Source organism: Arvicola amphibius, chromosome 8 (genome assembly GCF_903992535.2).
Source record: "Arvicola amphibius chromosome 8, mArvAmp1.2, whole genome shotgun sequence".
Classification (NCBI taxonomy): Eukaryota; Metazoa; Chordata; class Mammalia; order Rodentia; family Cricetidae; genus Arvicola; species Arvicola amphibius.
In genome coordinates this window covers 83,316,357-83,460,535 of record NC_052054.1, presented here as the reverse complement: position 1 = coordinate 83,460,535, position 144,179 = coordinate 83,316,357, and positions in this window count along the sequence as shown.

Genomic DNA, 144,179 nt, shown 5'->3' with positions numbered 1-144,179 from the left:
CCTCCTCCTTCACTATTGACCATTCAGCTTTTTACTAGACCAATCAAGTGCCTTAGGCAGGCAAGGTAAAACAGCAACACATCTTCACATAATTAAACAAATGTAGGACATCCTTGCATACTAAAACAAATATTCCACAGCAATTATGCTTCTCTTGGGCAATGCAAAAAAAAAAACCAACTCAGCCATCCTACCCACTTCTGTCTCTCACTTGTCAAGGGCATTCTCTGCAGAGAGAGAGAGAGAGAGAGAGAGAGAGAGAGAGAGACAGAGAGAGACAGAGAGAGAGAGACAGAGAGAGAGAGACAGAGAGAGAGACAGAGAGAGACAGAGAGACAGAGACAGAGAGACAGAGAGGGAAGCCTTAATCTCAAATTTCTTATAAGGTAACACATCACTAAGTAGCTCAGACTGGGCTTGAGCTTGCAGTAATCCTGCCTCAGCCTCCTGAGTCCTGGGATCACACATATGAGTCACAAAGCCCAGCTCAAGATTCCCCCTTGAAGTCTGTTTTCATTTAAGCAGAAGCTTGCAGTTGCACACTGTTCCTCTTGAACTTAGAGGTTGCTTCAGAATTAACACAGGCATGGGCCTCACACCACAGCATTCCACAAACAACTGATCTCAGAAGCTTCTTGATGGTTCTGGGTGTTTGACTTGTGGGTTTGTTTCACTCACTGTTTCCAACTTGACTTCAAAGAGCCCTAGTCAATGGTAAAACACAAACTCTTTAACCTTTTAAAGACACAGAGGAGAGAGACTAGACCATCTTGTTCACCCCTGTGTCCTCCTTTCCCCAACACACCAGATAATATTTTATCCATTGTTGTAGGGATCTACTGACATTTGGGTGGCCCAGTAGAACAAAGCTTTGGTAATGAGAGTTAAATCTACACAGAAATCATTCTTTGCCCTAATGGTATTGGTTTATATTTGTTCTTTGTTATTTATTTGTTCTGATACTGTGAATGGAACCCAGGTCTTTGTATCTGTTTTGCAAGTACTCTACCACTAAGTCATACCACCCAGGCAGGGACTCTACCACTGAGTCATGATCCCAGCCCCTCACTGGGGGATTCTAGGCAGGGGCTCTACCACTGAGTCATAATCCCAGCCTCTCACTGGGGGATTCTAGGCAGGGGCTCTACCACTGAGCCACACCCCAGCCACTTACTGAGGGATTCTAGGCAGGGGCTCTACCACTGAGCCACACCCCCAAACCCTCACTGGGGGATTCTAGGCAGGGGCTCTACCACTGAGTTATGATCCCAGCCCCTCACTGAGGGATTCTAGGCAGGAGCTCTATCATTGAGCCACACCCCAACCCCTCACTGGGAGATTCTAGGCAAGGTGCTCTACCACTGAGCCACATCCATAGGTCCTCACTATCTAGGCAGGTGTGTTCTACCACTGAGCTATGCCCCTGTCTTCACTGGTGAATTCTAGGCAGGAGATCTACCACCTAGGCATAGCACTAAGCCCCTATTTACTTTCAAAGAGATATTGTTCTAATTTGCATAAACTAGCTTCTTATAAATCCTAGAAGGTAGGGGGATGTTATTAGATCTCCGTGTCACAATGAGTAAAGTGGTGTTCAGAGAGGCTGTATCATGTCGCTTAAGATCACACAGTAAGAGCATCAGAGAGTCAACATTTGTTCTCAGACAGCCTATGGCAGAGTCCAAACACGTCATTACAACTCTTCATTCAACAGCTGGCTCACTTTTCAGCACTACTGGCTGGCTTACCTTTCCTTTTTGGCATGCATATGTGTCTATGCAATATGCATATTTGTGGGTGCACATGTATGGGGTTATCCATGCATGTGTGTGTATGAAAACCAGAGGTTGAGGGTCAATGTCTTCCTCAATCTTTCTCCACGTTATATATCTAGGCAGGGTCTTTCTTTTGACTCCAGAGCTTTCTGATTCAGCTAGTCTAGCTAACCAGCCTGCTCTGGGGATCCCTTGTCTTTGCCTCAAGTGCTGCTGGGATAACAGATGCCCGACCCACCCAGATTTGACATGGATTCTGGGGACATGAATCCTGCTTCTCACGCTTGGATTACAAGCACTTTTCCAGCCAAGCTATTGCCCCTAACCCTGGCTCAGTTTTATGCCAAATGCTCTGCCAATCTAGATTCTGCCTACCAAGCTCAGGTCACAGAACTGGTGGACTAAGAAATACATTGCAACATGCTGGTGATGGGAATTTTTGCTTCTAGTTTCCGACAAGCGATGCTGCTGGAATTCAATCCTGCACGCGTCTGTTTATTGTTCTTTGGAAACAGCTGAGGATGTGTGTGACACAGGTGTGCTCCTCCTCACCAGCACTGCGGCTCTGTCTCTCCTGGTGGCTCTTTAGCTTCACCCTCATGGACGACAGGAGCTAGAGAAGGTACTTTAGCGACACCCGCCCCACACATTCCTTTATTCTCACCTCTTAAATGATTATCGCCTCTGCTTTATGTCGGCACTTGCTTATGCTGTGGCATGCTTTTATGAGGCTGTATAGAATACAGCTTTTAATATCAATGTGTGTCTCACACATGTGTTCCGAGAACACATTACATTAGAAGGTGCTAGAAAGAGAAAAAAAAGATGCTAGCGATCTTAAATGCCTCCAAGTACCTTTATAAGATGCAGCCAACCATGTCTTAATTCCCTCTATCCATCATTAGCTGAGTGCTGAAAATATATGCAAAAGAAAATGGAAGCCGGGCAGTAAGGTAGTGAAGAGGTTTTACAAATTAGATTATTTGAGTGTATGATTCCTCAGATAGAAGGATATTGTCCAAAGGGCCCCTTAATTATTATTCACTTCCTTTTGCACACAAGAGAATGCTGTCAGGGCCGCAAGCGCCCTTCACTGCAGATGAATTAAAAGGACGACGGTCAGACCCCGGCTGTGTCTTCGCTGGGTGAGGCTGGTTGCAGGCAAGGCATGTCCGTGGCTCCCACCAAGCCATGTGCTTTGAAAGGGAAGGGATTCGCTGATGCAGTGATGGTCAGAGGCCTCGTTTACGGCTAGGTCACTATCCTGAGCATCCTTCTTCAGAAATCCGAGCTGTCCTCTGGGGCCCCAACCTCGTTTCCTTTAGTGGCACGTGTTCTCACTAAATGAGTTTCATAATGAGTCTAACATTTAGTCTGGAAGAAAACCAAGATGTTCCCCCCAACATTTTCCACTTTAAAAAAGTGTGTGTTGGGAGGGGTTGCAAAATGGCTCAGTGGCTAAGAGCACTTGTTGCTCTTGCAGAGGACCAGTTTCAGGGGACCCCCAGTGCCGCCTTCTGACCTCTGCTGGAACCAGACACAGACAAGGAGCACATACAGGTAAGATGATAATACACATAAAATAAAACGAATAGATATAAAACTTGTTTTAAACCTGTGTGGGTTTGGAGGCTGGAGAGAAGGCCTGGTGAGGAAAAGCATGCTCTTCTCTTGCAGGGCGCCAGAATTCAGTTCCCCGCACTTTCATCAAGAGAATCAAGACCACCTGTGACGGCAAACACCAAGAACCCGACACTTTTGGCCAACCTGGGCACCTATATTCACTCGCACAGTGCCCATCCCCCACATATAAATAATTAAAAGAATAACAAAAGGCAGCTGACAGCAGCAACAGAAGCTACCTGCCTTTGGGCCTTCCTTCTTGCAGGTGAGTACTTTCTTCCTCTTGTGGTCCCGTGACATGGGGCCTGCCCTCTGACAGTCCTCTGCCATGGTTGCCCATGTCTCTGGGTTTGCTCATCCAAAAGGCTGGAGGGACGAGCTTTCTGAGACAAGGCCTTTCCCACAGGGTCTGGCCGTTGGCATTTTTGACAGATGTCCCCCAGTTACCCTGGAAGAGCGGTGTCTGGTGACAGCATCTTGTCTCTTAATGGACCAATACCCTGGATGTTGACACAGTCTCTTGTCTTACAAACTCCATCCTATGGGACATTAACAAAGAAGGGACTTAAAAGTTTGATCAGTCTTCTGTGTCACCAGAATGGTGTCTCCTTAAGGCCGGGAACCTAACAGGAAAACCAAGTTTGCCACTTCAAAGCAAAACAGACATTCCTCCCCATGACAGGGGCTAGTCGAATATTTATTTATTTGTTTTCAGGCAGTGCTTCATTCTGTTGCCCAGCTTGGCCTGGGACTCATGACTCAGCCTTCCGGTAGCTGAGGTTATAGGTGGGAGCCACTGTGACTGTATCACATGATTCCTCCATGTTCTTCTCCTCCACTAACTAATAGATGAACACCGTCAAAGTTCAGAATATTCACAAAAGCTTGTAAAGAAAAAAATCACCTGGAATCTAAGTAGAGGCCGTAACTCAACCTTTTGAGTATCTCTTCCTACTATTGTGTGTGTATATATGTATATATACATACACATACATACATAATAAACACATATACACACATACATATACATACATCCACATATGCATGTATACACATCATTCACATATATATACATATCCACATAAACAAATATGCATATCATCCATATATGCACATATCATCCACATATACATATACACACATTCATATATACACTTCCACATATATACACATCATCCATATATACATATATACACTTCCACATATACGTATATACACCTCTACATATATACATATCTACACATATATACACATCCAAGTATTGATTTCCTTTTGAAATGGATCACCAGGGCTGGGGATGAAGTAGCTCAGTCAGAGAGTTCCTGGGTGGTGTGCATAAGGTCCTGACTTTCCTGCTCAGCATCACACACAAAAGTGGGTAATGATTTGTATTGAATTCAGTAACACGCTGCTTTCCTTTAACATATTGAAGGCTTGCTTTTCCCCAGTATTCGGTTTCTAGCTGGGTTCTTCATTTATGTCATGGCTATGATTCCCTACCACAGACATTACTGTGACTCCGAGTGTTAATAGTGTCCTGTTGTGTGGAAATCCCTTATTGCTGAACATTTCTAGTGCGTAATTAAACTTCCTTTGATTTCTGAGGCTGAATCCATAAAAGTATCATAGAACCCTTATGGTTCTAGTTACTGAATTCTTTGCTTTCTTTCTCTTTCAAATTTATTTTGGGTTTATGTGTGTGTGTGTGTATATATGTGTGTGTGTGTCTGCATGTGTAAGCACATGAGTGTGAGTGCCCAAAGAGATGAGAAGAGGATGTCGGGCCTGCTAGGGTGGTTGTGAGCTGCCCAACATGGATGCTGGGAACTGAACTCTGGCTGTTGGCAAGAGCAACAAGTACGATTCACCTCTGAGCTGTGTCTCCAGCTCCCACCAGTCAATCAGACAGTTGGCTGTCTGATTAGGAAAAGCTGGATATCCTCTGTCTTGCAACACGTCCTTCTCTCATGTTGTGAATTATGAGACCTATAAGAAAGTGCACACACTAAAGCCATAGGTTTGGGACAGCCACTGTTCTTTCCTAATTACTAATCAGTAGCAAAACCAACCCCCCTGTGGTGTTTGATGGGCATGTTCCCCACAGTCTCTGGCATTTGAACACTTGGTATCCAGTTGGTGGTGCTGTCTTGGGAGAGGGGCAGGAGGTGTGGCCTTGTTAGAGGAAGTATGTCATTGGGCTTGGAGGTTTCAGCATATTTGCCAGTTTGAGGTCGCTCTCTTGGCTTCATTTATGTACTTGTTGGCCATTTACACGTCCTCTTTAGAGAAAGAACTATTCAAATGCTTTGACATTTTTGAAAGGGATGTTTGTTTTAACTGTGTAAGTTCTATATGTACTATGCTGGATACAGGGTTTTCAAATACTTTCTTCCATTTTGCAGGTTGTTGTTGTTGTTGTTGTTGTTGTGTGTGTGTGTTTCTCCTTTGGTATATGTACATTTCTAATTGTGTTGAGGGCTATTTAGTTTATCTATTTCTTTCTTTCTGTTGCTCATGCTGTTGGTATTCTACCTAAGTGGCAGTTGCCAAATCCCAGATTATTGAGGCTAAGTACTACAATTTTTTTCTAAGGGTTTTTGGTTTTTAGCTCTTATATTTATAAGGTGGTTTTCCGCTTTGAGTTAATTTTGAATATGTTGTGAAGCATGGATTTCCCTTTAATTCTTCACTCTTTGATCATATTTAGAATAACCAAACCACCTTGAAGCGGCTGCCTGTGAAATACAAAGCCAGCATCTGGTCCCACTTGGTGTCTATTTGCACTGATAACTCTTGTTTTTCCTTGCTACAGTCGCTCCTTTACCACTTCTTATTAACTTCTGTTGTTGTTGAAATGAGACACTTACAATGGTATATTGTGACTATTCATTTCAGGCGTCAAAATTGGTGAATATCCAAAGGGAGGGGCTTTCTAGAAGAGTCTAAACCTAGCGGGCAACCGCCATCCAATCAGGAGGCCCAGGCAGAAAGCTCTGCAAGGGGGAACTGGTCTCCTTCTTTCTGGAGCTAGGAAAGCCTCCCCAGCTGCTGCTCTGGACACCGGAACAATACTTTCCACAGTCCTGCACTATCTTACACCATTCTTCCTGGGCTGGAGAAATAGCATTTCTCACACGACCCAGCAAACTCTGCTCACACGTATATACCTAAAAGATCTGAAAAGATGCTCACCCAAATGTGTCCATAAGTGGCCATGCACTGGTGGCTTCCAGTTTCACAGGCTTTGCTTTTAGACTGAAAATTATGTCATTGCTCTGTAGTGGCATCTCATTTATATTTTGGTTTCTCTGAGACAGGGTTTCTCTGTGGCTTTGGAGCCTGTCCTGGAACTAGCTCTTGTAGACCAGGCTGGCCTCGAACTCACAGAGATCCGCCTGCCTCTGCCTCCCAAGTGCTGGGATTAAAGGCACACTCCATCACCATCACTGCCTGGCCTCTCTTTTGTATTTTAATAAATAAAGCTTGCCTGAAGATCAGAAAAGTAAAACGGCCACACTGGCCAGCCTTACAGACCAGGTACCAATGACATACACCTTTAATCCCAGTAGCCACATTAGCTTGCCATAGAAACCAGGCGATAGTGGAGTACACCCTTAATCCCAGCACTGGAGAGGAATATAAAACAGGAGGAGACAGCTCTCAGTCTTAGTCTCATTCTGAGGTTTCCTGAAGGCAGGATCGCCCTTTTTGGACTGAGGAGGTCGAGGTAAGAGTCAGTGGCTGGCTGCTTTGCTTTTCTTGTCTTTGGGTTGAACTCAAATATCTGTGTCTGAGTTTTTATTGTGTTTTGTGTTTCATTGGTCTTCCTGGTTCTGAGGTTTGTAGACTTGGGTTTAGCCATTCTTCTGAGATCCAGGGTCTCCAACTTGCAGACACTCCCATGTGGCACATGACTCAATTAAAATAAGCACCTTCTCCTACACCAGTATAGCACAGATATTGTGAGATGGCTTTTGGACCACTCCAACAAAGCAAATATCAGAACCAAGCAAGGGACAGAACTGTCTCTTCCTAAGGCACACAGAACTGCTAGACTGTAGTCTCGGTATGTAAGAGTATTACACCTAAAATGACAGCATTTATGCCTCAATTAAAAATACTTTATTGCAAAAAAAATAAATAAAAAATACTTCATTGCTAAAAAAATGCTAATGATCATCTGGACTATTGGAAAAATGGAACCAATAGCCTTGCTCCACACAGGACAGGGTTGTCACCTTCTGCTTTTAAATAACAGAATGTTTGCACAGCGCAGGGAAGCAAATTGCAATGGAATGAGGTGTGCCAGGGTATCTTCATATCCTGCTGGCCTCTTCCTCAGGAAAGTCCCAGCTAATACATCCATTGCACCAGTTTTGTAGAGGGCTGTTTCCCCAGAGCCCTTGCTTTTAATAATGTGACCTGGACACAATATGTAGACTCCGTCTTCTAAGCATGCATGGTTATTGGTATGTCTGCTTAGTTGTACATTTTTTTAACCTTCAGCCTGACTTTCTGAGGATGGCCTCCATGTACTGTCCACATAGATGGACCCCTTGCCAATGGCTGGGAAGATGTTATGGATGAAGAAGGTGCCGCCTGCTGCATATGGGTTTGAACGTGGATGGGAGGGTACCCTTCACAATCCAGAGGTTTGGAAGCCTTAGTTTCTGCTGCTGTCTGTTGAGTCTGTGTGCCTGTCAGAGCTTCTTCTGGCTGCCACAGATATGTAGATGGCTTTTTTAGCTCCTTCACAGAGTTCTGGATCTTTCAGCACTTACTCCAGCTGGGGCTGCAACTTTGCAGTAGCAGAGCTAGGAATCTCTTTAGTTTCTTCTGAGTTTGCACCTTTTACTGAGAGCACCAGCAAGTGCAGCATGGCCTCCCCTGAAGCAGATCAAGACCCCTTGGTAGTAAAGACAGTGCTCCCAGCCAGCCTTGTTCTGATGATGCCAGCGTGGACATACTAGAAAGAGGCGATTGACTCCCATCATTCCAAATCTCCAAATCAACATTCTAGAAGCTTCTCACAAGTTCTGCCATGTTACTCTTTGCTTTTGTTCAGTATCACCAATGGTCAACTCCTGATCCCAGAATGCTGCTGTTATGGGGTAGGGACTTTATGACTTATCAAGTCCTGAGGATGGAGTTCTGGTGAAAGGCATTTCCACCCACTTCAGAAGAGCCATCTCTCAAGTATGTGAGGACACAATGAGGAACTGTGACTCTGAGCACTCACTGGGTCTCAGAAACACGGGGCTTTACTAGGTGACCCCAAGGATGGTCGCAGTTGCCTCTAGCTTTCCCCTGCAGAACTATGCTGTCACTGCGATCACAGAACCAATAAGGTGGGCTCTGCCTTCTAAAGAGTAGGCAGATGTCCATCATGGGCACCTGTCTCTGCTTTCTGGCTGGCAGGAGGAGAGTACCAGTGCTCTCCCACCCCAGGCTCCTCCTACTGTGATGTTTGGCCCAGGAGCATGGAGCCAAGATGATACATGGTTAATGCTCTAAACAATGAGATCCAGGAGAACATTCTTTCCTTAAATTATTCTCTCAGGTATTTGGGGTACAACAATGAAAAAGCTAACAAAAAGAGATGGTTAGAATTAGTTCCTGGTGTGTTGCTAGAGGGACGTGTGTGAGTGGGTGCACTGAATGGAGAGGAAGAGCTACCCAATCCTGTCATAGAGCAGGAGCACCTGTCTCCCCCTATGCTCAGAAGGTAAAACTTCAAGTACCGTAGAATAATCTCTTTGTACACTGTGAAGATGTGTTGCTCTCATCGGTTTAATAAAAAGCTAAATGGCCAATAGCTAGGCAGAAAGAGGTTAGGCTGGACTTGTGGACAGGGAGAGAGCTCTGGTGTGGAAGAAGGGTAGGGTCACCAGGAGATGCAGGGAGAAAGAAGATAACTATGCCATGTTAAAAAAAGATACTGAACCACATGGTAGAATGTAGATAAGAAATATGGGTTAATTTAAGTTTTAAGAGTTGTTAGTAAGAAGCCTAAATTATCAGTGGAGCACTTATAATTAATAATAAGACTCTGTGTGGTTATTTGGGAGCTGTCTCATGAACAGAAAATTATTCCTACATTTAAGTTTTCTGGTCTTTGGCCTCAGGTGGGAAATTGCATTCCTAGTGGGTCTCTGGCTCTGTCTTTGGACCTGGGCTGAACCTTGCCACCCACATCCTTGGGTCTCCATATTGATGACAGTGTATTGTGGCCTCAAGAAGCCTCAATAATTACAAGAGCTAATTGTCTGAATCAATTGCCCTGTCTATGCATCTATTAATCTGTCTGTCTACTTATCTTCTATTTATCTATCTAGCATCCATTTATGTATCCATCCATGTTAGACATTTTGTTGCTATGATAAAATACTTAAAGAAGGGGAAATGCTATTTTAGCTAAGTTTCAGAGATTTTAGCCCACAATCCTTGGGTGTGTTGATTCTGAGTCATGGGTCATGCTCCTCACTTCACAGCTGAGAGGATATGGGTGAGGAGGACAAGGGACCTCATAAAACCTTCACAGGTATACTCACTCCAGTTCCTCCCGAAGTTTCTATAACCTTTCAAAATTGCACTACCAACTGGAGAAAATACATTTAACACTTGAGTCGATGAAGGATATTTCATATTCACACTTAACCCTTTCTCTCCTTATTTATTTATCTGTTCATTCATTTACCTACAATTCAAGTCCCACTTTTCTTCCCCCCTCTCTCTCTTATCTCTCTCTCTCTCTCTCTCTCTCTCTCTCTCTCTCTCTCTCTCTCTCTCTCTCTCTCTCTCTCATCACACATCTGTGATGATTACTCTTTCTTGTCTACTCCATTGGTTCTAGAAATGCATAGGAGATAAGGGAGATAGTCCCCCAAGTTTATCCATGACACTGTTTCCAGAAAGGACTGAGTTTGAGGAGATAAAAACCCTCAAAGCGGGCAAAACAGAATTCCAGCTGAGAGCCAGTCCTCATCCATCTCTTTTTCTCCTCTGCTATGATGTAAACTTCCCCACCATGCCCTATCCTGGCCTGCCCTGCCCTACCCCAACCTGCCCTGCCCTGCCCTGCCATCTATGCTGTATTAAAACTCTGAAACCATAAGCCAAACTAAATCTTTCCTTCCTTAAACTGTATCAGATGATATGTCTCAGTGCCAAGAGAAAGAGGTTACACACCGATCTATCTACTTCTTACCAATCGTCACCTACCTACCTACCTACTTACTTACTTACTTACCATCCTACTGATCTATCCCTCAAAAAACCCCAGTTACCGCTGCCACCGCTTGTCACAGTGGTACTCATTGGGATCTGAGTGCTGCAACTCAGCGTCACTTGGAAACTATGACAAATGCCAGTTCGTCATTTGCCTGTATCCCAAAACCTACTGAATTAAAACCTCTGAGGAGAGGTGAGCTTTTAATAAGTTTTCTAGGTGAGACTCTGAGAATTGCCAACCACCTGCTGTCTAAGTCAGGGTCACTATTGCTGCGATCAAACAATATGACTGAAAGCTACTCGGGCAGGAAAGGGTTTGTTTCACTCACAGTTCCATTTAACGGTTTGTCCTCAAAAACAGTGAGGGCAGGAACCTGGAGGCAGGAGCTGATGCAGAGGCCATGGAGGGGTGCTGTTTACTGCCTTGTTTCTCATGGTGTGCTCAGTCTGTTTCCTTATAGAACCTAGGACCAGGACATGGGCTTGGTCCTCCTACATCAATAATTAATTAAGAAAATGCCTGCTGGGTGGGCAGTGGTGGTGCACGCCTTTAATCCCAGCACTAGGGAGACAGAAGCAGGTGGATCTCTGTGAGTTCAAGGCCAGCATGCTCTGCCTAGTGGAGTTCCAGTCAGCCTACAAAGCCAAAGAGAAACGTCATCTTGACCTGATCTTATGGAGACATTCTCTCAATTGAGGTCCCCTCCTCTCAGATAATGCTAATTTGTGTCAAGTTTACATATAGCCAGCCATATGCCTGGTGTGGTGACTGTTCTTGATTGTGTCTTGACTACATCTTGAATGGAAACCCCAAACTGGAGGGTACACCTGTGAGGGATTATTGACTTAATTTGAAGTAGGAAGATTTAACCTAGGTCTTAGGAAGTTAGGAAGACACAAGTCTGTGCCTTTCATCTAGACTTTTTCAAGCTGGAAAAAGACGTGCTCTTAATCAGGATCTTGAGGACACACCTTTCATCTGGGCCACACCTTCTGCTGGAGGTCGGTGTAAAACATGAAAGAAGGACACTTGCTCTTTGCCTGTTTGCTCTCGCCTTGGTAGCATGCCCATTCCTTCACTGGCCTTAGAGCTTACCTTGGGATTCCAGCACCTACTGAAGACAAGCTGAGACACCCAGCTTGATCAGCTACTGGGTTCTTAGACTTTGCATTCATAGCCAGCCATTGTTGGATCAGCTGGATTAGTCTGTGAACCATTTTAATAAATCCCCTTCCTCTTGCTATAGAGATTCATTCTGTAAGTTCTGTTGCTCTAGAGAACCCTGGCTAATGCACCTGGTATCCAAACATTTCCCTCTGCTCTCCCAGCTTCCTACAGCTTCCCTTCTGTAGGTGCTGGCAACTGTGCTCTGGACAAAAGTGGGTGGGGAAGCCTCATTCTGATGGGCTGTCCAGCAGGGCAGCCGAGAGAGAGAGAGAGAGAGAGAGAGAGAGAGAGAGAGAGAGAGAGAGAGAGAGAGAGAGAGAGAGAGCGAGAGAGAGAGCTATTGGAGAATAGGCCGGCGGGCTGCTGTGAGTGGATGTGAGAGCTGTTGCAGGGTCAATAACACTGCCACTGAGCAAATCTGATGCTCAATTTCCTTTGCTCTGGTCAGCAGCAGATGTGGGGAATACACTGCGAAGGATAGGACTTCTGTGTCTTGTCTCTCTTCCCCAGAGCAGTCTCCGAATCAATGGAGGGGCCAGTCTTGACTCTGGTGATTAGGGATGGCCCCATCAGGAAACACAGCCATGACATCATTTCAGGTGTTGTCAGCATTTACCCTGCAGGAGGAAGAAAGGGACCCACAAATGTTAAATGCTCCAAAACGCAGGCACACAAACCAGAAGTCAGCGAATGGGGTATGAAAGTGTAAGAACACAAACTTCTCTTGTTTTAGGCCCACCCTCCCTCTCGCACACACACACACAAGTAAATTTTACTCTAGAATAATTTTAGATTTACCAAGATGGAGAAAGATACTATCATATAGTCTGTGTATATGTCACTTTGGCAATGTCTACTACTTTCATACATTTGTCAAGATTGATATATCATTAAATCTAGATTTTTATTTGGATTTCATCTGGCTTTCCATGAATTTCTCTTACCATATTCAAGATACCACATCAAGCCTGGGATGGTAGTTCAGTAGGCAAGCATGAGGATTCAATTTAGATTCCAGAACCTACATAGAGAAATATAGGCTCAGAGCTGGGGAGGCAGAGAGAGACAGGAAGATCCTTGGGGTCTCATTGGCCTGCCTGCCTAGCTCAATTGTGAGCTCCAGGTCCTGCAAGAGATGCTATCTCAAATTAAGGTTGATAGCGCCTCAGAAACGACACCCAAGATTGTCCTTTGGTCTACACGTACGCATACACGCACATGCACACACGCACACGCACACACGCACACACACGCACACACAAAACGCATACAAAATGCATGTACACACACATCCCCACACACATGTACACCTATCCACACATGAATATTTATGCACACGCACATATACCCAGAAAGGATACATCACATTTGACTTCTCAGTGTCTATGGTGGTTTATTTTACATCTCAGGACCTCAAGGCTCACCGACCACCAGAGTGTGTGTAGTATGTTCTTGCTTAGACAAAAATCAGTCTAGGGAGGTTATAGATTTTTCTTTTTCTTTTTCAAAGAAAACCCACATGTTTTTATGTAGTCTATCCTAAATTTTAAATGTTGGCTTTCATAGGTTGAATATCTAGTGTCTTAAAAGTCCAAATCGGAAATGCCTCAAAATCCAGAACTTTTCTGAATGCCACTATGTTACTACAAGTGTAAAAGTCCTTTTGTCATGTACAAAACGTATCATATAGCTTACCATTAGGCTATGTGTATGGTCTGTAAAAGGTACATGGAGGCCACCAGATGGTTCCCATGTTTGTCACTGGGGGCTTCTCTAGAAGTCTGATACATGCATGTTATAGTTGAATAGGAAGCATCTTCACAGTTGGGGTACTGAACACTTTGTCCTCAGCCAGTGCCCGGATTTGGGTACGTTCTGGAAACCTCAGACGGTGGGACATCACTAAAGGAACTTGAAAGTTATACCTAGTCCTCAGTCTCTTCCTCATAGGCAGCTGACTTCCTGCTGATTATGAAGTACAGGGCCTTCTCCAGCACACACTCCCTCCCCCATGATGCTCTCTGCCCAAGGATATATAGTCAATTGACCATTGGTTGAAACATCTAAAACTATTTGCCCCTTAAGTAGCCTTTCTCAGATACTTGGTCCCATTGGTGATAAACATAGCTAATTATGTAATGCAAATGTCCTCCAACTTGAATATACTCATAGCTACACACATCTACTAAGTGCTATTCAGTCTGTAGAATATGCAGGCTTGTTACTACCATGACAACCCATCCCCACAACCTCTGAGAGATGCCATTTATATCATGTATTCAGGATGCTCCCCTCCAAAGTTGGGGCAGTGGCCAGAGAGTAAACCCTTTAGAGTCAGATGCTCTGAGCATAGCAGAGCCAACATGGCTCCGAGTTCTTCCTTGTCCTGCGACTCTGACTTGTGCTGCTCAGGGATGAAGGGGACTTACTGGCCACCCAAGCCAATGTACTTAGTGTTGAAGAAGATGACCTGCCTACTAGTTACTGTTTAATGTTGTTGCTCCATCCATTTCCCCACAAGTCCCTGGCGTCCTCTGACCCTGACATCCTTGAAGGGAAAAGCTTCAGAGATGCCCACCCCCAGATGCGCACTGCTCAGGTGAGTGTCAGCCAGATTTATAATAGACAATTATCACAAAGGTCCAGTATCTGTTTGGAAAGTGATCACATCTCTAACTATCCTAAGAGATTCTCAAATAAGAAAAATATTACCAGCGAGAGTTGGAGGCATGCCTCAGAGCGGAGGCCTGTGAGCTTTTGTCTGCTCAGACAAGGAAGGGTTGTCTACGCGAACATTGTGACCTGAAACAGAAATGTTAATCCCATGACTACATCAACCCTTCTCATCCCCTCTCTTTCATATATGTGACAGTGAGGAATGATGAGAATAAGTCACTTGGTCAGGATCCTGCAATCCTCTAGCACGGGACCCGAGATTTGTCCCCTATCACTCAGGTTAGGGTCCAGCTTCGAGGCTGTGTTGTTGGGTCTCCTGACCATTGATGGAGGCAGTGGTGGGTGTCCCCAAGTTATCATGCAAATGTAGGTTCAGAGGAGGTGGAGGGTTAATAGGGCTCGTGGTTGCCACTCATTGGACACTTGAATTTCCATCTCTGGCATTGGAGCTACCAGCCACAGCACCAATTTCCAGAAGCCTGTGACTATCATTCATTTGCATATTTTCCATGGTGACTTTTCTGGGGGACTAACCCCAAGGGGAAGAAATTATTGAATCTGAAACCTTTGCCTTAGGTCGCAGTCCGTCCGAGCTCTGGGGCAATTTTTGAAAACTCCAGGCCACACCGGAAATCAAGCCACATTTTAGGCCTTGTAGTATGCTGAAGAAACACTTCGGTTGTTTCCCCTTTATCTACATAAATAGCATAACTTTGTTAGAAAAATGAAAATGTGCCTTCTGTCCAGATGCCTGAAAGGGGATGTCAGATAAACCGTCCTTTCCCCCATCGCATCAGATGAATGATGTAAATGGGTTTGGGCTTTGGAGTTTTTTTTTTTTTTTTTCCAAGGCACTACAGTAAATGATCGGAGTGGTAACATTTTTAACCTTATCTATCATCCTGAAACATTTTTTCTGCCTCCAATAAAACATGTCAGAGTCGATTAAGGACATTTTTCAATGAGGTATAATTCATAGATTTTAGTAGGGAATCAGGGGCAGTGAAGTATTAAAGACGCTGTGAATACTTAATTACAGATTTGCTACCCTCTACCTTTGCTTCAGTTCCCTTACAGAGACAGGGCTCAGCTCTGCAAACTCAAAGCCTTCTGTCTGATGGCGGGGGTCGGAGGAGGAGCAGGTAGGGATGGCCGGGGACGTGTCACATTGTGTCTGGTGACAGGGGCTGTGAAAGATACAACGGCTCAGTACGTTTGGCAGTGCTTATCTGGTACATGAGTGTACATTACTTCCCAAAGCCCGGGATCACTTTGGACAGTATCATTAAATGCCACGTCATTACCTGTTATAGAGCGATGCTTTAGCTTCAAGGGCCTCTTGGGACGCACGCAACAGTCAGAAGAATGATGGGCAGAGATGGGGCCGGCATTAAATTTTCAATGGAAGTGGTATTGGCTTTGACTTTCCAGAAGCCTTATCTGTTAGATGGTGTTTGTCACTGGGCCTCGGAGCTGTGGACGCTCGTCAGTTGCGAGTTGCAGGCACTTGAACGATATGGACAGGTGAAGGCTCCGCGGGGACCAGCCTGGCTTGCCGAGAGCTGGAGGGGGTAAATTGAAGGTTTATTTATCCCATTCACTGTCAAGGTTAGCTTGCTGGAGAGCTGTCCTATGGATGCTTACAAATGCCAAAATCCTGGTAAATTGTGGGAAAGAGTCTCCAAATCACTGACCTTTGTACAGCGCCCATCAACGAGCCCGTGTCTCTGAGCGTGGTCCTTAGAGGGAGTTAAATGGTTGGTAAAACGAGTCTGATGCTGTTCCGTAATGTCAGGGGCTACGGAGCTTTTACTTTTGTGTTTTCGACGTGGATAAAGTCAGAAATATAACGGATAAAAAGAAGGGGGCCAGGGTGTGTGTGTGCAAAAATAATTTCACCAGCTTGGGGTTTGACAAATGACTCCATGTGGATGTTCATGTATGCAAGTATTCTGAACTTAAAGGCAATTGGGTCCTTCCCGTGGTGTTCTGTTGCCATTAGAATGGGGAGGGGGGGGGGTCACAATTCTTTCCTTTATTCTCACTTTTTATTTGGGACACCGGCTGCAGCCTGGTCTCCGGGGGTTGCCTTTCTGAGTGATGGGTTCTTCTGTTGTAGACTTCTGCTCATGCCATGACAGCTAATTTAAACAGGCAGGAGGAAGTCAGTCTTATCGTGTTCTCTTTCTTTTGTTGAGGATGAGAATTTATTAAGTGATGCTGTTAGTGAGACTTATCCAAATGTTTAGGTCATCATGGATCAACGGAAGAACACTCCCACCATGGAATATTATGTATCCATTAAAAGGAATCTCAGACGAGCATGGGAGGGCACACTTTTGTAATACCAGCTGTTGGGGGGCTGAGGCAGGAAGATGGAGAGTTTGGGTTAGTCTGTGCGACACAGTGAGTTTCAGGACAGCCTGAGCTGATATTGAGACCATCTAAGAAACAAACAAGGAAACGCTCATACCAAAACAAAATAAAACCAGTTGCCTTAGCGACACATCTGTGGATGCTGTTGTTGGTTTGTTACATAAGAATAAAGTCACCCCCCACCCTGTAGTGATAAGGAGCAGGCCTGCTTTTTGTCCTGCCTGGCTCCCGCCTGGTTAGCTTTACACTCAAAATAACAACACACAAATTGTATTCTTTTAAACACTGCCTGGCCCATTAGTTCTAGCCTCTTATTGACTAATTCTCACATCTTGCTTTAACCCATATTTAGTAATCAGTGTAGCACCACGAGGGGTGGCTTACCAGGAGAGATCTTAACCTGCGTCCCTCTGGGAGAGGAGAGGCATGGCGACTGCCTGAGGCATCTGCCTCACTCCCAGCATCCTGTTCTGTCTACTCCATCCACCTATGTTCTGACCTATCAGGCCAAGCAGTTTCTTTATGAAATCATCAGATAGACAGATGACACTCCCACATCACCCTACCCCCCCAGGGGCACCAGAGAAAATACTCAAGAAATCTGAATTTTGTTTCAGATAACAACAACAACAACAACAACAACAAACCCGAATTATTCAGAGCCCGCCTTTAAAACCATTTTTAACCTGATATCTAAATTTGTCTGAGTGTCCTATATTTTATTCACAAAATGTCTTACCTCCCTATGTTCTCCTCAGAGATCTGTGTGTTGTATGTATATAAACGTGTAAATGCACAAGTGATGCAGAAATTTGCATTTGCAGTTGTATAGGCCAGGGGTGAATTTAAAGGCTCTTCAGATGATTAGCAAGGATTTTTCTTGGAAATGATATGAAACCGTGTAATAGAAGGAGAGGAAAGTGAATGACACAAGAGGCAGAGGAAGAAACTCCTAGGTGGGAGGCTGTTCGTGCATTTGCCTGAGTTACAGCACATTGTTCCAGATTTCCTGTCTCGTGCCCTAGCTGGTCATGGTGGGTTCCCAAAGGATGTGGTCAGGGCCCCTGGCTCTCAGGAGCTCACTTTTCTGTCTTGAAGGCTAACAGGGAGTCTGGTCACTGACCTGCATCTCCTGGCGGAGCTCCTGAGGGCCCTCTGGAGGCTCACAGGAGAGGCCCCTGCTTTGGGAACGGATCTTTGGCAATGCCTCCTGTGTTTGTGATTCGGACTACGAGTCAAAAGGTTGCATCTCCCAGGCCCAGTGGCCAATCTCTGAGAATGCCTCTTGGTTTAAACTTTTTCCTCTGACCCATGAGATCAGAAATGATGGCGGTTGCCTGGCAATGGGCATGTGAGGGCCCGGTGGAAGGCCAGAGGGAGCCAGCTTTGGGAAAACACTGTGTCACCTCTCTCCCGAACGCTGGGGACTGTTGCTGTGGCATTGCGTGCTCCCACTGTTTACAAGACTGTCCAGTACCTTCCTTCTTGTTTCCAAATTCAATTAAAGAGTCATTAATATGTCCATGTTTGTGTAATGAATCCATAACTGAAGCTGACATCATTATCAATTCAAACAGAACACAGATACTTTATTTTTATTTTTATTTCCTCCCTGGCTTTCTTTGCCTATTGTGAATTTCTTCCAATAATTCAAGAATCCCGGTGTCCTGGAATGTTCTTTGTCATTATATGACCTCAATCTGATGCTTCACAGTCTACATAAACCAGGTTCTAATGACTTGGATTTTGTAAGACAGTGACATCCACCATTCTGGATGAAGGAAAGAACAGGCAAAGAATCCCATCCAGGTAGCAATGAGGACAGAAGAGGGAGGAGGGTCATGGGGTAGGCAAGTGAGGTGATGGGCAGATGACAGAGGTGGGTACAATGGGTGGCCCTGAAGTCCACAATCACCAGCTAGAACGGGAGATGTGTCACAGGAGTCATGTCCCACAGGCATCTGACACAAAGGCTCACTGGATTTTGTCAGACAAGGCGTTTACAGCAATGCAGCGGGTGTCAAGGAGAAAGGCTGCTGGTGACAGACAGATGGACAAAGACCCTGATTCATCCTGGTGACACAAAATCACAGACAGACACTGGTTCAGCATTTGTAGATTACATGTAGGTCACCAAGAGTGGACATTTTTTGCCATTGCCGCCCAAGGCTGGGGTGACTGAGTTCAAATGCAAAGATCTCAAGCTAAACATTTCTGAGAGCGCCTGAAGGGTAGTTTTACAGACATGAGACCCAACAGGGGCTCTGGTGAGCTCCTCCACAGGTGAGTGGCACTTCCCACTCTTGCAACACTTGAGACTTTCATTGGCTACCTGTGTGCCACATGGGGAGTTGGCTTCTTTCATTAGACCTTCCTCTGCCTCTGCTTCCTGTCTTCGAAGGTCCTGGATTATTCAGTCTTCCTGAAAGTCCTTTGTGTGTGAGAAGTGGGGAGCTTGCCAGGTCTGATGAGGATCTATGCTGGGGGTTATCCACCATGAGGAATTCCCGCACATAGCGAGGTTGAGACTGGTGATGAGGGGTCATATCCCAGTCCTGGCTGAGCTGTGCAGATCCCCTGGGTTAGTACTTTCCTGTTGCTGTCACCAAACACCATGATGGAGGTGCCTTCTAGAAGAAAGGGTTGACTTAGACTTGCAGTTCTAGAGGGAGACTGGAGTCCATCGGGGCAGGGAATCATGACAACAGTATCAGCAGGCATGGCGGCAGGAAGCTGGAGTTTAGAGCTTCTAGCTTCAAATACAAGCATGAAGCAGAGAGAGCCAACTGTCTTCTGGTGACATAATTCCTTCGGCAAGGCAGCACCACCAACTGGGGACTGAGTGTTCAAATGCCTGACATTATGGGGGACACCTCTCGTTCAACCCCCCCATAGCCCTTATGGAAAGCTAGTGCATAGCCTCAAGTCTCTGGACCTGGGCTCAAGACACCATCCTTGATACTAGAGCAAAACATTCTGCTACTTGGGATGGAAAGAGAACAAACTTTCTTTCTTCCTCTCCATTGACTTCCCGGTGAAGCCCCTGGGTGAATCTGGAGGTCCCAGTTGCAGCTTACAGTACTCAAGTAGGAAAGGACCAGTGATCTGCGGAGACCACCATCTTTATTCTGGTTGTTTTCAGGTGACCTGAAACCCTCATTTCTAAGATGTTTCACAAGCCCCTAGAGAGGCAGAGGGAAGAGCTACATTCCTACAGAACCCTTCTAGTGCTAAGAAATGGCCCTGGGTTACGGGCTCCGTCGGAACAGTTAGGCATTTGAACCAATGGTTGCTGACTTTGGCTGAGCAGCCAGGTAAGGGATGGTTCAACATCATGAGCACAGGAGAAAGGTTAGAAGCAAAAACCATAACCACTCCAGCTTCTCAACAAAGCAGCTTTGGTGACCACCCCAGCAGCGCTGTATGATCAGAGCCCTCTCAACACAAGAACTGTGGTTATATGTGTCTTCAACTGCATGGGCAATGAAAATGGGTTGATCCCAAAGTCAAGTTACAGTGAATTCAGTTTCTTACACATTCGTGCTATGTAGATGTTGGTCTCCATTAACACACTCCTGACTCCTTGGGTGGACTCTTGATCTGGGATTGTCTTTAGCATTGTAAAAGTTCTGTTTGAATTTGAGTGCTGCACGTCTGGGTCATCCCTAAGCTGGGAACTACTGCTCTGGAGTACTATTTACCAGATGGCCCAATAGAAATGAGTGCTTGGGTCTTTAACAGTGTGCTACCCTCAATCCTATCTTGCTGTGGGCACACTCAGCTTCAGACTACAGAATGGTAGAGTGTGGATTCACTATGCGATATTTATTTTACCAGAACTATCTGACCACACCCTCTTCTCGCCCCCCCCCCCCCCCGAATAAAACACCTGACGCAGGTAGGGGGAAGGCTTTGTTTGGGATCGTGGGTTCAGAAGTTCAGTCCATCACCACAGAGAGGGCATAGCAGAGTTTATGGTCATAAAAGCACTTGCTAGCATTTCCTCCATGGTGGTGGCCACAAGGCTGAAATCACAGCTGGAGCCAAATGCTGCACTGTGCCCTTTTGTACAGGTTAAATAGAGTCATCTGCAAAGAGGAATCTCCAGCTGAGGAAATGCACCCACCATCCTGGCCTGTGGGAAAGTCTGCTGGACGTTTTCTTGATAATGCTATGGGCCTGGAGAGTGCCAGCCCTGGGCAGGTGGCCCTGTGTGCTCTAAGAGACTAGACTGAGCAAGCTACAGAAAACAAGTCAGAGAGCTGAATGACTTGAAGGTCTCTGCTTCAATGCCTACCTCTAGGTTCTTGCCTAAGTTTCTGCTCTGACTTCTCTCAAGAATGGACCGTGATGTGGAATGCTAAACTGAAATAAATTCTTTTCTCCCTATGTTGCTTTTGGTCCTTAGTGCTTTATTGCTGCAGTAGAAACCCTAACTATGACCTACTCTTTAATAACCTGCTTCTGAAAACCAAGCTCCCATTTCTAACATCTCCATAGACCCGCCTTGCCCCCATGGCAGCAGATTCTGGAGACTGAGCCTTGAAAATGTGAGGCTGGTGGGGATGGGGGTGTTGTAAATTCAAAACATAATGCCTACTCTGACCTCTCACCTGTGTTAAGAAATAAGAGCACAAGCATAGCAACTCTTGATGTCCGAGAATGCTGCATCGGTCCAGGACTTCCATGTCTGCTCCAGGGTCAGCCTTCTCATCTGCCCATTGTGTCAATGTCCTCTGGATAGGATGCATGGACCAATGGTCTTCATCCCTCTCCTCTTTCCCTTCCTCCCCTCTCCCTCCCTCCTTTTCTCCCTCCCTTCCTCTCCCTCCCTCCCTCCCTCCCTCCTTCTCCCTTCCTCCTCTTGCTTCTCCTCCTTCTTCCTTTCTCTCGGTCTCTGTCTGTCTGTCTGTCTCCCTCTCTCGCCCAGAGCTCTTCTCTTTTGAAAGAAAAAGTGACCCAGACTCCCCCTCCTCCATCTTTGGTGACAAGTATGGCTATATTAAATGATACAACTTCATCCAGCATCAAGAGCATGGTCCTTTGGTGTAATGAATGTTCACCAGCTAAGGGCTGGAGGTGGGGACGGTCACCTCGGATCCAGCCGTGGGCAGGCCATTCTGCATCTTTGTTCCTGGCAACCAATAGCTTCTTGTCAATATCAGGTATTGCATGCTCCAGCCAGCTCAGGAGACTCAGGTCCAGCACAGAGTCCTGCCCTGAACGACTGCAGACAGCAGTAACAACATCTCAACTCTGTGGCCCTTCAGATGAGACTCCTGGGCACATCATTGACTTTGCCCTTGACCTTGAGTGAGGCAGCACTGGTGTCAATGGAACTGTGAGGCCACACTCTCAACTCACTACTACTGTCAGAGCAACTTGCAGAAAGTCCCGGGAATATTTACAGTTGGTCTTTAAGCAGCAGTGGATCCGAATAAAAGAGCAATATCTCACATCATTAGCCCATAAATATGCAATTTAGTTTTATTTGTCAAATAAAATAACCCGAGATTGAACTGCCTAGTTGAAAGACACAGACATACATACACCCGTCTCCGGTCTCCTTGCCCTTCGTCATACCTGAAGAACGCTCTTTTCCCAAGTGTGTTTCTTCTCTTCCCCCTAGGTTCCCTGGGAAGAACCGTTCAGGCAGATCTCTCTCCTCTCTGTCTTGTGAGAAGCAAGCGGAATGCTTACACGGAGACCGATATTGGTGGGGATCATTGATATGAGGGTTGGTGGTGGTGGCAGTTGGAATCCTCCATCTGGATTCCTTTATCTATGGAAACCTCATTAGTTTGCATCCCTTTATTTATTTATTTATTTATTTATTTATTTATTTATTTATTTATTTTGGTTTTTTTCGAGACAGGGTTTCTCTGCAGCTTTAGAGCCTGTCCTGGAGCTAGCTCTTGTAGACCAGGCTGGTCTCGAACTCACAGAGATCCGCCTGCCTCTGCCTCCCGAGTGCTGGGATTAAAGGCGTGCGCCACTAGTTTGCATCCCTTTTATGAGAGGCCTGGTCTATGTGTGGGGATGGAAGTCAGGTGGCTGCTCATGCGAGAGCCCTTCAGAAACTGAGGACAGAGGCAGGGATCTTTGGAGCCCTCAGCCCACATTTCATGTCCTCAGGCATAGTTCAGGTATGTGTTTAGACTAGCAGAGGTCCTGGCTTGTGAGCAGGAGGACAGGGACATACCTGGCTTAGGGTTCAGGGACTCTGAGTGTGGGGTTCTGGATCTGTTTCATGTGTCCTGCTTCTACCTGACTTTGGGTAGGAGAGTCTGGGAATGTAGTTGCAGTTCTTGCGTGCTTGAGTGGCCGCCGGTTCACAGTTAGGTCGATGTTAGTGGATTGTACAGGATGAACCAGATGGCTGCGTGGGCTTTGTAGGTGACATGGCTTACCTTCCTGCATGCCACCTGCCCTTCACAACTCTCTCAAGAGGAGCCTTGAACTTCCTCTGACTTGGATCAGTCTCAGACAAAGCAGAACAAACTCCAGTGTGGATCTCAAGGGTTTGGGACACTGTCTTGAACAGAGTCATGAAAGACAGCATACCCTACCAGTGCAGCCTCACCTCAATCTGGGCTTAACATGGAACTTATCTCAGATATCAGCTCTGGAAACAAGTCCTAGACTTACAAAGTGCTGTTCCCATGTAAGGTATGGCAGCTGGGCTCTGTCAGAGCGACTGACACACGGCAGAGAATCCAGGATGTCGTAGGCAAACTCAGGGGCCCATTCTTGCTCATCCTACCCCCCCCCACCAAAATTCAAGACTTCCAGCTGAAGCACTGGAGACAGGATTTTGTTTGCACCCTTTTGTAGTTCTGGCGTTTACTTTCCTTGTTTTCTTAAGGTGACAAGGAGAGAATCGTCACAGACTTTAGACAAATGAAGAGGACCAAGATTCACTGATTTTTTAAAGATACTTTTTTATTTTTTGAGATTATAATGTTATTTCCCTTTCCCTTTCCTCCCTCTATACACTTCCATGTCCTCCCTTGCTATCTTTCAAATTCATGGCTTCTTTTTCTATAATTGTTCACACACACACACTACACCCCTAAATACATAAAACAGCTTGTTCGGTCTGAATAGCAAGCATTACTTGTGTGTATGTCTTCAGGGCTGTCAAGGGCTCAAGGATCATTGTGGAAGAGGGGGCAGAAAGGTTTTAAGAGCCATAGGAGCAGGGAGTTTGATGAGCGATTGTGTCCTCTAGGAATGTCAGAAGCTGCACACATGACGTGTCACCGATATTTATGACCTGAACAAGAACAGCTATCAGACATGCTAGTGTGGAATGGGAAAAGTCTAAGAGACCTCAACTCTAGTCAAAGGGCTACAGGTAACTAAGGAACGCTAGTGCAAGGAGGGCCTTCCCCAGGAAGCACAAACTGACATTCTCTTAATGAAGAGTCCAAATGCATAACTAAGCCACAGTGTTCAGTTAGTGTGGCCTTGTCATGTGTCACCCTGCAAGATATGTAGGAAAATAGATGCAATAAGATGCAATATATAATTTGTTCATATTTACATATTTGTATAGATTGTATAAAATAAGACACTTAAGTGTCCTAAAATATGCATGTCTATCTATAAATTTTGGTCTTATTATTTATTTAGAGATATACTATCCTGTATTTCCTAGTTTTATTTCCTAGTGTGGAGTGCTGGCATGACAGGTATTTGTCACCGTCCCTTGCTTATAGATGCTCTTCTGCATTGTGTTTTGGGAAGGATGCTATCGAAGTTCTGAAATTCTAAGCTGTTACATTTACCTATGGCAAAGCACTGTACTTTGCTCCAGAAGTATTAGCTTCTTTAAACAGCCATTTCCCCATATATTATTGCTTTCATTTGTACATATAATAGGTGTGGCTTGTTGATTCAATTTCATGTTTATGTTGTGTCCTGAGCAGATCAGGGTAGGGTAACTAACATTTCTGTCTCCTTAAACATATTCATTTGAGACAGAGTCTCATGAGGTTTAGCGTAGGTTGGATTTGAACTTGTGACTCATTTGTCTCAGCCTCCCAAGTGCCGGGATTTCAGGCGAGGACCACGATGCCTTCTTCAAACATTTCTTTAAAAGTTCTTTTACTCTTTTCTTTTTTGGCATGTGTACATGCGTGTTGTACACATGCTGTGTGTGCTTGCGTAGGGGGCGGGGGTTGGCATCGGGCATCTTCCTCAATGGCTCTATAAACCTGGAAGTCTCAGATTTGCCAGTTACCTTGCTCCATAGATCCCCACATTCTCCTGCATGTTGGGAGCAGTCAGTGTTGTAGGAATCCAGCAGAGTCACTGTACCATGCCTGGTAAGCTTTAACTTGGGTTCAGGGGATCCGAACTCGGATCCTTACATTTATTGACAAGTGTTTTTTTTTTTTTTTTTTTTTCTGTCTCATTTCCAAAGCTCTTTTAAACAGCTTTTCAATTAAGGCCCTCACAGTGCAAACCAAGAGAACAGAGGTCCTGAAGAGAGAATTCTGTCTCCTTAGTGATCCAGAAGGGACACAGGGATTCAAGCCATTCTCCAAAGTGGAAAATGAAACACAAATCCTACTTTCCTGAGATGGGAACCATGCCTCCGCTCGTGAGATGCAGAGGGAACACTAAGCGTCAACTCTGACCCGAGTGGTTGGTTTGAGTCGGGGAAGTTTGGCATGGCCTGCCTTGAAGTTTGATGAATGCAGAACGATCATGACATGATTTGTGGGGACGGTGTCTGCGGCCTGGGAGGGGCTGGCTTTCTATTGCATATCTTCCACGAAATCTTACCCTTTCCGTGTCCTTGGGAGTTTCATCTTTTTAAGTGATGGCCATTTTCTTGGTGCCAAGACACTGTTTTTGTGCTAGTGCTCTTGTCAGGAATCGTGACATAACACAGAAACTTGCCATGAACAAAAAGGAATGTGTCTTGTTAGCGGAGCAGGCAGGATACACAACCCAGGCCAACCGCTTTTATTGCCTCTGCATGGGAGAGGAAAATATCAACCGGTTGACGATGTTGTAATCTTGAAGACACAGAAATTCACCAGGAAGAGGCCTTTCTGATGACCCATGGCTATGACCTACAGATGTAGACCCCAGGGAGCGAGCTTGGACTCTGGGGTGACATTCGGGCGGCAGGTGCATTGAAGAGCCCACAGCCCTTTTCTCAGCCAAGGGGAATGTGGCAGCTGTAGGATTTAGAGTCTAGAGTCTTTGGGGCATAGACACACACGCAGGGTGGCCCCATTCATGGTAGCCTTCATCTGTTGTTCTTTTTCTTGAGGTGGGGGTCTGGGTAGTACAGGCTATCCCTGGATTCTCTACATAGCCTAGGCTGTCCTTGAACTCTCAGCGATCATCTTGCTTCGGGCCCCCATGTGCTGGGAGCCCAGGCACATACCACACCACTCAACTACAGAAGTCACTTTTAAACAATCTGCACCTTTGTGCTCTTTCCTCTTGTCTCAAGTTAACTTTCTACACGCCGGGCATTCAAAGAGCGGGGGCCATCTGTGTGGGTCGGACAAGCTGACCATGCTCAGATGACCAGGGTCGCCATCATTCTCCTTCAAACGCTTGGTTTGAGCTGAGCTGCAACCCAGTGGGTTTGCCTGTCACGAAAACGACTGAATGAGAGTTCCACAAAGTGTGTTTGAAGAGACAGTTGCTGACAAGAAATGTGAGCGCAGTGAAAGGCTTCTCATACAAAACTCCTCTGCCCTGGGGTACAGCGGTGGCTCACACGTGAAAACTGTGTACTCGTCTTAAAGAGGACCTGAATTTGGTTCCCATTACAACTGCCTCAAGATCCAGCTCCAGGGATACGATGCCTTCTTTGGGTCTCTGAAATCGCCTGCATTCACATACATATGCCTGTATATAGACACACATAAATGGAACCTTAAAAAAAATTAGCCTGAACTCTCCTCGCTTGATCTTGCCTTCTAAAGTCTCTTTGGGATGAAGCGAACCCTATGTCCAATCCCGGGTGACAGAAAACCCTTTGTGGGTGTGGAGACAAGGGGCTTTCACTAGCCTTCTTCACTCAAAGATCTTAGTTCTGGTCCGGTGTCCACAGACAAAGTGGAAGGGTGGATGCCCCAGAGGAGGGAGGAGAAGAACCTTGGAAGAATGGGCTGAAGACATTTCTAAAACATTCCTAAATGTCATATTGCTTGAAGCAAGAGTAAGAGCCACGACTTTTTCAAGGTTTTGGATTCCTTTCCTCTTGAACATTCGTGAACAGCCATGAAGGTGGTTCCTGCAGAACCTGAGGGAGACTGGTTGAGTGGCTTTCCAGAAAGCCTGCTTAGGAAGTCCTTGAGGCCTCCTCTGAGGTGAAGTTTCAGGTCTTGAATAGAAAACAAAGCTGAGTCAGAGGTGTGTTGGTCCTGTCATGTGTCACAATGCCCCTCTAAATAAGTGACTACTATGGACACTATTTAGGAAAGACACCAATTAAAACCTGAGAAAAACGCCTCATCTTCTTTGCAAGAGCCTCTGTGCTCTTTATGGACATCTGGTGACCTCAAGTGTGTCCAGGATGACCACGCAGGTAACTAACTTCTCCTTTTGAGGGCAGCCTCTCAGGTGCATTGAGAACTCTTTAAAAGAATTCCGTTTGCATCTTCAGCCAATCACTGCCAAGCCTGCCAACAAAAGATTTCCAAGAGATGCTGATAGGTTATTGGGTTCATATGTAAGCGACTCCCCTCCCTTCTACTGCCACACGGTGAGACGATACATAAGTGGACTAGGGGACATTCTGATAATTGAGATTTCATTAGAATACCAGCAGTCTTTTATTATGGTCTCTGGGACAGCTTCTTATGCTGATTGCACAGTGATACATGCCTTAATTCAAAATTTGAATTTAATGACCACTAGCTTTGGGAAGCCCCCTCTTCAAGCCATATGCTGGACACATTCTCACAGGACATAGAGTCCTATGGCATGACCGCCACAGGAAGAAGACTGAGAGGAAGGGTCTGCGTGAAACACTGTGTGCCCTTACTCTGGGACCTTGGGGGAGCAGGTTGTGAAAGAGGACGTGGAGGTAGCAAGAGGAAATGGCCCAAGGCTGGGGCAGCTGGTGTCCGTGGCATGAGGGATGCTTCGGTTTGGAGTAACAGGGACACAACGCAGAGGGAGGCCAAGCATAAAGAAGAGCGATAATGAGCAAATCTTGCGTAAGGTCTGTATTTCAGGGTCTCAGCCCCAGCCTCCCGTGACAGGGACAGCCATGGCTGTAGAATTCTGTGCATTAGCAGGTAAATATGTGGCAAAGGGAACCATAAGGCAGATTATTCCTGGAAAGATTTGATAAGCTTAGATGATGAAGGTGATATTGGCCCTACAACCAAACAAGTGGGTAGAGTCCCCCTTGGGGGCAGGGTGCTCCATGCATCTACTTTTGACACCTAAGTGCTTGGAATTAGGACAGTTTTGTTCCCAAAGGTGTATGACGTGAGCTGCATGAGGAGGGGCTAGGAAGGAAGAAAAGACCAAGGGAACGTGCTTTGGATTGACTGTGGCGCAAGCCACCCCCCCGCATTTGTGAGTTTATGTCTGTGTAACAGATGACGTCATCATGGGTACAGGACAGCTGGAGCCTCGTGGGAGTATCAACCAGCATCATATTTTCAGTTGACATTTTGTAGATTAGAGAACAAAATAACTGAAGCCAAAGCATCAAATATAATATTATCAAAATAATAATAATGATGATGATGATACCTCACCATGGGAATGCCTGGCTGTAGTTGGATTTCTAGAGCATCGCAGCCGAGATTCACACCCTCAACAGTGTTGTGTCAATCTCAATTGTTCATTTCTTTTTTTTTTATTTCAGAGACTGGGGTGAAAAAAACCTTCATGAACTGCTTATCCCCCGGATAATACAAATGCACCTGTAAATAAATATATCACTGTCTACACACAATACATATTTATGCAGAATCTATACTCCGGATGATTCCTCAGCTATCAAGGAGTGTTCCTGTGAGCCATAGGAACCACACTGCTCTCTCTGTCCTGGGGCTTGGGTGAAGTTGGACTATCTTCAAATCAAAAGGTGAGGCTAATGAAGTGGCATGCATTGGGGATCTGGGGGAAGATGCTTCTCGGGGAAGGTAATTATATCTTCATTGACTCTTCCATGGTCCTCCCACCCTCCGCGGTGGGGGCTCTCTGAGTCTCTGGGTGACATCTCCTTTCGGGATGATCTGCTCGCCAGCTCACAATGCCCCCTCTCCACGGATGCAATTTTTTCTTTCTAATCAGTTCACATGATCGAGCTTTCTCAAAGTGATGGTTTTCTTAATTCCTTTCCGCCTGTAGGGTGTGAGGCTTAGAGGGGCTCTCGTCAAAACTTTGGAGGGCTCTGTCAGTTTGAAAAGAACATGACCTTTAAATTGTATCAGTATGTTTGCTGGTGCATAAGGCACGGGAGAAGGTTCATCCTGATGGAAAACCACGGTGAGACGGAAAAGGCACTCAGAGGGAACCAGCCCGGAAGGTCATTTGTTTATACATAATTTGCTAAGTGAGAATAGGACCATTTACCTACCAAGCAGGAAAACCTTGAGTGTTCAGGGGTGAGATGTTAGCCTGTCTCCTGAACCCCCAGATCTTTCATACTCTTCCTAGCCTAGGTGAGCCGATCGACTCCAGTTATGGCCATAGAGTGGCAGACATTGAACTCCAGAGCTGAACCGTCAACTCCTTCAAAGCAATGAGAGATAAACAGCGAAGCAGGGTGTTCATTAGAAATCATTTCAGCACCAAAGTGGTGCTCACCTGGGATGTCCTGTATTCGGGAAGTGGAGGCCAAGGGTTCAAGGACAGCCTCCTCAGCAGTAGAGTACTTGCTGTGTACAAGGCCCTATAAACCCAAGAGTTCCATGTCTTTCACAGCCATTTTTATTGGTATTATGTGTTATGTGTACTCTTTTGTGTGTGTGTGTGTGTGTGTGTGTGTGTTTTATGTGACTTTGAATTTAGGAACAAAATAAATTCAGACCTTTGTGTTAGGGTTTGAAGCGACTCCCTTTTGTTCTGGATAAAAATACGTTGATTTTATTTTCATATTTATGAATAAGGCCAGGGCTGGGGAGCGGCTGTATTATAAAGCAGTTGCTTGTAAAGGGCTAGAGTTCAGGTCCCCAGACGCCTGTGAAGGTGAGCGAGCTAGCTCTGTAGCTCATGCCGGTAATTCAGCTCTTTTGGCAAGATAGAAGGTGGGGAGAAAGAGTTTTCAGAATCTCACAGGCAGCTAACCTGATATACACGGCTACGAACCAAAGAGACTCTGTCTCCAAAGGAGGTAAGGGCAGACACCTGAGTCACACACACACACACACACACTCGCACACATGCATGCACACACGCATGCACATACTCGCATGCACACATGCGTGCAGCATATACATGGCTAGTGAGGCTAATAGACATTCGTTAGTCAAGGAGGCGAGCAAAGGCAGCCAGTTTCGATCAGACCCATGCCCATTTTCTTCTTACCACATCTTGAATTATTTTCAGCATCGAGGCTGCCTACCATATTGTCTCCATCTACTGAGGGCTGAGAAAAATGACCGATTTTGAGGAGGGGACAAGTTACCCGTGTCTGTAGCAGTTTCTTGGCCACCATCTTCATTGGCTTGCCTGTCACACCTAGCTCTTCAGTAGAGGATTGTGTTATTTCTGGAGATTAATATTTCTGGAAGGCTAAAAGAAGCTTTTTTTTTTCAGTAGAAACATGCAATAAAGACCCCAATTCACAGCTGCCTCTCTAGACAAATGTTTTGTGACTCAGCAGCATGTTCCGTCTTTGGCCCCGGAGAGAGCAATGCGTGAGTCCCTGTTTATCCTCATGTCCCGAAGCATAACCATTTGTTGAGGCAGGCGAAGCCCCTGTGCCAGCATCAGGGCTTCAAAGTATTGACCGAATCTGGGTTCCTAACACAAAATGCAGAATAGGAATTGAAACATACTTGATGGAATTAAAACATTAGTATTGGCTTTCAGCTCCGTTAATAAACACCTAGCATCTGAGCAACAGAAGGCAGCAAGCCTAGGGCAGGCAGCCGGCCAGGTGGAGGAGGTACCTGGGCCTGGGCCTTGCTGCAAGTCTTAAGGATAGACTCACCCCACCCTGCCCCCGGGCCCCCAGAACTGTCCTGTCTCTAACTTCGACATACACTTTTCATTTATTTTAAATAGGATGCTTTGGTTTTAGTGTGGGAATGGGAAGACACTGTGGCACCTTAGATAAATGAAATCATCCCCATCACCACGTTGAGCCACATACAGGGAATCTTTAAAAGAAGATCCAGTACAAAAGCAAATGCTGACTTCACGCTGTTAAGCATTCCAATGGGCCGGGCACTTACTATGATGCTCACGGCAGTGTGGGGTTCTGGGTCTATTATTTGCAGGGACATCTGCCGGGCACATAAAGGTCAGACTCTCAGAGCTTAGACCACAGACCCGTGAACAAGGTCAGCCCTAATAGAGAAGCCAGGATTCCATTTATCTGGTGACTTCTCCTCTCCCCAGTGTCCATGTGGAGTTTCAGACTTGGGAATCAGAGGAAAATGTTCTTCTATGCCCAAAGTCACGCAGGTTCAAGGCTCAATTCTTTAGGGTCTGAAGAAATTAGTTTGCTACTGTGCCAGTGGTCACCAAAAGGCAGGAGCATCCTTAGGGCAGAGGTGCACACGGGCAGCAAAGGGCTGCATCTGGGTCCCAAGCATTTGCATTCACTTGTTCTGTGATAGTCTGGCTACCGCAGGTGAAACAAAGAGCAGCGGGCAGTATCCTGCGGCTCCTCCACACACAGCCCGTATCCTCTCTTTGCCTCAGGACTGGGGGGTCAGCACCACCAGGTCTTGTTTGTACTCACTATTCCTTGGTCCCAAAGAATCTTCCGTGCTAGGAAGCACCGGTGGACAAGGTCAGGGAAAGAGGGAACCTGCATCTAACTCAAGGGCGTGCAGGCAAGCACACACGCACGCACGCACGCCCTCTGCCAACATCAGGCATTGATTGACAGCCTTCTACTTGGCCATTCATGAGTCTCGGGCTGGTCTGCAGGTGGCCTCACTGGGCATGTGTGACTGAACAGCACAGAACCCACCATTTTGGTGCTCTGTCACGTCAGAAGTCTCTGCTCACCTTTGGTTAGGGTTTCTCTCTGAGGATCTCAGGACAACTTGGCTAGTTTTGTTTTTGTCTGGGATCAACAAGATCTGCTTGACCTCCGAGTCCCATTCATTCCAGGCTGGTAACTTCAAGTATCCTAAGTTGCATCTGGTGCCCCAGCTGTCTCCCTGAGCTCTGCTCGGGAGTATCTCCGCCAGCCTGTGTGTGTGTGTGTGTGTGTGTGTGTGTGTGTGTGTGTGTGCAGGGGCAGGAGGCCCTTCCTCCTCAGCCTGTGCAGTCATCACCGCTCTGTGCTGACCAGCTCTGAACAATTCCTGGCAGCTTCCCTGAGGGACAGCTTCCCTGGTTGATGCCTGTAGCCGGCCTAGCCGACTTTGGCTAGAGGGAGAACAGTCTGGCCTCTGGAGATGTGGTCCTGAGGTCTTAGAGCCTGCTGAGCCTTGGGCACCGCAGCAGAGGTAAATCTGTGACTCTCCAGACACATTTTGAGCGAACTGGTCTCTGCTTTCACGAAATGCTAATGTCGATATTGTTTACGTCTGGTCGCATTGTTTTTCACTTTAAAATTACAGCTTTAGTGCATTAAGCTAATTTCATAATACTGTATTAACTTAATATTCCATAAATCACACATGTCGGATTGCATTGTAACGGATACATAGGAAACTGGATTTACTACTCCGTCCTTTCAAGCACATGGATTCATAATTCGCCCCAGCGAGCCCTGAGCCTCCATATAGGGTTAAGGAATTACACATTCTGATGCCAGGCACAGATCATGCCGAGGACGCACGCTTGGCAATTGTTCTCCATACAAATTGAAACAATATATTTCCAGCTATTTCCTAGTTGTAATTACTAGCAAAAATCGTAATACCGTGAACATATTTTAAACACCTGCACTTTTGGTCTGATTCATATTTTTTTATAAAGCTGTTTCCATTTGAATAAAGTCAGAAAGCTCACCCCACCAGTGATAGCAATCATGGGGCATGTTTTTCCTGGGAAAGACGGTAACTTTTGATTTGGAAGGGAGAAGTAACGAGAGAAACTGGTGGTAGAGCCCGTCTTGCAGGGGCCCCCTCTCTCCTCTACCCCCACCCCTGACTTCCTTGGCCAAAGAGATGTAACTGCAGCTGCTGTACTGGTGTGGAATTTTACATACTCCCGGCTCTCCTGCAAGGGTGCACGGTTCTGTGCTCTTGCCTGTATTTGTGGGACCTGGGAACAAAGGGGTGCTCTCCATGGGGAAAATGGTGGTGTGCTGGGGGCAATTGAGGAGCCTCTGTAGGTTTTTAAGCACACACTGTCTAATCGGGCTCTGACAAGTCCATTGTAAATCAAAGGTCTGGTAAGTGGGCATGCCAGAAATGTTTGATCTCCTTCCAAGCCTTGAAACAACTTGCTTATTTTTTCTGCAGTTTGGCTCCTCACTAAAATAAAACATTGCGAGATGAATGTTCTGACGGGTCATTGTGTGTCAAGCTGTCACTCTGTAATGGTTACATATTTCAGCTGGATTGAGGTGGTGCCGGCTGGGGGAGATCTGGGAGAAAGAGAGGGAGAGAGGGAGGGTAAGGACGGAGACAAAGAGTATCAGGATTTCTGCTTTCTCCTTGTGGCTGATCTTCATTTAAACCAAACACTTGTCATGTTCAGAGGAAGTTTTATAAATTTTTAATGATATTGGGTACAACTGGTGCTTTGAAATTTGCTGTACTTTAATTTTTTCTTCGTTAGCAAAGGTTCACTAATGCATTGAAGTGCTAAGAGCGTATCCTAAGGATGCCACAATAATTGTGCTGTTAATAATATCGTGCCACTAGTAATGTTCTCCTGGTAATCAAGGCATGAGATTTTTTTTTAATATATTCAGTTATTACACTGCATCTCGTACAAATCATGTCAATTACAATTGCCAGCCTGTGACAGTTAAAATAATTGTATACGTTTTCTAGAATTTTCCATTGGCTTGGCTAATCAAGCTAAAAAAAAATCAACACATTATTTGCATTAATTTTGTTTCTCGTCTATTTCCACTCCTAAATCATTTGTCCATCGACTTCAAAAGGCAGAACAGTAAGTATTTTAATAATAAATATACAAACACATTCACACCAACCTAATTTAAGAATACTCCTCTATAAGAGGAGCGAGGCGCAGTTATCTGGCGGGAGTGTTTTGTGTGACTGGGCTTAGGACATTAACTACAGTGCTTGCATGCTGGTGTCTTGTTACACTGTATACACTTGGGATGAGAGCGGATGCTAGGTGTATAGAGATCTTGCAAGAGCATTCGTTTTCTTGTTTTCTGGGTTTTGCATTCAGTCCTTAATTCTGTCTAGGTCAGGGCTTTTTCATGATTTTTAATCGGTCTCTTTCAGCTTCCCCCCAAATAGCTCCACATTCCTCTGCACCAGGAAATGATGTATGCGATACCTGGAAGAAAGGCGGCACTGTAAACTTGCAGCTAAGGTGCTCGCCTTCCACCTCTGTGAGTGCTGCATCCTGACCAGCGCCAGAGCTTTCTTTATTTGTGACTAAAATAGCTAACTGCTCCTGAAAGTCCTGAGCATGTAAAACCGGCTGCTCTGGGAATCCCCAGGCGGTGTCTCAGCAAATTTCCCCAAAGCCTGGATCCTCTCTCTCTCACTCAACTCTCCTGCTTGTCACAGCCCACAACAGGCAGGGGTTTGGGTTAGAGGGGGACAGATGGTGTGAATTTGGACCCTGGGGGTGCCCAGGAGAAGGCCAGGTGATGCTAGAAGTCTCTCTGGGGATCTAATAGTGTCTGGCTGCCGTAGCACATGGGGAGGGGCGGGGGTCAGGATGCCTCCTAGGCAGACCTGAAGGGCCTGGTTTAACTGTGAACAAAAGAGGCTTTCAAAGCAAGCAGGGCTATTGCAAGCAGTCAAGGAGCAGGCGTGCCTATAAAACAAGCATTCACATAGGACTCAGAAATGACAGGTGGTCAGAATAGGATTATTTGAGGAATTATCAGGCAGTTTAATGGTATAATAAATAAATGAACTTATCTCTTGGCAAATCTGTACCTATTCCATCCTCTACCCCTTGGTATTCTGCACCCTCTGTAAGTCATGCCTGCGGTGTCAACATTTCGGCATGAAAATGAGTGACCACAGGTTAAAGAGGGTCAGGGCAACAAAATCTCTCTCTCTTTCTCTTTCTCTCTCTCTCTCTCTCTCTCTCTCTCTCTCTCTCTCTCTCTCTCTCTCTCTCTCTCCAATCATAGTCTCTTAAACATAGCTTGAACAAATCATCTCTCAAAACATGGAATTTATTTCTCAACTTTGCCTGAAGGTACGAAGCAAGAACAGATTTTTTTTTTCCCCTTCTCTCGCTGGCCCGTGGAGTCTTGACCATGCAGAATGGATGGCTTTAGAACTGTACACGGACAGGAAAATCAATGCGTCATACCAGGAGGCTTCAGGGGTTAGGTTCCTGTGTCCATGTCAACAAGGCTATTGGCTTTTTTTTTTTTTTTTTTTTAACGGCCCAAAGTTATCACTTCCTGACTGCTACAGTGGCCACCCTGACTGGTGTGGTCAAAACCTCCACAAAAGAATTCCCTTTGCCCACCACTCGGTGGCAGGGATCTAATTACCATGCAGAGAATTTTTGTTCAAGGAGGACCATCTAAAACAAACAGGCAGGCCCCTGACTGCAGTCGTTCCTAGGGAGGGGAACAACTGCTCAGCATGTTCGAGAGGGGACCTGGGGGCCTCCAGGGGACTGGGCCACCACATCTGTAGCAAGCCTTAGCTTTCCAGAGAGTTTCTGCTACTTCTCCAAGCTCTGGGGAGGCAGCTGGTTCCAAAGAGGAAAGCCTGACATTTTTGGGGGGAGCGGGGAGTGGGGCGAGGCATGTTAGTTAGTTAGCATCCTGGCTGGGGATGTTTGGGACTATGGGCAACATTCATCTGGCTTTCCCTCAGCTCTGTTAAGGAGACTTCAATTTGTCAGTAGAATTATGTGCATTAGGTAAGCTAGTGCAAATTCCAGTGTCTCTTACTGCAGTTCCATTAAAAAACTAGAGCATCCAGGCTTGAGTGCTGGGCTAAATCTTTGTTTTACTGAGTTGGAGGGCCTTCCCGCCACCTCCCCCCTACCCCCGGGACTCCCAGAACCCCAAGAGTAGTTCAGAGACAGCCCAGGATTCTCCCTAGATTGGCTCAGCTTACTTCCTCATGGGAATCCACACCCTCTCCTAGATGCCCAGTCAGGGTGACCCTTTGATCTGGTTTTCTTCATGACCCCTCTTCTCTCCCCCCACCCCCGCCGTTTCCCTGGGCCGTCCTGTCGGCTGTGACACAGTGCTAACACCCTGGTGCTGGAGGCCACAGTGAGCATTGCTCACTCGCAGCAGGCGGATGAAAAGGCAGTGCAGATGTAATTTGTTTTCAATGGCTGTTTCAAAAGAATAATTGTGGTGACATTGTGGGATCAATATTATAGATTTTTGTTTTCAAGTACACTGTATGTGTGGTGCTAAGGGGAGGCAGGAAATACAGCATTGCAGCCTGAATACAATAAAAATGGATTGAGGTCTGCGGGTATTTGTCGGCTGCTAGCCATCACAGGCTTGGAGCATCATTGGTGGGATTACTGCGTTTGTCCTTTGGAGTAGTCTTTCACGGGGGGGGGGGGGGGGGATGTGCGTATTTCCTGTTCTTTTCATCCCTGGCTTCTCGGAGAGGAGAACCTGTTTCCTAAATCTGGATAAAGTAATTGGAGATGAGAGTCCCTAGCTTGGATGTGGTTTGCTTGCTAACAAGTGGAAGTGGCCATGGGAGGTACAGCATCTGTACTGGACCAAAGATGCAAGCCCTGCCACAGGAGCTGGGCATTTTCATGGAAACCCAGACATCCTAATTCAGGATGGTTTCCACAGGCGTTTATTTCTCTTACTCTCCACGTGGGGATTTGCTTTGATATTTTGAGATAGGGTCTCCCTATGTAGTCTTGTGTGACATCACACTCACAATCCCCCTGTCTCAGCCTCCTGAGTTCTGGGATGACAGGTGTGCCACCAAGGGCTTTGCAAAGACAGCTTCTCTGTCCCTGTCCATGTGTATGCGTTTCAGAGGATGGACGCAGACTTCTGTGATGGTGGGACTGAGCTCCTAGACTCCCCACCCATGCCCCGGGCTCCAGCTAAGGAGAGCCCTGTGTGTTCTTCAGAGCAGCCCTCTGCTTGGGAAGCTAGCATGAGCCCTGAAACTGCTGCTTTAAAGATCCTGGGAGGCGATCGAAGCCTCTGGAATTAAGGTGGGTTTTCTGAGTGGGGGTAACTAGACAAAATGTGTAGATCCCAGGGTGAAAATTATATGAACAAAGAATTAGTAATAAAGCTGAATAAATGTAATGAGATGTGAAGGAGAGCATGGTGTGCGCTCTCGCCCCTGTCTTTTGCAATTAGCCCTTGAAGGAAATGGAAATCCCAGCAAAATACCTTTCACTTGCCTTCAAAATGGAAATGGAAATGAGCTACGTGGGGATGAGAGCACGGCTGGGTGCACAGCAGGCTTTAGAGGGACCTACAGAAACGGAGAGCTGACCAGCTGGCCCTACAGGTTCATTTGGCAGATTGAGAAACTGAGGCACAGCCATTCCTAGGACCCAATCCTGTCCCCAGTGAGTTTGAAGAGACTGTGTTTGGTTCATAGGGCAGAGCACCCTAAAACCCTTAACCTTGGCTCTGGTTTGGGCGTACCGTTGGTACACCGCATCCTTGGGTTTCGCTACCTACAAAATGCAAACAGAAAGTTATTTGGGAGAGAAACTGCATCTGAACCAAACGTGGGTGGATTATTCTTTCTCCCTCTGTTTTATGAACTACAGAGTGTACAACCGCCTCTCCAGTGTTGATATCATGGTAGGAATTATAAGCAAGCCAGAGATGACTAAAGCGCACGGGATTTAAGGTGAGCGCTCCGTGCCATTCTATACAAGAGATTCATGCATCCTTACATGGAGTTGCTGCCTGTGGAGTGTTCTAGAACAAGACACCAAAGGCTACTTGTGTTTGATTTGGAGATCATGATAGCTTTTCTTTGTTTATTGTTTCTATTTTTAAATTTATTTTATGCGTATGAGCATTTGCCTACATGTAAATGTGTGAGTTGTGTGCATACAGCACCCACGGAGGGCAGAAGAGGATGCTGGATGCCCTGCAGCTAGAAGAATGGGTGAAGGTGAGCTGCCTGGGGAGTGCTGGGAACTGAACCCCAGTTCTGGGTAAGAGAAGCCAACTTAACAGCTGAGCCAGCTCTCCAGGCCCCTGTTTTATTTTTCTCTTAAGGGAAGGTCAAATATTAATTGTGCAAAACTGAATCCATCTTTAGAATTCTTAGAAGAGTCGGAAATTCATCAGCAGAGAACCCACATCCTGTTTGGTGTCTGACTGCGTGGAACCTCTGGACCCTCTAGACTCTTTGGAACCTCTGGAACCTCTGGACCCTCTGGACCCTCTGGACTCTCTGAACTCTCTGGAACCTCTGGAACCTCTGGACCCTCTGCACCTGCTTCACTGTGTGTGGGTCTCTCTTCCACACTCATACTCAGTCCCATACTGTTAGAGTTTGCTGGTCTTCAGTTCTAGGCCACATCCATCATTCAACCTGGGAAAGTGCACTCTAACCTGACACAGTGACCATTTAGCAGAGCAGAGAATGGCAGGAGCACATTTACCCCTATAGCTGAGTTCTCCTTGGTCCTACAAAACAAAGGATATGATTGGTACCCACAAACTGACCAATGCATGAGCCTCACACATGCTGTGCTCTGTGTGTACCTGTGGTACACAGAATCTCTACCAAAAAACTTTAAAATAAAGGGAAAAAAAACCAAAAGCATTCGTTCCTTTCAACGTAGATGTTCTCATTTGCATTTTCTTAGGATTTATTTGGGTAAAGATTCTCGAAGCCCCTTTCTGAGATTCAGATGAGGAAGAGAAATCCTTCTCTTAGTTCACAAATAGGAAGAAATTGATTAACCACTTGAGATGTAAAGTCAGGTGATATTGCCTTGGCTCGGCAGGAATCTACCAAGAAAGGAAATCACCAATCAAGAAAAATGCCCACAGGAGACAAAAGATAATACAGAAATCTGTGTTAGGTTTAGTGTCTATGGAGGTCCCAGAAACTAGCCAGCCTTGCATCTGTTTGTATTAACTGACATTTTTTTTTTTACTGTTTTGTTGTTATTGTTGTTTTAAGTCAGAGTCTCATTGTGTAATCCTGGCCAGCCTGGAGCTCACAGAGATCCACCTGCTTCTTCCTCCCAAGTATTGGGGTTAAATGTGTGTGCCACCACTACCAGTACTGGGGTTAAACGTGTGTGCCACCACTGCCAGTACTGGGGTTAAACGTGTGTGCCACCACTGCCAGTACTGGGGTTAAATGTGTGTGCCACCACTGCCAGTAGCATTTTATTTACAAATTTAACATATTTATTGTCATGGAGAAGTATGGGATATTGTCCTATGTGTTGGCATTGTAATAATGGGCAAAGTAGACATTAACTAAATAGCGACACAAGTATTTAATATAAATTGATAGGGGCTATGGCAGAAGAATGGACAGTGCCAGGAACCCAAATAGCAGGACCTTGATATAGTCTGGGACTGAAGAAGGCACTTTGTCCACAGGTTGAAGGATAAATAGAGAACATAAGATTAGCAATTGGGACAGTTCTGGGACAAGAGAACACCTGTCTAGAACATGCAAGAAAGGCCAGTGCTGCAGAAACAGAGAGTGCACAGGGCAGAGGTATGTAAAGCTGAGGGACCTAGACCAAGTAGGACCTTTTGTTCCAGTTCAGGGCCTTTGTCTTTTGGTAGGATAGGAGTCTCTTTCTCCCTCCCCCCTCTTTTTCTTCCCTTCTCTCTCCCTCCCTCCTTCCCTCCCTCCCTCCCTCCCTCCTTCTCTCTCTCCCTCCCTCCCTCCTTCCCTCCCTCCCTCCCTCCCTCCCTCCCTCCCTCCCTCCCTCTCTCCCTCCCTCCCTCCTTCCCTCTATCCCTCCTTCTCTCCCTCCCTCCCTCCCTCCCTCTCTCCCTCCCTCCCTCCTTCCCTCTATCCCTCCTTCTCTCCCTTCCTTCCTTCCTCCCTCTTTCTCTCTCTCTGTCTCTGATGTGCATGATGGCACCAATATGTCTGTCATTCAAAGGGAACATTTATTCTGTGTTGAGTTTCCTAGGAATTGGATTCTCAACCTTAGAGACTTGTGCATGGAATGCTCTTTGGGGAATGCTGTTGAGGCCAACACCCTGGAAGAGTAAGAAGCTTCACCATAGTGAAGTCACAGGCGAGGCTCTGAGAAATCCCAGGAAACATGCTGGCGTCTGAGAGATCACTAAGAAGTTCAGCAGGAGGGTGAGATCATAGGAGGCGGGGCCTCACGCCTTTGGCTTCCGGGTCTCATCAGCCAGTCTTGAGTGTGCGCTGCCGATGGGGAGGAGGTGTGATCTTGGGTAAGGTTACTCTTGAGCTGAAAAATATCTCTCCAGCTCTCAGGGGCTGGAGTGCTTAGAGCGCCAGGGCCGCCACAGCCCACTCCTTGCCTTCCAGCTGTTTCACACCACCGTCTGAGTGACCAGCGGTTCCATGATCCTGGCTGGTTTCCTTTCCAGGGGAGACCTCTGAGAGTAGAGTCGTTGAAGCTGTTCTCTTGACTACGGCAGTTAATCCATGGTCCAGATCTCCTATTATCTAGGATTCTCCTCATCCTTAGCTATTTCTCTAATTGCTCTGAGAAGCTCATGCGATTTGACGGCGAAGCCTTTTCTCTACCATGTCTCTTTCCCGTCATGGCTACAGAAGGTATTCAACCGTTCTATGGTACCATGATGCCCTGGATCACCAGAGAGCTCCTCCTATTACATGTCTACAGATTTGTTTCTTCCCTTCTTTCTCTCCAGACTCTCAGTATACGAATGTGAACATGTGGCAGACAAAAACATAATGACACTCCTTCCGTTGGTGAGGGCTGTGCTGGGAAGTAGGATCTCCAGATCCTCAGAGCTTGGAGGTCACAGGGACAGAAAATGCAAATGCCTCACCTGGGTCACCAGGAGGGATGGTCAGTGGGGCCACTCCTTCTTCCACACCTCTAATTTTCTCTCATGCTTTCTACCAGGTGGGGACACTGAATCATGATTTTTATTGCATCAGAGTCTATTTTGAGCCCTGGAGAAATCTCTGCTAGTATTTTGGCATGTTCTTTCCAGGTTGGTGACAGAGAGGAGTCTTCCAAGGGCCCCTTTATCACTCTATCAAGCCTGTAGCTTCATTTGGAGTGTGGTTAGTGACAGGATCATTGGATTTCATAAGTATTTCCCCACAGTCACAGAATCCCGAACAATACAGAGGTAGGCAGGATCTATCTATTTCGATGGAAGTTTCTAGAGAGAAATAGTAGCAAAAAGCCTGTATGTAAGAAAGTTAAACAGAATTCATTCATACCCTTTCCAAGATGGAAGCGGTTCACTGGAGTTAAGTTGTCTTCTGGAGGGAGGGAGCCATGTTGCGGGCTACATATTAGTCTCTGTAACTTACAAATTGGGCATTTTGCACTGGTAGTAGCTGTCTTAGCCGTAGAGATTAAGAGGTCTTTACCCTGGGTCCATACCTAACGTCTGTTACCATGTATCTATGCTGTTTGTGAGGTCATTGTGCCAATGATGGGCTGGCTGGTGCCATCTGTCTGTCATTCTTTAGACTTCATACTTTGTTCCTCTTACAAGGCAAAGGCTCATCCAGCATTCATTATTGGGCAATTCCAACATGGTTTCACTCTGTGTTCTGTCACAGGTCCACCTGAAATCTTCCCCAGATCTCTTTGTCTAAGTCTTCTCTTTGCCCATCATTCTCCTCTCTGGCCTCTTGACCAATAAGCCAAGCCATTGTCCACTGCCCATGATCCTATTGAGGTCTTTACATCGGCACACTTCTTCTTCTGTTCATAGTTAAGTTAGCTTCCTCATCAGAAGCCCTATCTGTTTGGTAGAATTTTCCTCTAATTGCCATTTTCCAAGTCTGTGGCTATGTGAAACTGTGGGGTAAACTGGTCTGCTTGATGCTTAGATTTGCATGCCAAGCCAAGAGCTGAACTTAGCCTTCCCTTTCCCCAGAAGTTGATCATCAAGGTCTCTCTGTCTCATAGTTATCAGCTAAGAGAATGGGGCTGGTGTGACGAGTGAGTGGCATGGAAGTCTGGTTTTCCAGTTCAGGCAGTTAGCTTGCCCTCTATGGCCCTAATCCTGCGAGCCCTCTAGGAAACCTGTCTTACAACATCTGGAGAACTTTTGGACTTGTCTGACTGTGTGATTTAAGGTTTTGACAAAATCCAGTTCCAGTGAGATCTCTGACCGTGGAACTTGACATTCTACATGGAGACAATTCATTTAGAGCTGAATACGCCAAGAGCTGTTTTGAATAATTGATTTTGGTGAGGGCCAAACTCAGGCCCTTCCTTGTTGACGCTATACAAACATTCTGCCATTGAGTTTATTCTTTATTTATTGATTTATTCTTACGTGATGTGTAATTCTTTACTGTATAAACCCTACGTAGTGTTTCCTCACTCTTTGCCTGCTGAGCCATAGGGATTGCTTGAGTCCTTGTTCTGCTGTAGATATAATCTCTTTCTCTCTCAAGACTTCAGCAAATTCTTGTCATGTAACACATGAAATGGAGCAACGTCCTACGTGGGGACCAGCTGCCTCCAGAACCTGTAGGAGAGACTCCAACGATGAGGATGAGCTGTCTACAGCATCTGCAGGGGAGACTTCAATCATAAGGGCCAGCTGCCTCCAACACCCACAGAGAAGACTCTAACCAAAGCTTTCTCTGGTTTTGTCAGAAGGAGATACCATCACATGGCCTGCCCTTTGGATTGGGATGCCTTCGTGTGTCTTTGACCTTGGACCTTAAACATCATTTGTTTGGCACATCTCTGAATTCCTGGAGGGTTTATTTCACATTCGGGAGTGTTTGAGTCTTCTCAAGCTTGTCCATACTCACCCTTCATGGCTGTCATCGTTTTGTTCAGTCTGGTGACTCAATTGACCATGACAGACACCCACACTTCCCATCGTTACGTAGCTACATCTTGAATGGCTGCAGAAGCAGAGACATTCATCTCACCTTCTGTGCCATGAGAGTTTTTCCCAAGTCTCTAATTTTGAGCATTGCCAAGTTAAATGTACATCCATTCCTGCTGATGAGATGTGTGGGCTTGGAAATCAGCACCCATTGGGTCCTGTGAAAGCAGAATCTGGAACACGAACCTGGCCCCCAGCTGTGCACACGCCACTTGCTGCTCTGAAAGGGTCAATGTTGAGAAGAAACTTTGGGCGAGAAAGGGATGAATTGTTCTTGTCTCCAGATCCACAATGGAAGTGTAGGGTAGTAGCCTAGGTTTGCCCAATGAGTGGGATGCACAGATGATCCTACATAGTATAAACATGTTATACTTATTAATTTACATAAAATACATTAAACTGTATGGAAACTATTCCTTTATCAAGTCAACATGTTTGAGTATTTGTTATAGTTATAAAATGGATAGATTGAAGGCTTTGGGGTCAGAGTTAGAATAAAAATAATTCTTCATACACATACAGCTTAAAATTTGGCTGCTTTTTTCGTACGGTCTCCTTCAGATTCCATGATTGGATTGGTCCTTTATCCTGATTCAAGACTCATGGGGCGCTCTCTCAGAGGAACTGCTGAGTTCCCCCCCCCCCTCGTAGCTCTCTAGTCTCATTCTCACTTTGGATATGACATGACCTTCATCTTTGGGGGGGTCTCAGCAATGTGTTTAACTGCGTGAGCTGTGGGATCAGGGAGTCGCCTAAATCTTCCCAGTCTCTAGGGAAATAAAATACACAGTGTGACGTCACCCACTGGTCTTAAAACTTTTAATTTATGGATAGTAGCAAAATATGCTTGTAAGGCACTTATTCAGCGATACACAAACACGAGTTAGGGTCAGGCAAGATGAAAAAGATTTTTATTTGTTAAGTGGACTTCAAAGTTTATATTCTGTCCACACTTTTCCTTCCTTAGACGCAAAGGAGAAGGAGCCCTTTCAATAAAAGCTGTGGGGGGAAAGTACTCATGACTTAGTGCTGTCGGGTCCTTGAGGCATGCTAAAGGAGGATGCGGGGTGGGATGAAAGGACCCTCGTGGAGTCCTGGGTGCTGGAGACAGACACACAGACCATACATATCTGGAGGCTAGAGAAAAGATGTAGGAGTTAAGATAACTTCTTGCTCTTGTAGAAGACTTGGGTTTGGTTTCCAGCACCCACATGGTGGCTCAGCACCATCTGTAACTCCAGTTCTAGGGCATCCATTTGATGCTCTCTTCTGATCTTCATGGGTACTTCATGGGACACCAGTACACACTCAGACAAACAAACACTCATATACATGCAATAAAAGTATTTATCTTTCAAAAAAGATAGCTGGATACATATGCAAAAATATGTCTCTTTCTAAAAGGAGATATTTTCTATTATTTATTTATATGTTATCTTACAAAACAGAGTTTTAGTTAGTAAGCACAGATCTTAGGACAGATTTAAGAGTAAGGGTTAATAGAAAGAAAGTCACTCAGAGAAGCAATAAGACACACCCAGAGCATAGCCTCTCAAAGGAGACTCATCCACTTTCGACAGTTGAAAGGGAGTCATTAGTAGACTCTCTTAGGTGAAAACATTCCTTTTTAAATTTGTCAAGTCCTTTCTTGGCATTCACAGAAACTTTCACCGCACAGGTTAAGCCCTCACTGGCTTCTGCTTCCGATAGAGGTCAAAGCTAGGGCAGCACCCTATCATCATCTTCTGATCAGCTCTGTTATTGTTCTGTGTAAGAAATTCCAAAGCTATGCATGAGTTCCCTCCTGGTGCTGTAACAAGCATCACATATTCAATACCTTAGAGAACATGAAGCCATGACCTCATAGCTACATCCGCCAAAAGCTTCATGTGGGCACGGCAGAGTGCATGTCAAAATGTGAGAGGGGCCCTCTGTTGGGGAGCTCTGAGGTATAATAATCCATCACTTGTGCCTTCCATGTCCCAGCCCTCCCTCCGTCTTTGAAGTCCACACACTGCTTGCCTCGGACACTTCTTTTCATCTCCAGTCTCACCTCTGATCAAAACTGGGAAACTTCCCATTTTAGGAACCCCAGAGATTACCTTGAACCTACCTGGATAATCTAGAAGAGCATCTCCATCTCGAAGACCCATCACATTGTCAAAGCCCTTTTGGCCATTTAAGGTAACAAATTCTCAGAGGCGGGCTTAGGGTGTGGACAGTTTTGGAGGCCGTTATTCTGCCAGCCACAGATCACAACATATCAAAGTCACCAGGAATCCTAGATCCTAATCTCTGGCCTCCCACTCGTTTGCAATTCCTTCCGAGACATTCTTCACAGATGTGTCCCAGCCCTTGCTGGAACACCCTGTCATGGTGAGTTCATTGCTTCTCGGAGCTGCTGGTTCTGAGAAAGCTTTGTTATCCATTCCTTTGGGCAACTTTTTAGACTGTTATTTTTTCCCATGAGGACTGAATCTAAAATATTGCAAAAAAAAAAACACAGTCAAAATCTGCCTCAACAGGATTTTTTTACTGGATCCATAGAGCCATATACCCCCCCCCCCCCAAATGCTGTCTTTGCAAAAGTAGGTTTTGTGTTTGAATTTGGATTCTTCTCATTGAACTAGAGGCATCCTCTGGACGAAAGACATGTACAGATCAAGTTTTGATTAGCTTACTGACCTTGTGAAATCCAAAGAGGAGTTGGACACTATCTTGTTCTTAAGGTCAGTCTATGTATGTATGTATGTATGTATGTATGTATGTATATATGTATGTATGTATGTATTATGTACTGACCTTGTGAAATCCAAAGAGGAGTTGGACACTATCTTGTTCTTAAGGTCAGTCTATGTATGTATGTATGTATGTATGTATGTATGTATGTATTACCTATATATCAGTCTATCATCTATGATCTATCTATCTATCTATCTATCTATCTATCTATCTATCTATCTATCTATCTATCATCTATCTATTACCTATATATCTAACAATCTATCATCCATGATCTATCTATCTATCTATCTATCTATCTATCTATCTATCTATCTATCTACCTACTCACCTATAAGCACAGTCTTCCATATTCTAGGTTCTTCATCTATGAATCCAACCAAACAGAAGTCCAAAACACTTAAGAATTAAAAAGTACCCCGGGCAGTGGTGGTACATGCCTTTAATCCCAGCACTCAGGAGGCAGAGGCAGGTGGATCTTTGTGAGTTCAAGGCCAGCCTGTCTATAAGAGCTAGTTCCAGGACAGGCCCCAAAGCTACAGAGAAACCCTTTAAAAAAATTAAAAAGTGCATATATTCTGTACATTTACTTTTTTCTTTGTTTGTAGTGCACATGTGTTTCATGGGTATCATAAATATGGGCAGATGATTTAATATATGTAGGGATATGTGCAGATTATATACTATAAGACACCTGTTTCTGTAAGGAGCTTCAAGCCTCCAGCCTCTCTCTCTCTCTTTCTGTGTGTGTGTGTGTGTGTGTGTGTGTGTAGGGGGCAGGGATCCAATGAATGACCATATTTATGAAGGCCGCTCTGATGTGCCTGTCCTTCTTTTAGGGCTAATAAGCAAAGAAGTCTATTTTGCCATAGTTCTGTATGACTGGCACCTAAGGAATGATGCCTGACGTTGACCTCTGGCCTCCACATGCACATATATGTACACCCTGTTCCCACATACATGCCACCAAATGTGTACACACAACCATATACACACACTGCTTCAAGATCTGGCTTTCCAAACAGTTAAGGAACAGCCCAAGTTTCCAGAACCAATTCTAAGACTCATGACAAAGGGTTTTGAGCGTGAGATGCAAGATTCATGGATGGAAGTCCTGGAGATCTCAGAACAATAGATGTGGGAGGAAAAGGGAAACATGCTCCCCTCGGGCCTGGGTGAGCATCCCTGGGTGGCTTAGGGGTAAGGGGAGGGCATGAAGGATTTAAGCACTGGCCAAGTTTGAGACATGTATAAGTTAAAAGCTTGGTTCCCAGGAGAGTGGTGTTGGGTAGTGGTAGAGGTAGCTTTAGAAGGTGGGGTCTAGGAGGAGGAGATCCCAGGGTCCTTGCTGGGGTGTCTTTGAGACGGTCATGGGACCACAGTCTCTTCTTATTCCTCTCGACTTCCTGGCCCATGAAGGAATGTACTTTAATTCTCATGCTCTCTCATCTCCTGCCATCCTCATCCTGCCTGAGTCCCAAAGCATTGGGGACAATCCATCACAGGCTAGGACCCCCAAAACCATGCACTGAGTAAACCTTGTTTATTTCCTTTTGATAAGTTAATTTTCTTAGGCATTATTGACAACAGTAACCTGAAATTCACTAACACATCTACTAGTGTATCTTAATATTTAATGCAAGAATTGAACAATGCTGAGAAAGTAAATTGCTTGCAGACCAGTCTCTAGCCAATATACTTTGGAATTAAGACTCTGATGCTATCTCTTCTGTCCCCCAAATCCATGATCCCAGATTCCATTACATCTCAGCTTTCCCTTAACCTCTGCCTCAAGTATTTGCAGCGACTTTTGTTCCCAAGCCTAAGTTTCCACGCGCTCCACCACCTTAATAGAGGCATCAAGGTTGATTTGAGCTACTGTGATTTAGCAAACAGAGAACGGCTTGGTCTCATTACTTATTTTATCACTTAGAAAATTCTTCTGCCGTCGTTCCTTTGGGCTGGTTAGCTTCAAACATGAAGGAGTTCATTGGATAGGAAACACCTGGGTGTTTCCATTTACCATGCTTCCCGGGTGAGTGGAGGAAACTCCAGTCTTGGGAATGAGGTCTGCCTGCATTCTTTGTGGGAGCCTCCTGGTCCGTCTTTGTCTTGCCTTTGGTGTTAGGATGACTTGGGTGATCTGAGCCAACTCTAGGTCAGGGGTACGTATGAGCTTCAGAGGGGCGTTTCTGATATAACCAGGAAAGGAGATAATTCCCCGGTTCTTGCCAATAAAGCTCAGCTCCCAGCATGGCCATCAAAACAGCTTGAAAGAATGCAGGGAGGGTTTGGGCAGATATTTTGATGCAGATAAACCACTGTGCACCCTGGTGGAAATTATACTTTCATGGGTATTTTTACATCCAAACATTACTCTTGGAGCACCCTCATATTTTATGAAAACTTTTATTAACATTTCAAAATGACCTTCCCCTCATGGTGGGACTGTCAGTCCCAGGAGCTATGACCTATTTAAAACATTTTTATCTTTACAAACACAATAAAGTAAGCTGTCTTCCACTTAGATTTGTGGGTCTCATTAGAGATAATTTTTAGGAAGGTAGTTCCCCGGGGAACATAATGGCAGGTTGCAATCTTTGCACACTAAGTTTTCAAACACGAATACTTCCTGGAAAAGGATTATTTCATCTTCTGGGCTGTGGTTATAACCGAATCTGTTCTGTGATGGTGCTGGTGTTCTGGAAGGATGGTTAGGGCTCACGTTACCCCAAACAGTCAAAAGCTCATTGGATGGGAAGGAACTTGCCAGTTTGCTTAGGGTAGATCCTGTCCTGGCTAGAGCATCTGAGACCCTATGAATACCTACAGAGAAGCTCACTCAGACACTAGACATAGGACATCTTTGCTTTCATTAAAGTCTGCTCAGCCCTCCAGATTTTATGGAAGTGACTGGCTTAGGCGGGGGTCCAGGGGACCCATTCTTCAGGAGTGCCACCTCCAGAAGGCCCGCGGTCTACAGCCTTCCCTGCTTAAATGGCCTTTTTGGGCAGCCAGCTAATGGCAGGGTGAGCATGGCTAAATCAGGCCTATTTTCTGAGGAATGATTGCATTCAGGACACCTCTAATTTGTCAGAGGCAAATGCAGGCCATCTCTCCGGGAGTCTGTGAAAGGGACATCATTTCTCTGGGAGCTTGGCCGTGGGTCACTGTGCAGTGTGGCTGGCTTGCCATGCCCCTGTTGCTTCCACCTCCTAGGGACGCTGTGATTTATTAGAATGAAGCCAGTTATGTTCACTTCCTGACTATCTTCAGGATGAACACTCCTTCTTATTTGTTCTCTAGCTCTTTTCCCCTTTTCCCCTTAGAGCCAGAAAAGAAAGGGAAGGGTCAGGCTTGCCAAGGAAGCTTTATTGAAAATGGTGGCAGTGGCTTAGGGGGGCTTGGAGTATCAACACAGCAGGCTTGCTGGGGGTGGGAGGGTGACTGTCCATCTGCTTTCTTAATTGTAGCATGGTGACCGTGAGATCAAGTAGTTCTGAATACTGGAAGGAAGCCTCCAAAGCCACTGAAACTTGAAAACCATCACTGTCTGGGGCGGGTGGAGACAGGAGGAGCCCAAGTGGGCCACATGCTCAAAGTCCTTGAAATATTTACACCAAGGACTACTTTAATTGCAATCTCATTGTGCTCATTGAATGGCAGCTTGCTCCAAACTGAAACACTCCCTCCAGGAGGGAGGGAGAGACTAACTAGGCTCAGGTGGTACACAAGTTTGGAAAAACAGATACCTGCAAGAATCTCAAGCCCCCTTCCTTGCTTTATTAAAAGAGTAAATTCCTGCTTGCTTTGGGAGATGGGAAGGGGGTCTGGCCAGCAGAGCTGTGGCGAGAGGAGTCCAGACTGCATGCTATAGAGAGGCTCCAGGATCCTAGTCTTCATGAGCTGAGCTGTCACTCACGTGGGGCTGGGCTTTTTGGTGATGACGCTGACTTTCTGAGTCACCTATGCTCCTAGAAACGACTCCTTTTCCAGACTTGGGTTTGTGGGTTTGTTTTTTTTTTTTTTTTTTTGGTTTTTCGAGACAGGGTTTCTCTGTGGCTTTGGAGCCTGTCCTGGAACTAGCTCTTGTAGACCAGGCTGGTCTCGAACTCACAGAGATCCGCCTGCCTCTGCCTCCCGAGTGCTGGGATTAAAGGCGTGCGCCACCACTGCCCGGCCAGACTTGGGTTTGTAACTCCAATAAAAACTCATTGGTTTACTAAGGTAGACTTTGCTGAGATGGTTACTCTGTTCTGTCACAGGTTCTATCTGGGGTGAGGAGATTGGTTTGTGCTGTGTCTCCCCCTTAAAAATGTCTCACACAGGATTCCTCTCTCTCCTCCCATGAAGCTCACCTAATGAAGCTGTGCTCTGGCTTGGCAGCATTTTGAAGGCTTTGTTTGGTATGGATGATCTGATTTCTGTCTTACGTCCACATTGTCACTTCACTTCCTGGTTGTGACCTTTGTCCTTGAGGTCCCGGGGACACCTTCCTCTAGCAGTAGGTCAATGGGGTTCACAGCATTGACTTTATGTCTGTTGTGGTTTGAATGTGAAAGTCCCCTGTAGATTTGTGTGTTTAAGCATTTGGTCCCGAGTGGGTAGCATTTGTTTTGGAAGGTTCCAGAATCTTCAGAAGGTGGAACATCATTGGAAGAAGTGGACACTGGGCACAGACCTAGGAGTTTCATGGCCTGGCCTTGCTTGCTTTATGTTTCCTCTTCCACCGAGAAGTGAGAAGATCAGAGATCAGAGCTGCATACTCCTGCCCCTATGGGGCCACCTGTCCCTACACCTTCCCTGCCTTGATGAACTATGTCCCCTAAAACTGTGACCTGAGATAAACCCTTCCTTTCTGCAGCTGCATTTGTCAGGTAGCTGATCCCAACAAGAAAGTAATTGTGCAATGCCTGGCACCACGGGTGAGTCCACTATATATCTCATCAACCTTATGATGGTGGCTACTCATGGCTCTACTCTGTGGGGCAGCGATGGGACCCACCTCCTGAGCTCACAGTCAGTATTGGACAAATGAACACATGAGAAAGTCTTAGCAAGGTGAATGCATATGTAACAGAAGCTTGGGGTCTCTGCATCTCCACGGACACTTCTGTCCATGTTACCCTACTTCTTGCAGGTTCAATTTGCTAAGACCCCAGGATCTGTCACACCATCTGTGACATTTCCCATCATCCCTGTGTATGGAGGGCCTTGGCCATTGAAGCAAGTCACAGGAGGACCACAGACAAGGCAGAAGTGACCCCGAAGTCTTAATCCCCCTGCATCACCTCATCAAATATCTAAGCCTGCTTTCCTACTGGCCCCATCTGGCTGAGGAGTGAGGTTTTTCTGCTCAAAGTGGTTCTATAACTGTGGGCGTTGGCCCATGCTGAAGATTAGCGTCTGGAAGCTTCTGATTGAGGTCTTGTTGTGCAAAATGGCATGGAGATCCGGAAGGAGAGTTGTGATCCAGTCTTGTGCTGTGTTCCACACTTGATTCTACCCTCCCGTCTCACTTGGGTATGATGCTTGACATGTTGCCCAGTCTATGAACAATGTGGCTAATTCCAGCTTTATATCCACACAGCACAGAGCTGACAGGGCCACAGATACCTTTGTGTGTGTGTGTGGGGGGGGGGGTAGGGGGTGCACTTGCTCACATGTGTGTGCATGTGTACGTATGTTTTATTAGAGATTGCATCTTGAGCTTTTCATAAGCTCAGCAAGTGCTCTATTACTAAGCTATATGCGTCTCAAGCCCTTTTATTCATTTTTAAATTTTGACACAGGGCCTCACAGAATTACCCAGGCAGACCTTGAACTCACTCTGTGACTCAAACATCCCTTGAATATTTGGTCCCTCAGCATCAGCCTCCAAAATAGGCAGTGTTGAAAACCTCTGCCTTCATACTCACCTTTCAGATACATTTTAAGGTATTTTTATTTCCATGTATGTGTGTGTATGTGTGTACATGTGTGTACGATTTATGTGCATGTGCACGTGGGTGCTCACGAAGGACGTTAGATGCCCTAGAGTTGGAGTTCCAGGAAGTTGTATGCCATGGATGTTGGGTACCAAACTAATGTTCTCTGGAAGAACAACAAGTATTTTTTTTTTCCTTTTTAAAAAGTATTTATTTATTTTTATCTTATGTGCCTTGGTGTTTAGCCTGTGTGGCTGTGTGTGAGGGTGTCAGAACCCCTGAAACTGGGGTTGCAGACAATCTTGAAATTGAACCTGCATCCTCTGGAAGAGCAGTCAGTGCTCTTAACCACTGAGCCATCTCTCCAGCCCCCACCTTAATCTTTTAAAAAAATTAAAATTTTAAATTGTTTTTAATAGCGATACATTTTTTCTCTGCTCTCCTTCCTTCCTCTCCTCTCCCCTTCTACCCTCTTCCATGGTTCTCATGCTCCCAGTTTACTCAGGAGATCTTGTCTTTTTCTACTTCCCATGTAGATTAGATTCATGTATGTCTCTCTTAGGGTCCTCATTGTTGTCTAGGCTCTCTGGGATTGTGAATTGTAGACTGGTTTTTCTTTGACTTATGTCTAAAAGTCACTTACAAGTGAGTACATATGATATTTATCTTTCTGGGTCTGGGTTACCTCATTCAATATGATGTTTCCTAGATCCATCCATTTGTCTGCAAATTTCAAAATGTTGTTTTTTTTTTCTGCTGTGTAAATATACCACATTTTCCTTCTCCATTCTTCAGTCGAGGGGCATTTAGGTAGTTTCCAGGTTCTGGCTATGACAAACAATGCTGCTATGAACATAGTTGAGCACATGTTCTCGTGGCATGACTGAGCATCCTTTGGATATATACCCAAAAGTGGTATTGCTGGGTCTTGAGGTAGGTTGTTTCCTAATTTTCTGAGAAATCATCATAATGATATCTAAAGTGGCTGTACCAGTTTGGACTCCCACCAGCAATGCAGAAGTGTTCCCTTTACCCCACAACCTCTCCAGCATAAGTTGTCATCAGTGTTTTGATCTTGGCCATTCTTACAGGTATAAGATGGATTCTCAGAGTTGTTTTGATTTGCATTTCTCTGATGGCTAAGGATGTTGAGCATTTCCTTAAGTGTTTTTCAGTCATTTTAGATTCCTCTGTTGAGAGTTCTCTGTTTAGATCTGTACCCCATTTTTATTGGATTATTTGTTCTTTTGATGACCAGTTTCTTGAGTTCTTTGTATATTTTTGAGATCAGCCCTCTGTCAGATGTGGGGTTGGTGAAGATCTTTTCCCATTCTGTAGGCTGTCATTTTGTCTTGTTGACCATGTCCTTTGCTTTACAGAAGCTTTTCAGTTTCAGGAGGTCTCATTTATTAATTGTTTCTCTCAGTGTCTGTGCTGCTGGGGTTCTATAGGAAGTGGTTCCCTGTGCCAATGCGTTCAAGTGTACTTCCCACTTTCTCTTCTATGAGGTTCAGTGTGGCTGGCTTTATGTTGAGGTCTTTGATCCATTTGGACTTGAGTTTTGTGCATGGTGATAGATATGGATCTATTTTCATTTTTCTACATGTTGATATCCAGTTATGCCAGCACCATTTGTTGAATATGCTTTCTGTTTTCCATTTTATGTTTTTTGCTTCTTTGTCAAAAATCAGGTGTTCTAAGATGTGTGGATTGATATCCGGGTCTTCTATTCAGTTCCATTTATCGTCCTGTCTGTTCTTATACCAATGTCAGGCTGTTTTCAGTACTGTAGCTCTGTAGTAGATTTTGAAGTCAGGGATTGTGATGCCTCCAGAAGCTCTTTATTGTACAGGATTGTTTTGGCTATCCTGCATGTTTTGTCTTTCCATATGAAGTTGAGTACCATTCTTTCGAGGTCTGTGAAGAATGAACGGGTGTTCTTAACTGCCTATCCATTCCTTCTCCTTCACAAATACATGTTGAGGACCTACTGTGTGTGTCTTCATGTTGAGGGATGGGAGATGGCCATGTCTGTTTTCCCATCACTCTGGTAAAATAGCTGACATAAATCAATAAAGAGAAGTCAGGCTTTCAGAGATTCAGAATTCTTGGATTCTTTTATTCTGAGCTCAAGGTGAGGTAGAAACTTACAATGTCAGGCTCATGTGGCATAGGTTACTCACCTCATGGTTGACTGGAGGGGAAGCAGAGAGAAAAGGTAGGGGAGGAATAGGATCTCCCCATGAACCTACCTCCAGTTAGGCGCCATCTTCCGAAGTTTCCGGGACCTCCATGCACAGCACTGCTCGCCAGTGACAACCCTTCAGCACACGAGCCTCTGGCAAGGGCAACTTCCTATTCAAACCTAATGCTGGACAAGAAAATGAGTGTGCTTCTTACAGATCTCTTGGCTTTATTCATCCTGGATTAGTAATACATTTGGCTGAATTTTCAGTCTTGTTAAGAATGATTGATCTAGTTAAAATGGAAGGGCACTAAGTGCAAATCCTAGGCTAAGTTCATTATAATGAATATTAGAAAATAATTCGGGCGTGCATGAGTGTGTATGTGCATGCATGTGTCCATGTGTGTGTGTGTGTGTGTCTAACAGTATTTCCAAAGAATAAGTTGGAGTAAAGAGATTTTGACTTATTCCTATAATCCAGGAGCAGGACTTTTATGAGCTTCTGAAGTAGAATCCCAGAGCTGTACACAAGCAAGACAAGGGCTCTGCTGCTGAGTTGCGCCTTTGCTTTTGTGTCTCTTACCAACCCAGGTTCAGTTAAATGGCTTAATCCTAGACTTCTAGGAAAAGCAGCCGTCATTCTATGCAGGGATGATGATGTCACAGGGCCAAAGATGAGATCGTCGAGGCCTCCTTGCTGGTAACTGTGCAAATGTGGAGCCAGGCATGATGCCCCAGAATGCAAGAAGTTGCCACTGTCCACATCACAGAGACCAGGGGTCCCTTTCCCAGGATGAGGATTGACAAGCCCTCTGCAGGAAAGGCTGATGCATCCCTGTAAAAGCCACAGAAGGAGAGACCTAGACTCTTGCCTCAATCAACATCCCTGTGATGCTTCCAGAGTCGCGCTGTCTAGGAAAGCATTTAGACAATGGTTGTTTTGTTTTAAGATACATGCATTAAAAATACATCTAAAACCAGGGCACAAAGAGCCCAAATAATATTATTAAATTTCTTGTTGGAGCAGAAAGTCCCGTGGGATGACTGGCTGAGTTCCCTACCAAAAAAAAAAAAAAAAAAAAAAAAAAAAATCTGCTGAACGAGACTTGTTGCTTGAACAAACCATATTCTCTCTCTCCCTCCCTCCTTCCCTCCCTCCCACCCTCCCTCCCTCCCTCCCTCTCTCTCTCTCTCTTTCACTTCTCTGGAGGAGACAAATCTCTGAAGGACTATTAAGTTGCAAATATACAAGAGCCAAAAATAAAGACGGGGGTCTCATAAACATTTTGCATATTTTGGTGTAATTTGTTGAAAATAGTACAAAATATGCCCACACTTGGCATCTAGAATACAAATATTAGGAATCCAGTCCCCTGGTACATTATGGCTTTTTCCGCATTATAGGTCGGCCTCTTTCAATAGCTACTGTGTGACTCTGCAGCTTGTGGGAGTGTGAATAATATCAGTGACTTGTTTGAACAGTATATTAGGGAGATGGCATGTCATCAAGTGACATTAGCTTCTCTGAGCCTCCAAGGGACAAAAGCCTGGTGTGGAACTCAGGGGGAAAACAGAACACATCCGTATATATTTTAACAGCACGGATGCAATTTGCTGGGCTAAGTCGTTCCCTAAAATGAAAACCAGGCGGGAGAATCCAAGGCTGTGTGGAGTGTGGGGGCTTTCTCCCTTCAGAACATGAGGGTTAAGTGGCCAGTCTAACAGGCCTTCAGGTTGGAAGGAAACTAACGCAGCTCTCTCCCTCCCAGGACTCCATCGAGCCTCGCTGATTTCATGGCTGTCGGTAAATCTGTCTCCCATCTCCGCTGACAGGTGAGCCGCTGCCCCCCACCCCCACCCCCACTCTCACCCCCACGAAGGAAGGGGCTCCTGCTGTACACCTGCCACCCACCTCACAGGTGAGCCGTTCGGCGCCCAAACGATGACTGGTAAGAAAAACAAAATGTCTTTCTTGGTTATAAATTTAACTCTCCTATGATTAGTTTGAGCAATTAGGACACCCCTGGGGTTCAGCCTGTGCCGAGGCGCACACTGGATGTCTGATTAGCTCAGGTCTCTGGTTGCTTGTTCCTGGTAGCAAACGCCTGGCACACAGCGTATTGATTTTCATTTAGATATCTTAATGTTTCCAGACAATCCCGGCAGATGTGGGCTGAACTCAGATCTCCGGGAGCGCTGGGGCTGCAATCTACAAACATTTTTCTTCCCACTTTGTTTCATTTTTCCTCAACTTTAACTGATTTGGAATCCGGAGATATAAATGAAAAATGCCGAGTCGGTCCATCAATCACCGCATACACAAACATCGCCACTGCCCTTTCCTAACATCCTATTACCACGGGGTAGTTGGCTAGTCAAACAGGAATAAAAATTACACCGCAAACATCATAAGTTAGGCTTGATTTGTTGAGCAAGTGGCCTGACAATTCGGTAAGAGTTATACACCTCAGCTTCGTTGGAAAATCAGGCTTGTTATGGCTCTGGTATGTCTATAAAGATTGTTCATTTCATATAAAACAGCTACCTGTACTGAACGCCCTGAAAGGAAGAATGATGCTGGCTATAAATACAGAGGGAAATCTATTTGTCTGCCCCCTTCATGCTGTTAGCCAGTCACATGCCGAGGCCCTTTGGTGATTCTCGGCAGCAGAGGGAGTTCTCTGCGGCCACCTTCCCCTCTGCCAGGCTGGCCCGGATGCAAGCGCATCATCTCTCTTTGTCATATGAGATAAAGCATTGAAGTGTGACCATTGCCACCGCCTTGCTCCCTGCCCACCAGGGGGACGCTAATGATACTGAAAAACTAGACGGCCTTGCGTTTAAAGCGAAGGCGAGGCAAAGACTGTCTGTCGGCCGGCTGGGCCGGATAACAGTTAACGTCAGCAAAGATAAATAGAAATTATTACAATGGGTTTGGAAGGGATTTTTTTATAGGGCAGGGTTGTGTTCGTTTAAAGATACATTATTGGACTGTTATATCTGATTTCAAGCTGCTGGGTAATTAAAATGATTAACATGCCTTACTCATAGAGTTCAATTCATTAAAGTTTTAAGCATCCTTTGTGCTCAGAAGGGCAGGATAGAGCATCCACGTTGACTCATGCCGGGAGTCACTCATGCGGCCCTCTGTTTATTTCCTCCCATCTTTGGAGCCTTAGTGTCCCTTCCTAAGCTGTGGGGCGTGTTGGATAGAATGTGTGGGCCTTAAATACTCATCCTAGAGGCTCCCCTATTCAGAGAAGAGGAGGAGGAGAGAAACGCAGGAAAACCTGTGGAGGAAGCTAACCGGGCGGTTCTCACAGGCAGTAACCGGTACGCTGCTGGTTCCTGGGGCCTTGGTTGGGGGCTCGGTAACTCTGACTGGAAAGGGTGTCCCCAGCCTGCAGGCACACAGTTCAGCAATCACCTGCAGGTTGCCAATATGCCACAACACGCCATAAAACACGTTCCTCATTGTTTCACGGTTACCCCGATTTTAAGGCGCAAAAAATATATTGTTTCATGTGCTATATGTTTTAAATTTTGACATATGTTTTAGTGTGTGCATGCGTGTGTGTGTTATGTGTGTGTGTGTGTTATGTGCCTGTGTGTGTGTGTGTTATGTGCGTATGTGTGGTATCTACACCCAGGGTGTGAGTGTGTAGAAGCCATGTGTCTCCTTGTCGCTCTCCACCTGATTTTCGGAGACAGGGTCTCTCACTGAGCCTGGAGCTCACCAATCGGCTAGACTGGCTGGCGAGAGAGAGCCTGGGGGCCCGGTCCCCTCCCTCCTCCCTGTGCTGGGGCAGCGAGTGTGCACCACACCTGGCTCTGTACGTGGGTGCTAGGACTCAAGCTCAGGTCCTCACGTCACACAGCACACGCTCCAGTCAGGGACTGAGCCGGCCGACTCCAGTGAAAGTTGAGTGTGGTGACTCCCTCGTATAATCCCAGCACTTGAGAGCCACGAGTTCAAGGCCAACCAGGGCTATGAAGCAAACCTTGTCTCAAATAAGCAAGGTGGCAAATAGAGAAACTCATACCCCCCAAACAAACACAAAACTAGCAGTAACAACAACAAAGCCAACCCAAGCCAGGCAGAGACAGGTTGGTCCATAAATGGGACATTTTATTTTATTTATTAAAGTCTAACTTTTATTTTTTTTATACATTCATAAAATACATGGTACTATATTATACCAGGGCATTTTATTTTTTAAAGGAATTTGATATATTCATTTTATTTTATGTGTATTTTATTTTACTTACGTTTGCCTGCTTGCATGTGTCTGTACTGTGTATGCTTGATACCCACAGACAGTGGTTCTCAACCTTCCTAATGCTATGATCTTCTAATACATTTCCTCATGTTGTGGTACCCCCAGCCATAAAATTACTTCATTGCTACTTCATAACTAATTTTTCTACTGTTATTAATTGTAATAGAAATATCTAACACACACACACACACACACACACACACACACACACACACACACACACATATATTCTCTGAACAGGATTTGGGATGTTGTGAGTCACCATGTGGGTTCTGAGAAGCAAACCTGGGTCCTCTGGAAGAGCTGTCAGCGCTCTCTGAGCCATCTCTGTAGTCCCACACCGGGACATTTTCCACAACTATGTACTGTACACTGACGATCGTCCTCCCACAAGCTCCAACCTCCATTTTCTCTTCACCCCCACCAGCCCCATTTCTTGGCCTAGGCAGTTTCTCTGTTAATTTAGTATAATGTGCACACACACTTTCATGTATTTATACAGAAATCTAGAACACACAAATTACAGAAAAACGATATTTGTATTTCTGGCACAGGCTTAATTCAGTTGTTATTATTTTCTCCAGTTACATCAGTTTTCCTGCAAATGATATAACCTCGTTCTTTTTTGGAGAAAATTCTACTGTGTATACACACTACATTTTCTTCTCCCATTCCTCTGTTGATAGGCACCCAGGCTGGGTTCACGCTCAGCTCTTGTGAATCAACATTGATCTGCCGGACCCTCTGAGGTGTGTTGGAGGTATACCTGGATCACATGATGGATCAGGTACTACTTTCTTTGAGGCACCAAAGACTGGGTGTATTTTCACATTCTGACCAACGGTGTATAAGGCTTCTCTTTCATTGACATCATCAGCTGTGTTCATTGTTATTTTTTCTCTTAAGGACTGCCACCATTCTGATGGCCCAATGGAGTAAGAGGGACATCAGTGGCTAGTGAGGGCAAAGGATATTTTTCACATTTGTCATTTATATTTCATTTCTTGGGAACAGCCTTTCCATTTCAATAGCCGATATTCTGATTGTTTGAATCCTTACTTAGCTTTTGGAGTTCTTTGGCCATTTTGGACATTAGTGCTCTGTCAGATGTCTGGGTATTAGTGCTCTGTCAGATGTCTGGGTATTAGTGCTCCATCAGATGTCTGGGTATTAGTGCTCCATCAGATGTCTGGGTATTAGTGCTCCATCAGATGTCTGGACATTAGTGCTCCATCAGATGTCTGGACATTAGTGCTCCATCAGATGTCTGGACATTAGTGCTCCACCAGATGTCTGGACATTAGTGCTCCATCAGATGTCTGGACATTAGTGCTCCATCAGATGTCTGGACATTAGTGCTCCACCAGATGTCTGGGTATTAGTGCTCCACCAGATGTCTGGACATTAGTGCTCCACCAGATGTCTGGGTATTAGTGCTCCATCAGATGTTGGGTATTAGTGCTCCATCATCTATCCAGCTGGCAGAGATTCTTTTCTTTTCTATAGAGTCTTCATACAGCCAATTGCTTTATTTTCTGTGTAGAAGCTTTTCAGTTTCTAGGAATCTCATTTGTCAGTTCTTGGCATTATTTCCAGGTACCGGAGTCCTACCCTGTACATGTATCTTGAAGTGCCTTCCTCTACCTTTTTATTTAACCATTTCAGAGTTTCAAGCTTAATGTTAAGGTATAATCCACAGAAATGGGACATTTTGAAGATTTTCATTTAAAGAGTGTCTCTGTGTTTTTGCATGTGAGTGCACTTCATGAGATGGCCAGAAGAGGGCATCAGACCCCTTGGAGTTGGAGGGAGATATGGGCTGCCTGGTGTGGTGGTGGGAGCATGACTCAGGTCCTCTGGGAGAGCAGAGTGTGTTCTTAACCACCAAGTCATCTCTCCAATCCCAAACAGGACATTTTTTGAGAGCAAACCTATGATGGCAGAATTAAATGTGATAGCCTGTGTTATCTTGCTCTCCGCTCGCTACTCCCGACTGTTGTGGATAAAGCATGCTAACCTTCTTTCCATGTCTCTTATGTAAACTTATCCACGGACACCAGTGATTTGCAAGGCTGCTGGGATACACACTTATTTTGTAAATTGCAAGTATGGCTTGAAATTGTTCACCTTTTATCAGATACTTGGCGGCGTCATCATTTTCGCCATCCAGTAGCCTTGGGCAAGACAGCTAACCTCTCTGAGCCTCAGTGTTCTTATTTGAAGGAGACAAGTATATTTACCGTTGTTACAGGATTATCAGGATTAGAGAGCTGTAAGCCAATGCTTAGTGAAATGCTTGGCCTGGAACTGACGCCTGATGCTAGTATTTCTGGCATCCGTTATGGTACGTGTGTTACTATGTTAGACATATCTGAGTATTGCAGAGAACTGAGACCAGTGGGAGAATGTTAAGGAGAGCCAGTCATTAGTAGTTAAGGGCCCAGGAATAAGGGGGTCCAGAAGGTGAGGTTCTATTTTAATTAGCTTGTTGAATGTAGACTGTTCTGAAAAAAGAATGAGAGGACAGACAGAGAGACAGAGAGAGATAGACAGAGACAGACAGAGACACACAGAGAGAGGGAGCCTCATAACACGTGCTACACATGCAGCCTGGCACCTTCCCCACATGTGAGCTTCACGGAGGATGACAAGAGTCCTTTTTCAAAGCTGGTATTCTGTTGCTGTATTTCTGACTCTCCAACTGCCGTTCTGCTTTCCTGGGAGTGGGAGGAACTTGAGGCCACTGCTGGTCCACCATGACTGATCTGTACATTCACTTTGCCTCCATGACAGCCCTAAGTAAAGGCCTTGTCTAGCTTTGTGGAAACATACCGCACTATTTATTTTGATCTATTATTATTATTATTATTATTATTATTATTATTATTATTATTATTTTCAGGTAGGTTGTTAGAACACCTACCTGATTCAGGTAGGCCAAGGTCAAGGTTTGCCTTCCTGTTGTAATGGTGACCTTTTCATCTGCAAACAGGTCCAGCTGATGCCTCACCCATATGACCACTGTGGGCAGCTGCCCTCAGATTTCTTCTTTCCTCTCACATCCCTCCAATAGGAAGAGTCAGGATGAGTGTGTGAATGGTCTGCATTAGAAACAGAGACTGCTTATGAAGCTAGAAATCTAGGCTCTTTGAGGAAAGAAAGATGAAAGGAAGAGAGAGCCATGCTGGACCAGTATCCCCACAGAACAGGCTTTAGCTCTCACGGCGGGACCACACCCTCCCTTAGGGGCATTAGATACGATCCTGTAGCTTCTGTGTCCCCACACCCCTATCACGTCCCTTCACTCTCTGGTCCTGGCAGGTACTTTGTTTTGAAATTCCTGCTGTACATAGTGGGCACTTAAGTTCCTACCAGATGAGTGAAATACGTGATTGGTTCCAGAACGCAAGAATGACACAGTTTGACTGCTGGTGTCCTCTTGTGTTCCCTGGGGACACTGGAGCCTGGGTGGGTAAGTCTGCTCAGACTGAAGGATAGAGGCCATCAGCCTCGGGGCTTAATACGCAAGGGGTTAGAGTACGCATCATAGAACATTCTCCTTGACCTCATGAGAAGTTCCTCTGTGGGTGCTATGGATCCCTAACATGGGAATGATGATGAGTCAGGGCAAAATCAAATGGCCAATCATATCAGCTTTGCTCCTCTTTGTCTGGTTCCCTTCTCCGTTGTTGCAATAGAACACTACGACAGAAGGGAACTTGGGAGGAGAGATCTATTTCAGCTTACAGCTTTTACATCACACTCCATCACTGAGGACAGTCAGGATGGGAAACCTAGAGGCCAGACCTGAACCAGAGACCATGGATGAATGCTGCTTATTGGCTAGCTCTCCATAACTTGTTCAGCTTGCTTTCTTATATACCAGCCTAGGGATGGAACTTCCCACAGTGGGCTAGGCACGCCCACCATCAACCAGCAATTAAGAAAATGCTCCCACGTACATGCCCACAGACCAATCTGATAGAGGCAATTCCTTAACCGAGGGTCCTTCGTCCCAGGTGACTCTAGCTTGTGTCAAGTTGACACTAACCAGCACAACTGTGGAACGTAACATCCTAGCATAGCTCACACACCTGCCACCAGGGACATGAAGATGCAGTACAGAGGAGTTACATCTACCTTCATGTTCTGGCAGAAAACTCAGCACACGAGGAAATCCGAGGCAGGATAGAAAGACAGGGAACGTTAAGGGGGCATGAGGAAGGACAGGAACCCTTCATTCTGGAGTCAGGTTGAAGTCGTTTGCCAGCTGAGAGTCAAGCGTATCAATACAATTAATAACTCTTCCTGTGAGGGTGTTTGGTAAGGAGACAACATCGCTCTTAGATAGAGATGTTTCAAATAAGACTCGTAAAGTAGTAATGAACCGTGCTTAAGGCCTAAGTGTGTATGGTGATTTAATGAGAATGGTCCCATAGGCTTATATGTTTGTGTGCTGGGCCTCCAGTTAGTGAAACTGTTTGAGAAGGATTAGGAAGTGTGGTCTTGTTGGAAGGGGTGTGACCTTGTTGGAGGGGGTGCAGCCTTGTTGGAAAAGGGGTGTTATTGGGGGAGGGCTCTCAGGTTTTCCAAACCCACCAGTGGTACTGTGTAGTTAGTATCTTTTCTCTAAGGGCCTCTCTATTAAAGCCCATGCTTAATCTGTGTTTAAAAAAAGCTCTTTAATTTCAACGTTGTTTCTGATTGGTTCATAATGAATTCTCATCTGCAGTGCAGTCAGCAATCCTTGACTTGAGAGGGGGACTCAGCTGCTGTAGACAGTGGCCTAGAACTGGGTCACCAGCCTCCACTCAGCTGTCCCGACAATTCCTCTGAAGGGAAGAATGGAGAAGTGTAGACGGAGACTGTGCTTTCGTTTCCTGGCCACCCAGTCCCGAATAATCACACAAAACTATATTAATTAGAGCACTGTTTGGCTAATGGCTCAGGCATATTCCTAGATAGCTCTTCCATTTTAAATTAGCCCATTTCTATTAATCTGTGTTTCGCCACAAAGCTGTGACTAGCTGGTAAGTTTCTGGCATCTTTCTCCTTCAGCAGCTACATGGTATCTCTTCAGCTCCACCTACTCTCTCTCTAGAGTTTTGTTTGGATTTACTGCCTGGCTTTACTCTGCTAAGCCATTGGCCAAAACAGCTTTATCCATCAACCCATAAACAGAAGGACATTCCTCATCAGAGAAGATGGACTTTGCAGCTGATATGCTCCTAGGCTGGCCATCCCCACGCCTCTCTTTTCTCCCTCTTATCTCAGTCTCATGAACCTGCTGTATGTAGAACTGTATCAAGAGGCTCTGGTCATCTGGCTCATCTGGCTTCTGACAAAGGGAAACCAAGGCAACAAACTGGAAGTTAGAAATGGATTATGGTCAGAATCTTCAACCTACTGGGGTTTTTTGGGAGTGGTCCTGGGCCACTTCCTCTTTTGTCTGAAGGTGCTGCGTGACTTTTTCTGGGAAGATGCAACTTCACATTGGCTTGTCCCAAATGGGGCACCTACAGGATACAGGAAGCACGCCATCCCAGCTTGGTGCGCTAATGGTCTCATAGGGGTGACTTCCTTTATATAATGAAAGGTTGATTGTTTTTATTTATTTTTTTCTTTGCACTAAGTATTTTTTTTTATTTTTTTATGTATACATCCTTTTTTAATTAAAAATTTCTGCCTCCTCCCCGCCTCCCAATTACCCCCTCCCTCCTCCACTCCCCCTCCCTTTCCTGTCCAGAGAGCAGTAAGGGTTCCCTGCCCTGTGGGAAGTCTAAGTTCCTCCCCACTCAATCCAGGTCTAGGAAGGAGAGCATCCAAACAGACCAGGACCCCCAAAGCCCGTATGTGTAGTAGCGTCCAAATCCAGTGTCATTGTCCTTGGTTGGTTGTTTTTAATAGAAAGCTATTCTGTACTCTTTCAAGTTCTCATACTTCGGACAGTCTAGCAGAGTTTTATCTTTTATTGTTTTATGTGTTTGGTGTTCTTCCTGCATGCAGGTACATGCACCAGTGTGTGTGTGTGTGTGTGTGTGTGTGTGTGTGTGTGTGTGTGTGTGTGAGTGTGAGTGTGTGTGTGTGTGTGTGAAGAGCATACAGAGGCCAGAAGAGGGTGCAGGAGCCCTTAGAACTAGAGTTACAGATAGATGGTTGTGAGCTGTCACATGGGTGCTGGGAACTCTCTCCATTGCCCGTCCGGCAGAGTTTGAAATGTGAAGGTAGGCAGAGCACAGGGCACCTGTACTGTTGCTTCTCTGTCTGGAGAAATACCATGGCTAAGGCAGCCACGTTTCTGTCCTCTCGTAGCTCAGGTAGGCAATGTCAAGGGTGGTGCCACCTCAGGCCATTAGCTCCAGGGCACCTGTGAGTAATCTAAACGTCTAGATTCTGGGCCACACTTCTGTCTCTGTCTTCACAGCCCACTCCTCTCATCTGTCACCTTGTACGTGCTGTTAAGTGCTGTAGCCAGCTCCTGTGGCCCATAGGTCTCTCTCTAGGTCACTGCCACAGGGCACCTGTGTCCAGGAGGGGCAAATGCCCCCTTGGCACTGCCAACTGACTCTTGCCATGGTCAAGCCAAGACATCTTTTCCCCATGGTGTCCTTAGGTAACTGAAAGTTATTTTGTTTTTATTTTTCTAATTTTTTACATTCCCCCCCCCCCATATCTCTGGCACACAAAAAGAAGGTAGCTACAGAAAGCAGGGGGCAGATCTCACTGTCTGAAAGTCTAGGCCCAGCCATAAGAGTCTGAGTTAAAATTGCTTTGGATTCTAATTAAAATTGCATCACATCTGTAGAGACAAAGAGGGATTCAAATAGACTGGCATCTTTAAAGAATATGAGTGCTGAGAATCATACCCGGGTCCTCTGTAAGTGCAGTAAGCACTTGAACTGCCGGCCCCACTGTCTGTGGTTTTCGAGGGCAGCTATTCTGCCCAGGCTGAAATGGACTCTGCTTTGATTTCTCTGATAATTCTAGCTCAGTTACAGATGGTTGTGAGCTACCATATGGGTGCTGGGAACGAAACCCACGTCCTCTGCAAGATCAGCCAGAGCTCTTAACTGCTGAGCTATCTCTACATTCCCCCAGATAAAGGATATTTAGCAAATTCCGATACTTAATTTTGATTTTTTTTAAAAAATATACTTTTTATGAAAATGGAGTGGACATGATCTTTTGTGTTCCAAATAGCATCTGAATATAGGAAGCAATTTTGCATATTGTTATTGTGAAAGTGAAATCACAGCCAAGATTTTAAAAAAAACCATCCAGTATTTGACAAACCAAGAAAATATAAATATGGATGTAGGAACATTGAACATATAATTTATCTTTGTTACTTTGAAATTAATCTTGATTTACTTGACAAATGTACATACCTTAAGAGGAATACACAAGCAGTTTTAATATCTTGAAATGGCCAACGAGGACACCGGAGAAGCTTCCATCACAGTGACCTTTGTAGGTGTGTGGAGATAGAGTCTATTATCAGTATTTTGCCAGGTAAAATAAATGAGGGAAAAGAGAGCTTTGGTTGGAATCATGGAAAGCAGGCTTATTCAGATTCTGCTTCCTTAGGGTTCATGGTGGTGGAAGTTAGAAGCTCCAGTAGATGGTGTCTGCAACAGTGGCACACACCTGGGAAGTGAGCAGCAGCAGATGGTGTGTGGACAGCGAGACACACCTGTGATCCAGGCAGTCAGAAGGATCATGAGTTCAAATTCAGCCCGGGCTAGGAAGTGGCTTCTCAGCAAGACTGAGCCACATAGTAAGACCTTGTTTCATTGCCTCTCACAAAGGAACAAATACAAATGTGTTCATAAATTCTGTTTCTATGACTAAACATCTGAGTAGCAGCAGCCTATGGGAAGAAGGGTTACTTTTAGCATGGTCTCATGATGGGGGAAGGTATGCCTGAGACTCTATCACGGTGACAGAAATTAGAAAAGGGACCGATGCATCTTGTGGTGCATCAGAGAGCAGAGACTCCAGGCAAAACATGCTTCACGTAACCCTTCAGCCCCTCTCTAAGATATTCAGGGCCAGCTAGCTCATAGTCTAAATGATCCACCACTCTAAGAACAGCAGACTGGCGGATGAAGTGTTCAAACATACAAATGAGAAGCCGTTGGTGCTAAGGTGGCATCAGAGGTTCCTGGCTTACAGGTCAGCATCAGAGGAGAAGGAATGAGACTGGTCAAGAAGTGGATGGTTGGTTGGAATTAGGAACAGGGGTGTGAGACCACTAGCTGGCATTTCTGTGAGTTCCTTCCCTAGTTCACAGGCTCAGCTGAGTTCGGATTGTGGGACCCTATTTCGGTAAAGGGCTGAAGGGGGATCTACTTTTCTAGTTGCCCTGACCAAATACCCATCGAAGGCGAGCTAACAAGAAGAAAATGTTTTGGCTCACAGTTTGAGGGAGTAGTCCATTGCAGCAGGCAGGCAAGGGGGCAAGAGCTTGAGAAAGTTCATCGTTTGTATCCTCAGTCAGAGTGGCCAGTGTTAGGACTCATTTTCTCCCTTGTATTCAGTCCGGTACCCCAGCCTGCTGATTCCTGGTACCCACATTCACACAGGGGCTTCCCGGTACCCCAGGATATTGATCCCTGCCACCCACATTCACCCAGGGGTTCCAGATACTGCCAATCCCTGCCATGGACATTCACATAGAGGCTTCCCGGTAGCCCAGCCTGCTGATCCCTGCCACCCACATTCACACAGGGGCTTCTGGGAACCCTGGTCTGCTGATCCCTGCCACCCACATTCACACAGGGGCTTCCCAGTACTCCAGCCTGCTGATCCCTGCCACCCACATTCACACAGGGGCTTCCTACTGCAATGAACCCAATCTGAAACTTTCCTCAGTTGTGAACAGAGGTTTGTTTCCTCGGCGATTCTAGATCCTGTCAAAAAGGCAGCCCTCAATAACCATCACTGTGGTCTTATCCCAAAACAGGAAAGCCAACGGAGCATTTTATCCAAGAAATTCTGTGTGACTACACAGTGGGGTGGAGCAAACTGCGCATCTCAGCAGGTTGAGAACCCCCATCCCACAGTGTTCTTACCTCCCCTACTCCAGTACATGCTGGCACATTCCTCCTCAGGTTCCCTTTCCTTGGAAGAATCTTCACTCAGAAGCGAGGCAGTGAAGGGTTTGCTGACAATCTGGAATATGGCTATACAGAACTGGAACCAATCGTGGTATGCTCTTCTGAATATAAGGAAAACCAAGGATTATGGGGGGGGAAAGGGAGTACATGTGGGGGTAGAAGAGGTGTGTGTGTGTGTGTGTGTGTGTGTAAGAACAGAATTCTGTAAAAAGCAGAATAAAGTATACATTCTTGAAGTACATCCATTGATGAGGCTAAAGCGGTAACTCAGCAGCTAGGGACACTGACTATTCTTGCAGAGGACCTGGGTTCGGTTCCCACCACCTACATGGCAGCTCACAGCCAGCCGTAACCCCAGTTCCAGGGACTCTGATGTCCCCTTCTGGCCTCTGTGGGACCAGACACATGTGTGGTACACAGGCATACCCTTGGGCAAAACATTCATATACATGAAATAAAATAAAAAAAAATCTAAAACAAAATGTTTTTTTTTTTAAAGTACATCCAGTAACATTCAGGAAGACCTTACATTCAAAGACCAAGAGGAGTCTAGGGAGAAAGATGGCTTACAGGAGGCATCTCAGCAATGAAAACCATGGTCCTGAAAGTCAAAGGCCTGGAGAGAGAAGAGGGACACAGCATTGGTCCCCGAGAGAGGCAATCTCTGTTACAAGGCACAGAAAACAGCACATGGAGATCAAAAGGGCCAATGAGATGCAGAGGAATCCTCCAAAGGACAAGAGCTGTGGGAGCTCTTAGAACAGCAATGGAAAAAGACAAAGTCTTCACAACCGGCGTTCATCACTGAATAATCCCAAGGTCCTGGGACTGGGTTCAGGGACCAGAAATTGGAGCTGTGCAGCTTCTTGGGGGAAGGTGTGTGAATATCATCACCATCAGAAATGAAAGAGGAAGGTACTGCCTCAGAGGAAAGAGTCTCAGGCTGGGGTCTGAGGCTATCACACGCCACAGGTTCTAACGTAATGCTTTCGGCATGTCGGAGAGAAAAAAGCTTCGGACTTGCAATCCCGCGGTTTAATCATCTCCTAAAGGGGAAGGTTGATATGAGGCTGGGGATTTTCAACATCTATCCGCTAAGCACTCTGGAAGAAAGTCATCTAAAATCTACATATAAGTCTCCACATTTAATCTCATAATTTGAGTCTGGACACCAGCTCCCCTGTGATATAGAACAGTCCAGACGTTTCCCCAAGCGCTCACTCTTCTGACCCCTTTGAGCCATTGGTGCCTCTGCTGTTTTTGCCATTTTCCTCCCCGGCTTCCCAGTCTAATGGACTCCCACAATGCACAGTCACGTGTTGTTTATCCTTGTCTTTTGAGAGCCATCCATACTTTTAGGTATAGAGAGTTCATTCGTTTTATACTGCTGTGTAGTATTCCGAGCACACAGCACCATGGTTTTCTCTGCTCGCTTGAGGAGAGACAGCTGGGTTCTTTCCAGCTTCGGGGTAAAGCTGTTCTCACTGTGCATGTACTAATCTTTCTGTGAATGCGTGTTTTATTTGCACTGATAGATGACGTGCCTGTATTATGTAGCAAGTGTATGTTCACCCACTATAACTCACCCACCACAGCAGGCAGCAAGGAGAGGACCAGTTCTCTTGGACTCACCTCCTCGGTCTTCTCACCAGCACTTTACCCCCGCCCCCCCCCCCCGTGTCACCTCTACCGTCTTACCCTGGAAAGGTTCAGTCCTGCTCTCTCCATTGCTGTAGGGAGTCCATAGTGGGCGGGGTGCCATCTCTCCTGCTCTCGCACTCTCAGGGCTGGCTCACCTGTATCTCCCCCAAAGTGTCAGCTCTAGTGTGCCTGTGTGTGTGCCTGTGTGTGTGCCTGTGTGTGTGTGCCTCTGTGTGTGCCTGTGTGTGTGCCTGTGTGTGTGTGCCTGTGTGTGTGTGCCTCTGTGTGTGCCTCTGTGTGTGCCTGAGTGTGTGCCTGTGTGAGCATGTGTGTGTGCCTGTGTGTGTGCCTGAGTGTGTGCCTGTGTGTACCTGTGTGTGTGCCTGTGTGTGTGCCTATGTGTGTGCATGTGTGGGCATGTGTGTGTGTGCCTGTGTGTGCCTGTGTGTGTGTATGTGCATGTAAGTGTAGGTGCTCATGGAGCCCATAAGAGGGCATCTGATCCCCCAGAACTGGAGTTACAGACCAGTTGTGAGCTGCTATGTGGGTGCTGGGAACTGAACCCAGGTCCTCTGCAGGAGAAGTGTGTGCTCTTAACTGCTGAGCCATCTCTCCAGCCTCAGATTAAACAAACTTAAAAAGGCAAGATTAGTATACTAGCTGGTAGTCAGCTTTTATCTCTGCACCTGTGTCTCTATATTTGGGTTAATATTTTCCACATAGATAGACTGTTAAGTGCAAGGTAACAAAAATAATAATAAATCAAGAGTCTAAAAGGAAGGAAAAAGATGTAAAAAATGAGAATGCTAACACACACGATTTAGTACATGAGTATATTTTGAATTTAAAACATTTTATATATGATTTACTCACACAGAAATGGCATTGCAAAAATAGAAAACTTATTCATATACTTATAAAATAGATACACAAATCAATACTACTATATTCTTAATCTTTTATTTTTAACATTAAATTAATGAAAGTCCAATAAGTAACTTTCAAGAAGAAAAAATCGAGCATGCATTCACAGAACAAGCTGAATAGTAACATATTAACTTACACTTTGTTTAGTTACAACTATAGCTAAATTTTTCTTTATTTAGCAAGTAAATAAGGGCAAAGCTCCTCTTCAAAAGTGAAATAAATATGGCAAAGCAAGTGCAATTTCAAATTTTAAAGTACTGCATGTCTGCAAACTAAATTATATAATACACATGTTAATCTGCTGTTTTCAAGAAGAAAAATATGTTATGTAAGCAACCCATAAGCTTAGAAGTTCCACATTTAAAGATTTATTCATTTTTATCTCATGTGTATTAATATTTGGCCTATAAGCTCGTATGTGCACCATGTGCATGCTTGGTGCCTGTGGAGATCAGAAGATGGGGCTAGATTGCCTGGAGTTACAGATAGTTTTGAGCCACTATGTGGGTGCTAGGAATTGAATCAGGGTCTTCTATAAGAGCAGCCAGTGCTCTTAAGCACCAAGTCATCTTTCCCGCTCAGAACCCTTGAAGGAATTAATAATGTGAGGACTGTTTCCAGATACAAACAGCTCACCTACAACAAACAAGCAAAGATACTTCTATGAGAAACATTTCAAAGGATTTATACGGGTTCAGAACATAGTTACTTCCAAACATCATTTATTTCATGAGGTGTTCTCTCTGAGACTTCAGCTGGAAAGGACAGTCCAATACGGAGAAACTTGATTTTGAACACGGTGTTAAAAATACTAAAATAAAAGAGTATGTATGATAGTAGAACAAGAAGGGCGGCCTCTGTTGAAGTTTCCTACCATTCATTAGTTCCAGGGTTGCCTAATATCAGAACATGTGCTAACACACTTCAGTACATCAGTAAATCAGGAGGAGAATTGACATCCACCTCCTGGTAACTTGGTTTGTAATGAAATTCAACAACCACTCCCAGAAACAAATCCCAAAGCACTCACGGGCTGTTAGTACACTAGAAATTAGATGTTTTAAAACATTTGTTAACGAAGAGGTTCTAACTCCCAAATCTGCAGAGGACTCCTACTTGAGCATGAAAAACTAGAATTGTTTCTATTTGAATAAGAAGAGATTTCTACAGTTTCTATCATGTTTAATGATGGTTTTGAAAACTGTACTGAATTCACTGACTATGCTGGCAGAGCTTAGCATGATGTACAACGAGCTAATTGAATCGCCATTCTCTCTAGCCCCTTTGGCTTCTCAGTCTCTAGTTGTCACTAGGTCAACATTAATTCTCTTAAGCTTCCTGTAGCAGGGCAAATGTACAGTGTTTGTATCTCTGTGTCTGGCTTATTCATTTAACATTGTCTCTCCAGTACCAGCCAGTACCTTCCAGTATCATATAAACAATAGGACTTCATTCTTCTTTATGGCTGAATAGTAAGTACCTCATTGTGAGCATAGGCCACAATATCCCTATCCATTCATGGACTGATGGGCACATATGCACACCCATGTCTCAGTTATAATAAATAATGTGAAGTTAAACACTGGCTCACAGCTATCTGTTGCATGGATTTCACTTTTTTGGACTTATGGACTTAACACAGCTTTGAAATCATGGCCCACTGAATAAAATAAGAATTTAAAAAACTAAAGGAGCGATTTGTTATTAGTGTGATGCAAGCATCTAGATGGCGAGCACAAGAGAACAAGCTAAGATGCTGAATAAAACATTTTGTTAAAATAAGAATGCAATAAAATTTCTATTGGAAGCAGATGGTGATTCACACTGAGAGCCACAGCTGGTTGAGGGAGAGAGAATAAGGGAAGGGTTGGAATGTTCAGCCCTGAATGGGACAACTGTACCGCGTCCTTTCTTCCCACGACTCAGGAATCGTCACGGAAGAAGGGTCGTGGAAAGCGAGAGAGGTGGGAGGTAACTACGAGGAAACGGCATCTTCTGAACTTAACCGGGCAGATGCACCTATCAGCTCCAGCAGTGTTGACAGCGTGCACAGGCCAAATTCCAGCAGGCAGAGGGGAGGCAGGCGTGACATCTCATCTCTAGCTGAGGAGCCATTGGCAATGGACAGCTTCTGGAGAAGGGAAGGTCAGTTTCCTTTAGCGGTGCGGCCACGGTATGCTAGCGAGGGCTACATATCCAGGTGTATACGAGCAGCGCAAATTGGAGTCGGTGAATTAAAAAAAAAAAGAAAGAGGACACCAAGTGGGATGAGTAGGGAAGGGGGTGGATCTGGGAGGAGTTAAAGGAGAGGTGAAGCTGGTCAAAATACATTGTAAGAAACTCTCAAAGAACTAGTAAAGATGAGAAAAGGGACATAATAAAAAAAAACTCCAGTTTTCTACATACAAATGAGATCATGAGTTTTAAACATAACTTGTACACTAGCAAGTAAAATAAACAAAAATTCAGCATGAAGGCCACAAGAAATATGTAGAAGGTGTTCTAAAAAGAATAAGGGGCTGGTGAGATGACTTAGCCCATAAAGACATATGCTCTAAAGCATATACATAATCAAATTATTAATTAAACTTAAAAAGAAGGAATGTAAATAGGAAAATGTACTCTACTATTTGTGCTGACTAATTTTTTTATGTCAACCTGACACAAGCAAGAACTGCTTGGGAAGGAGGACTCTCCGTTCAGAAAATGTCTCCATAATATTCGGCTTCAGGCAAGCCTGTGGGACATTTTCTTAATTAGGGATGGATGAGTGATGTAGGCAGAGTTTTCCTCTCCTGACCTCTGGCTCCCTGTCTTGGTAGCTGCTTCCAAATTACCACACAGAAACTTAATATTATTTATAAATTCTCAGCTGGTAGCTCAGGCTTATTACTAACTATCTCTTACATTTCAATTAGGTCTTAAAAATAAGTGAATGATTCTGTCAATTGAATTGCGTCTTATCTGTGAGAGAAAAGTTCTTTTTTTCTTTTATAGTACAATACCCAGTAACAGATTTTCAGATTGGTAGGATGTTTAAATGTGAAATTTGAAACCACAGAAAGAGTTTGAGAAACTGCATGAGCATTTGGGGTATTGGGATGGGCCAGTAGATGAAGGTGTTTGCTGACAAAACTAATTGATCTGAGTTAAGTCCATAGAATACACGTGGGAGGAGTGACCTGACTCCTGCAAGTTGTCCTCTGACCGCCACATGCAAATCATGATACACGTGTCCTTTCCTATAGAATACAATGAAAATAAATGCAAAGTAAAATTAAAAACTCACAGGAATATTAATCTGAAATCTCTGCACAGAAGTACTACTTGAGAGGAGCGTATGAAGGCATGACGCACGGGCTAGAGGATTAATAGAGCTGATTACCTAGAATAATGAAACCCTTTATACAAGGGGATCATTTACAAAGCCACATGCTATACCACAAACAGGGGAAGAAGTAACTTTGCAATAAAAGCTTTTCACATTCATATCATGTATGAGTACTTATAAACCAATAACAAATGGGCAAACACACAACAGAAAATATCTAAAACACATGAGCAGAAAACTCTACAGCAAGCTATCACCATGGTTAATGATATAAAGAAATTTAACCTCGCCAGACCTCAAGAAATTATAATCGAAAGGAACAATTTGAACAGATCCAGAATGCAGAACATTCTAGATAAGTGTCAACTCCTGGTAGCAGGGTAAGAAGGAGTACGAAGTGAATGGCCCATCTGTCTTAGCTGTGTAACCCTGCCATCTTTGAACCTTCTTGAATCTTCTTCATCAGTATGTCCCCCCCCACACACACCTCCCATAGTGTGTGTGGATTGCAGGCTGTCCCACCATGCCTATCCAGGTGTTGCTATGTCTTTTACACAACAAAAGTATCTGGAATAGTTGCAAAGGGGCTGTTGTGGAATCTTAGCTACATTCATTTATGCGGTGGAACATTTGTTTAATGATGCACAGATGTGTTTTCATTCTTTTATGTTGTATTTGTTTAACTCTGTGAAACTGTGTTATTTTGCCTGACTAAAATATCTGATTGGTCTAATAAAGAGCTGAAGGCCAATAGGCAGGAGAGAGGGATAGGCCAGGCTGCCAGGCAGAGGACAAGCAGAATAAAAGAGAAAGGGGAGGAGCGAGAAAAGGAGGAGAAGAAGATGCCAGGGGCCATCTACTCAGTCACACAGCCAACCATAGAGTAAGAAGTAGAGAAAGGTCTATAGAATAGAGAAGGTTAAAGCCCAGAAGCAAAAGGTAGATAGGCTAATTTAAGAAAATCTGACTAGAAACAAGTCAAACTCAGGCCAGGCATTCATAAGTAAGAATAAATCTCCATGTATTTATTTGGGAGCTGGGTGGTGGGCCCCCAAAGAGTAAAACAAACAAACAAAAAATCAACTGCAAGGGCCTTTTCTGTTGCTGGGAGAATAAGCGGGTGCATCTTTGTGTGTTCACGGTACAGGGGATTGAAACTAGAGTTGAATGAATGCTAGGCAAGTGCTCTACCATTGAACCGTACCTCTCGCCCATCACTGGGACATTCTAGGAAGGTGCTCTACCTCTGAGTTATATCGCAAGCCCCTCACTGGTATATTTTGTGGTAAGTGTTCAACCTTGAAGACACACTTCAGCCCATCACTGGGGTGTTCTAGGCAGGTGCTCTACTTCTGAGCAACTGCATTTCCTGCCCTAAATCTATACATTTCTGAAGTTCCATTTTGCAATAAAGCAAATTTGTGATGCAAAGCAAAGTGTTAAAAAGTAGCCCATTCTTTCAATAGGCCATTCTCATTCCTATACTAAATCTCATGGAATTGGCTGCTCTTCTTTCGAGATTTATCCTCCAGGCATTCATTGCAGTAGCGACGGTAAAAGTGTTACCACAGACTTCAGCTGGGATAACGAAAGGATGGATGAAGCATGTGACAGTCACACGGCAGAAAAATCGCATGACAGTCAAACGGTGCTGTAAGAATCAGTTCACTGCTACGAACCCAGTCGCAGGATGTGCTGGTTAGTTCTGTGTCACCATGAGGGCTGGGATAAGGTCCTTGCCCATTGGCCTGCGGGCAAGCCTGTGGTACATTTTCTTGATTGATGACAAATATGGGAGGTCCCAGCTCACTGCAGGTAGTATCATCCCTGAGCAGGTGGCCCTGGGTGCTGCAAGAAGCCATGCTGAGCAAGCCATGGGGAGCAAGTCGCTAAAGAGCATTCCTTCACGGCCTCTGCATCAGCTCCTGCCTCCTGGTTCATGCCTTGAGTTCCTGTCATGGTTTTCTTCAATGAGGGACTGTGATGTGGAAGTTGGAGCTGAAATAAACCCTTTCCTCCCCAAGTTGTTTTTGGTCATAGTGTTTCACCACAGCAAGAGAAACCCTGGCCAAGACATAGGATGGCTGATGAAAGACACACTGTAGTTAAACTTTGCATGCCTGTACATTAGCACACACATATGTGCATGCACACACGGAGGAATGTGAATGGGATTAAAAGGTATCAGTACTTAACTCTGAGAGAGGATCGTGGAGCTTACATTCTTGCATTTGCATGTTTGAATGGACTATTCTCAACATTTTCTATGAGGGGCATATATATTGTCATGTTTGCAAAACACCTCCTGGAAAATATTTATCCTCATTTATTTATTTAAAGTCCTGGGAATTTGGCTTTTGAGGTTTGGGGAAAGTATTCAGGACTTGTCTGGTGATCCCTTCAACCTGACAATTCTTAATTAACAGCTGTGATGGAGAACAGCTCCCTAGGCAGAGTGGCAGGCGCGGAGCGGCTGGCAGGTGCTGAAGAGGACTGGGAAGCTTAATCAATGTGGGACACATGATGCGCACGGTGGTGGAGGAGCCTGATGCATCCCTCTTCATCGACATCATGTCGATAGCAGAGTTGGTGTTTAACTGTATACCCGCACAACGCTTGAGCTATAGCCTCCTGGCTGCTCAGGACAGAACAGGAACGGCACCCACAGGCCGGCATCGCTGTCTCCCCAGGGAGCATGCTCTTCTTCTGCTTCGCTGGCCTGTAGGAGTCTTCACTGTGGCTAAAAGTCCGTGCTACCCTACCTGCCACCTAAATGAGCGACTTCTGGGTGGGAGGCAGGGAGCCACCTGCATCCCTTTCTGCAGGTGTACGTAGATGATGAACATGCTTGGGGGTGTGTGGGGAAGTGGATCTCCTTTCAGAACTGCAGAATGGACCCTGTCATGTTGAAGAATTAGGGAGGCGGGGACCTAAAGCTTGGCACCCGCCTCTTCTGCTCCCTCCCTGTTAGCTCAGTCAACAAATAGAACATAGTCATGCCCCTGATGTCTGATGACTTTTGAGCAAAGCTGGCCTTCTTTGTACCAGTCTCTTCTCTCTAAAGGACACCAGAATATTCCTTATAGAACTCAGCTTGGTCATGCCGTCTTGTGACCTGACACTTCAGTGTCTTTTTGTGGCCCATCAGATGGCTAACCCAGGGTTGTCCCTTGCGCATCTCTGTTCTTTCTTCCATCATCTTGCCATCCACACCCACGACGGTCATTAGCTTCCTATGTGTGTGCCTGTGTGTGCACACATGCCTGGTATTGGCCTGTCACTTGCTAAGCGCACACAATATGACAGAGGTATACTCTTAGCCCTAGTTCTCATTAGCTCAGCACTTATTTTCTGTCAGGAAGCCAACCTTGATTTCTTAAATATTTACTTATTTTATGTATGTGAGTGCTTTATCTGCATGTATGTCTGTGCACCGTATGAGAGCCCAGTGCCTGAGCAGGCCAGAAGATCCTCTGGAACTGGAGTTACAGATGCTTGGGAGATGCCATTTTGGTTGAAAACGAATCTGAGTCCTCTTGAAGAGTCTTCATTGTTTTTAACCACTGAGCCATCTCTCCAGGCCTTCCTTAATTTCCTAAGACTCACCTAGGTTCCCTTACTACATGGTATAGCACCTTATAGTGGTTTAAATCCCAAGGTTTTACTTTGCAGTTTCTCATTTGGTAGCATCCCCACCCCGTTATTCTAGTCTGAGCCCTCAAATGGTGTCTGTCCCAGTCAGTATCTGGCAGAGTTATGGCTGTGGCAGTTCATGGCTGAGTGTACCTCTGAAGGCTTATGTGTTCAAGACATGGTCCCCAGCAGTGGGACTCGAGTTATAGGAGATTGGATAATTGATGGATTCGCTTGCTAATGACTAATGAATTCATACCTGAATGGACCACTATGCACTGTGGTTTGGATGGAGGAAGTAGGTCATTGGGGACAGGCATTTGAAGGGTCCCTTATCCCTTCCTGCTGGCATATTCTGTCTTTCTGTCTCTCAATTTCTGTCTCTACCACCTCTCCTCCTTCTCTCTGTTTCTCTCCCTCTCCTTGCTCCCCTCTCAAGTGGGCTGACAATGGGCTGAACTTTCTGAAACTGGGGTCCTAAACAGATCCCAAAGCCGTTTCTCCGAGGCACTTTGTTTCCATTAACCCTTGGCCTCTCACAGACACTCAATTTATTGAGCCAGTGATCGAATGAATGATCGCACATGGAGTGAAGAAGACATAGCCCCTCTTTACAAGGAAATAAACATACCACGTGCAACCAAGGGGTGGTCTTGCAGACAGCAGGAAAAATGATCAGTTCCTCCTTCCGGGCAGCAGAGAGTCCAGAGCCTGAAAACTCAGTGAGTGGATCCAGAGGGGTCAGGGCCAGAGAGTGCTCTATGAGCTGGAAGGCTCCGGCTTCGAATCATGGACTCAGCAGTGGAGAACCATGGAATGTTTTGGAATGTGTCACTGCCATGCCAGACTGAACTGATGATTGCAAAATGCCTACTGTGTGCTATCACTGGATACCCTGAAGGCTTTGGAAACTACAGCCTTGTCCCTCCCTTGGGCCCGCCCCCTTGCACAATGTTAGTCTCTAACGGTCTCCTGACTGTCAGGCCTGAAGATGCAGCTTGAACCTGGCCAGCAGGGGCGGGAGGCTGGCCCTGCCACTAGCGGCACCATATGCCCACGCCTTAGTCTATTCCAGTCATGTCCCTGGGCTGCCCAGCTGTCAATGCTATAATTACGCAGCCACAGCCGCGGGAAGTGTGTGGTTGTGGGGACCCTCCGGTCTCCTTAGAACTTTACAACTGTTGTTACAGCTTATCAGGACACAGCCTGCCTTCTGTTGGTCTCTGGAAAACTGCTGCAATCCCCATCCATCACATGGGCACGCCAGCTGCTGCAGGGGCGGCAGCCAGGAGGGGGCCCCTTGCACCACCCCCACGCCGGCCCTGACCTTGGGGAAGCTAGCGGCTTACGCCAAAGGCCTGTCTTGGAATGACTTGGATCAGCTCTTTTCTCTGGATCAGGTGTGACTGCTTTCCACTTGCACTGTGGCCCTGACCTGCTTGTATCCGACCTGGGGCCGTGAACTTTCCCAGTTAAAGAAGGCTCAACGCATGACACCACCTTCTGCTATGAAAAGCTTTATGTTAAATTTGAAAATGTTCCTTCTCTCCAGGCCTGGAGAGATGGCTCAGAAGTTAAGGGCCCTGGCTGCTCTTGCAGAGGACCTGGGTTTGATCCTCGGCACCCACAGGGAGACTCATAACCATCTGCGGTTCCAGTCTCAGGGGCTCCAACACCTTCTTCTAGCCTTTGAGGGTACTATAGGCAGTTGGTGCACGGACATAGATGCAGGCCAAATGCCTATAAAAATAAACTAAAATAATAAAAAGTTATTTGTCCTAATGTAAAAGGCAGATTTGGTAAACCTTAATGGAAATAGATAATGTGCATTGGCTGCTTATGATATTCTAATAATTATAATATGACAATTATATCAAAACAGTACTGTGAGCTAAGCATATGATTGCCATTCGTCAGGTAAGAAAGCCAACTCCAAGAGCTCAGGTAACTTGCCCGGTGTCTCATAGCTCGCTAGAGGGTGGGGCAGTGAGTTTTCTGGCATTTCAAACTAGTGGAGGCTTCTTTATATAGAACATCAGATTTGTCTCATTTCAGGAAATTTTGAAAATGGAAAAGCAGAAAAACATCACCCAGAATTTCCCTTTCTAGAGACCATACCTTGCCATCTTGTGTCTACCCACTGTGCTCCGATTCCCCTACTTTCCACAATTATGATTAGATCGGCAATCCATTTTGCCTTGTGCTTTTAAAATGCATATTTTCCTGTATACACTCTCCATATTGTGGGGCTTATTGCCCTCTGTGGCTCCTCCTTTGTTTCTAACTGGGTTGTAGCCATGTTTCTTGGAGTGAAACTAAAAATGTGACTAATAAATTGACATTGTGAGGAGAGGAGAAAGAGGAGAGAGGGAGAGAGAGAGAGAGAGAGAGAGAGAGAGAGAGAGAGAGAGAGAGAGAGAGAGAGAGAGAGGAGGCCTCTCACTGAGGTTTGTACACGCAGCACTGAATGTATTCTTGCAGCAGCCCTGTGGGTAAGTGGGTGCGTAGTTCAGGGGTAGCGCGCCCCCACTTTGAAGATGAAGAAGAGTTGGATGCAGACAAATCACACGGAGCATGCTCCTCACCTGTGGCAACACCAGCATGCGAGCCAATACCATTTTCATGTAGCATATGCTTCTGACCCTGAGTTTGCACTTTGACTCTGATGATTCCCCCTAAGGTATTTTATGGGGGGGGGTACTTCTGTAGGGTGGATTTGCAGCTCAGAGGGGTTAACGGCTTTAAGATGAGTTGAGGTGTGTATAATTTATGTCACCCCTGTTGTGTTCCCCTCCAGCCAGCACCAAATCTGACCCCTGCATAGGGTTGTCACCAGCCCCCAGTTCTTAATGACTTGTGACAACCCATGTCCCTTTTTGCTTATATTCCACGCCAGTCCAGCATCGGCCAGGTTCTGCTCCAGGTGTCCTCACTCTGGGACCACTGAGTGAACGGTGCCATCTGGAATGCTGCTTGGCCACTTGCAGACGGAAGGAAAGGATTCTCTGGGTGTCTCTAACAGGCAGCCAAGTGCTGGAGCCCAGAAGCCAGAAATCACACTTCTGCTCAGAACTCATTGGCTGGAAAGAGTCACGTGAGCCCACCCCCACGCAGAGACTGGAAATAGTATCTTCTCGATGTCCTTCAGGGGGAACAGAGCTAGACCCAATGACACCGTCATAAGTCTGCTCATTCAGCAGCAGAACATAGTAAGGTAGTGACACTTCCTTTGGTTCTTCTGGGCGAGTCTTAGGGCTTTGTGTCTTTGTCCCTCCTCTTTTGTAACCGGTCTGCCCTGCTCTTAGACCATTCATTATCTCTGACAACTTAGTGCTTTCCACAAATGCCTCCCTGATAGGTCCCCAAAGGGGTTCTCAATGAGCAAAAACACCTGCTGTCTCAAAACCCCACTTCCCTCACATATTTTAAACCCATATATGTAAATTGTCTTTTTTATTATTCTTCTGTTTTCCCAGAGACGTGGCCCAGAGTTTCTGTTAACACTGGGATCAGTTAACGATGTAACTTTCTGCCTTGCAGTTAACCATGGAGTCTGCGTGGAGTTCCTGAGGCTCTGAAGGGCTTTGACATCTGGCCATCGGAATTCTTGTGTCCTGCTTTCTGGCCCTGCCTGTTCAGAGTCACATGGTTCTTAGCCTCATCTTCCCCTCAGTCCACACTTGTTCTTATGCACATTTTAATTAGCCTCAACCAGCTTAGCTCCCTGGCCCAGACAGGATTGGGTGCTTCAGTCACAGTTAAGAAGCAGAAACTCTCTGGTCTGTTTTCCATGGTCTGTCTGTCTGTCTGTCTGTCTGTCTGTCTGTCTGTCTGTCTGTCACTTTGCTGTTCGTCTGACACAAAAAGAAAGATAGAAAAAAGAAACAACAACAACAACAGCAACAACAAAACCAACAAAGAATCTCAACCAACCAACCAATCAACAACAAAACACGACAATTAACAACAAAAACCCAGCGGAAACAGCCTGTGGGTGGGGGGGGAGGATTCCCCTCAGTTCATAGTGTCCGAAGGTTTCAGTCCATCATGGGAGGCAGATGTCTGGGCAGGAGCTGCCCACATCAAGGCAGGCCAGAAAGAGAGGGTGGGGCCAACCATGGATGGACTATAAGTTCCTAAGGTCAGGGCTAGCAATCACCTGCCAGCCAGGCTCACCTCTTAAAGGTCTCCCAAGTTCACAGACAAATAGGACCTCTGGGAACTAAGTGCTCCAAGCAGGAGCTTGTGAAGCAATTTTGGCCACAAACCACAGTCCCCGGATGACCAAGGAACGCACTATTCTAAGGACGTCCTTCTTTCACTTCAAACCCTCCCTAGTGGCTCGGCCTGCCCACTGGCGTCAGATACCATACTAACCCATGATGGTATTTTGGGTGGGTCACAAAAATAGTTACTGTTAATTATTTTCACCTATTAATTGCGGTCATAGATACCCTTTAATAGTTTGCATAGCCGGGCGGTAGTGGCGCACGCCTTTAATCCCAGCACTCGGGAGGCAGAGGCAGGTGGATCTCTGTGAGTTCGAGGCCAGCCTGGTCTACAAGAGCTAGTTCCAGGACAGGCTCTAAAAAAGCTGCAGAGAAACCCTGTCTCGAAAAACCAAAAAAAAAAAAATAGTTTGCATAGTAATTGTTTTATACTTCTTAATTAGCTTTCATGTGATTTGGGAAAGTGTTTCTCTGGTACATCAAACATCGGCATTGGTAGAATATCATTGTTTAGGATATAAAAAGTGAGCGTCTGTCTGTCTGTCTGTCTGTCTGCCTTTCTGTCTGAGACTATGGAGTGCTCAGCTCTAAATGAAACATCCATATCACAACCCCTCCCCACAAGGTTCAAGGATCATGGAGGAAGACAGGACAGAAAGCTTGTGAGGGCTAGGGTAGGGGGCAGCTGCAGTAGAACAGGATTTGCTGGAACAGCAGGGCTAATGTACATGAGCTCGTACCTGCAGTGACTGTATGTAGAGGACCTGCCCAAGAATGAGCCGGCCCAAACTTTAGCACGAATGGGGCAGGGCTTCATCAACTCCTTCCCTTAGGTAACTACCTATTGGTGATTGGTGCCTGCTCCAGCAGGTGGCCCTAGACCTACACACATATATGCAGTGTTGAGCGTGCTCAGTGGGTTGGTTAGAAGACAATGAGCATGACATCCTTAGTCATCAGAGAAATGCAAATCAAAACAGCTCTGAGATTCCTTCTTACACCTGTCAGAATGGCCAAGATCAAAACACTGATGACAACTTATGCTGAAGAGGTTGTGGGGAAAAGGGAACACTTCTGCATTGCTGGTGGGAATGCAAGCTGGTACAACCCCTTTGGATTTCAGTGTGGCAATTTCTCAGAAAATTAGGAAACGGCCTTCCTCAAGACCCAGTAATACCACTTTTGGGTATATATCCAAAGGATGCTCAATCATGCCACAAGGACATGTGCTTAACATGTTCATAGCAGCATTGTTTGTCATAGCCAGAAACTGGAAACAATATAAATGGCCCTCAATCGAAGAATGGATAAAGAAAATGTGGTACATTTACACAATGGAGTACTACACAGCAGAAAAAAAATAATGACATCTTGAAATTTGCAGGCAAATGGATGGAGCTAGAAAACATTATTTTGAGTGAGGTAACCTAGACCCAGAAAGACAATTATCACATGTACTCACTCATAAGTGGTTTTAAATCATAAAGCAAAGAAAACCAACCCACAAATCACAATCCCAGAGAACGTAGACAACAATAAGAACTCTAAGAGAGACATACATAGATCTAATCTATATGGGAAGTAGAAAAAGACAAGATCTACTGAGTAAATTGGGACTATGGGGACCATGGGAGAGAGTTGATGGGGAGGGGAGAGACAGGGAGGGGTGCAGAGAAAAATGTAGAGCTCAATAAAAATTAATAAAAGGGAAAACAATGAGCACATGAAGTTGGGAGGGAAAAGAGGTTGGGGGAATAGGGAGGAGTTGGATGGAAAGGAATGGAGGTGGATTTGACCAAAACATTACATGCATGTGAGAAAGTCTCAAATGACAAAAAGTTAAAAGAAAACAATTTTGCAATATCTTAGGACTGACTGTTGTCATATACCATGGCACTGAATAACCAGAAGTTACCGATACCATCTGTCACTTTAACCCACGGGGGTCACATTTTGATTGCTCCTCTTGCACAATTACCCCCAGCTTCTGAACTGCTTTCCTGCCAATTGGTAAGAGTAACTTTTGAGGATTCCCATGTGGGTGACACCAGGGAATACTTGTCTTTCTGCACCTCTCTCGTCTCACTTAGCTATGTGTCTTTCAGGTCAACCCATGCTGCTGCAGATGGCCTGATCACATTCTCTCCTCTGACTGCGTCCTGAAGGGTGCTGTGTTGGTTAGCATTTTTTGTAAGACCCTCACAAGCTAGAGGCATCTGGAAAGATGCCTCTGTCACTTTGTCTGTAGGCAAGCATGTAGGGCATTTGCTTGACTAACGGTTGATCTGGGAGAGCCCGGACCACAGTGGTTGCTGCCACTCCTGGGCAGGTGGTCCTGGAAAGCAGGCTGAACAGACTGCGGGGAGCAAGCCAATGAGCAGCGTTCTTCCATGGCTTCTACTTTAGTTCCTTCCTCTGATTCCCTTTCTTGAGTTCCTGCCCTGCTTTCCCTTGAAGATCAACTATGGTAAGGCACACAAGTCAAAAACCAAAGCCAAAAAACCCTTTCCCTAAGGTGCTTTTGCTATGGTCTTTATCCCAGCATTAGGAAGCAAATTAGGACATGTGTGTAGGTGCTCAGACACACATCTCCTTCATGTCGTCTAGCCATGCATCTTGCGGTGCCCCACAGATATGCACGACAGTTATACTGGATGGTAGAATAAAAATCAACACATAGATTTCACTGTGATAATGAGGTAGATAAAGAATGAAAGTTTGGGGAAAGTCATTAACACAAGCCAGCGTTTGAACTGTGGAGTGTCCATTAACTTGTCCCAGTACAACTTTTGCAACTTTGTGGCACCCTCCCCTCCCCCACAGACAGCACGTTTTGTGAAGAACGTGTAAACAATGGCCAGATCCAGACTCCCCACATCATAATGTTTCCTTTTCTGTTCTCGCAATGGAGGGGGTCCCCATAGGACTTATGTGATCTCAGCTAATTTCCTACTTTGCATTGTCCTGAATTGTTCAGTGTCTTGATTTTTCTTCTAGAGAGATAATTATTTGGAAACACAACCTGGACTTTCTGTCCCTGACTGCCTTTGGCCTTCAGAAAAAGTTTTTTTTATCACTTAGGTAGTGACTTTGTGTTTATGGAACTGGCCTTGATTTCCCAAGTCAGGGACTGTGAGTATGGCTCAGTGGTAGAGCCCCTGCCTAGAATCCCCAGTGAGGGGCTGGGGGTGTGGCTCAGTGGTAGAGCCCCTGCCTAGAATCCCCCAGTGAGGGGCTGGGGGCGTGGCTCAGTGGTAGAGCCCCTGCCTAGAATCCCCCAGTGAGGGGCTGGGGGTGTGGCTCAGTGGTAGAGCCCCTGCCTAGAATCCCCCAGTGAGGGGCTGGGGTGTGGCTCAGTGGTAGAGCCCCTGCCTAGAATCCCCCAGTGAGGGGCTGGGATGTGGCTCAGTGGTAGAGCGCTTGCACAGCATGTGGGAGGTCCACAAATTTATTTTCAAAAGTTCAAGAATTTCTAGTCTAGAGTGAATGAGTCTGGCCCTGCTTCTGGGCGGCTTCTGATGTCTTTATTTCACTGCAACACCAACATCATCTTGTCCGTAGGAGGTATTTGGGGTTACATTGAAATTATTCCAAGATGAAGAGAAAAATGTATTTTGAAGTTTGCACGGTAAGTAGAGATTTTATCCTGGGTAGCACAGATTAGGTTGGTCTGGCTTGAAAGGCGGGTATGCTGATTAACTCCTGAGAGGCAATGGTATGAACAGCTGGGGATGGGACAAGAGGAGGCTGTGTCCCCCGCAGGGAGAGAGGTAGAAAGGAAAAGGGACTGCGCACACAGAAGGGTGTCCCACAGGGGCCTGAAGGGAGCCTGGACAATGACTTGGGAACCGTGCCTGGGTTGTCAGATTCCGGCCAGAAGAAAACAAGGTCCCATCCTTCCTGGGATGGGCAGGGCTGTAGATCTTGTTGGATGTCATTGTGGTCTGTGAGCACCTTGTGAGGCGTAGACTCCCTCACTGGGCCAGCTGGACCGTGCCAGGTCTCTCTTTATGCAGGCCGGGAAGGTTCTAAGTTTGGATAATTGATTGGGCTCTGCCAGACGGCCCTGCACTTCGGCTTATGAGAAATTCACACGCCACCATGTTCTCTCAGCTCAACTTGCAGTCCCCGGCCTTAAGAGAATCTGCTCTTTTAATTAGTGTTTTGTGAGAATATATCTAGTGTAGAGACGCCGTGAATAACAGAACTGGCTCAGATGATTGGGTTGAGACTTCTAGGAGGGGCTTAAAATATGGACCATCGCTGCTAAAGACCTTCCCGGATCCCAGCTGTGCCAGGCTGGAGATGGGACCGTGCTCACAATGTGTGGTGACGCATAAGTATTAGCCTTAAATAACTGTGAATACCTTGTTTTCTAAAAGATTAGTGGCTCTTCCCTGTGTGATAAATTGTGTGAATTACAGTGCAGACCTGGCTTCCCACTGTATTATCTCACAGCCCTTTAAATAACCGAGTCCGAATTATGCTCGGCAAGCCGTGGGCAACGCCTGGGCGAGCTTCAGGCAGAGGACTGTAATTTGGGTTCATCTTTCTCGTCTCTCTGCCTTTATTTCATCATCACGATAGTCTTCTCCTCAATCCATATTCTGCCTCTTTTGTTCCCTCTGCCAGCCCCTTTTAAACTTGACTTGTCTACCGGCACGGGATAATAATGGCTGACTTGTACGGTTCTATCTGACTTTGGAGTTGCCATTCAGATTTCTGTGGTTATACCATTGATTTCTAACACTCTTAAGGTGTGTGTGTGTGTGTGTGTGTGTGTGTGTGTGTGTGTGGGCGCGTGCTTGCACGTGCACGTGCACGCGCATGTGCTCCTGATTATACCCATTATGCAGGTGAGTTTATTGAGGCACGGAGGAGTGAGGATTCTTGCCCAGGGTCGCATTGCCTGCTAGAGAGGAGGCAGAATTAGGTTTGGTCTTGTGTCATGGTTGTCTCATCTTTTAGTACAGGGGTGGGGTGTGCTGGGGCTTGGAGGGTTTGGGATGTGTTTGCTTGGGTTGGTGTGTGGTATCTGTGTCTCACTCCCTCACCCGGGGTAGGGAATACTGCTTCATTCTGCACGGAAACATCCAGACTCCCTGGTCTCGGTAGCAGGTAGTGGCAGCCTAAGGGCAAAGGAAATGGAAGACTTGCCAGGACAGAGGAATCATCACTAAAGGCTGCTGTCTTGCCTGTTTGAGGTTTGGATCCCCTCTGTGCCTTGTTTCCATTAACTGTGCTTTAGCGTGTGTGTTGGGGGAGGGTATTAGGTGATAGAACCAAAGTAGACACGACTAATTGGTGGCCTGGCAGGACATGGAGGACAGAGGAGACAGAGGAACCAGAGATTCTCTCCTCCAGCCTGTCCTGGAACCCCTTTCCCTAGCAGAGAGCAATCTAAAGAGTCTAACTACAAACTGCTTCCCTCCTTCCCCCTCTGTCTCCTCCTCCCTTCTCCCCTACTTCTACTCCTCTTCTCCCTTCCCTTCCCTTCTGTCTCCTCTTCCCCACCTTCCCCTCCCCCTCCTTTCCCTTCCTCATTCATGCCCCTTCCTCTCCTGTCTTCTTTCTCCATCTTTCCCTCCTTCTATCCCTGCTTCCTCTTCTCTCATCACCCTCCCCACCATCTTTTCTCTTCCCTACCTTTTTTCTCCTCTGTTGTCCTCCTCGTTTTTTTTTCCTTTCCAGCTCATTAAGCTAAAGAGTAAATTCACAAATGGCAGATTTCAGATACTAAGAGTGACTGGGTCAGTCTTGACAAACATGCACACTCAGGCAGCCAAATCCTTCTAGACCTTCTAAATGGAGGCCAGGGCCCTCTTCCACTCCCTGGCTGCTCTAAGGCAGTCTGTACAGTCCTGCCAGGAAGCTGCCAGGGGTCTGTACTTGTCTTCAGCATGACTTGCCTGTCATGACACAGGCAGGAAGGAATCAGGATGTGTACATCATGTATGTGACTGTTTCCAGGGCATGTTTCTGAGACTCTCCGGTGGTGTTGCACGTGTTTGGAGTTTTCCATCCTTATTTGGGGATAGTATTCATTTCCCACTGCAAAGTAGTCAGAGAGTTGACAGAACTGGCTGTTTCCAATTTTTGGTTATGGGAATCATGCTGCCATGAATACTTGTGTGCGTAACTCTCTGTAAAGAAAGCTTTGCTCTTCTCCCCATTCTCCTCTTCCTTCTCCCCCTTCTCACTCCTCTGCATCCCTCCCCCTTTCTTTTCCTTCTGTCACTGGGAGTAGTATTCAGCGCCAAATAGCAAGTGTTTATTTAATTTTATGTTAGTTTTCTAAAGTAATTGTTTCAGTTCTCATTACACCAGTAGCACGGGTGCATGCTACCTGCTTTATATCCTTGTCTGCACTTAGGACTGTCTGTTTAGTTTTATCTATCATTAGGCAGGAAATGGTATTTGTAATGGTTTAATTTGCATTTTCCTGATAGCCAATGACTGAATATTTTCCTGGACATACTGTTTATTCACATATATTTTGTGTATGTGTGCGTGGTGGTGTGTGGTGTCCATTCAAGTATTTTGCCCATTTTTAAGTTTGAGTTGTTTGGGATTTTATTGTTTGTTTGTAGGTATTCTTTATATACTATAGAATCAGGTCCTTTGTCAGATATATGCACTATAACTATTTTCTCTCAACTGTTGTCTTGACTTTTCTTTTTCTTTGTGTGTGTGTGCGTGTGTGTGTGTATGTGTGTGTGTGTGTGTAGGGCTTTGTATGAGCCATTCCTAGAGGATAGAAGTTGAGAACTTCAGGAGATGGCTGGTAGTTCTAGGGTGGTTTGGACTAGAATTAGGGTAAGATGTAAAACTGACTCAAAATGACTCAAACACAGACAGACCTTGCTGAATCCAATATGCTTTAGGGAAGATGAGGAACAGAATTTTCCAGCTGAGCCAGAGGCCAGCATTGCCTCCTGGGCTACCATGGGGTGCCTCAGCAGTGACTCTCAGTCAAGTCTCACTCTTCCCTCCACGTGTGAGTCCTGGGTGGGGAGGGGGATGGGGGCACCCATAAACCTTCTCTAACACTCCAGGGCTTTGCGCTTTGCCAGGGTTTCAATAAACCTCCTCAAAAGGGCCTTCAGAGGAGTAGCATGGCATTCCATACCGTGTCAAGCACTGGAGCTGGGGTATCACTGGCTGCTTTGGTCTGGGGCTCAGATCTCTCCACTGCTCTGCATTGCCTTTCCTCTGCCTCAGTTGCCATGACAACCTGGCAGCATCCTCTCCCCAGGCTCAGTGCTCTTGGTCTCTCCGGTTGCCTTGCTCTTTGGACCCTTTGCCCTGCTCCAGTTCAGCTTTGTTCTTTTGGAGAAGCTATCTTCTCTCTCTCTCTCTCTCTCTCTCTCTCTCTCTCTCTCTCTCTCTCTTTCTCTCTCTCTCTCTCTCTCTATATATATATATATACATATATATATATATATCTTCTATAGATGCTCAGAGATGAGAACAAGATGTCAATGTGCATGTGAGCTTTTCATCACTGTGACAAAAACAGGCGACAAAAGCAATCTAAAGGAAGCAGCATTTGTTTGGGCTCACAGTTTCAGATGGCTCAGCACATGCTCACTTGGTCTCCTGCACCTGGATGAAATGAACATTACGGTGGCTGCAGCACAAAGGAGGAGAAAAGAAAAGAAATAGGGAGTGATACAGGAAATAGCCAGGGACAGGATGCCCTAAGACCCTGTCCTCAGTGACTTACTTTTTCTAGCAAAGCCCCACCTCTCCAAACAATGCCACAAATGTAGATCAGAAGATGGGGTCCCAGGGTAATAGTGAAACCATAACAACCAGGTTATACTGGGCACCATGAGGTCAGCACAGGGTGACACTGTGGTCTCTCACTGAAAGGTCGCTGTAAGGCTAGGACCATGTTCACATGGTGAGCTGGTGATCAGGAAAGTCACTTCCTGTACTTGGGCTCTAGTGAGCCCTACTTTTAGTGTCACAAGGCCAGAGGTATCAGGCTGAGCAGGAGGCACAAGCACGATGTCCTGTGTCCTCTGTGCCCTACTCCAGTATCTGTTTCAGTGGGTGACCCAGGAGATAGGTGAGCATGCCATCAAATCACACAGGAATTCCATAAGTTACTTACATGCAAGTTTATACAGAGAAACCAAAGAGGGGACCTGCACAGGGCAGGGTGATCAGAGAAATAATACCAGGAAGTGACTGCAAGTCTAATGATTGCCTCGGGTGGGAGTAGTGTGCCGAGCACAAAGACCCTGTTTGGGGTTTGCTAAATTCGAAACATCCGTCAGCCACATAACACATCAACAGGTCTGGGTGGAGATTCCTTCTGAGAGAGGAGAGAACAGAACAGAACTTAATATCCTGAGATAGAATGGGATCCCAGGCTGAGTGAAAAGGGAGGAGGAAGGAGAAGCAGAAGCCAGGACATTACTGGCTTTTGAATTGGAAATAAAGTAGAGGAGGGAAAGCAGACAATCACAGCAGTAAGAGACATCCACAACCAGCCACAGCATCCTGGACGGAGAGTACCGGGCCAGGCCACCTACCATCACATTGACAGTCTGAGAGCGGGGCCTTCTCGGATGTTCTCAGTCCGCCTACATCTCTATCTCCATCTTCACAATTTCTGTGCTCATGTCTTGTCAAATTCTTCTTCTGAAGCACAGGTGGGAACCCAGGCCATCCGTTTCTTCTCGCACCGAGGGCGAGGCGCTCAAGGCTTCATTTCTGAGGTGGAGCTTTGAGGCCAGTGGAGGGCTGAGCGGCTGCCCCTCCTCCTTCCTTCCCCGTTGTCCAGGCTCTAGCTTCCAGTATGCCTCCCCTTCCCCCTGTTTCTTCTCCAAGCCTCTCTTGCCTAGATCTGGGTCTCCGATTGCTCTGATGGGAAACTTTTCCCCTGCCACTTGTCAATCGCAGGATGCTGAGAATTTATTATCGACAGCCTTATCTGCTGCTTTGCCACCAGGACCTCTGAGATTTTCCTGCAGGTAGACAAAAGCTGCACAGATTGTGCTCTGGTCAGTTACATCAACAGCAGCATCATAAGGATGTCCCTAAGAGGCCCATCGTCCGTGTCACAGTAGGATAGCCGAGTTAGAGAACACTGACCAACAAGGCCTCCCTCCATAGGCATCCAGTACTTCACTGGACTTTGATTTCCCTCTCCCTACACACATCCTGGCTGCCCAGGACTCAGGAACACATGCCTTAACCCCGAAAGATTAAAATATTTTTATGCCATCAGCAGATGCTGTTATTAAATGTTTCGGCAGCGAAATTAAAGAAGAATAACCAGTATTTTGAAATTCTGAACATCTTATAATTAGACCGGCCTTTAAAAAGAGGATTCCGACGTAAGGCACATTGGAATGTAGCCCACAACACGGAGACATCCTGACAAAGAAACATTATTCTTAGATTTACAATTAATTACCCTTATGTCTATACCTTGCATTCAATTTGCATATCTTAAAACTGCTGTAAATTTCCCAGGCCTCCTTATTATTTAGGATCATTCCACTCAGTGAAAACTTTCTTCAGTAGTAACTTTCTGTTGATTATGGAGTTGCGAGGTCAGTAAATCTGACTCGGCTTTGCTCCCCAATATTGTAATTTTTCTTTGTGTGTGTGTGTGTGTGTTTTCATTATTTGGCTCCTTGTTCCTTCTGCCCTCTCATTTATTATTCCCCAAAGAACCAGCAGATAGAGCAGGCGCCTGGAAGACGAAGTGAGTGGTCAGACTTGGTGATGCTATCTCCTCCCCACCGCGCGTCGGTACCCGGTGTCTGACGTGTTCTATACATCTCTCTAGTGCCAAGCTCGTTAAACAAATAACACTTGATGTATGGGTCTGAAGAAATGAAAGTCCCCACAGCAGTTCTGTGTTCTTGCCCCATTGGTGTCTTTATGTTTGCCCCCTCTCTTTCAGATCCCCTCTCCCCCAAAGTCAGAGGCTGTGTTGTGGTTTTGTGGAGTCATCACCTTCTGTTGGGTGGAGTTTTAGCTCCCTGTGAGTGTTCCGTTTAAAAAGACCACACGGGGATCTTGAAGTCATTTGCAAGGAGCAATAGGTCCCATGTAAAGTGGTATGTATTTCAGCATGGGGTAAGATTTGAAAAGCCTCACACATAGTTGGGTTTTGAGTTCATAGCCACCTGCTCTCAAGCGTGAAGCTCCGTGAGAGACGGCCAGCCCTGTGACTGAGTGGACTGAGTGGCCTCAGAGGTCGTGGACAAACTATGTTTCTACAGAATTCGCTTTGTAAGACAGGGCCTTGCTGTGTATCTCAGCCTGGCCTGGAACTCACATCTCCTTGATTCAGCATCCAGAATCTTTGGGTGACAGCTGTATGCCACCACATCTGGATTTTTTTATTTGTTAATTATTTTTTTTTTTGCAGAAATTTAAGTATCCTTTGAAGTCCACTATGAACCACTTAAAGGATTTTTTTAAAAAATGAGTGGTTCAAACAAAAACCAAACCTCCAAAAGTCATGAACACAATTAGAAGTGATGTCACCTCTAGTCTGTTTCCCTCTATTATTTATTTCTATGTTGTATTTATTTGTTTAGATGTTTCTTTGCAATCATTTACTGAACCTCAGAGAACATTTGACTTTGAACAAGGTGGTTGTACCATGACTAGCTGATGCAGATAGAATAGATTTTTGCCCTATTGAAGAGGAATGTGATTCTAAGATCCACAGCACAGTGTGTGTGTGCATGTGTGTGTGTGAAAGTGTGTGTGTATGTAAGCATGTGTGAGTGTGTGTGTGTATGTATGAGTATGTGAGCATGCAAGAGTGTGTATATGTATGAGTGTATGTGTGAATGTGAGTGTGTGTATATGAGGATGTGTGAGTGTGTACATGTATGTGTGAATGTGAGTGTGTGAAAGTGTGAGTGTGTGTATGTGAGTGTGTGAAAGTGTGTGTGTATGTGTGCATATGTGAGCATGTATGAGTGTATATGTGTGTGAGTGTGTGTGAATGTGAGTGTGTGTATATGCTGATGTGTGAGTGTGTACATGTATGTGTGAATGTGAGTGTATGAAAGTGTGTGTTTATGTGTGCGTATGTGAGCATGTATGAGTGTATTTGTGTGTGAGTGTGTGTGTGAAAGTGAGCACGTGTGAGTGTGAATGTATGCATATGAGTACAATCTTCCTGCTTTTGAAGAAATGGAGAAAAAACCCATGTCTCTTTTCTCTCTTTAATTTTATTTTAAGCACAACCATGTGATTTCCCGGGGCTTCTTTTCTCACTTATTAATTGACAGTTTATTAAACCTATTCTTAAATAGTGAGAGCCCTTGTCGTTTTACCACCACGGTCCCCAGAACCAAGCGTTACACAGAATATCAGGGTAGGAAAGTCACTGCTAGGAACAGGTGTTCATGGCGTGAGTGTGCCAGGCATGAGAGTGGGCGGGCATGGGCCGGTCCCCTAGCCCCCAGACTGTGGAGCTGGACACCCTCCTTCTCAGCGTAGCTCACCCTCCCTCTGCTCTCCCTGGCCTCTTCACAATGCTCCTTTCCTCCTCCTGGTGGCACGTGAGTCTTTAATTTTTTTTTAACCGTCTTACAAATGTATTCATTTCTGACAGTGACATGCTTTCTGACGATTCAATATTGTAAAGCACCTTTAGAAGACCCGTTCTCCCAGCTTTTCACCGGCCGATCCAGGGTGCACACGCTGGCAGCTTTGCTCCTCGTGGATTATCACATTGGATTTCTATTAGCATCATTTCTAGGAGCCTTCCAAAAATTTAAATAATGCTTGCATAAAGGCTGGGAAGCCACACCTCAGATGAGCTGTCCTAGAATACCTTGGCAAAAGCACCCAAGTCGTCGGAGTTTTCCTGCTGTATGCTCTATATACATCTGTTAAATTACTCCGAGATCTCATTAAATAAAGCTAATGTACTTGTAAAACAGTAGGGAGAGACAGTTTATCATTGTAACTGTTAGAGAGAGCCATTCGGGTAGGGAGGGTGCCAAGAAACTAGGTATATGCTGGTCAGTGTGGATGTTTCTAAGTCATAAATCTTGGCTCCTTCCCGCCAAGTTATTGTGTATTTCTATACGGGAGAGATTGATTGTAGCAGCCGAAGATGAATTTGCCCATAGTCTCTTTCTTCTTCTTCTTTCTTTCCTTTTTTTTTTCCCTGATTACTCCTGATACTCACCAAGGTGATAGTATTTTTTTTCACCCCCCTGTGATCATTTGTTTTGGATTAAAAATCATAAATGGTACAAAGAAAGCCAGAGAGGTTGCTCTCTGTGGACATGCCAGCATGCAGGCATGAAGATGTACAGTGCCCAGTGCCTCGTGTGGGAGGCTGGGTGGAAGCCCTCACCACCCTCTTGGGGTTTATGACAAACTCACCTGAAGGAGAAACAGGCAGACAGCCTCAGGTACCTGGAAAGACACTGTCATTTCCTCGCGGTGCAGCCTCAAACAGATGGCAACGGGGGGGGGGGGGGTTTAATTTGAAAATACTGAAACACTGTGTAAGCTCAAAACCACGACAATTGAAGTTTTATTGTCTCCACTCGCAAAAAAGGGGGGGGCTCATCTTGTGGCCCTAGTGGGGAGAAAAGGTACTTTTCATGAATATATATAGATGCTGAATTTATAAGGATCAATATAGCCACCAAATGTTGTACAACATGTCAGGATATCATAAAATGCAGGCAGTTCTACATAAAATACCAGCTTAATCTGGGCGGTTTTAAAGCCTCATTAAAATGTGGATAAAGTCCATATATGGAAAGGCAGACCTCAAAAGGTTGAAGTTATATATCTGCAGGGCGGGAAGGGGACTGCCACTCCTGAATGTCAGTGGCATTGCAGGTTGCAGTGGGGAGTAGTCAGAATATGGAGTTCGGGTTGGGGTCTGGTACATAGTCCCAAGTCTTTTTCATACAGGGTGTAGATGCAAAGACCTCATTGTGGATGGGCCAAGTCCTGCCATGATTGGCAGGCTGGCATATTTATGGAATCTATTATTCTTTTCAGTGGCAGATCGTCAGCCCTGCCACACAGTATTGGCAAAATAAGATTGCCCCGAGGCTTAGGGGCGGATGGGACTGGGAAACAGAGATCCATGGTTATCTTGGATGGGAGGGGCTACTCACTGAGTGACACCTTCTGTATGTCCTGGCACCCCAAGGTGAAGGTTTTCATAAGGAACTGTTTCAAAGACAGCAGGGCCCTAGTTCTCTTGCTCTCATGGTCTCATTTCCCTTACCTAAGCCTGCCCCCACACCCACGGGGGGCTCCCTTTCCCTGGAGCATCCAAAGCCAATCAGCGCACGGATCTGGGAAGTCAGGGTGGTTGCGGCTGACCACCTTGTTTTTCTGGAGAAACTTTGAAAGTCAAGCAAACACATTCATCCTGACCTTTCTGCAACACTAGCCCATATCCACTGCTCGTCAGCAGCACAGGGTGGCCCGGAGTCATCTGTCTCTGCCAGCCATCATTTTCCCATCAGCCCCATTACCGGGATCAGGAGAGAGCAGAGCCCTGCCGTAGGAAGGATCATTAAACCCGAGGCTCCCAAGTAGCACAGGTAGACCAGGTGGTCTCTTGTTATTTATAATAAAAGAAAGCACAGCAGAAGAAGCTGATGGTGGCCCAGGAGGCCGGCGGAGGACGCCTGAGTGGTGTCACGGCTGAAGGACGGTTAGAAGTGGACTCTCCCCCACCCCCCACCTCACTGTAAGCAGAGAGGATTTATTGAACATCTGCTCTGTACATGGCTGGCAAGATTGATTAATTTAATTGCTCACACTTTGCTTAAGTAACATTTGAATACTTAATGTCAAGTTTGAAGGATATCTCGTCGTACACCGCACACCTTCTCCTTTAAGTTGCGGAGGTGGCGCCGGGAGGGGCCGGTGAGTGTGGTGGCGCTCGAGCCAAACCTTCCTAGGCTTTTCCAAGGAGCGGCAGGAGCTACCTCTTTTCATAAAAGCAACCAGTTACTTTCCCACCTTCCCACCGTGGTAAATCATTAGTGTAATGAGGTTGGGCTCTCTTCCCCGCCTGGTGGTAATTTTCCCTTTGGTATCACCTATAGAGACAGTTGAGTGTATTATATATTTCCGTACCCTTTAACATAATACCGTAATCGTGGCAGAGGACCGGTGAGGTAAAGCTGGGATAATTTATGACAGCTTGTAGTTGGGTGGTGTGTTTAGAAGGACATTCTGAACCTCCTCCAGGAAACTGGCCTTTAAACGGTTCTCACCTCAGCAGCACCTGTCTTTTGTGCTATTGGTTGATTTTCCTCCTTGTTATTTGTTCAAAGAAATTTTTATTAGTATCTGTGCACAGAGTAATGGGGGGGCCCTCATAGCATCTGAATCAAGCGCATCATAGACCACAACTGGCCGCATTCAACGCCTTACTTATTTATTTATTTCCTGAAACAAAACTAAGCTGTCGTTTTATTTAAAATATCATATTATTTAAGTTTGAACAAGTTATGCACGTGGGTGTTTGGCCTACGTGTATGTTTGTGTACCACAGTATGTGCAGTGCCTGCAGAGGCCAGAAGATGGCGTCAGATCCTCTGGAGCTAGAGTTACAGAGGGTTGTGAACCAATGCGTGTCTGCTGGGAACTGAACCCAGTCCTCTGGAAGAGCAGCCAGTGTTCTTCACTGCTGAGCCATCTCTCCAGCTCCTGCCCCTTAAAAACATTTTTTTTTTTTTTACAATACTTCTATAGTAAAACAATGTGATACGCTATGAAGTTTGTTTCTTTAAAAAAAAGTAGTGCTTGGAGAATTTTTTGCAACATATTTTGTTCACATTCATTTTCACCCTGACTCTTCCCAGCCAGGCCCACCCCACTTCCCTCTCTATCCAACTCTGCGTTCTCTTTTTATGCTTTTAAGCTCATCAAATCCAGTTTGTGCTCTCTATACACCTGGCACCATTATCAGGGCTAGGCACCTATGTCAAGATTGGTCAGAGGACCCCGGGGGTGAGGGGACACCCTACTGTTCCACACTGATCTACTATTACACTGTCACCTAATGACTTACTGTTACATCCATAGACTTGTGCATTTATCAGTCCTCATCGGAGAAGCCTGAGTTTGCAGTAGATGGTGATGAACACAGAGACCCGGGACTGGTCATTGTGTAGACTGTAAGGGGTTCTCAGCAATAAATGGGACACCTCTGTCCCACCTTCTCCTCCCAAGGCTCCAGAATTATTAAGGAATTATAAAGATTGTAAGACCCTAACCTTTGCTTTATGGGTCTGAGCACATCCAGCTTCGGGGTGGAAGGGCCTCAGATACCTGAGTGTGACATCAACGGAACTGTTTTGGGGGAGGTGAGGAAGATCTTTGGATCTCAGGTGCTAGCAGCGTGACTTCCAGACCCTGTGGTACAGTCAGTGGGAACCCCGGCAGATGGGTGCCCCTAGGATGGGTTCTCCTCAAAGTTTGGAGAGGTTTTATTCTTTGTGCAGAACTAGGGATGGGACCCAGGATGTTGTGCTAAACAACCACTCTACTGTGGAGCCACATGTCAGCTCCTCACTGGGGGATTCTAGTCAGGGGCTCTACCACTGAGCCACACCCCCATTCCTTCACTGGGGGATTCTAGGCAAGTGGTCTATCTCTGAGCCACTTGCCAGCCCCTCACTGGGGCATTGTAGGCAAGTGCTCTACCATGCGAGCATATTCCCAACCCAAGGTTTGTAAAATATCTGAAGTGGAATGCCGTGTATAAAAATAGAAAGAGAAAGAACAACACCACAGTTTTCATAGACATATTACTAGCAGGAAAAAGAGTGGCCCAAGGAGTAACTACATTTGCTTTGAGATTTGACGTTTGTTATCTGTAGAGGCAAAACTATGCCCATCTCTGTTTCATTATTTTCAGGAAAGCTGCTTATTTGTCTGTCTCTTAAGTCCGCCTTCAATTCAGTCACACGTTCACTTGCACATTTAATGGACGACGCTTTGGTGTTCAGCTCCTACGGCAGAGAATGTTGTATTCTATTGGAAGCTTCTTCGGGGAAGGCTGGCATTTCTCATCTAAGGACATAATGGCTGTTTTTGAGATGGGGAAGATGAGGCAGGAGTGGCAGATGTTGAGGAGTGAGTCCATAGTAACCGAGCGCCGGCACAGCCTTGTATTTCCTGTCCTCGATGGGGACACTGCTGTACCTGGGGAAGGCTGAGACCTGGGAGGCTATACCAGCAATTTACTGTGCGGACTAAGAGAAAGGTAGAAAACCAGAGCCCTGAAGGGTCAGGGAGGACTTCAGCAACTGGCTGAGCTCTGGGTACCAGAGAGAGTTCTTAATAGGCGGGGGACATGTTGCAGGGAACCCTACAAGCCTAAATGACTCCGAGCAAAGGATAATCTCTGGTCACATCTGATTGAAGTCAGGTGTGGCACGGCTGATTTCTTTGAAGGATATCCATCTGTCCCCACGCACAATACATCCCACACCGGCCCCGAGACTGTCAAGGCCAGAGCCAGGTGCCTGGGCTACGCGGATCCCTCTCCATCAGTCATACTGCAGGGAGCAGACAATTAATTCTGGAGCAAAATTGAAAGTCAGAGGCAGAGTCTAAAAGAACAGAATGACAATAATAAAGTACCCCAGCCTCGCATTAATCTCCCTCACTTCAGGCCTGTCACAGCCGGCCTGGCTGTGACTAATGCCAAGCTTTGCATACAGTGGTCACAGACACGAGCAGCGTGCTCCCTTTACAGCGCCCGCGATGCGCTTTGTTGGGTTTTTGACTCCTGTAGAATAGTCGAAAAAAAAAAATCATTGCTTCTGGTCATAGGTAAGGGGACAGAGTTCCTTCATCATGTAGAGGTGATGGATACCTGGACATTGCTTCTGCTAAGAGAGCAATGAAAGTCTCTCTCTCTCTCTCTCTCTCTCTCTCTCTCTCTCTCTCTCTCTCTCTCTCTCTCCTCTTGCCATTAAGAGTCAATCTTAACCAGTTTCAGTTTGTGGAGGGTATACTGGAAGGATCAGGTCAAGCATGGTGGGGTGTGAAGGCTGGAGGGAGGGTGGGAGGGGGACAGCATTGTGGGGTGTGAAGGCTGGAGGGTGGGGGACAGCAGCATGGTGGGGTGTGAAGGCTGGAGGGTAGGAGGGGGACAGCATGGTGGGGTGTGAAGGCTGGAGGGTGGGGGGTATGTAGTTGCAACTGGCTCTGCTAGCATTCACTCAGTGGGGTTGGCTTGGGCTCCACTGAGAACTTTGACGATATTTCAGACTGGAAGGGATAAGGCCAGGGCCTCACATAGGTAAGGCCCCAGAGGACATTTCTGGAGCCCAGATGGTTTCACAGCTGATGTGGGATGCCATTCTGTATATGTGTTGCTTTTATTGGTTGGTGAATAAAACTGTTTCCAATGGCTTAGCAGAGTAAAGCCAGGCAGGAAATCAGAACATATATATATATCAGAACACACACACACACACACACACACACACACACACACACATATATATATATATATATATATATATATATATATATATATATATATGGGTTCAAGATATGAGCTCTCAGCTTCCCTTTCCTGCTACGGTGCCTGCTACCTGCTGCCATGCCTTCCCACTACAAGTGACTCTTATCCCTCTAGAACCACAAGCCCAAAGAAATTCTTTCTTCTCTGAGTTGCTTTGGGTCATGGCGTTTCATTGCAGCACCAGAAAGATACTAATTCATCCGTTTTCTTTTTCATGCCTTGTTCTGTAGCACAGAGCCACACAGGGTTGTAGCTCACAATCCTCCTGCCTCTGCTCTTGAGGGCTGGGGTGATTAGGTCTGCTGCCAACCTGATTAGAAGAGAAAACGTTTGAGGCTGAGTTTGTCACAGCCAGTTCCCCATCAGGGACAATGCACCCTTCTGCCCCCTCTGGTAACTTAGAGTCAGGCATTTCAGAAATGTGTGTGTGGACCAAGTCAGACCCGATCAGAACTCTAAGATTCCCGACATTTGCCAGCACACGCTGCCATGACTCCCAACAGTGTAAATGGCCAAGACACCGCCCCAGACTCCTTGGCACTGTGTTTGCCTCATGGCGAGGCCTTCTTGTTTAGCCTGTTTTCCTGGCTGGAGGGTCACACTGTGTTCCCCGGAGGAATGCTAAAACTGCTCAAACTCAAAACGAGCAGAGAGCAAGCCAAAAGCTCTAACCACTGGACTGCCTAGAGCAGGGCTCGCAAGGCCTAATGCCAGATCCAGTTTGAACCTCACTGCTCATTGGCTGTGCGACCCTGGGAAAACTGCTCCCCTTCTCTGAGTGTCTCTCCCAAGCCCAGGGGCTGCATTGGTGCCTTCCTTTCCTTTAAGCAAGTTTCCCTGGCTGTTTGTGAGTGTGTTTGTCAGTCTGCTCCTCCATTCTCTGTTCCTGCAGTCTTTTTCCTTTTGCTTTATTTATTTGAAAACGTCTTTTATTTTTATGCTGTTTTATGTGTGTGGGTATTTTACCTGCATGTATGTCTGTGTACCATGTATGTGCCTGGTGCCTGTAGACCCAGAAAGGGCTTTTGGAGCCCCCGGAATTAGAGTTGCAGATGGTTGCAAACCTTCATGCGGGTGTTGGGAAATGAACACAGACTCTGCAAGAGCAGCAACTGCCCTTAACCACTGAGTCACTCTCCAGACCCTCGAACCAACTTTTCAGAATGGAGATACTGGACAGCCAGGGGCTAGAGAGCTAAGGAGAGAAAGACTGGTTCCTTGTCAGAGCCAGGCACCCACTCACACCACCTTCTGTCCAAAGATCCATTACCATTGCAAAAGGCTTTGATGGACATCTGGGAATTGTGCAACATTGATTTCATTGTCATCTTTTTGCACAAGCAGTAAGTAGGCTAACATTTTAGGTACAGAGTAATTATTCCCGAAAATCAAGACATCAGAATAAAGTTTATAGTTAGAAGCTCGACATTTTGACAGGAGCCGTGCGTGGGTCCTAGGGATGCCTCGGAGTTCCTGAAAAGGTTGAAGCGTTCTGTGCAGGCAGGAGGGAGGTGCAAGCGCTTCACTACGCAGCAGTGTGTGGGGGCTTGCACAAGCTCTGACCTCAGAGAGGGCTCTCCAATGGCTTCTCGCTTCCTTTTCAGAACGCAATTTGTAGCAAAGAGCCACTCAACTACTGTAACCCTGGGTCTTCGCTCACACAGAAGCAGAACGCGGAGGCCCAGGGAGTCCATCCGTTCAGTCCCATTCTGGGGTCAGCAGCAGGCAGGGAATGTTCTTACGGATGCCAGCGGGGAAGGGACGACTGACTTCTCAGATCCAAAGGGATGGTCTGGGGTTTGGTTCATGGCATGATGTCTTTGTATTGGGGGTCATCCTCTTGCTGCTGGGCAGAGGCTAGCTGTGGCTGGTGTACAGTGGCTCTAAGTGGGCGTTACCAGGGGTCCTAGGGAGACCCCGTGCCTAGGCTCTGAATATCCCTTCATCTGACTGACATTCCCGGACCGCATTGGGGTCCCTGGCTTTGCTTCTACACCCTAAGCTTGTGTGACTGTGTTGTGATGGGATACTGATGGCTTCTGTCATCCAGTGGGTGGACATGAACACAGTCCCCAAGCACAGTTTTCCAGGGTGCACAGTCTTTTTCCACCTGGAAGTAATTTGGAGAGGTGACAGTTGTCACCACCTATATGAGGGTTTTGTATTTGTGTATCTTACTGAAGCTGCTGGCTAGTTTTGTGTCAACTGACTAAGCATCTAAGCATCAACTGACTAAGGCTGTAGCATCTGAGATGGGGGGGAGCCTCACCTGAGAGGATGCCTCCATAAGACAGGGCTGCAGGCAAACCTGTAGGGCATTTTCTAAGTGATTGGTGTGGGAGAACCCAGTCCACCATGGGTAGCGCCATCCCTGGGCTGGTTCTGGTTTTTCTAAAAAAGCAGCCCGAGCAAGCCAGTAAACAGCATCCCTCCACAGCCTCTGCATCAGCTACTGCCTCCAGGTTCTGGTCCTGTTTGAGTTCCTGCCCTAACTTCCTTTAATGATAAACAATGATGTGGAAGTATAAATCAAATAAACCCTTTCCTCCCCAAGTTGCTTTGGCCATGGGGCTTATCACAACAGGAGAAACCCCTACTGAGATACTAATGAAGGTAGAAGATATTTTTAAAAAATCATTATTTCCTCTACCAAACATGCATAGACTCTTTTCTTTTTCAGTATTTCAGCACAATATAGCAATGATGCACCTACATAGCATCTAAAGTGTGTTATGTGTGTCAGTAATTTAGACATGACTCAAAGCCTACTGGAAAATATATGTAGTGGTATACACACACACACACACACACACACACACACACACACACTATGAAACTCCACAGAAAGGTCATTTTTTTCTTCCCTTATTGATCTCCATTTCAAATATGATTTTATTTTTGAGACTCTCATGTATGAGTGCTATATTTACATCATTACCCCCCTTATTTACCCCAACTCCTCCAGTGTCCTCCCACCCACTCCTTTTCAAAGCCATAGCCTCTTTTTCTTTAATTATTATTGCTACCATACGTATATAGCATATACGTATCTTTGTGCATACAAACTTAAATATAAACGTACTGAATTCGTTTGTTCATCCACTTGTTCGTGTGTGTTTGGGGTTTATTTCTTGGGACTGGGAAACCTATCAAGGTGCTCATCCCTGGAGAAGACTGATTCTTCCTCTTGCAGCAGCCATTAATGGCTGTAACTAACTCTTCGTCTAGGTGTGGGGCTTCTGAGAATGAGTGCCCTCATGCTGGCCTGTCTACATGTCGACGGGTGTTGGTGCTGCTCAGGGTGTAGTTCTCCTGTCATATGTAGAAGACACTACCTTGCAGCAGGCATCCCGCTCTTTCATCTCCTCCCTCAATGTCCTCTGAGCTTCAAATGTAGTGATTCTATTGTAGACCATGTGATGTGTAAGGGTATATGTTGTGTGTTCGCTGGGGCTGGGTGCAGCCAGTTGTTTTCTATATGTTAGCTGTTTATGACTTATGCAATGACCTCTTCTTTCTGCAAAAGGATGCTTCTTTGATGAGGGTTGTGATGGAGGACTCTCATTGGTTAATAAAGAAACTGCCTTGGCTTTTTGATAGGGCAGGATTTAGATAGGTGGAGTAGACAGAACAGAATGCTGGGAAGAAGGGAAGTTAGTCAATCACCATGCCTTTCCTCTCTGAGACAGAGGCGATGGAGCCAGCCGCCACGTCAGACATGCTGAATCTTTCCCAGTAAGACACCACTCATGGTGTTACACAGATTATTAAATATGGGTTAGAGCAAGATGTGAGAATTAGCCAATAAGAGGCTGAAACTAATGGGCCTGGCAGTGTTTAAAAGAATACAGTTTGTGTGTTGTTAATTCTGGGCATAAGCTAGCCAGGTGGCCGGGAACCGGGTGGAATGAAAAGCAGGCCTGCTCGTCCCATCACTACAGGGTTGGGAGCAACAGGTAGCAAGAAAAGGTGCTGCCTGAGCTGTGTATTTGGAGTTACATAAAGACCTTTGTTTTGGTGTCTGTACGGGGAGTGTCTATGTGAACTAAGAGGGTGTTAGTTACTTTCTTATTACTATGACAGACATACTTGGTCAAAGAAATCCAAGCCAGGAAGAGTTTATTTTGGCCTAAAGTTTGAGGGTAGAGTCCTTCATTGAGGGGGAAATCATGGTGTCAGGAGCACAAGACAGACAATCACATTGTGTCCCAACCAGAAAGCAGAGAGGGTTGAACCCTGCTGCGCACATTTAGAGTAGGGTTTCCCAACTCTTTCTAATCTAGCAGCTCCTAGAATTGGCATGTCCAGAGAGATTCCCCCCATAGATTATTCTAGAACTTGTCAAGTTGACAACCAGTATCAATCATTATAAGTTCACCTTTTGTGAACCTGTCACTCAAACATAATCACTTTTAAGTCACAGCCTTCCACCACTTGTCCCGCAGCTGAGTGATTGTTGTGTAATATAAAACACACTCAGTCCAGCTTCGGAAGTCCCACAGTCTTTGGCAGTTCCAACACTGTTTAAGTCCAAAGTTCAAATCTCTTTGGGACTTGAGGCAATCCATCAGCCTTCCATATACACAAGGCTGTAGTAATATTCTTTTCTCACCAAGAGGGATGGGCACATTAAGGAACGATAATACAAAAAGAAATCTGAAGCCCAGGAGGGCAAAAATGGCATTCTTCAGCTCCACGTCCATCACCTGGGGCTCACGATGGAGTTGCCTGGTCTCCAAGGGACTTGGTTAGCCCTGCTTCTCCATCTCTGCTGCAAGTGACACTTGCAGCTTGTTTCTGGACTGGGGCTCTAGCCTATGCTTGCTGCTTTCTTTGGTGGACGTCCTATGGTCTTGGCATCTCTAACATCTTTGGTCTCTGTGGCTACTCAGGCAACTTCAGAGCTTCCCATAATGCCCTCTTGGGGCAATCCGAACCTGTCACACATTGTCTAGCTTTAACAGCTTTCTGGAACCCTAGTGTAAGCCTCTATGGCCCACTAACCCCCTTTTCTTCATGCGTTCAAAACCAGTACTCTGTGGACTACGTTGCCAAGTTCTGTTATAAGGTCCAGAGGTCGCCTTGGCCCCCTGGACCGCAGTTTTAGTGGCTTATGGGAGCATTTGAGACAGACATTCTCAAAATACTTCCTCGGGTATCTGTTCATGATGGGATCCTCCTACACTTTAATTTAGGCTATCTCCTTTGAAACACATTTCTGTTCTCGTATGCTGAAGCCTTCCGCGGGTGGGATCTGATAAAGGATTCCCTAATCTTATTATCCTCGCGCAGAGCACAGGGCTTCTCTTTAACAACCACAGCTTCATTTTCACCCGCTTTGCCTGTAGCTTTGAATTCAGGCACGTACTTTATCTCACTGAACTTTACATTTATTCTGCCTTTCTGTTCCCTCTTACTGCAGACCCGGATGGTAGCAGCGATTGGTGAGAACGCCACAACCTGAACATGCTCCCATCTTTAGGTTTCTTCCACCAAACGAATTAATCCAGTACTTTCGGATCCAGTTTCAGCCGATGGAACTCTGCCAGAATATAACAGACGGCCCCTGCCCAGCTCTTAGGAGAGTCCTTGTTCCCCTCCAAAACGTCATGATCTTGCCTCTACTGCTTGTGTGTCTCTTGGCATTCTGTCCTCCCAACCCCCCACGTGTCCTTTTGGTGTCCTATGGCTTTTCTAGCCCACTGTACCAATGTCTTTTAAATTCTTTCTAAAAACCAGTTCCAAAGGCATAAGGACCACATGGTCAGATTTGTCACAGCAGGAACCTGGCTTCTTCGGTCTCAATTCTCTGTATCAGTTTGTTAGTTACTTTATTGTTTCTATGACAAAATCCCTGATAAAAATGAGTTGAAGGAGGAAGGGATTGTGTTGCCTCACAGTTGGAGGCTACAATGCATCATTAAAAGGAGTCATGGCAGCAGGAACATGAGGAAGCTGGTCACACTGTGTCCTTAGGAAGAAGACAGATGGAATCTGGTACTCAACTTCAACCTATTGATTCAGCCTGGGTCTTCTAGAATCTTTCATCTTCATTCCACAGATGCTAAGGAGCTGCAAAGGTATAAATGGACATTTCCTGTTCCAACCTCTGGGTCCCAAATAACCAACTCAGAGGCCAAATATGAATTATAAATACTCAGTCGATAGCTCAGGCTTGTTACTAGCTAACTCTTAAACTTAAATTAGCCCATATTTCTATTTATGCTGTGCCACATGGCTCATGGTTTGTTATCTTATTTTCCCCCCTGAGACAGGGTTTCTCTGTATCTTTGGGGCCTGTCCTGGAACTAGCTCTTGTAGAGCAGGTTGGCCTCAAACTCACTGAGAGCTGCCTGCCTCTGTCTCCTGAGTGCTGGGATTAAAGGTGTGCACCACCACTGCCCAGCTGGTATCTCTCTGACTCCGCCCTTCCTCATTACACCATTCTCAGTTTGGCTCTCCTGCCTAACTTGATCCTGTTCAGCTTTTGGTCAGTCAGCTCGTTTATTAAACCAATCATAGTGACATATAGTCAGGCAGTGTGCAGAAGGATTATTCCACAGCATAAAGGGAAAGGTTTTTTTTAAACACTTGTAACAAAAATAATAATAGTTATTATTTTTTAAGATGTCAACCAGGTATAATCCAAACTATTTCCGAGGCTAAGGTAGGAAGATCATAGGTTCCAGAATGGCCTGAGCTATGCAGAAAATTCATGATCAACCCTACACCACATGGTGAAACTCTGTCTGAAATTAAAATATTTAAAAGTGGGCTAAGGTTAACGCTTGGTGATAGAGCACTTGCAGGCTTGAGGTGCTAGGCTGAACCCCCAGTACCGTATAAATAGATAGATAGATACATACATACATACATACATACATACATACATACATTATAGATGAGGGAATTGAAAATAAAATGCCATCTAGGGTTTAAAGTGAGCCAAGAGACACCCTGTGGCAGCCTATTGTAATCCAGCCACTTGTGAGTTTTAGCCATTGGGCCATTTTATCCAGTCAGGTGCTGGGCTGAGTGTGTCACTCACTCCCCTACACTCATGCTCTGTAATTCAGCCCCAGCCTCTCAACTGGAAGCTTCTCTTCTTTTCTGCCCACCAAACAGGGAAGGGAAGGATCTCCTGGCCCCAGTATCACCTTGGGGTTCTCTTGAGTGGCACCCCCATCAGAGTGGCTGCCTTAGTCTTTCCCCAGTGCTAAGGAGAGGTGGCTTCGGAGGCCAGGAGGAGAGACGAGGAGTCTGAGGGTCCCAGTGTGTCTGGAGTGTGTACAGCCACAGGGAAATGGCAGAGGTCAGCCAGCCAAGGGCTGCTCCAACCCAAACTGTCACCAGCGTGGTTCCCGTCACTTTGCTTCTTCATTCCGTTTAGCAGAATTTTACTTCACAGATTTCTCAACTCAACTTGACTAGCTAGACTTTAATCCCTGCTCTGACACGGGCTGTGCATGTGACCCGAAGCAAGCCCCTACCCCTTTCCCCCTCCCCCCCAGTCTTAGATTCACCTCTGTAAATGAGGAAAATATCAGTCAGTCCCTGGTTCCTTGGTTGCTTGCTGGTGTTAAGTAGGGGTGATTCATGCTCATGAGATGCTTGTTGAAGCAGTATCCCTCAGTTTTTTCAAGGCCTGGGGCTGACAGGTCCCTATTGCTGTTTGTACAACTTGACCTTGGGATGTTATTTCTGGCACCTGAGGGCGAGCCCTCCAGTGGTTTTGTGTGTCTTGACTTTCTCAGAGAGGTTTTGAGGAAGAATTGGCCCAGTGTCTTCTCTGCGTGCGAGCCCCTTCTCAGGCATCCATCTTCCACAGCCGTGGGAAAGGAAGCCAGACCATTGGAAACGAGGCACCTCATGGTTATTCTTCTCCCTTTGGCACAACACAAAACACCACCATCCCTTCCCCCCGTTCTCCTTTTGTGCCACTGCAAACATTGCCACGGTTTTGGCGGGAAGGGGAAGTTATTTTGTGTATGTGTGAACCAGCATTTTGATAGACAGGGTAAGTTGCAATCCAATTCTAAACTATAGATTTTTCAAGCAGATTGATGTAACAAATTGTTAGCAAATAGCAGTTTGCAATTTGATGCTAATTAGACATAAGGCAAATATGTGCCATGACAAATTAGCAGCGAACCATACTGCAGAGGATTAGCGAGAGCTGGCACAGCTCGCCCGGCTTCGCACACCTCCCCACCACCGTCACCGTTGGGGCCCGAGCCAGCCTCGCCTCTCTGGGAGTGGGAGCCGGGAGACCAAGCGAATCCCAGCTGCTGCTCCGAGATGTGTTTGTCACCTTCTGCTCCCACCTGTGCCCACTGCTGCTCAGCACCTGCTGCCCCGACATTGGCGGAAGGTTCTAGAGGCTCATAGGCCAGGCGTAGGTCTGAACGAAAATAGGAAGCAACTCCAGAAACTTTAAGGAGAGAAAGAAAAGAAATAGAGTAGGCAAAAAAAAAAAAAATCCACTCAATGACAATCATCATTAGTGATTTTATACTCCCTCGCTGGGAAGTTTGTTTCTATGAAGAGTATGTGTATTTCATTTTCAAAGCATTTTATTTGAAAATTTCTTATGCTTATAGAATGTATTTTGAGTATATCTACCCACCACAACCTCCAGCCCCTCCCCCATGCTGTCCACTTCATCATCCGACCTACTTTTGACCTCTTCTTTTTGTTATTAGTAACCCACTGAGTTCGGTCCCTGTTACCCACATGTGGTGCAAGGCTGTGTGGCCATCCACTGAGGCAAGGACACCAAACCAGTGGCCACAAGCCCAAAGGAGAGTGGCTGGCTTTTTATTGTGTAGGTCTTATGCATAATCCAAGCTATAGTGAGTTGATGGCACAAACATTATTTCCCAGCCTGATCACCCTTCTGCTTTCTTTCCTTGGAGGTTCTCAGAGACTAGGGTGACGACAAGCTGATACAGATGATCCGTCCATAACTCTCTACTTGGGGTTATTTTACATGTAACATAATCACCTCACTGCATTGTACATGCTGCATATTACTCCAGTCCCACGAAAGGGATATATTTATTTTTCTAAAGAGCTACGTGGTTTTCTTTTTTTCTTCCATTAATTCACTAATGTCTCGTTACCACATTCCCTCCCCAGGAACATCTAGATTGGGTGTAGGTTTCTGCAAACATAAAAATATCTACAATGCTAAGGCAGGTTTGAGAATCCATCTCTGCCCATGTGTGTCTCTTTCCTGGGGGAAGAACAGGGCCAGTGTAGAAAGTTCTACTGGAGATTTTTCTCTCTCAGAGTCTCCACACTGAATCCTTCACCAATCCCAGTTTCTCATTAAACTATTACTATCAGAATGCAGGAGTCACTTGTTCAAGATTGCATGCCTTTATTCATTAATGGCTGGGTCATTTTGGAGGAAGTTCATGTCTGTTGTCTACTGGTCTCCTTGGGTGCATTTCGGGCTCTTATACATAGTCTCTGTAAGTACTTCCTGGGGATGCCATGCATGTCCATGATTCCTTTGCTAAAGGTCTGAGGTTACAGTGACCTTCATGAGATCTTACAAGTATGAGTTGTTGGGAGATACTGCTATGGTGTGATCATGAGCTTAAATGAGAACTTTGTTAGAAGAACCTGTAGGATTCTTCCAAATTAGATTCCCCTATCTGCTTCTGACACTGCTCAGCAGACCTGGATGAGAGGTGAGGTGGGGTGGAGGCGGTGTCCAGATAGTCTTCATTCAATTCTTATCACCGGGACACTTCTAATGGCCAACACGGAGATGCAAAAAAAAATCATTCTGTGTCTACTTGAACCAGGGAAATGAGGGGTAGGTCCTGGAGCTGTGGGTTGTAGGAGAGACTTGCTTTTCTTACAGTGAATGCATGCTCTAAGAAAAGAGCTTGCCCACCCTTGGTGTGCCAACATTGAAGGCCTGCCTTCCAGCCCCAGGAGCCTTGAACTTGGGTGAGCCCCTTATCTCCTCAGTCAGGAAAAGCAAAGGTAAAGCACGGCTGGGAGTGAAAGTCAGGAGCTCTGTATGGACTCGGCTCTTTAAGGGAGCAGGGCATAATTCTCTCTAAAGGCATAAAGTGAAGTTCTTTTGCATACCACAGAAGGTTGTGTGGAAAGCGGGCCTTATTAGTGCCACCAGCAAGAATGTGTCTGCCAGTGCTCATGTGGTCTAAGGTACACGATCACAGGTTTTCTAAGGAATGGCCCTCTATTGCCTCCTTTCCAGAACTTTGGTCTGTGTACCTTTCTCTGGTCTTGTTTTGGATAAACTTTCAGCCAAAGGTCAAGGCATAATGCTGAAAGCAAGCAGCCTTGCCAAGGCTGTCCCTGTTGGTGAATGAGATACAACTAAGTGCTAGACCTGTTAAACTGGGCCTTGATCATTTAAAAGATTCAGTATTGTATTTTTAGTACTCTATTCATGCATTTAAAAATTCAGAAACATCGATCATATTTTTACCAGGCATCTTTACACAATTATGGACGATATTGTTTCTTTTGTCGTATTTGATGTTCTATGCTGTTTATTTATATATGTTATATTTCTGATTGTTAAATTATCTTTACTTTCCTTGAAAAAAAACAGATTCAATAATGGATTATTTTTCTAATTTTATTTATTTATTTATTTACTTACTTACTTATTTATTGAGAAACAGTCTTGCTATACAGCCAGGCTGACCTGGCACTTAATAACCCAGTCTGGACTGCAACACACCATCCTTCAGCTTTCCGAGTGTGGGTTCAAACATAAGCCACCAAGCCTGGCTGCCCAGGGGAAGAGAATTCAGTATTTGCCTATTGAAGCATATTAGGCAGAACCACTAGAAAATCAAAGCTGTGAGTATACAGAAGCTTCTGGGATATTTATTGAACCATTAACCAAAACAGATTTTGTGAAAGAGTAGTGGCTCTGGAGTGATGTGGAAAAATGAAACCAAAATTGGGAGTTTTACACCCTCAGTCCTGCACCAGCAAGGTGAGTTTTAGCTCAAAGAGGTGGACAATGCTCAAAGCTGGGAGGAGATGGCAATCTCAGGAGCATAAGAAGCAAGGTGAGAAATGTGTGATAGTTACTGGGGACATAGCTCTATCTCTTAACTCACAGAAAGAAAGAAGGGGATCTGTGAGATCAGAGAAATGGGAAGGGCATCTGGGTGAAGAGATTGGCCAAGGCTTTGGGCAGGTATAGTCAAATGAAAGAGGAAACAGCTGGGATTGGTTGCTTGTAGATTTGAATCGAGCAGACTTGGGATGGGTTAAAATGGGTGAAAGCATACAGGAGATGGGGGTAGATGGAGAAGGCGAAGGGCATCTCATCTCAGGTATCACTAACATCATTATTCCTATGGTCGTTCACCTCCAAATTGGTGACAGATGCCCCTGAAGTTTTCTGAAATAACTCAGCCGTGGTACGATGTCATGTGACTGTAGGAACACAGGCAATTGTGGGAGAGAAACCAATGAAGTAGAAAAACAGCAGGAAGCAACTCGGGAAAGCCATGTTTAATTTTTTCTTAAGCCCCCTCTGGGGGAATTCTCCAGACAGTTTTGAGAATGATCAATAATGAGTGTTGCCATGAATTTATTTTCCTTGCAAATCTTTATTTAAACAGGATGTAATAGGCTGTTTCCTGCCAGTCCTCTGGGCAGCCTGGGACACGTGGGGTTTGGAGAGTTGGCTGTTATCAGAGAGAATCCTTCTGCGTATGACACAGAGGCCAGTCTCTGGCTGCTGAGAGGTTGGAATGATGGCACTGTGACCAGCTAGAGCATCCAGCAGGAGAATCATTTGTGCTAATGAGAGTTAAATAGGTATGCTCACTGTGCTTTCCTTCAAGCTCACCATAATCTATACGATGTGCAACTCTATTGTAATATTTTAATAGGTCAGTTTTTATCAATATCTTTGTGTGTGTATGTGCATATGCATGTGTGTATGTGGGTGCTTATGGAAAAGGGCATCAGATCAGAATTGGAGTTACAAGTGGTTATGAGCCTCCCAGTGTGGGTGTTGGGAACTGAACTTGGGTCCTCTGTGAGACCAGTATGTGTTCCTAAATACTGAGCCCTCTCTCTGGCCCTTTCCCTTCACAATGTTATTTCAATGTCTTTGTTTTCCAGTATTTTCTAGGTAAGGGCAGAGGGAAGCAGAAATCCTGAAGTCAGGCAGAATTCCCCCATAGCTTCTGTGGCTGACACTCGGCTACATCACTGGGTTATTATAGCATTATGACAGAGGAAATTTTGTTCTTAGGAATATATAAACAGGAAGGAGTCACTGAACTTCACCTTGGCACATGTGCCTTGGAATGAAGAGCTGGAGGAGCTGGGGATTTATAGATGTATTTTTTTTCACTTGTATCAGATGTCTCTTCATAAAGCGCCTGAATATTTGTTTCCAAACAGTAGAACTGAACTTCCACATGAGTCAGCAGAGGACAATTTCCTTCCCAAGCTATTTGTTTTAAGTCATGGAAACTCGTTGAACCCATTGTGAAATTGTATGCCTAAGTAAGTCTCTTATTTGTCTGAGTTACCTAGCGCCATGTTAAAGAGAGTAAAAAATAGACCACACACTTTGCCCCTTATGAGCTACGGATTTCTCAGTCGCTATAATTATGGTGGGATTTAGGAATTTTAAACAATAAGTTCCCTGTGGACTCTGGAACAGTCATCCCTGCTCTACACTATTATTCTTGCAGTAGCTGTAGGCTCTGTTATGATGCTACCTTCCAGCCTTCCAGTTTTGACAGTTTATTCTGTTTTACCTGTTTTTCTCTCTGTCTTCCCTCCTTTCCTCATTTTCCTTTCCTCTCTCTCCTTCAATATCAAGTGAAATCTCTTAGTGATTTATTGATTTTACTGATATTTTGAAGGATCCAGGTTTGATTCTGTTTTGGTTCACAGAATCAGTTTTGGCTTAAGCTTTTAACTTTATTGAACTTTGCATTTATTTTCTCCTGTTATCCCCCCCCCCCCGAATAATGTGTTCTTTCTTCTGCTTCCTTGTGGTGAAAACATCCATGGTCAGTATCGATCTATATTTATTCTATATTGACATGTGGCATTATAAATTTCCTCCTAGATTCTGCTTTAGTTGTAGCCCCCACATTCCAATATGCTGTTTATCAAGTTCAAAATAGTTACCTTTTCTTCTAGTTTCTTATAAGATCATTTAACTTTTGTCCTTTTGTGACTGTAAATTGTGGTGTTGGGAGCTGATACTGTCATATATTTCTAAAACCACTTTAAAAATATGTGCCTTCTAATAATAGGAGTACTTAGGTCATTTTTTAATGAATATGATCATTAATACAGTGATGATCAAATTTACCATCTTTACAATTGCTTTCGGTTCATTCCATATTCTATTTCTTTTCCTTGTACTCTGCCTGTATTTATAATAATGACATATACTTTATGAGTTAGTTCATTTCCTTGGTTGGTTCATTAGCTATAACTTTTCACTGTTACTTTAACGGCCATTTTAAGGTTGACAATATGTCTGTAACTAACCTATCGCAGTCTGCCTTCATCATTATCCTACATTTTATGTGGTAAAGAGTGTTGTAACCATTTCACCTTTTTTCTAGCCTTTTTGCTATTGTTGGATATATTTTACTCATAACATATTATGCATGTTGTAAACCTTGTGACTTAGATGTTGTTCTGTTGCTATACGATACAGCACAACCAAGGTGATTTGTAAATGAAAGCATTTAATAGGGGCCTTGCTTAAAGTTTCAGAGGGTTAGGTCCTTGACAGGCAGCATTGTGTCACACAGATAGATGTGGTGCTGGATCAGTAGCTGGGAGCTTACCTCCTGATTCTCAGGCGGAGAGGGAGGGAGGGAGAGAGAGAGAGAGAGAGAGAGAGAGAGAGAGAGAGAGAGAGAGAGACTGTGTCTGGTGTGGGCTTGAGAAATCTCAAAATCCACCTCCAGTGACACACTTCCTTCAACAAAGCCACACCTCCTAATCCTTCCCAAACAGTGCCACCAACTGAAGGCTAAGCATTTAAATATATGAGCTTATGGGAGCCACTTCTCCATCCAACCACCAAACTCTTTGATAAAGTATCCTCTTTAAAAGATTAATTATCTTCTAAAAGATTTATAAAATGAGAAAGACACGCGTTTTATCTTTAAGATACATTGACCTCGCCAATCCTCATTCTTTTGCCATTTGACAGAACCTTATCCCTTCTAGAATAACAGATGAGGAATTCTTCTCAATCTCTAGCTGTCTAAAAGGCGTTTACTTCATGTTCAATTTTCAAGATAGTTTTATTAGGTATAGAACAAACATCCTCCCCCCATTATTAAAAATTTCATCCTATCTCCTGATAATTATACAAACTACGTTTTTGGCAGAAATTTTGTATATCTGCTATCATTCTGTCTGTTTTTCTATACAGAATGTGTCTTATATTCTTTGGTTGGTTTTTAGAATATCTCTTTCATTGTTTTAAAAAAACTCTAATATCTTGTATTTTGCTAAATTTTTACTTGTGATTCTTTTTTAGACTGTAAATTGTGTTCTTCTTTGGTTGGTTATTTTTTATTATTAGTGTGTATTTATTGAAAAATGATGGGTTTCATGTTAACATTTTCAAGCAGGTACAGAATATACTTTGTTCGTATTTCTTACGCTTGTGTTCAGTTAATTGAATTTACATAATGTTCGGGGGTTCACATTTTCTCACTGATTATAAATATCTTAGCTGCTGTGCCCTTGATAATTTCCCTGTTCTTCTTCCTTTTGAGACGTCAATATTGTTGCATTTAGAAATTTTCCCCTTTCAGTGATTAGTTTTTCAATCTTTTTATTTTCATTTCGTTTCAGACAGTGACTTTATTCTTCTTTATTCTAAGCAGTTTCAATCATGTTTTTCTCTGCATACATTGTGGTTTTCAACTTCAGATGTTTAACTTATTTTTTTAAAAATTATGTTGGAATAAGGAGACGACTTAGTGGAGTAAAGCACTTGCTGTATAAAGGGAAGGACCTGAATTTGGATACCTAGAGCCTATGTTAAGTCAGACATGGTGGCATACGGCGGTAATTCCAACACTCTTACAGGGAAGTGTGATTACCAGAGAATGTGAAGAAGCTCATGTGTTTGAAGACCTAGAATACACTGTAGCGAGCAACAACCGGTGTGCAATATTCCTTTACACTATGTAAATATATGCCACTGTGATTGGGTTAATAAAGATGCTAATTGATCAGGTAGAAGTTAGATGGGACTTGCATACAAAAAGAGAGCATGAAGAAGTAGGGGTGAGTCTCAGAATTGGGAGGAGACATGGAGAGAAGGACATGAGTTTGTCATACTGAGGAAAGGTACAAAGCCTCATGACAGCAAAAATAAGAAATATGGGTTAATATAAATGCAAGAGTTAGCTAATAACAAGCCTGTGCTGTTGGCCGAGCATTTACAGTTAATGATAAGTCTCAAAGTGATTATTTGGGAACTGGTTAGGGTCTCAAAAAAATCTGCCTGCAAACCTGTCTCCAACATGAAAGGTGAACAGTACTATATGTATGCTGTGGTCCTTAGATGCCCATGTCCAGGTTCATTCTCTCTCTCTCTCTCTCTCTCTCTCTCTCTCTCTCTCTCTCTCTCTCTCTCTCTCTCTCTCTCTCCCAGGCTTTTGTCTTTTTCTTTTGGGCCACCAATCAGCTCCCAAATCATGACATGGAGACTTCTTATTAGTTATGAATGCTCGGTCTTAACTCTTATTTTAATCTGTGTCTCTTTATCTATGTTTTGCCTCTGGTCCTTTTACCTTCTTTTCTTTTTGTATGTCCTACTTCCCTGCTTCCTCCAGTGTCTGTTGTCTGGTAGCTGCCTGGTTTCTGGCCCCGAGCACGTCCCTCTCTTTCTTCCTCATTGTCGTCGTCTTCTTCTTCTTCTTCTTCTTCTTCTTCTTCTTCTTCTTCTTCTTCTTCTTCTTCTTCTTCTTCTTCTTCTTCTTCTTCTTCTTCTTCTTCTTCTCTCTCCTCCTATTTATTCTCCCTGACTGCTAACCCACCTATCCTTCTCCTGCATAGCGATTGACCATTCAGGGTTTTTTTTTTTTGACCAGTCAGGTGCCTTAGGCTAGCAAGGTGAAACAGTAACACATCTTTTCATAATTAAACAAATGAAACATAAACAAGTGTAACACATCCTTACATCATTAAACAAATGCAGCACAAACAAATGTAACACACCTTTAGGTAGTTGAAGTAATATTCCACAGTATAAACAATTGTAGCACATCTTTATACAGTAAAATATTCCACAATATCTCTCTTTTTCACACACACACACACACACACACACACACCACATACACACCCATACATAGTTATAGTTACTATACTAAGTGGATTCTTAATGACTTATCCTTAGCCCTATAGGTTAGTGCTTCAGCCAATATTAATCAGAGAAGCTTTTATTTGCAGCAGATTTTATTTTATCCACAACTGGTCAAGGATCAGAGAAAAAGAAACTATAAAATACTCTATATCCTACCCACTCCTAGGCTTAGGGGCCACTGTGGAAGATGAGGGTGTTGTCATAGAGAGAGGAAGTGACTGAGTCAAGGAACCAGTGTCTTCTGGGCACAACAGGGCAGTTTCACATAGGAACACAGAGTGAGCACTACAGCATACCTATGGCATGCAGAAGCTCAGGCCAGACAACATCTCAGCACAGAAAGGAATGAATCCCACACCTAGCTAAGGAGCTATTGGTGAAAGCTGCTGGGAGAGGGAGAGCCAGTGTTCTTTAAGGGCGTGGCCCCTGTGGTTCCACCAGCATCCGGTGAAAGCCACACACCTGAGAATATACGGACAGCACAAATTGTACCTGTTTTTTTTTTTTTTAGAGGAGACAAAATTGAGTGGGTTGGGAAGGGGTGGATCTGTGAAGGGCCACAGGAGGAGATGAACATAATCAAAATATATCACGTGAAATTCTTGAAGCACAAAAAAAAAAAAATGAGAAAAAGATTGGGAGGTTTGCCGGGCGGCGGTGGCGCACGCCTTTAATCCCAGCACTCGGGAGGCAGAGGCAGGCGGATCTCTGTGAGTTCGAGGCCAGCCTGGTCTACAAGAGCTAGTTCCAGGACAGGCTCCAAAGCTACAGAGAAACCCTGTCTCGAAAAACCAAAAAAAAAAAAAAAAAAAAAAAAAAAGATTGGGAGGTTTATCTCGGATGCTGTATTTCCAAAGTGAGGCAGTATCATTAAAATGTGTGAGGGGGCAATTAAGATGGGGGAATATGTGACATGAAACTGTTAATAAATACATCTGAAATGTTAAAGCACATGAAATCTCTCATGTGTGTCCTTAACACGCTGAAGCATTTTTTTTTCTACATGCTGGAGCATGTGGAGAAGACTCATAATAACTAGTCCCACATCCTTGCCCATAACTTCGTTAAACAGCTCGGGCGGTCCGAGGCTACGACAGCTCCAGTGCTGGGGTGCTGAGCTCAGTCCTCCACCCTCATACCAGGAAGCTTTTCTTCTGTGGTTCTGTGAAGTCAGAGACATCTAGGTGGAAGAGAATCACCTTTGACAATCCTACACAAATGGAATTATTAGCACTCAGCTGAGGAGTTGAGGAGAACACTCTCCATACCAACAACGTTTTTCTGCGTGCCATTTGAAGTTTGTCTCTGGGTTATGAAGCTCAGCTTGAGAGCTCTTTCATTGCACCACAGCCCGGGAGATGTCCCGGGAGTAACTTCTGGGTATTTTAGCAGGAATCTCATTGGTTTGACTTTTTTTTTTTTTTTTTTGCGAAGTCCCCTTCTGAGCTGCTCATTGTCCAGCACCTGTGTCCATGTTACATAATATTTTCCTTCAGTTTCAAAGGTGACAGAGGAAATCCATTTCCCATTGCTTCATCAGTTTCTAACATGGGAGCTACCTTCATCACCCCGTGTGTGTGTGTGTCTGTGTGTGTGTGTGTGTTTGCACATGCATGTGATAATCAGAGGGACATGTCTGCTGTTTTTTATGTTTTGAGACAGGGTCTCTCCCTAAACACAGGGCTCACCATTTCTTTTCACCTAGGCTCTCTGGGCAGCGAGCCCAGAGATCTTGTCTCTGCGCCCTCTCCCAGGTCTTGGTTTACAGGCACCTGTTGCTATTCCCAGCTTTTCACCTCAGCTGCCGGGGAACTGAACTCAAGACCTCATGCTTGTGCAGCAGACTATTTATGAGCTGTTTCCCTGGCCCCTGCTTTCATTCTTTAAAGGACAATTTCAGTATATAGTAGCTATAGAACTCTGGTTAATGTCTGATCCCTGTTAGTGGTGAGGGACCTGCCATGAAGGAGACAATGGTTGGTTTCCCCCAGGGGGAGGCCATGGTTTGGCCTTCAAGCTGTGGATACAGCTCACTCGGGAGACCACTAACCTGGCATACTTGTTTTCTTGAGACAGGGTTTCTCTGTGTAGCTTTGGAGCCTGTCCTGGACCCTTACTCTGTAGACCAGGCTGGCCTCAAACTCACAAGAGATGACATTTAAATTTATCTTTGGATTTATCTTGTTGCATTTCCCTTGGCTTATAGTGTAGATAAAATCAAATATAAGATTAAATATGAACTTATCCATTCTTTACAAAGTTTTAACTGGTGAAAACATAGTTTGAAGTGTGGGCTGTGTCATGGCGACATTGAGTTCATGTTCACATATGTGTCACCTAACATATTGTGGTATCTGTGGAGATAATACTTCAAAAAAACCTTCACCCCTGCAACTTGCACTGGCGATCTAAACACATGGAACCTCATTTGTGTTAAGGTCCACTTTCTTTCTCGTCTTGATGTGTTGGGCGTATTACTGTGAAAGGTGACTGAATCTGCCAGGAGCTCCCTCTGCATCCACGGAGATGATCTTACAGGTTTTGCCACCGCTCTTTGTCCCCCTTTAGAATAAGATATTTATTTTATGTGTATATGCAAGCTCGGGTGTATGTAAGTGCCCACAGAAGCCAGAGGAGGGAGGGCTCCAGGTCCCCCTAGAACTAGAGTGGCAGAGGGTTGTGAGCTGCCTTGTGGGTGCTGGGAGTCAAACCCTGGTCCTCCATCAGCTAGATGAGCTAGTGCTCTCTCCAGTCCCGTTGTTCTTTCTTAGAGTGGTGTACATTTTCTCAACACGTGCTCTTTCTATTTCTGCCGTGCCCATTTCAATGTCTCTTCCTTCATTTTCATTTTATTCGCTTCAGCTTTTAACCTTTTTTGGGTGAGGTGTCGATAGCGGTCACTGTGGCTTTTTTTTTTGTTTTGTTTTGTTAACAAAATCAGTTGTTGATATCCATTTTTCGGTCGCTCTATGCTGTGAGCTTAGCTGATTACTTTCTTGTGTTATTGGACATCATCTCTTTAAGCATCCCTCCAACCCTGGCCTTCTCCTCCCTCATTTCTTTCTATTACTTGTATGCTAAATTCTAGTCACTTTTCTTCTGTAATTTTGATAAACTTTTCAGTTTTTCTTTGTGCATGTGATTGCATGCACATGTGTAAGTATGTGCATACAGTTGCGTGCAGGTGTGTGTCTGTGTGTCTGTGTGTGTGTGTGTGCATGTACATGGTCCAGATTTAATGTTACTAAGAATTTGCTGATGGTTAAGTGTGTGTTTGTGTGTGTGTGTGTGTGTGTGTGTGTGTGTGTGTGTGTGCCAACTAATCATAGGCCAGAGCCATCCAGAAAGAAGGGAAGAGGCAAAGAAGGACAGAGGGAGCTTTGAATGAAAAAAATGCCTCCCTTAGATGTGCGGGTATTTTCTTTATTGATGATTGATGTGAGAAGTGGGCGGCTAAGCCCACTGTGGGTCCTGCTGCTTCTGAGCAGATAGTCCTACTTGGTAGAAACAAGCGAATAAGCTGTTAGGAATGAGCCAGTAAGCATCACCTCTCCATGGTCTCTGCTTTGGTTCCTGCTCTGCCTTCCTGCCTTAGCTTCTCTTGGTGGACTGTGATGAGATTGGTAAGCCAAATAAATCCTTTTCTCCCCAGGTTGCTTTTGCTCATGGTGCTTTAACACACCGACAAAAACCTACATCTATTGAGTTTCTGATTCTAGCTGTTAAATGTCTTCAAACACAGGACTTCCATTTGATTTGTTAAGAAACATTCAGTTCTTATCGAGTGTTTTAGTCAGGTTTCTGTGGCTGTGCAAAACACTATGAACAAAATTAACTTGAGGAAGAAAGGGTTTATTCCTCTTTACAGCTTAGAATCCATCATTCAGGGACCATCTAGCTCATGTGAAGTTGATGTGAAACTAGCCAGAGCAGTTGGGCATAATGCTCCATCTTGTAATCCCAGCACTTAGGAGGTGGGAAGATCAGGCATGTAAGATCACTCAGTGAGTTTGAGGCTAGCCTAGGCTACATGAGACTTTGTTTCAAACAAACAAAAGTAAATACAAAGTATTTGTTTGTTTTGGGCAAACTTGCTTGTGGCAATTTTCCCAAACTTATCAATCAAAGTTACTAAAAAAAAAAATCCGTGTCTAAAAAACTTAAAATGCAGTTTGAATGTTTCCCCACTTCTTTGTCTTGTCTCTTTCTATGCTTGATAATTAAAAAGTCCTATTTATTTATTTTAGGTGTGTAGGTGCGTGTGCCTGTGTGTTCATGTATGCGCGTGTGTGTGTGTATGCGCGATCATACTCCAAAGTATGAGCATGTGGATCATGTGACTGCAGTACCTGAAGAGGGCCTCTGGTCCCTTGGAACTAGAGGTACGGACAGTTGTTAGCCATATAATATGGGTGCTGGGAACTAAACCCAGGGACTCTGCCAGAGAAACGTATGTTCTTAATCACTGAGCTATTTCTTCAGCTCCATAATTTTTGTTTTATATAAATTCAAGATCTGAAAAAAAAATGAAATCTTGTTACTCATGATATATTTTCCTGGTTCACCCAGGGAATCACTGGGAGCTTTATTTTTTTTCCACATAGTTCAGTTTCTCTGAAACATCTTTCTTTTCATTCCAAGTGGTGTTTAGAAAATGACAAGAGTCTAGTGGTATTGGGAACCCTATCAAGAGGCATCATTCAGCCAGTGCAACCTGCTGCACTGGGGAGGTTGCATAACTATAGACTGGAGTGAGCAAATGCTTGCGTTGAAGGTTAGCAAGATCTGGAAGGAAGGTGCATGGAAAGACAGGCGAGCAGCACTGAGTGCATGTGGCAGTTTTGTTTACAAGACCATTCACAGCATCTCCTGAGTAAAATGTAGTATCATTCAGTACATCTGCACCTTCTGTGTTTCTTCAAAGAGACCAGTTGGTGGACAATAACAACAAGATCAGCGACTTTCCTTTCACCAAGAACAATTATAATCATTGTTGATTGTAGTTGTTATGTTCTCCAATCCATTTCTGCATCAATCCATGCAACAGCCACCATATGTTGTGTTCTAGGAGCTACTGAGCGAGTAAGGAAGGCAAGAGGGACCTAAAGAGGTAAGAGGGGGAGGGAGGGGTGCAGAGAAACTGACACCTGGAATGTCTATGGATGGAGAACGAGAATGGGGGGGGGGGCAGTGGAGTGGAAAGAACTGGGAGATAAGAAAGTAGTGAGCAGGAGGAGAGGCAGAGGTTTCTGTCCCCCACCCCAACCTGGTCCTGCAGCAGTTCAGTCCTAAAGAAAAACACAGAGGCCTACATTAATTATAAAACAGGTTAGCCCATTAGCTCAGACTTCTTATTAATGAACTCTTACCTTGTACCCATAATTCTTGTCTGTGTTAGCTACATGGTTGGTACCTTTTATCAGTGTGGCATTCTCATCTTACATCCTCTGCATCTAGGTGACAAGTGCAGACCCAGCCTTTCCTCTTCCCATAATTTTCCCTGACTTCTGGTCACCCTGCCTATACTTCCTGCCTGACTTCTGGACAATCAGCGTTTTATTAAATCAACAAAAGTGACAAATCTTTACAGGGTACCAGACCATTGTCTCACAGCATGAGCTGGGGTCCCCAAGCACTTGATGCTAAGTGACAGAAAAGTGCAAAGAAAGTGGCTTAAGGAAGTGGCTCTTGGTTTAAGAATTGTCTTTCATCATGGTAAAGGAGTCGTGGTAGCAGGTGTGTGAGGTAGCTGATCACATTGGGTCTGTAGTCAGGAGGCAGAGAGGGCACAGGAGGTGGAACTGGGCTAAAAAACTTCAAAGCCCACCTCCAGTGATGCACTTCCTCTGGCAAGCCCCAACCTCCTAAAGGTTCCCAAACAGCCCTATCACCTGGGGACTGAACATTCAAACATAGGAGCTTGTGGGGGACATTTCATATTCAAACCTCAATACTAAGTGTGAAGGGAAACCGTGGGATGGTCACAAACAGAAGAAGCATTGATCACTTCCAAAGCACAGGATTTATTCTTAAGGGCAATTTAGATGTAGAGAAAAATTGATGAGACAGCCTAGGCTGTGAGTTCCTAGAATCTAATATCCAGTTTCTAATAGCAGCTTGTGTTTCTATAGGACCACATTTGTTGTAGTTGTGAAATCCATGCTGACACAATTATAAACTGGAGTGCATATTCCACTCACTTATTCTTGGTTTTTATGTGGTTACCACACATTGGTGCTCCATGCATGATGTTGTGCTGCATCTATTTTTCATTGGCCTTATACTCCTCCTGGATGTGATGGTTTCTTCTACTTTTTTCATCTTGATGACCTTGACAGCTTTCAGATATACTAGTGTAGTATTGTGTAGAGCTTCTTGGCTGGGATTTAACTTATACTTGCAAAGCAACTGAACTTGCCTGAGTAGATTTTTATCCCAGTTAAATTTGGTTGGGGAAGAAGATCACAGGCATAAAGTGCCAATTCACCACACACAAGAATACATTTGATCAATGTGATGTATAACTGATGCTGCTGAGCTTTACCACTCATGAGGTCATGTCAGGTGAAATTTCAGAACCACAACAAACAAGAATTTGAAAGAAGGGTGGTTGATTTTCATCATCAACAATCTAGAATAACCTGGAAAGGGAGTGTCAATGAGCGATTGTTTATATCATGTTGGCTTCTGGGCATGTCTATGAGGGAGTCTCCTGATTATATTTATTGAGACAAGAAAGTCTACCCTCCATCATGGGTGGCACCATTCCTTATTCAGGAGATTCTCAACTCTGTGAGGGTGGAGAAAATGAAGTGAGCATAAGCATGTGATTGTGAATATAACCTGACCATTTCTCCACAGCTCCTGTCACAGTGGCTTCCCTGCTATGGCAGACTGTAGCCTAGAATTGGGAACTCCAATGAGCTATTTCTCCCATAAGTTGATTTTGTGGGGTATTTTCTCGCAGTAACAGTAATGAAACTTATCTTGAATAGGAAGTGGAACTAAACTTGAGATGATCTACAATCTTGTGGGAAGAGAGTCTCAGTAAATAATTGTCTGGATCAGGTTGGCTTGTAAGCATGTTTGTGGGGGATTTTCTTCTTTTCTTTCTTTCTTTCTTTCTTTCTTTCTTTCTTTCTTTCTTTCTTTCTTCCTTCCTTCCTTCCTTCCTTCCTCCCTCCCTCCCTCCCTCCCTCCCTTCCTCCGTCTCTCTCTCTCTTTCTTTCTGTAAGTCTTTCTCTTTTTAGATTTTTTTATACATTTTAATTAACACAGAATTACAGTACTTTTCCCCTTCACTTTTTTCCCTCTAACTTTTCCCTGTCTCTGCTCACAGATTGCTAGCCTCTTTTGATTTGATTGCTATTGTTATATACATATATTTGCTGGATGGTGGAGGCACACACATTTAATCCTAGCACTTGGGAGGCAGAGGTAGGAAGATCTCTGAGTTCTAGGCTGGCCTGGTTTACAGAATATGTTCCAGGACCACTGGTGCTAGACAGAGAAACCACATCTTAAACAACAAACAAACAAAACAAACAAAAAACTCCAACAAAACAAACATGTATTTTTATGTATGTTAATGCATACATGTATAAATACAACCTTTTAAGCCTTTTTTGTTATTTATGTGCATATTGTTCAGGGCTTGCCATTCTGTATTGGATAATCAATCATCTGCAAAGACCGTCCATTCTAGGAGTTACTAACCCCTGGACAGTACTAGAGCAGAGAAAATTTGGCTATGATGATTTCACTTCCTTTGAAGAGCTACTTTTACTCTTTCTTCTTTTATTTTTAATTTTCATACTGTTGTCATCCACAATTTATATTGCTAACAGCAGTTTGTGAGAATCCAGAATGACAATTCTTTTGTCTTTTAGATAATAGCCATTCTAACTAAGATGGTAGATTTTAATTTTTACTTGCAATGATTTTTCTGATGAGAGACTAATATCTTGACCATGAATGATATTACAACATGTATAAAGGATAAAAATAATTCAATTATAAGTTGGCACTTTTCAATTGAAAAAATAGAAATGGCTTTTTAAAGTGGATATATTTTCCATGTGTCCTTGGCAACCAGAAATAAAGGTACAAAATGGGAGGGGGCCAAGGCCAGCATCTATTCACAAAGGCATGACTCTAGTGACCTATGAATTTCAACCAGGCCACACTGTTTACAGCTTCACCACCTCCTGATAGTCAATCTACTCATCTCTGATCATGCCCTCACAGACACACCCAAAGGTGAGCTTTACTAACTTCCTAGATATCCAGTTGATTGTCAAGATGAACCATCACAATGAGATACTAAAAACATAATACATAAATCAAAATAGAGTTTAAAACAATTTCCCATTAAGGTACAGTAAAGCAAGAAAAAGAGACACACACAAAAGAAAAAAAGAAAAAGACCCAAATGGTACAATAGAAAAAAATGTTAGACTAAAATTCTTGAATTATTACATTAAAAATAAATAGTGTAAATACAAATAAGTAGGCACAACTAAGTGTGACCTATAAAAACTTACTTTAAATAGGATGACTAGTTAGGTTGAATATAAAAAAAGGCAGAACAAAGACACAATAGAAGAAATAGATTAATCATTTTAAAGAAAATGTTGAATCTAAAGAATTCCTAACACAAACATCCAGGAAATCTGGTATACTATGAAAAGACCAAATCTAAGAATAATAGGAATAGAAAAGGAGAAAAATCCTGCTTAAAGGCCAAGAAAATATATTCAACAAAATCATAGATGGAAAATTTTTTCCAACATAAAGAAGGGCATGCCTATGAAGGTACAAGAAGCTTGCAGAACACCAGATTGGACCAGAAAAGAAAATCTCCATGGCACATCCATAATTAAAACACTAAATACAGAGAACAAAGACAGAGTATTAAAAGCTGTGAAAGAAAAAGGCCAAGTAACATCAGAAGGCACACCTACTAGCATTACACCTGACTTCTCAGTAGAGATTCTAAAAGTCAGAAGGGCCTGGACAGATGTCTTACAGACTCTAAAGGCCACAGATGCTACTCTAGACTACAAAAGCCAGCAAAACTTTAAATCAGTATAGATGCAGAAAACAAGATATTTCATGACAAAGTCAAATTTAAACAGTATCTATCCACAAATCCAGCCAGACAGAAGATACTAGAGGAAAAACTCCAACCCAAGGAAGTTGACTATCTTCATAAAAACATAAGCTTATATATGAAGCATAAATCTAATTAATCTTAACAATAAAAATTGAGGGTCAAATATTGGTATTAGAACCTGGAAGATCAGAGAATTAGGAACAGCTGCCAGTTGCTCCCACTTCTCTCATTCCTTTCTCCAAAAGGGCTGATATCCTCTCTCTGCTTTTTCATTTGTCAGAACACCAGCAAAATGTCACACAACTTTTCCTCCCTTTTGTCTAAATAAAAAAATGAAGGTCTTAAGTAACATAGAAAAACTATATGCAATAAGTACAGTAACTATATACAAATATATAAAGGTGAGAATTATATTAACAATGTCCAATCTATTTGCACTTGATAAATTCAGAGAAAATACTCCATTATCTATTCTACCTTGGTGAATCCAAAGTATTGTCCCTGGTTCACTTTTTATTCTAATTTGCATTCCCAACCCAAAACTATCCTTTTTTGTCTCTCAGTTTATAAACTTTATACCTCTTTTGAGCTTCTTTTCTGAAATTGTTAACAAGGAAAACTATAATGATAACAATCTAATCTTCAACTCCACCCGAGACCTGAGAAGGATATAATATTACTTGAGTAAACAGGAAGTGCAGAACAAGCAATTTCCAAAACAAGAAATGACAGAAACAGCAGGCTTCCTAATTAGTCATCCAAATTCCCCTGTAACATTGGGGCATCCGTCTTTGGCATACAGGCCTAGAATATCTGATGGACTTTTCTATGAAGTAGGAGTTTCAAAGGACTGTCATACCTTGTCTTGACAAAGTTTGGCAGTCACTTTCTTTTGTGTTCAGCTTGTCCAGTTTGTCAACAGTTGAGGCAAGGGCAGTTTCTTGCCCAATGGCTAACTTTTACTACAAAGAAAGTAAACTCTATATGGAGTTTCTTTGATGCCCATCATTTTCCCTGAAGTATTGGTGCTTCCAGGAGCAGACATGTCTCATTGTCATAAAAAGAACCTTATGTTATTTAAAACATCTTAAATGCCATATTCTGTAGATCTTTAAAATGTTTGAAGACCACCTTTCTATCTAAAATATGTATCTGTTTGACCTGGAAAACATACCTAACATGACTATAAATTTTATTGTAATAGGTGACTAGCTACTAACCTGCATTTCTTTATTATCCTAAATAGTTTGTAATAATAACTTTCAAGGACTAGAAGTTTACATTACATCATTAAATGAGTTGCATAGGTAAAAATACCATAAATAAGAATAGAAACATATGTACAGTATGTTCTAACAAAAAACTTTAAGTTTGTATCAATATACAAAAGTACCTTAAGAGTAGAAACATATATGCAGTATAGCAAAAATAACCTCAAATTTGTAACAATATACAAAACTCCATACCAATATAAAATATTTAAGATTAGTAGTTGCTTTTTTGGTTTAAAAGAAGATCCAATAATCTACCCTTTTATTTCTATATCCCTACTTTTTTCAGAATGAGATCACTAAATCTAATCTCCTTGGTCAAGCTTTTATCTTGACCATTACCAGCCAGTCAAGAGTGGGTAAGTTCAGCAGCACTTGGAACCCAAGTGCCTGTGGAGATTACTATAGAAAGGCTGCAAGAGAAAAGTCCCAGACTCCCTCAGAGGGCTTGGAGCAGTAGAGGAAAAGCCAGCCAACTTTGGCGCTGTGGCTGCAGTTGTAGCTGCCAGTGGCAGCTGTGTTGGCAGCAAAGCCGGGGCAAGCAGCTGTTTTATGCTTTGGTGCTCTGAGTTGGATACCAGGTGAAGTGTAAATCTAATTAATCTTAATAAAAAATCAGGAGTCAAATATTGGGATAAGAACCTGGAAGACCAGAGAACCAGGAGCAGTTGCCAGTATTTTCATATCTCTCTTATTCCTACAAAAAAAGGACTGAGATCCTCTCTCCACCACAACTTCTCACTTCCTGTTTCTTCTCTTTATGATCCTCTAGACCTCTATGGTTGACTAGTGGCAGCTCTGTTCTCTGACTCCAAGCAAGTTTTATTTGTCAGAACACAAACAAAATATCACATTACATATATACATACACATACATATACACTTCTACGTACACACACTACACCACACACACACACACACACACACACACACACACACACACACACATAAAATATATAAAATCTCACAGCAGACAAACCAAAAGAACACAAACACACATATACCACACACACTTGTTACAGGAGAGAAGGGCTGCCCAGCTATCTTAGCCCCAAAATAACCACACAAAAATTGTATTCATTAAAACACTGCTTGGCCCATCAGCTCTGGTTTCTTACTGGCTAATTCTTACATCTTAATTTAACCTATTTCTGTTAATCTGTATATCGCCACATGGCAGTAGCTTACCAGGAAAGATAAGCTAACTGGCATCCGTCTCAGGCATAGGATCCATGGCTTCTCCTTGACTCTGCTTTCTTTCTCCCAGCATTCAGTTCTGTTTTCCATACCTACCTAAGTTCTGCCCTATCAAAAGGCGGTTTCTTTATTCATTAACCAATTAAAGCAACACATAAACAGAAGGGCCTCCTACACCACACACTACCACCACCACCAAAATAATCAGAATTAACAATTATAGATCATTTATATTTCTTAATATCAATGGACCTAATTCCCCAATAAAAAGACAGGCATGCCAGGTGGTGATGGAACATGCCTTAAATCCCTAAACTTGAAAGACAGAGGAAGGCAGAACTCCTCTGCCAACCTGGTCAACAGAGTGAGTTTCAGGACAGCCAAGGATACACAAAAAACCTTGTCTCAAAAATCAAAAACAAAAGACACATGCTAACAGAATGGACACAAAAACAGAATCCATCCTTCTGCTGCATACAAGAAACACACCACAAAACTAAAGGCAAACATTACTTCAGAGTAAAGGGTTGGGAAAAGATTTTCAAAGCAAATGGACCTAAGAAGCAAGCTGATGTAGTTATTCTAATATCTAACAAAATAGACTTCCTATCAAAATTAATCAAAAGAGATGGAGATGGACATTTCATACTCTTTAATGGAAAAATTCACCAAGAGGACATTGCAATTCTTAACATCTTTGCTCTAAACACAATGGCACCCACATTTATAAAAGAAACATTGCTAAAGCTTAAATCACATATAAAACCTCACAAATTAATAGTGGTAGGCTTCGGTACCCCACTCTAACCAATGGATAGGTCATCAGGACTAAAACTAAACAGAGGAATCATGGTGTTAATAGATGTTATGACTCAAATGGACCTAACAGGTATCTACAGAACATTTCATCTAATCACAAAAGAATGTCTTTTTCCTCGCACCTCATGAAACATTCTCCAAAACTGACTATATACTCTGTCTCAACAATACAAGAAAATTGAAATAACCACCTTGCCTTATCAGATGGCCATGAATTAAAGCTGGATTTCAACAAGAACAGAAACAACAGAAAGTCTCCAAATTCATGGAAACTGAACAACTCTCTACTGAATTATCACTGGGTCAAGGAAGAAATAAAGACAGAAATTAAAGACTTCCTAGAATTCAATAAAAATGAATGTACGATATACCCAAACTTATGGGACACAATGAAAGTGGTGCTGAGGAAAGTTTATAGCAGTAAGTGCCTTCTTAAAGAAATTAAATCTCACACTAGTGATCTACCAATACACCTGAAAGCTCTAGAACAAAAAGAACCAAGCACATGGAAGAGGAGTAGAAGACAAGAAATAAACTGAGGGCTGAATCAATAAAATAGAAACAAAGAGAACAATACAAAGCATCAATGAAGCAAAGTTAGTACTTTGAGAACATCAGCAATACAGACAAAGCCTTCTCCAAACTAACTAAAAGGCAGAAAAAGAATATACAAATTAACAAAAACAAAAACAAAAAAGGGGACATAATAACAGATATGGAGGAAATCCAAAGAATCATTAGGTCATACTTTAAAAACCTATGCTCCACAAAATTGCAATATCTAAAAGAAATGGGCATTTTTTTCAATAGATACAATTTACCAAAGGTAAATCAATATCAGATAAACAATTTAGATAGACCTATAACCCTTAAGGAAATAGAAATAGTCATTAAAAATTCCCAACCAAGAAAAGCCCAGGACCAAAGAGTTTTAGCACAGAATTCTACCAGACTTTCAAAGAAGAGATAATACTCCTTAAATTATTCCACAAAATTAAAACAGAAGGAACATTGCCAAATTCATTTAATGAGGCCACAGTTACCTTGATACCGAAATCACACAAAGACTCACCAAAGAGAATAACAGATCAATTTCCCTCGTGGACATTTGTGCAAAAAGTACTCAATAAAATACTAGCAAACTGAATCCAAATATACATCAAAAAGATCATCCACCATGGTCAAGTAGGCTCCATCCCAGAGATGCAGGACAGTTCAACATATGAAAATCTGTCAATATAATCCACTATGTAAACAAACTGAAAGAAAAAAAGACTGCATGACCATCTTATTAGATGATGAAAAAGCCTTTGACAATATCCAACACCCCTTCATGATAAAAATATTGAAGAGATCAGGGATACAAGGACCATACCTAAAAGTAATAAAGGCAATATTCATCAAGCTGATAGTCAACATCAAATTAAAAGCAATTTCAATAAAATCAGGAACAAGACAAGTCTGTCCACTCCCTTTATATCTATTCAACAAGACAAGTCTGTCCACTCTCTTTATATCTATTCAACATAGTACTTGACATTCTTGCTAGGGATGCAAATTGAATAGGAAGAAGTCTGCACTATTTGTAGATGACATAATAGTATATATAAGAGACCCCAAAAATTCTACCATGGAACTTCTACAGTTGATAAACACCTTCAGCAAATTGGTGAGACACTAAATAAACTAAAAAAAATATAAAATAAAAAAATCTGGACTCCTCCTATATACAAATGATAAAAGGGTTGAGAAAAACATTAGGGAAATAACACCTTTCACAATTGCCACAAATAATATAAAATATTTTGGTGTAATTCTAACCAAGCAAGTTTTTCTTTAAAGAAAGAAATTGAACAAGATATCAGAAGATGGAAAGGATCCCCCATGCTCATGAATTGGTAGAATTAGCATAGTAAAATCGGCCAGCTTATCAAAAGTTATCTGCAGATTCAATGCAATTCCCATCAAAATTTCAACACAATTCTTTACAGACCTTGAAAGAACAATTCTCAACTTCATATTGAAACAACTGGTGAGGATGTGGAGCAAGGGGAACCCTCCTCCGTTGCTGGTGGGGATGTGGAGCAAGGGGAACCCTCCTCCGTTGCTGGTGGGGATGTGGAGCAAGGGGAACCCTCCTCCGTTGCTGGTGGGGATGTGGAGCAAGGGGAACCCTCCTCCGTTGCTGGTGGGAGTGCAAACTTGTATAGCCACTTTGGAAGTCAGTGTAGTGGTTTCTCAGAAAACTGGGAATCAATCTACCACAGGATCCAGCAATACCACTCTTGGGCATATACCCAAAGGATGATCTACCATGCCACAAGGGCACTTGCTAAGCTATGCTCATAGCAACTTTATTATATTATTTATTATTTATTTATAATAGCCAGAAACTGGAAACATCCAAGATGCCCATCAACTGAAGAATGGATACAGAACAATGACATCATGAACTTTGCTGGCAAATGAATGGAACTAGAAAAAAAATCATCTTGAGTAGGTAACTCAGACTCCAAAAGATAAAAATGTTATATATTCACGTGTAGGTGAATATTAGCTGTAAAGTGAAGGACAACCATATAACCCAAAGATGCTAAGTAACAAGTGATCAAGGGGAGCATGTGCATTTCACTGTGAAGGGAAAATAGAATAGATATCATAGGAGGACGGGGAGGGGCCTGGGTGGAGGTGGGTGGGCATGGGAATGGGAGGAATAAGGTTGGGGCTGAGGACAGACGGACAGAGCACTGGGAAAGACAACTGGAAAGGCATTTCTGGGGTGAGCTAGAAATCTAGTATAATGGAAAGTTCCAGGAATCTTTAAAGCTGGCCCCTAGATAGGACACTCTTAGCCATGGGAAATAGGGAGCCTGAACTGGTCATCTTCCGTAACCAGGGAAGATTTCCACTGGAGGAATGGTATCCCATTCTAGCTACATAACTTTTGGTCTACAATTTGCCTTGCCTACATAAGATGTTGGTGTAAAGGTGGTGAAGAAATTATGGGAGTGGCCAATCAATAATTGGTCCGGCTTGAGACCTATATCATGAGAGGGAACCCACCTCTGACACTCCTTAGGGGGCCAGGATCCAGAGGCTGGATAGCCCAGGGACCTAGGATAGAACCAAACATGACGGACAAAACAAGACAAAAACAGACCAAAAAAAAAAAAAAAAAAAAAAAACCCTCAATGAAACGATACCTAATAATAATACTCTCCTATCCTCGTAGATTGGTGCCTAGCCCAATTGCCATCAGAGAGGCTTGACCCGGCAACTTATGGAAACAGATGCAGAGACCCACAGCCAAACATTAGGTGGACCTTGGGGGAATCCTGGGAAAGACTGGGAGGAAGGATTATGGGAACCAGAGAGGGCAAGGACACCAGAAGAAAACCCAGAGTCAACCACCCTGGGCTCCTGGGGCTCACAGAGAACGTGCACGGTGCTGACTTAGGGCATCTGCACTTATGCTGCACTCGGGTGGCTTGGCCTTCTCATGGGGCTCCCACCCTTACTGCTTTGGGACCCTTTTCCTGATGGGTCTCCTGGTCCAGCCTTAATAGGATAGGAGGTGCCTAGACTTACTGCAACTTGCTATGCCATGGCTGGCTGACGTCCACGGGAGGCTGTCCTTTGCTGAAGAAAAAGGAGGAGTTGGGTAGGGAGGTATGGGAAGGGGAGGAAGTTGGAGGAGAGGAGGATGGAAGGAAAAATGTGATCAGGTTGGAAAAATTAATAAGAAAGATTGCACACACAAGCATACACATATATACATGTGTTTGTTAGTCGCCATATCAGACATGTTGTTACTCCAGCCACGAAGAAATGGAAGAACTTATATAATGTTCATTTCTATTCCTTTTTAACTCTTCCTACTGTTTTCCTTCCTTTGAGTTCTCCTTTTACTTTCTATTTGGAAAATCGCTTTTTACTTTCTAGTTGGAAAAAATATTTTGCTTATCCTATAATATATAAATTAGCTTAGTTTCTTTGTGTTTAAAAATGTCTGCGGATGGGACCGGGGAGATGGCTCAGTAGTTCAGAGTACAGCTCTTGCAGAGGACCCGAGTTTGGTTCTCAGAACCCACATCTAGTGGCTCACAACCACCTCTAGCTACTGCGGCAAGAGAGCCAATGGCTCTGGTCTCCTCTGACACCTGCACTCACAAGGACCCACATAGGTGCATGTTAATATGCATCTACACAATTAAATTCAAATAAATATTAAATCTGGGGAGGTAGCTCACTAGCAGGCCACTTTGCCTGACAGATAGATGCTGGGCTCTGGGTTTGATGTCCAGCACCGCAAACAAGCACAATCAATCAAACGACCAAAACCAAAAATAGATAAAACAAAAATGATAAGGGGGAAAAATACACAAATCTCTCTGCCCCTTTCATTTTGTCAGACAAAGGACTGAGAGCTGACAATGCCTTTCTGGGAGCATTTGAAAAATAATGAAACCATGGTAGGCTTCCTAGGAAGGTCCCTTAGATTTCCAGGCCTGTAACAAAATACCTGAGACGGTCCCCCTAAAACCACGAAAAGTTCATTTGTCTTGCTATCTTGTGGATTTCAGTCTACATGGAACTGGTCACATTGCTTTGGGCCCTGCGGGAAAGGCAGGAGATTACCATGGTGGGAGTGAGTGACAGAGAAGTTGCTCACCTCAAGGCACCCAGGACACAAGGTGGAAAGGAGTGGCTGGGGACTGAGGACATTTAAAATCTAGACCACAGCCCACGTGGCTTCTCTCTGGTTGTCACTGTTTTTGCTGTTCCACTTTTGGTGTGGATGTTTCTCCCCTTATGATGGGTCTCGATATGCTCCTTTTAAGTTGAAAGTACGTCAAAAAAAATACATCTTCTTTTTCTATTTTTTTTTACACGCACGGGTGTTTATGCACGTATATCTATGCAGCATGAACATACCTGGTAGTCTCGGAGGTTAGAAGAGGATATCAGACACAGAGGGTTGTTAGCCACCATGTGTGGGCTGGGAATTGAACCCCGGATCCTCTGGAAAAGCAGCCAGTGCTCTTAAACACTGAGCCATCTCTCCAGCCCTGCCCCCAGTACATATTACAGCATTGGCACTTAAGCATGCTCAGAACACTCCCCTTAACCTGACACCTAACAGAAAACCCATCACACGATAAAGACCCGAGTAGCTCATGTCCGGAATGAGTACAATTGCTGAAAGTAAGGAAAAGAACATCTGCCTGCCTGGCTGAGCTTCCCCTCAAGTTGAGAGTGAGTTGACCGCTGTCCATCAAGGCCCCTTTGGATTTTTATCATGAGGCATCTTGGCAAGATGAAGAGGATGCTTCTCAACTTCATGAATCAGAAACCTTATTTTTGGTTGCAAGCCTAGCCTGTAATAGCTAAGCCATCTCTCCAGTCAGTGGTGGCGCCCACCTTTTATCCCAGCACTCAGGAGGCAGAGGCAGGCAGATCTCTGTGAGTTCGAGGTCAGCCTGGTCTACGGAGTGAGTTGCAGGACAGCCAGGAATACACAGAGAAAGCCTGTCTCCAACTCGGCCCCCTCCAAAAAAAAAAAAAATTGTGCGTAGTTTTCAGTGATTGTTCATTGTGCACTAGTTTGGAGGAAGCAGATTCTTTTGACCTGACTTCTAAGTTCTCTTTGTCGCTCCCAGTGCCCTGCTGACACCAGTAGAGTTTTCCAATTTGGTTACTGTGGTTTTCATTTCTATGACGTCCTTTAGTTCATCTGGCAACTTCTACTTCTTTTTATTGTTTAGCTTATCTAATGGGAAAGCTGGATGCTTGTTGAAACATTTTTGGTGATGGTTGACTTGAAATCTTTATCAGTGGCTGTCTTATCTTTGTAGTGCCATTAGCTGGTCATTGTTCATTGGAAATATGATCTTCCAGTTCCTTGGTGGGAGTGAGTTAGCTTTTGCTAGCTCCTAGGAGCTCCTACCTGGTATGGCGCTAGGAGACTGTGGTCTGTCTGTCAGTCTTCCAAGCTGACAGGCGGTCACTCTCCATATGTGTAGTATTTGACCCACTTTTGTGGACTTCTGATTTTTACACTCCTGTAACGTTGCTCAAAGTTGTGTGACTAGGGCTTCTGATCAATCTTTGATGGCTTCATCTGTGAAAACAGAAGGAGCTTCTTGGGGGTGCCTGGGGGCACCATGCCATCTACTGTGGAAGAGAGGCAGATTCCGGTGGGTTGGGTCTCCGTGGGCTCCTGCATAGAGGTCGGGGAGGCACAGGGCGTTTCTGTGACTGCTGTTAATTGCATTGTAGACTGTCCACTAATGCCTGGGGTGGAGGACTGGGATGTCCCAGGGCTTTGTTGCTGTCATGGGGGCAGCTGAGAGGCTTTTCCAGGACCTTCCTTGTATAGCAGGAGCTGGTCACCTCTGCGTTGATGCTGTCTGTCATGGCTGCCTTTAGATTAGACCACCGTCTGGAGCTGCAGTTGTAGGGCAGAACTGGCACTTCCCACTGGGTCTTTGTTGGGCTTTACCTGGGACTTTTTAATGTGTGTGTGTGTGTGTGTGTGTGTGTGTGTGTGTGTGTGTTGTCACTGGCTCAATCCTAGTGTTGGGACATGAGAGATGATAAGCCAAGCTGGGGGCCGGGAAGCTGGTGGAATAAGACAAAACATAGTAGGGTTGGACACTTGATGCCCGGCTCTGGCTTCCAGGCGCTCACAGCTGCACATGTACCCCCACCCCCAACACACACATGTGCATATCCACTTTGCCTTCTCTCTGACACACAACACAACTTTTTTGAAAAGCTAACCTGAGAAGCTGCCACTCTGCCCACCCCTCTTCTTTCAGTTTGTTGAGTCCTCTCTTCGTTGTCTGCTGAGTCATGTGCACAATCTCAGGGGTCTGTGGAGGCCAAGGGCAGACAGGTGAGCCTGCATCCTGCTCCTGACCGGGGAATCTACTGTCTGGTTAGATTTCTTTGTTTCATTTAGATATTTATATGTGTGTGGAGGTGAGGAAGGGAAGAGAGAGAGAGACAGAGAGAGACAGAGACAGAAACAGAGACAGACAGACAGAGAGAGAGAGAGAGAGAGAGAGAGAGAGAGAGAGAGAGAGAGAGAGAGAGAGAGGAGAAAGAGGCTATTTAGCATGGACTAGCTAGCTTTGGACTCGTGATCCTCCTGCCTCAGCCTCTCACATACTGGGATCATAGGTGTCCACCAACAGACCTTGCTGCAGGATGTTTTCATTACAGTTAATAAAACGATCGTCTTCTGATTTTTAATCCCACACGTGTACCTTCCCATTGGGCAAGAAAGTCTCTGAGATCTCATTAAAAACAAAAACAAAACAAAACAAAAAAAACCAAAAAAAACCCAAAAATATTGTCCTCACTTAACGGAAGTTCCTCTTCCCCATCCTGCTCCCACTAGGACCCTCCTACCTGCATGTAATGAAAACGTCTCATAATGTCGCCTTTTGGCTTAACCTCTGTCCTGCGTGCAAGTCAGCTTCATCCATGTCTACAAGAGTCCTGGCATATGGTTAGCTCACTGCCCCAGCCCTGCCTTGCTGCTCTGGGAAGATAAAAAGCCCTGGATATTGGTCCTGATACAGAGGGAGGGTGCTAACTAGAAATAACAGCAGCTGCTGAGACCTGAAGAGCATCTGTGTGGCCACAGTTCCCATCCGTGGATATGGTTTGGCTACACAGAGCCACCAACCCTATTTAGCTGTTGATTGAACGCATGGTACTTTCTCGGTGGGTACAGGCTGTTGTCCTAGCCATCTCTGGGAGGAAACCAGGGTTGATGGCCCATAGGAAAGTTAGGGGCAGCCCTGTATCCTTCAGGGCAACCATGAAGAGGGTTGCCCAGCTATGAGTCACTTAGTGAAGCTCTCCAGGAAACGTACTAAGAGCCCATTTCCTGTGTCAGGACCTGCACCTGTCACACTGTCATGGCCCTGGAGCAGCTGACTGCCAAGACGCAATGTCTGTGAATGAGGGCATCAGGCCAGGCCTGTGTGTGGTTAGAAACAGCTTACTAACCTCTGATTGGCAGGGCTCTCAGCGGGATGCCTTTCCATCTGGATCCCAGACTTCAGCCCTGGAAGTATCACCCAGGCCTCACAGAGGGTTGTCCAGTCTGCAGGCAGAACAACCAGTTCTAAAGAAGGCTGCAGGCTCAAGGCGCTCCCTGTTCTGAGCGCCAGCAATTACATGGAGGGTATAGCCACATAGCGGGTGGCAATGCTGCCTTACCAGCATGGGAAGAAGGGCTGGAGAGGCTGTGCCCTTCCCAGGAAGGCCTATTGGCCAGTTCTCCCTCCTGTAGCCAGAAGGGCCCTCTGGTGTAATCTGGCCAACGACCTGGAATTTCCTGTCTCACTCATGTTCTATTCCTTCCTGCTTGACCATTGCCCTTCTGTTGGGAGCCTGTTCTCGGGATTTTGCTGGTACCTGCCTTGAGGTAGCCCATTCTTCTGATGAAAGATGTAAATTCAATACAACAGCACGGCGAGAAACAAGGTCGCGAACAGCCATGGAAGGGAGCAGAGCCCCACCTCCAGGTCACATGATCCAGGAGATGTCTGTCTTAGCAACATCCTAAAGCACGCGTACAGGGGAATTAAGGAGAGTGTTTTAAAGATTTCCTTATAATTTCAGAGAGTCTAACCCAGTGGTTCTCAACCATCCTAATGCTGTGATCTTTTAATACCATTCCTCATGTTGTGCTGACCCCCAATCATAAAATTATTTTCACTGCTACTTCATAACTGCAATTTTGCTGTGGTTATGAATTGTAATGTAAATATCCAGCATGCAGGATATTTGATATGTGACCTCTAAACCAGTCACGACCCACAGGTTGAGAACCTCTGCTTTAACCCATGGTTACTAGGCCCTTTGTGATCAGGCAAAGCATTGCAGACTGTGTATGCACGAGAGTGTAAGGGAGGTTGTCCTTGGAACAGACAACAAGCTGCAAGACAGAAGTCAGCCATAACCTTTCAAGTGCCCTCACTGAATGTTTTCTTCCATCTAGGTCCCACCTCCCAAAGTTCCAGAACCTTCCAAACAGCATGCACAGCAGGAAGCCAAGGGTTTAACACAGGAGCCTGTGGGTGGACTTTTCACATTCAATCCCCAGCAGAATCTGGCAGAGCAGGTGAGGGTATGGTGCCCAGCAGTGCATAGAAAGGAACGGTATGAGTCACTTCAAGTTCACAGGCAGGCACAGGGGCGGCCAGTCTACCTGGGTGGGACTAGCCACTGAATGGCCACTGAACGGCTACCAGAACAAACCATTGGGGTATCACATACAAGGGGAAGTGGGCCACTCTTCTGATCTAAGACAGTCGAATGTGTATTCAGAAAGGGCGCCAAGGCATAAAATTACAAGGATCCACCCATGTTGATTCTTCCCTGTTGCTGCTGCAAAGTACTCTGTGGGGAAGAAAGGGTTAATGGTGGAGGGGAAGGCCAGGCAGCAGGAGGCCAGCCTGGCAGCAGGACAGCACAGTTAGCACATTTCATTTGCATACAGGAAGAGGGAGAGAGAGAGAAAGAGAGAGAGAGAGAGAGAGAGAGAGAGAGAGAGAGAGAGAGAGAGAGAGAGACAGAGAGAGAGAGACAGAGAGAGAGACAGAGAGAGACAGAGAGAGAAACAGAGAGAGAGAAACAGAGAGAAACAGAGAGAGAGAGAAACAGAGAGAGAAACAGAGAGAGAAACACACAGAGAGAAACAGAGAGAGAAACAGAGAGAAAGAGCAGAGAGTGGTTCCAGGCTATGAACCCTCAAGCTGTCCTCCCTGCGTGACACACTCCCTCTGGTGAGGTCCGGCCTTTATAGCCTTCCCAGATAGCACCACCAGCTGGGGCCAAGTGTTCAAACACTTGAGCCTATGTCATATGCTCAAACCACAACACTACTCTAGCTCGGATCCTTGACGAGGGACTAGAAGGGGACAGGGTGGCTCAGAACTCAGAGCCCAGCTCAAGGAAGGTGTCATGTGAACTATGGGAGAGGAAGTTAGGGTAGGAGCTCCTTCCGCTCCTTTAGCCAATAGCCGCTGAGATACCAGCCCATTGGGGCGTGGTCTCTCTTTTTAAAAATGCGGCTACTTCCCTCCACTCGGGCTCTGGCTTCCGGCTCTTCTTCCTGCAACTAGGCTCCCTTCCTGATTGCGCAGAGGGCTGTTGGCTGGGACCGTGATCTGTAAGTTTTTCCCCTTTAAATAAATAACCATTCTATTAATCATAATTCCAAACTGGTGTGGGATTGTTTGTGACTTATGCCTTCAGGAGCCCAGGGTATGATGGGAATCATCCCTACTCTCCCGTGCCATGGAGCTATATCGGCACTGAAAACCATCTCCCAGTCACTGTCTTCCTGGGCGCCTGTCTTCCTCTCTCCCTGCTTCTCCCTAATAGAACCCCAGGGCCTTTGGACACACTGTCCTCTGTCTGGAAAGTACTTTGCTTTTCTATTTGCAGTTAAGCTCTTTCTGGCCTCTTAGACCTCAACTCGAATGTCACCTCCTCTCCCACCTCTGATCCCATCACTCTCCCCAAGTGTTCCGTATCGTGTTTGTCTCTGCTTCTTTCCTCATTATTGCCATGCTCCTACGAGAACGCGAGATTCTGGGCATGGGAAGCAGGTCACTCTGGGACCTGGACCCTGGTTTGGCATCCTAGTAAATAAAAGAGTCAGCTCAGGGGACCCCAGATTTCTTCATCCCAAGTCACTCTGGTACAGCAGGAAGTTCAGGCCCGTCAGAATGCTGAGAGGTTTGTTTTGGGGGAAAAAATGAAAGAAAATATATTTTGAATCTCCACAAACATATGAGGAACGCTAACACGGTGCTTTGAAAATAGGAAGCGCGTAGGAGCAGCTTATGTTTCGGGTCAGATGAAGCTGCTATCATATCATTATCAAAGCAAAAAATAAAATCCACAGTGAATCAGAAGAATGGGGAGATTTAATAGCTGAACAGTCTAGGGGAAATTTTCCTTCACTGAGCTTTGATACTTCTTTGGGGGGCTATATGAGGGACACAGAGTTTCAGTGGAGTCAGGCCAAGTCTTAGTAGCACACTGGGACTCGGGGAGCACCATGACTCCAGGCTCCTTCCCCCAGGCCCCCGTCTCCCTGCAGAAGATCTTGCACACAAAGGCCTGTTTTCCTTCCTATCCCACAGACGCACTGACACCCGGACTGGCAGAACCACGGTCACAGCTTTGTTCCCTAGAAGCAAGCCAATTAGTGGCCCTGGCTGTTATTTACATTTCCCGCAATATATCAGTAAAATCGTGTTGATGATTTATTGTGGATATTATGTTATTGTCAGCATAATTTATTCAGATCCTGCTGCGAATACCTGCAAAATTAAGTGAAAGAAATGGCAACGGATCCATCGCTTTCCGAAGATATTTCTAGGCCTCCTTCTCCTCTCTCCCATTTCTGTCTCCCCCGGCTCTCCTTTTTAATGAGGATGTATGTTAAGAAAAATCATGGACCACTTACCTATTAAATTGTTCCAGGATCATCTACATTCAAAGTTTTCTGAATATTCTGAATATTCCCCCCTCTCCTCTGGAGAACAGAATTTGGACTTTCATTTGACTTTTCTGTCTCCTTTGTTTTCAGTTTCGTGTTTCAAAAGAAAAATGTGCAGGTTTTTCCCCCTCTATAGTTTAGACTTAGTGAGTGGATGCACATGAGGCTTCCCTTTCAGAGCACAGAACACCATCATTTCTGCTTCACATTCGAATACCCCCGCCTGCTGGGAGATAATTGTTGCCTATTCCAATTAGAGAGAAAATATTCTGGGTACAGGAGCCATGCGTCATGTGGGCACTGCAGAACGCTGCTCAGAGCGAGGGCAGGCAGGGGCCAGGACATCAGAGCCATGGGTTCTAGTCCCTGCTCTGCTTGGTGTTCGCATAATTTTGGGGGTCACAGAAGCTAACCAGCTTCTCTCTTCTATGCTGAGGGTGTAGTGTTTTCTGGATTTGGGTTCTCCTGGTGTGTATCTGCTCCAGGTTTGGGGAAGGCACATGGGTGTCAGATACTTATTTCTCTTTTATTAGCATGCGTGACTTGTACAAAATAATGGGTTTCAGTATGACATTTTCATGTGGGTGCACAATGTTCTCCAGTCACAGGCAACCCTCCTGCCCCGACGTTAGTTCTTTCCTCTCTACTTTCACTGGCCCCTTTCCACTTCCCAAATAGTCTGATTTCTACTTTCATATGTACATACACACACACTCTCTCTCTCTCTATATATATATATGTATATATATATACATATATATGTATATATATACACATACACACACATACACACACACACGTGTGTGTGTGTGTAGATTCTACATATAAAGGAAACATCAAAGGACATGAGGCCTCATTGTTGGATGGTGGGTCTACCCACTCAGCACAGTTCCATGCGACCTGCAGATAGGACTCTTCTCCACCTCTTTACCATGTGCTCTAGTTGCTTTTCTGTTGCTCTGCTCAACATTCATGACCCAAACTAATCCAGGGAGGGAAAGGTTTACTTCATCTTACACTTTCCAGACCATGGATGCTCTTTGTGGGAAGTCAGGGCAGGAGCACAAGCAGGAACCTGGAGCAGAAACCACAAAAGGGCACTGTTTACTGCTCCATCCCAGTTCACTCCTGTGTGCAATTCTTGGTGACATAGAGAGAATGCTCTTGGCAAACCCAGTTTGTAAGTTAAATCACCGTAACCTTCACTCTTGACCCTTGCTAATAAGACTCTGAGGATCACTGAGGTTTTCCAGATGTAAGCATCCTCGTCTCTCTCTTCAGCTCTCCCAACTGCAATAGAAGCATCTGTTCCAGACAGAGGCCAGAGCCAAACGCTGCTGTGGATGAGAGATCCACTGTCTTGGTCACTGTTCTATGGCTGTGAAGAGACACCAGGACCAAGGCAGCCTGTAACAGAAAGCACTGGACTGAGAGCTCGTGACTGCAGAGGCTAGAGCCATGACCAGCATGGTAGGAAGCATGGCAGCAGGAAGGTAGGCACAGCGCTGTAGCAGGAGCTGAAAACTTATACACAGAGAGAAAAGTGAGAGGGGAGAGAAAGAGAGGGATGGGGAGAGAGAGGGATGTAGGTGGAGGCTGCTCATTCATTTCCCAGCTGCCCAGACCCGAAATAATCACACAGAAACTATATTAATTGCAACACTGCTTGGCATATTAGCTCAGGCTTCTTATTAACTAATGCTTATATCTTAAATTAACTCATTCCTGTTATTTTATATTTTACCACGAGGCTCATGGTTTACCAGTAAGGCTCCAGGGTGTCTGTCTCCTTTGGCAGCTATGTGGCGTCTCTTCTGATTCCACCTTCTTTTTTTCCTCTATCTCTGCTTGGAATTCCTACCTTGCTCCATTCTGTGTTGCCATATGCCTAAAACAGCTTCTTTATTAATCAAAGCATACAGAGGGGAATCCCACATCAGAGGTAGAAAGAGAGGGAGATTGCACTAATTTCACTAACTAACTTTGGAACCTCAATGCCCACTCCCAGTGACACACCTCCTCAACAGAGACATCATAATTCTTCCCAAATAGTTCTACCAACTTGGGACCAAGAATTCACACATACAAGCCAATGGGGCCATTCTTCCATTTGCCCCTTATGTTGAAAACACGAACAAATGAAAAATTACAATACAACATGCAGAGCCCCTGCTATGGTGTGAAGTCAAGTTCTTGTTCAGTTGAACAATACTCATCTTCATTTAAACGTATTTTTTTCTTGCATCCCGTGGCTTGACCACATTCATTTTTTCCTGCCCTTCAGATTGATTTTGGTGATTAACAACAGTTGATATTTGAATCGTTATCAAAGAGCAGATGAAGGTATCATGGGTGTGTGTGGTTGGGGAGGGATGTCGAAGCTTAGGTATCATTTCATTAGTCTGATGAATGCAAGGGCCCAGTGCAAGAATTGAAAAGCCTTAAGGGCTGTGGTACAAGGTTGCCATGGGTTAAGAGGAAGGATTCTGCTTCTTCTTGGGTCATCTGGGCCCTGTGGGACAATTTGAATGCCCCACACCTGGAATTCATGTTGGAAACTCATTCTCAAAGTTGACATGTCAGTAGTGTTAAGGCTGGGCTTTGGGGGAGGTAATTTGGGTTACATAAAATTAAAAAAAAAATCATTGAATTCCCATGATGGCTTCTGTGGTCTTCTGAGAAGAAGAGAGACTTGAGGTGGCCAATTGCTCTGACTCGTCTCATGATGCTAACTATCATATTAGTATGCAGCAAACAGACCCTGACCAGATAAAAGCTCATGCAAGGCATCCTACTCAAGGATTGCACTTCTCAGCCTCCAGACTATGGACCAAACAGAGAATTATCTTCTTTGTGTAAATAGAGTCTTGGGTATTTTGTTATAGTAGCAGAAAACAGAAAAAGCCAGGCCATATGTGTCTCAATTGGAGAATATTTGAGACACCTTTTCTATATCCCTGGAGGTAGCTCACTCCTAGAGTTCTTGAGAACAGGCTTTCTGGGCAATTAAAATCTCTTGTCATTGAAGGCTAACTCTCCCACACCTTTGTATTTCTGACTTTCAAGTTTAAAGAATAAGGGGAGGATACATCCATTGATCCTCACATATAATACAGACATTGGAGGCAGCCTTGTGTACCAACCCTCAGTATCCATTTTTCTTTACTTATTTATTTTTAAAAGATTTGTTTTATATGTATGAGTTTTTGCTTGTGTGTGTGTGTGTGTGTGTGTGTGTGTGCCCTATATGAATGCAGTACCACCCCAGGCCAGAAGAGGGAGGCATATCCACTGGAACTGGAGTTACAGACTGTTGTGAGCCACTGTGTGGGTGCTGAGAACCAAACTCTCTAGAAGAGTAGCCAGTGTCCTTAAAAACTGAGCTATCTCTGCAGCCCGATTGTTGATGACATTTAAGAAAGGAAGTACAGCCATCTTTTCCTAGTGTGTTCAGGAATTGTAGTTACGGAATTCCTTCCTGTGGCATCTAGGTCAAGGAGCCTTCAGGAGATATATGCTCAGTTTTGTGAGAGCTACAATGGTTTCTTTTGCTCTAAAGTTGAAATCATACTATTTTCTGCTTCACATTGTTTTTAGATAATTTTCCTAACAGAAAAACTACTTCCTTTCTAAATACAGAGCTTCTTATCAATAATTTTGCTTAATATTTCCTGAATTTAACATAAAAGTATTTTCTTTTTCATACATTTCACTTAATTTTGAGAATTTAATACATGAGTATTACGTCATTTGTATTTACATCATTTCCCCCTCTCTCGTCCCTCCAACTCCTCCTGTGTTACCCCCACCCCAACTTCTTCTCAATGTCATGGTCTCTTATTCTTTAATTATTATTGTTACATATATACATTTAAATTTATGGATACAGCCTGCTGAACTCATTTAAGTATTGATTATATGTATATATGTGTTTGGTGCTGACCTTTTGGGATGGGATGATGGGTCAGAAACATCAATCCTAGAAAAGACTGACTTACTGCTCTCAGGAACCCTTAATTGCCTGCACCTCTTTATCTGATGTGGGGCATCACGAATTTTCCCTCGTCCATGCTGGGATGTCAACGGGTGTTATTTTTTTCAGGTCTTGTTGAGGCAGCCTTACTACTGAGATCTCATGGGTGTAGCTTCCCTGCCGTGTCTAGAAGGAACAATGTCACATCAGGTTTCCTCTGGGTCTTACTTTCTTTTCACGCCCTCTTCCATACTGTTCCGGGAGCCTTGTGGGGAGGGGCTGTGCTGTGGATGTGGCAGCTGGGGCTGGGTACAGTCAGCTGTCTTCTGTACTTTGAACAGTTGTGGTTTTCTGCAATGGTCTCAGTCGGTGGCAATAAGAAGCCTCTCCGATGAGGAGTGAGAGGATGAATGTTTAGAATACAATTAGAGGTTACACTGGTTTAGGAAAGGGGCAGACGTAGGTTCTTCTCCAAAGACCTTGTCCTCACAAGCCACAGGTAGTAGGCTGGGTTTGCCTGATGGAGACATGGGTCTTTGGATTAAAGCATTTAGGTTAGGAGGTTATATTTTTTTTTAGATACAATACTGAATAAGAGTGCTGAATGACAAGAATTTCACACATGAACTGGGGTCCCTGCAGAGTATGCTATAGAGGTAGGGGACGTTGGTGTAGGGCAGAGTCACATTTTCCTGGTTCCCCAAGATACAGAGCCTTGGTCTGCCTGAACTTTCATGGCATCTTTAAATGGTGGCCTCAGTTTCCTTTCTCCAATTCTGCATGCACTCTGATACACTGATGTTCAAAGCAATCCGTGCCAGGCAGCAAGGCTGTGCAGCTCAAGCAGTGAGTGGCAGATGGATGCTGGATATAAGAAGGACAAAGTGAAGAGGGGGGTGTCCGTAATAGATTGCAGAGAAAGATGCCTTGGTAAGTCTGGGCCCAGAGAACAGATGAGCAGAAGGGCTTACCGGAAAGAATGAGAGTAAAGATGAAGAGTAAATCCTCCATGCAAGATGCCATCTGCCTGAACACAAAGGAACCTTGACTGACTCTGTGTAGCTGTTGGCCAAATTGTGTCTCAGTTTACCCCTGATATGCATGTAAGGTATGAAGCTGCCTTCCACAATGATCTTGTACCCATGGGGATGACAGCTTCTAAGTATGAAGCCTTGTTTTACAAGGAGATGGCGCATCTTATAGGCGTGTTCATGTATGCA